The 144,179-nt window shown below is 45.2% G+C and overlaps 2 protein-coding genes across 13 annotated transcripts; both read right to left on the reverse strand.

Annotated features, from left to right (window-relative positions):
* Window positions 1-208: 208 nt before the first annotated feature.
* ZFAND4 (zinc finger AN1-type containing 4) lies at window positions 209-48,235 on the reverse strand. Of its 6 annotated transcripts, none has more exons than XM_073353013.1 (10): window positions 42,034-42,253; window positions 41,124-41,423; window positions 31,882-31,957; window positions 31,711-31,778; window positions 26,545-26,731; window positions 15,575-15,722; window positions 13,604-14,785; window positions 12,917-12,971; window positions 7,190-7,304; window positions 209-2,852 (listed from the first exon to the last, which is right to left on the reverse strand). In XM_073353013.1, the coding sequence occupies exons 2-10, from the start codon at window positions 41,305-41,307 to the stop codon at window positions 2,717-2,719; spliced, it is 2,151 nt and encodes a 716-aa protein (XP_073209114.1). In that variant the 5' UTR covers window positions 41,308-41,423; window positions 42,034-42,253; the 3' UTR covers window positions 209-2,716. The 6 variants fall into 6 exon arrangements, with proteins under 6 accessions (XP_073209114.1, XP_073209113.1, XP_073209116.1 ...); XM_073353012.1 differs by having other exon boundaries at window positions 7,190-7,307; XM_073353015.1 differs by lacking the exons at window positions 41,124-41,423; window positions 42,034-42,253 and adding an exon at window positions 48,059-48,235 and having other exon boundaries at window positions 7,190-7,307.
* Window positions 48,236-49,821: 1,586 nt separating this feature from the next.
* LOC140914646 (WASH complex subunit 2C-like) lies at window positions 49,822-103,812 on the reverse strand. Of its 7 annotated transcripts, none has more exons than XM_073353006.1 (30): window positions 103,614-103,812; window positions 101,622-101,786; window positions 97,801-97,866; window positions 96,002-96,175; window positions 95,179-95,272; window positions 94,702-94,760; window positions 93,666-93,713; window positions 92,787-92,888; window positions 91,862-91,949; window positions 90,463-90,531; window positions 89,865-89,980; window positions 86,578-86,650; window positions 85,644-85,700; window positions 83,880-84,044; window positions 83,177-83,301; window positions 82,034-82,126; window positions 80,922-81,029; window positions 78,396-78,512; window positions 76,305-76,471; window positions 73,487-73,598; window positions 72,518-72,697; window positions 70,134-70,322; window positions 66,937-67,065; window positions 66,638-66,733; window positions 64,415-64,540; window positions 61,035-61,097; window positions 60,207-60,419; window positions 56,289-56,894; window positions 55,540-55,708; window positions 49,822-50,325 (listed from the first exon to the last, which is right to left on the reverse strand). In XM_073353006.1, the coding sequence occupies exons 1-30, from the start codon at window positions 103,704-103,706 to the stop codon at window positions 50,186-50,188; spliced, it is 4,002 nt and encodes a 1,333-aa protein (XP_073209107.1). In that variant the 5' UTR covers window positions 103,707-103,812; the 3' UTR covers window positions 49,822-50,185. The 7 variants fall into 7 exon arrangements, with proteins under 7 accessions (XP_073209107.1, XP_073209106.1, XP_073209110.1 ...); XM_073353005.1 differs by having other exon boundaries at window positions 93,660-93,713; XM_073353009.1 differs by lacking the exon at window positions 96,002-96,175 and having other exon boundaries at window positions 93,660-93,713.
* Between the last annotated feature and the right edge of the window lie 40,367 nt (window positions 103,813-144,179).

Below are 144,179 nucleotides of genomic sequence, written 5' to 3' on the forward strand. Positions count from 1 at the left end.
TGTCTACTATGGAAGCCTGTGGCGGCAGGAGACAGAGCAATTCCATCCCAAGGGATAGAAAGTGAGATAGGGATAGACTAGTTTTTACCACGGCCACCTCCAGCAAGAGAGCAGCGTTGGCATTCCTCATAGTTCTTAGGTAAAAACTAAAGCAGGCAAAAATAAAAAAATAGAGGGGGAGGGGCACAAACCAAGGTCACCTTGAAACTGCCATTGTGTAAATGCTTTATAGTACAATCTAATTACATGATCAAATAGACTCAAATACAAAAGCTAAACATTTCTCTACAACAGATGTGTAGCATTGTGGAGCACTGTCTACTACTCTGTGTAGTAAAGTGCAAGTCACTTATATGAAAGTTTACATGGTAAACACTCCATCATACATTCTAACACAGGAGGAATATGGAAAATTAGTTTTGTAATTAACTGTTTTATCTGCTAATTGCATTTAAGGCTATGCTGCTGGTTGAAAAGGGTGTATACAGAAGAGTGCTCACAATAAGGAGAACTTAAAACTTATTGTACAAGAAACATCAATAAAGATACAAGAATGGAAAAAATTACTAGAAGTATGTAAATCAGGAAAATGTTGTACTATATTTGCTAAACAGTGAGATCATGCAATTAAGACTAGCATGATGCACAGGCACAAAGGGGAAGAGCGACAGTTGCAGATGCAAACTTAATGTGGGCATTTCCTGATGTGATCACTTAGCTTTTTCCTGGATTTTATTATTTTGATTACAATGCCTTTCAGTAGAAAATTTAAAGTTCAAAAGACCAAGAGCACAATCCCTAGCAGAAGCCTTCCATGCCATGTTGATGTGTACTGAAATATTAAAGAGTTTTTAATATTAGGGCAGACCTTGGCGTCTGTATTTAATGGAAAGGGCAGAGCATCAAGGTGATGTGTTCACAGTGACTAGTGTTGCTATGAAGGGGGCAGCTGTCTTTCATACTAGTTGGAGCTTTTACCTGAGTGTGGCCATAACTGAGCCTTGAGGTGTCAAATGCATGGGTCCTATGGCCAGATCTGCGCCGTCACCCCAACTGTGGCCTTCTGAACAACCATAAATAGGATTGAGCGCTTTTTTCTTTTTAAATAGCCATTGCTATTTAGGTATCCTAAAGGACCTGGAGGCTGCAAGTGCCCTCAATAAAGGGGAATGTTACAGAGAAAGCGAGCTCTTCAACTGTTTCCCTCTTCCTACCAGGAACACACTGTTTTGCGTGGATTCAGTTTTAGTCACCATTGAAATACCACTCTCAGCAGTAACAGTACACAACCGTTTAGGAAGTGAAGGATACCATACCCAATTAGTCAGTGAGGGAATTTAGAAGACAAGAGAGTGGACAAGTTATCCAAGTCAGAACTTGACTGCATGTCTGTTGAACACCCTACGTCTTCAGAAGTGCCATGACATTGTAATGGCCAGACATGACTGGGAGTGCAGTTTTAAAACATATTCATAATAAGGCTCCTCTAATAGCATAGTGCCCCAGTACCAGACCGGGATGTTTTAATACTTAATGAGTAGAAGGAGAAATGGTTTCAGTAGGTGGTGCTCTAACACTACTTTCTGCAGCACCTCTGTGTTCCTTGGAGGTCTCCCCTACAGGTACCCAACCGCCCAGTGCGATGTTGGTACAAGGTGGTAAAGGCTGCCAACAATATTGCCTGGCGTGTTAAACATCTGCTGAAGTCTGGTAGCACCTAGATTTGCTTGGTTTGACTGGCTTGTTTGCAAGACAGAGAGACTTTCAAGATGCTCAATTTTGGCCTAGCTATTCCCACTAAAGGGGAGTTTTACCACTGATTTCAATGAGAACAGAGTTAGGGCAATGCTGTAAGCTTCTGAGAACGCTCCCTTCACTTCCAGCACCCTGTAAAATATTAAAAGTTAGTACTGAGCTTATGATAAGCGCATGCAAACCAGAATAAAATTTAATATTTATTAGAATTTCTTCTGGTAACAGCACTCAACATCTTAACAAACCAAGTTGTGAAGTTTTAAAAAAATCTAGGATTACAAAAAAAGTTAAAATAAGTTGTTCCTTGTATTTAATGGCAACAAAGGGAATTTTCTATTAAAAAAACTGCCATATAAAGAGTAGTATTTTAAGAAATAGTGTGATTACCATGATATGTTATTTGCAGAATGGATACACAGTATATGAATGCCAATCTGAACGGAACAGAAGTGCAGAAAGTACCACACTCTTTGAAGCTCTGGACAGGTGGTTCGAAGTAAGGGGGAGACTTCCTAGTGAAATAACTTAAGATACCACACAATGGACAAAACACAAGGTAGAGTACAGAGACATTACATGACACCCTCATTACAGCACCCCCTCAAGTCTGGTTATACAGTAAATATGAAACTTAGTAAAGTGCATCTTTTAAAGACTTGTCTAGTGAAATAGCATTTTCAGATATAAAACACTTAACACAAGACGTGCAAGAACAGTTAAAATCATAGTGTACGTTTTTAAAAACTACTTTTTAAACTTTTGATTCACTAAAGAATAAAGGTGTCAGCTACAGTAGTGTTCACATTATTCTTCAACCAGATGCATCCTCATGTGCTTTTGTTACTTGGCAAATCTTTAGATATGGAGCAGGGCAAAATAAATGCAGTCGAAGCAAATGCTGCTTCTCTCAATGTAATACAATTCCGCCACGGCAGCACAGCCACATGCAGCACAACCATGGTTAGATTTTGGGAAGCTTTGGTGCACTAACGACGGGATTAGTTTCCTGCAAGTACCTCCGCCCCGCACTCTTGTAATCGTAGGTGCAGGTGTGAGTCTCTGCATAGCGATGAGTTGCACAGAAGTTGTTTCCACATCTGAAGAATGAAGAACATGAAACGTTAGGACTCACCTTCCAAGAGCCTGTTTCTCTGTGACACTCAGAAGATGCCCTTTGCCTTGCCCTTCCTTCCTTTCTGGAGTTACTGCTCCCCCCAACCCCTGTTACTGGGTCACCACTGCAGCTCTCTTCCATGGGGAGAGAAGGAAAAGACTGCTTTGGGTATGAGCTGGCAGAAAGGTACCCAGCATTGCTCTGGCACTTAACTCCAATCATTCCAGCTTTATAGAACCATCCCAGAATGTGCGCAGGTGAAATGCAGGAATTCGATCATCTTATCAAATGCCTTCAGCCAACACAGGGCTTCACTGTGTTCTTCTCTGAAGACTGGACACAGGCTCAGCCCAACAGTGCTAGTTTCTGCTTTGACACAGTGCCCCTTTCTTTCAGTGAACCCAGATCACTAGACAGGTACTCCATGAGCCAGGGGCAGGGAAATCAACCGACCATTATTTACCTCTTAAAATCCAGCCACAAATATTACTCCATCCCAGGCTGGGATGAACATGGAGGCACAACTACAATTCTGCTACACGAGATGAACTTTGCCTCTCCCCGGATAGCAGCAGCAGATACAAGTTAAGAGAAGGGAATGGTTTTGCCTTAGAATTTGACAGCTTGACTAGCTAAAATTCCTAGCATGACAAAAGGAAAAAGGGCACACTGCAGTCTGCTGCTTGGGGAAAAGGACTAAGGGTCTGTCTCCATGGCAGTTAGCTTGGGTTGGAACGTGAGCATTACCTTCACTTGACTCCCAGCCACACACACAAATCTCTAGTTTGAGTAAAGTCAGCATGCTGTAACTAGCCCGTCAGGGGTGGGTGGGTTGAAGCTCAAGTGATGCTGATGCTTGAGCTAGCAATGCAGTGAGGAAGCAACACCATGAATTACAACTCAGCAGCAGCCAGTCAAATCACTCTGTGCAGCTCAGGTATAGTTGAGGCATGATCCCTCTCACTCAAATTAGTCTAGCTCAAGTGCAGTAATTTGAGTGTGCTAACTCAAGCTAACTATTGCAAGAAAGACACACCCTGACATAAGCTCTCCCCAGCCACAGCTTGTGGCCCTTTGCCAAGGCAGTGGGAGTGTAACAGACTGTCAAAACGAATGTCAAGTCATAAGTACTTATTTCAGGAGGTTTCTGAGTTTGCGTCTGATAGTAATGTGTTCAGCTTTAAGACCTGATTAGGCTATATGCCTACTCTATTTAGTTTTCTGGGTTCTTTGTCCCATGTTCCTGTAGAATTTTATACTGATTTTTAGGTCAATTCCCAAGGTCTATAACTGGAAGTTCTCTTGTACAATTACATTCCTTACCTGGTTGTCATTCTGTTCTAATAGAGGAACATCTGGATCTTTTTAGGATCTCAGGAGTGACAGACCCTATTACATTTTCAGGCTCAAGCAGACCACTTAATCTAATTCCACGGGAATCTCAAGATATTCCCTCAATACAGAAATGTGTAACTTCTAAAATCTTTACAAAACCAACAGGCTTTAGAGAATCAGTCAGGAGGCAGTGCCTCATCCTTCCGTCAGTCCCCAGTGCCAGCAGCTGCAACGGAGACTGTCTGCCTCATTGACAAAAGTTAAGTGAAAAATCCACACCCCTGACGGATCTAGCTTTGCTGACCCAATCCCCACTGTAGGCACAGCTATGCTGACAGAAACATGCTTCCATGGACCTCACTACTGTTGTGCAGGGAGCTGGTGTTCCTACACTGATGGAAAAAACCCTTTTGTCAGGGCAGGCTGCAGCTACACTATGGGATTATGATGGCATACCTATGGCACTCCAGCTATGCTGGCATAGTCTCTGTGGTGTAGACATACCCTTACTTTAGCCCAATCTGGTTCAGGTGTTTCCTAAGGTTTCTCTTAAGATAACTCAACGCTACTCAGGAACTAAAATCTAAAGAACAGATTCTCCTGGACCCATTTTTGATATTTTGGCTAACAGAACTTCTTAAAGGGAAGACAGAATGGAGGTGGGGAAGCCAAAAATTGAGATGCTATCATTGTATTAGGGCAGAGGTTCTCAAACTGTGGTCCGCGAGTTTGATTCAGGTAATCCGGATAGTTCCCTCTAAAGTGTGCACCTGGGCGGCCACACACAACAAAATGAAGGCCACCCACCTAATTAGCGGAGCTGTGCAGGCGCGGCTCCGCTAATTAGGTGCCTGGACCCTGGAGAAGATGCACATGTAAGGTGAGGTGGTGGCCTTGTGGGGAATAGTGTGGAGGGGGCAGTGGGGTGAGAAGAGAGCGTGGGGGAAATTTGGGACGCGCAGGGCTGTGGCGACCAGAGAATGAGGCGACTTTCCCCAGCTCCCGGGCTGTGGCTGCCAGGGAGAGATGGCCCAGCTTCCCAGCCTCAGCTCTGTGGCGGGGGAGAAACCCCTCTCCTTCCCAGCTCCAGCTCGGGGGCTGCCACAGCGGGGAAGAGCAGGCACATCCATCACATTAGAAAGGTAAGACTACTGACATTAAAATACGAGTTGTGTGCTTCTATTTGTAGAACAAAAAAAATTATTATTAAGGGTTTTTTTTTTTAAATATATAGCGCTTTTATCCAAAGCGCTTTACAATAGTTAGCTATTGGTACAAACAACATTTGGAAAGATCATTAAGTGGTCTGCTGAGACCCTCAGCAATTTTCAAGTGGTCTGCAAAAAAAAAAGTTTAACTACCGAAAACAGTGGTTCTCAAAGTTAAAATTCTTTTAGAAGACCTAATACAGGACAACTCTAATACGGGGGGGATCACACCTTGTGAAAATGACTCAAGATCTATATGCCAGTATTTCTCCCTTGACACACAGTGAAGGTTTATTTGGATTTACTGTCAATTTCTTAAATTCTCTGGATGCTTTAACTGTTTAATATGAAACCTGATTTGAGAGAGCGCAACTGAATGCAAGATACGTGGATGAAAAGTAGTAAAATTTTATCTGAAGACAAACATCCATCTCTTTACTGAGTGGCTAAGGCCACCCAGGCTCATTTGCCTTCCAATCTTTCTTACTTGGAATGGAAACAACGCAGAGAAACCCAGTCAAATAATGGCTCATAGATAAGGTAGCTTATTTTTATGATTTGGATTACACCAATGCTCTTTTGGCACGCCCTGATTTTTACATTATGAGGAAGTTGCCTCAGAAACTAACATCGTTAGTTCTAGTACTGACTTTTTGACATTTTCTTCTGCTAATTGCCCCCTTTCTTTTTTTGTGAAATGCACCATTATCACCTTGACCATATCGATTTGCTTTGATTTAGCACGTGGGGTTAATGGTAAAATTTATTTGCTTTGAGAGGGAATAGTTTAACACATTTTTCTTTTTTCCTCAGTATGTTTAGATCGCACAAAACAAACAAAGATTCCCATCAACCATTTTAAACTTTAGTGGTTTATCTTTCCCCACCTTTAGATTGTCTGACTTTATGAAAGCTAATTAAAAACAGGATAAATCGAAGAGTGTTCAGCAGCGACCGCCGTTTTACACAAACTAGACCACATTTAAAAACAGTACGTTGCTGAATACAAAGTAATAAAGAGGTGTTGCTAGCTAGTCGTTTTGGCTTACCCCAGGGTCGAATGTAACCCTAGAAGTCAATCAGACACACAAGTTGGGGAGGTAATATCTTTTATTGGACCAACTTCTGATGGTGAGAGAATGAAGCTTTTGAGCTTACACAGAGGTCTTCTTGAGCTCTTCAAGCGAACGGAAGAAGAGTTCTGTGTAAGCTCAAAAGCTTGTTCCTGTCACCAACGGGATAAACACCAATAAAAGATATCACCTCCCCAACTCGTCTCTGGAAATCCTGGGACTGACACAGTTACAACACTACTGCATACAACTTTGAAGTCAATGGCAGATTTACACAGAAGTACCAACCAAAGCAGCGTATTCTCCAAGTTGCTACAAATGTATGTTCTTAAGTTTCTCTCACGGATGATGGAATCTTAGACGCGTTCTTCCCACACTAGTTTGTATTCTCCCCACCATCATGCTCTCTTGGCTACACCTAGCGAGCCAAAGTCTCCTGTGAGCCCAGACCTCTTGACTGCAAGGGCACAGGATGGATACCCCCGAGAACAGAGAATACATTCTCTATTTGAACCTCATTTCTCACAGTTGAGGAAAAGTTAAAGTCATGAACAATTCTCTCAACTTGTTCTGAACACCAGTTGCCTTGTGGTTTACCAACCTTTAGAATTACTGTACCTTCCAGAACACACCCACCCACACCCCCCACCCTTTTGTCTGATCACAGCCATACCTTTTAACCATTTGTTATATACTCAGCCTACCTGCATTCATAGCTGGTTGCCAATCCGGTTTTCTTGCCGCAGAGAAAGCAGTGCTTTGTAGTTCTCTTTTTGGTTTGCATTGAACCATTCACAGGTGGGAGATGGGTTGCTTCACCTGCTTTCAAAGGTAAAACACGTAATGAACATATTGTATAGTTACATTTGCTGTTAAACGCTTGTATTTCAAGAGAGGATATTCAACTACTCCCACAGCCAGAGAACATATTTTTGCCTTTACCTAGCACCTTTCAAAGGGGGCTCCCAGCCTATTTTACAAGCATCAGTTAAGCCTCACAGCATCTTAGGAAAGTGGAAGTAGGCGGTGGGTCCTGACATACAAGAGGGGTTATGCGACTGGTCTAAAGTTTACCTTAATGAAGGGCAGAACCAAGCAGTGCAGCTCCAAGCCTGTCTCCCTGCTGCACTGTGTGTGTTTTTATTTTGTGATTGGAACAGAATGCCTTGACCACTGGTGACTTTCCAGTGGAATCAGTGGACTGTTGGGATGTACCCAGTATAGAGCATATGCAGCAGCAAGCAAACTCAGAGATGTTTGCCCTTTAAATGTCACAGTATAACAGGTATCTGGCTATGTTAAGTGAACATTTTAAAGTTTTTCAGGCATATTGCAAGTGAACAGGAAAAAGAAGGCATGAAACAACAAGACACTCATTTTCCCCTTCACCAGAGATTTGAACACTTTAGTCAGTCACCTTGTCCATGCACACCTACTGTATGATGCTATGTGGCAAGTGATGGTTAGCAATCAGGAGAGGAAAATACCAACCTATACAGAGGATTATAAATGCATTTCTACTGCACTGATCACCACAGTATTTGGATGCTCACAGCACAAGCCATCAGTACACAAGTACTTTATGTACGGCACATCTTAGTTTCCAATAGCCAGTCCTGTACAGATGTAACTGGCAGCAGACCAAATTCAGCCCTAAGCTAAACTGACAGCTCCCAGGGCGTGACTGGGAGTTGTAACCTGCTTACACAAGGGCTGAGTTTGTCCCCACTGAAGCTACGGCTGCTTGGCATGGAAGACTTATTTCTAGATCTAGCTAGTTCACACCATCAGTTTCATCCTCTAAAACTGTGCTCAATTTACTGGAGCCATTTTGGGGAGCCGGTTTTGTCCCCAGACACTTACCAGGGGGTTTCAGTTAGCCCAGTTTGGGAATGGTGTTGAGAGCAGTATATAATATTAAGGGTTTATACAACAGGGTAGGTTTAAAAGTATTTTTCCTACTGTGGACCACACAAATTCATAGATCCCAAGGCCAGAAGGGCCACTGTGATCATCTAGTCTGACCTCCTCTATAGCACAGGCCAGAGAACTGCCCCAATATAACTCCCCAAAAAAGAGACTGCCTCATGGACAAATGCCCTTCCATCTGCAATCAAATAATATCTTTGCTGCTCGTACAGCAATTGCTTACGTGGAGAAATAATATTAGGTTTTAGCTCATTGTTAGCTGTCTTTAATGTGTTATGGGAGCTGGAAATAAGAGAAGCCAACACCATGTGACTAGCCAGCCCTCCACAGACCACTAGTGATTTGCAGAGTACAGTTTGGGAACTGCTGTTTTCAATACTGTCTTGCTCTTTCCAAGGCGATTCACCAGGCTGACAAATTTACTGTAACATCAGCCACTGAAGAGTGAAGTTTTCAGCACACTGCAGGAGACCATTAGCAATTCGTTTCCTAGGAAATCTCCCAAGGCTCTGCACAGTGCAACACCAGCCTCTCTTCTTCTCAGATGTCTGGAACTGTTTGCAAGACATGCTGTTTGTTGGCATAACAGTGGTTTTCAACCTTTTTTCATTTGCAGACCTCTACAAAATTTCAAATGGAGGTGCGGACCCCTTTGGAAATCTGAGTGTGTCTGCAAACCCGCAGGGGTCCACAGACCACAGGCTGAAAACCACTGGCATATCGTGCACCAGGCTAGACCCTCTGCTGGTGTAAATTGGCATAGCTCTATTTAAGACCGTGTTGCTAGTTTATACCTCCTGAGAATCTGGTTCACCATGCTTTGCCACAGATGCTTGAAAAATAAATGCCTGGTAATAAATTTGACCCTGCCAGTCTCTGTTAAGACTGCTTAGATCTGATCTTCCAAGTGCATTCAATTGCATTTCATCTGATTATTCAAATGCTGCCACTTTGAACCACTCAAAATGCTTCAAAGCAGATGAAGGAGAACACTGTGTAAGAGCCTATTAAATATACCCAAGCAGTTTGCAAACAAGATTGTTTGCAGAGTTAAAAAGACAAACATACCAGAAGTCAAGCTACTTGGCAACCAATAATAGCTGGAGATTACAATACAGTATACATATCTCATACGATGGATGTTCCAAGAGTAACAGAGTCAGCTAATGTTCTCACAAAGTTATATGACCTACATGTACAAAGTCTACCATATACCCCTCCCCCAACTAAAGAAAACCTGATAGATTTTATTTGTAAGGCCCTTCCAGTCAAATACATTGTTCCGCACAGATAACAGCACCAAGAGTGGAGCAACAAAAAATAACAAACAAGTTTTGACAATGCAAGCGCTATGGCAAGCATGTATATACAGCCATGTAGTAAGTCCAGAAGGAGGAGAAACCTTAATATCCCACTTACCCTTATCGGCTGTACACGATCGCAGAGGAGAAGGAAAGAAAATAGTACCAAGTCCTACAAAACATTCACTCCCAACTCACTTTTTGGAGTGGACTACATAAGCAATAGCTTCCTTGACCCTGGTGAGTACCACTATAGCGCACACGTACTCCCTTTAGACTGGAGATTGGTGCTAAGGACACAGACTGACATTAATGTAGCTTTGGATTAACCAACAATGATACCAGCAGTGGAAAGAAGACAGAGTCCACTGCCTCTGCCCATTGGTCTTCTGCAGTTGTCACCATGAAAGTAAAAGGATTCCCTTGTGAGGAACAAGATCTAGTTGATTCATCACAAATATATTTTAGATCTTATTGCTCATCACTTTTTCCAAAGTCATGCTAGGTGGAGGAAAAGACCGTAGGACAACTGTGAAGGGTGTGAAGCAAAGAAGGAAAAAACTGTCAATCATGCTCAACTGATTTCTTAACTCCTAAGTAAAAGGAGTCACTGCTATTGTGAGCGAGTTCCTTGGATTTGCCTGCAGGTTTAGGGATTGCCTGCAGGCTCTGAAAGTTAGAAAAACTAGAGATATTCTATCCAACCCCAAAGCAACAGTCCTAACTACCTAAGAGGTCTTGCCTGCACTAGAAAGCTATGCAAGGCTTGAAGCCAGTCGAGGCCTTCCCAGGCACCTGCTAGTGAGAAAGGTTTAAGAGCTTTAAAAAGATGAAAAAACCCTTGAGTTTACTGAGCCAACACAAAAATAACTATTAAAGTTAGTCTGAAGACAAAATGAACACATTGATACTTTCCTTGAATAAGGAATTAAATATAACCAAGAAGCTTATCACCAGGACTGTGAGAAAGAATGGTATTCATCATTACAGGGCTTACTCTGCAACACACTCCCTGAGATGCATAACTGACTCTTTAAGGAAAAAGGTTCACAGAGACAAAAGATCTGGTGAGGTCTTATCAGGCCACGTGCTGGAGCAATCATTGCTTAAAGCAACAGTAGCTAGTAGCAGTATCCTTCTACCTCTGTCCCTAACAAATAGCTAGACTTGTTTCATATGGCAGAGCTACTTCCATACACTGAACTAGGCTAGGTGCATACTGTTCTTGTTCTCTAACAATGGAACTACAAAAATTGTTCAGAGAAACATCTGCTTACATACAACTGAGTTTTAATCACACACCAATGACCGTTTAACAGTCAGATTATCAAAACATACTAATATTCAAAATGGAACCAAAAATAAGTATGTTATTCATGAGAACTTGTCCAGAGATAAATACTCCCCTTAAAGGATATCTAATTGTTGGATATCCAAATATAAAACACTTGCAAGTTACAATGATATTCTGAATACTAAGATCTTACCACAATACCTACAACTGTACATGCATGTAAAAGACAGTATACCTATCTAAAAGGTCTGAATCATTTACAAGTACAGTGCATTAAAATCTGTCCTGCTCACTTGAAATTCTTAAGAGTATATAACTCTAAATGAAGTGTGCATCAACTAAGCTATTAATGTTAAAACTATCTTTAGGCAAACACATTATATAAATTATTGGCAGTGTTAAGTAGAAAGCAGGCTACAACTGAAATACAAAATACTGCAATAAACAAATCTTAATCAACAATGGTAAGAGTTTTGTAAAAACAAAAAAAAAGTGGGATGAAACAAAGCAAACAGGCAATTTTTTTAAGACCAGGTCTACACTACAAACTTACATTGGTTTAACCATGTCGCTCGGGGTGTGAAAGAGCCATACCCCCGAGCAACGTAGTTATACCAACCTAACCCCCGGTGTAGTCAGCATTATACTTCTCCCGTCAACATGGCTACCACCTCTTGGGAAGGTGGACGAATTATGTCAACGGGAGAAGCTCTCCTGTCAGCCTAGTAGCGTCTTCACTGAAGTGCTTTAGTGGCACCGCTGCAGCATTTTAACTGTAGACCTGCCCTAAGAAAAGGGTGTATTGACAAGGAAAATATGGCAGCTAGGCATTAGGAAGCGTACAGGAACAAGATGGCAGCAACAGGTAAGAGCTTATTTTATTAAATTAGAATATAGATCAAGATTTGAGCTTGGATCCCCAAAGTCGGGCACCTAAATCCACATCTAGGCATTAAACATGTGACTTGATTTTTAGTAGATATTGCACATTCACAACTCCCCACTAACACAAGTAGTGTGCTCTAATAATAAACCAAACTCAGGACCTTACCTGTAACCCTCAACTCCCACCCTGCCCTCACCTGCTCCATGTTTCCTATTGCAAGGTCTTTCAGGACCCAGTCCTGCACACGTAAGAGTAACTTCACTATGTGAAAAGAAAAGGAGTACTCGTGGCACCTTAGAGACTAACAAATTTATTAGAGCATAGCTTTCGTGAGCTACAGTGGATGCAACCGATGAAGTGAGCTGTAGCTCACGAAAGCTTATGCTCTAATAAATTTGTTAGTCTCTAAGGTGCCACGAGTACTCCTTTTCATTTTACAGATACAGACTAAAACGGCTGCTACTCTGAAACTCTTCACTATGTGAGTAGTCCCACTGACTTTAATAGGTAAATAATTGTTTGCAGGATCATCCCCTTTACATTATAAACCTCAGTGTAGAGAACGTGTGTATTTTTGTGAATGATGAAGAACACTCTTGGGCTCTCAGTGAACAAAAACAATGCAGCTAAAACACAGCTACACCACCACGTCCACGCTCTTATATAGCGCTGATGGAAAGTGCTTTAAAAAGAAGGGCAGTATCATTACCCCCATTTTACTGATGGGGAAACTGAGGCACGGAGAGGGAAGTGGCTTGCCCATGGTCATCCAACAGGGCAGTGACAGAGCCAGCAATACTCTCCTGGGTCCCAAATTCTACCCAAGGTCAGAATGAGATCCATGTATGAAAGCACAACTCAAAACATTCAGGTTTAATCCATTCTGTAAAAATCCAGTACAGAGAAAGTGTTTCAAAGCTTTATGCCCTACACAAAGGTATAATTCTTGCTCTGTGTTTGATAACTGGGAAGAGACTTAAACAGTCAACTTCAGCTCTTTAAACAAATTCACATTACTTACCTACTCTTTTCCCTGAAGCTGCAACATTTCCATTCATTCCAAGCCCATGGGCAGACTAAAAACAAGAATATTTTAAGTGGAATTACTGACAGATGGTAGACAAATAAAAGATTAAGCAATTTCATATCAGCTTGTCTGAAGCTCATGTTGTATCAGTCAATATACGTATGAAGAGAGCTATGAGAAGTATTTTGTATATGAAGTTCAAGTTAACTGGAACAAACCTTGTTTAAAAATGACTGATTTTAATGGTCTTTCCATACTTTATACAGCATATTAGAAATGTGGTACAGCATATTAAGGGTCTGTGGTTAGGCACGTACAGTGGCAGTTATAAGGTAGCCTTTAAAATGGCTCACAATTAATGAATAGCTGGAGGAGCCAAATGACATTTCTACACACACAGTATTTAGCCAACAGAGTTACAAGTAGTAAAGGAGTTTACATTCTGAACCAAAAGTACTTTAACATTACTGTACATCTGTGGGGAAATTGCCTCTAGAAACCCATTAGCTAAACATACAATCAAGGTGCCAAAGAAATCTAAAAAACCGTCTGTTTGAACTATTGATGGCGTGAGATGAGATTTATAGTTCCCCAGCTTGAAAAATAGGCATTTTTTGGCAGTCTTTACTAGAGACTACTGTACAGGAAAACCCCAATTGTTCAGGCAATACTGGTACTTACTAGGAAGTATTCAGCAGCTTCATCTGGGGGAGAGGCTTTCCTAAAGCTTTCTTCCTGAAAACACTGGAGGTTCGTAGGTAGTGCAATACCAGACGTCCGAAACCTGCCTGTCCCGCAGGAATTCTGTAAACTTTCCCTGCTTGTGCTTCGGGCCAGCGAAGCTAGAAATTCTAAGTTATTTACAGAACCCACAGGTTCTTTGGATGCCTTGTTTGCCACCTCTGTGATGTCCCTAGCCTCTATTTTAGAAATGATATCAGGTCTTTTGCCAGGCGAGTCTACCTTCACACCACGAAATCTTGTAGTCCTTGGAAAAGAGGAGTCTGCCAAATTACGGACCTCCAAAGATCGGAGCAGATTTGGGGAGGCAGCAGGTCTCAAGTTACTGACCTCAAAGCATTTGGGTTGTGTCTGTGGTTTCAGAGAACTGTGATGTGCCATTTGGGCTGAATATCGAAGAGGTGACAAGAGTGTGTTCTTCGGAGGACTTAGTTCACGAGTGTTGAGAAGCCCAGCCTCCATTGTTGTAGCGCTCAAGAGGTTTGTAATGGGTTTGCTATGCTGTTCTACAGCCTTAGATTCCTCACCCCCCTCAGACAGTCCAAGCTCAGGGTTTAGCTTCCCTATTCCATATAACTCACTATACTGTTCAGCAGTGTTTGCTTCTGCTAACAAAGCAAAAGCATCTGTTTCAGGTAGAAGCTTGTCTTCTGTTGCACACAGTTCTACGTTTGTTAGATGTGGATTCAAGACAGGATCGTTCTCATTTGTGGATGTCACATTTTCTAAAGCTTTTTTGGAATTTGTAGGTAGCGATGGGACAGGGGGAAGGAAGTTATTTGTAGAAAGTTTTGCATTTTCTAGTTCGACACGAGATATTTTCGGTGGTAGTCGAATGCTATTAACTGACTGAGACCGGGAGGTGCTCTCCCAATTGTCATCTTCCTTAAGAAAGTCACTAGTAATGGATGGCATTGTTCTACCAGCAGTGGCCAAAGTAGCCAAAGCTGAAAGTGCATTCTGGGAAGACTCCGAGGGATACGAATTCCCAGGAGGAGGTAGGCAGGACTGTCCAATGTGGGGGAGTACTCTTAAAAACCGGTGACGAGCAGCTGCTGCTGAACTGCTAGACGGTCGAGGAGTCATAGGTGGACGAGGTTTCACCTTGACAGTCTTCTTAGGCTATTTCAAAGGAAAAAAGACATTAATTGTGTTACAGTAGCATCTAGAGAATCCAACTTAGACTAGGTCCCCATTGTACTAGGGGCTGTACGTACACATAGCAAGAGATTGATCCTGCACAGAAGATAAAGTACTCTCATTCCTGTTTTACAGACAGGAGACTGATGCACAGAGACTAAAGTGACTTACCTAAGTTCTACTGCAGAGGCGGGAACTGAACCCAGCCTAGTGCCTCAGTCTCTTGTTCATACTCTTGCTAATTAAAAAGGCATGAATACTTTCCAGCAGCTAATTATCTTGCTTACTGATGAAGAAAAGTGGGTGAGGTAATATCTTTTATTGGATCAACTTTTCTGTTGGTGGAAGGACAAGTTTTCAAGCTACACATGTGTAGCTCAAAAGCTTGTCCAATCCACCAACGGAAGCTGGTCCAATAAAAGATATTACCTCACCCACCTTGTGTGTTGCATATCCTGGGACTGACACCACTTGCTTATTGACTGTACTTATAAACACTATAGCATTACTACAAAACAGCAGACTTAAGTATTAAATAGCCTTATGTCAGTGAAGCACTGAAAGGTGATACAATCCATGATACAGCATTGAATTCTTTGAACGCGGAGACAGTGGGTCCAGATTAAACTATTATTTGCATAAAAGACATGCCCTTTATGTCTACATTATTCAAGAGCACAACCAGAATGTATTTAATCAGCACTCTAGAAAGACCTGCACTGGGAAGGCATGAACCATTTTATCGTGGGGGTATTAAGATCACAGCCTCACCTTTTTACTGAGATTCATGTTCTCCATCTTTGCCTTCAGCAGCTTCATTTTATTCATAGTAATCGAGTTCTCAATAATCTGTTGGCCAGAAGGAGATGCCTCTGATTCTTCGTCATCATCTGCATATAAGTTATAAACTGAACCACCACTGAAAAGAGAAAGAAAACAAAAACTATCAATGTAGAGTACACACACACACACACACACAACTAGAAAGTCAAAGCCAGTAGTCCAGCTGTTTGTCAAAGCATTATATGAACTGTATGAAAGAATATTTCAAAAGTAATTTTCTTAGGTGAAAACAAGAATTCCTTAAATGGGATGTTCACACCATGAAATGATAATGAGATTAGAATATAGGCAAGCTACTGGGAAATTGTTGTACTGTATGCAGTTGTTTTGCACCGCACTATATATTTTCCCCTAAAAGTCAACATCCAGTTCCATTAGCGTCTCCTGCTGGCATGGCCAAAGCTGTTAAATTGTGTGACTCAGACAACAGGCTGATCAGTTTTCCCATTAACCAGACACTGTCATGGAGGGAAGTCCAAATTTCTACCCACCCCAAGGGGTGCTTTCACAAAAAATGGAAATGGAGGGGTCACCCACGTGGATTTGACAATATATGTCTGTTTTTTAAAATGAAAAACAAATAGGATCAGTTAGGGTTCTAAAGAATCTCATTTGGAAAAAGGAAACACTAATACCACTCAACCTAACAAGACAAAATATGTCTAACACAGCCTGCCAATCAATGTGACTGATCACTGGAAATAATGTAACATCACACCATCTTCTCAAATACACAGAATGGAAGTAGAATATGGACCTCAATCTGTTTTAAATCTTATACCTGATTGTTTTCCCTCTAGCAAGCATTATTCTATTAATATACATCTAACATTTAACTGTGATACACTGGGAACACTAAAAAGCTTATAGGTTTTGATTCATACAAGTGTCTTATCAAGTTTAATGGAAGTATTTTCTCTCCAAGAGAGAGATGGAAAGAATGACAGCCAGGAAGTAGTTATCGCTGGTCCAACAGGTATAATTATAACAAAGCATGCCAAATTTTATATTTGCGCGAGCCAGATATGTCTAAATCATATGATCACAAATTAAAGCGGTCATCTTCCATGGTTTACAGAGTCAGTCTGCTCCACTTAAATGAAGAACCAGTATTTGTGTTGACTCTCTAGGCACAGATCAAGGACAGTTCTTGGAAGAATAGGAAGGCAAATCCTAAATTAGAATATGAGTAACAGTCATGTATTTCTGCACTAGAAACTGAACAGCTGTGTGTAGAGAGAAACCACAAACATTTGATACCTTTACTAGTAAAGATTATGCATTAAAGAACCCTTCCAGCCTCTCAACCTTGCAAATAACTAAAAAAAGTCACTTCTGTCTGCCTGTTGTTCACCTACAACTGTTCTAAGCAAGGCCTACGAGAACTACAACAAAAGAATTGAGAGCTCTCCCCACCCTCCCCCGCTTTTTACATTGTGCAATTGACAGCATGTCTCTTTCACTGCTTTTCCTGTAGTAGGTTTTCCTGTTGGAACAGGTCTCACACCAGCCACTGGGAGCGGGGGTGGGTGGGGGCATTTTTTAAAAAGAGGAAAGTGTCTGGAAAACCACAAATTGTGATGGGAATTTGGGGAGAGAAAGTACCTGAAACTACCTCTAAGTAATTTGTCTGAATTAATGGATTTCAAGCGGACTGGGTCCTTTTAAGTATCAGTCTTCATGAGTTCCATGCTGTAAAATTCATCCTTACCTGAAGTAGGGTTTGAATAAGCCCCCAATCCCACGGGCCCCAGGCGTGGTGAATGAGGCCTACACCAAGACTTTAGCAACCTTCCTCTTCAACATAAAGATAATGTAATTACATTATTTGTTTACTGTTTAGCAGGTGCTAACTTTTACCTTTAATGTAAGGGTGGGATAAAATGGTCCAGAAGGACAGGCCACATAATCCAAACCAGCCTCAGGCAGCATCAATTGCTCTGGGGAGGAGAGGTTTGGGGTGTGGGAGGGGGCTCAGGGTTGGGGCAGACAGTTAGGGTCTGTCTGGAGATGAGGGGTTTGGGGTGTGGGAGGGGCTCAGGGCAAGATTAGGGGTGTAGGAGGTGAGGGCTCTGTCTGGGGCTGGGAATGGGGGGTTTGGGGTGTTGGAGAAGCTCAGGGATAAGGCAGAGGGTTGGAGTGCTGGAGGATGAGGGCTCTGGCTGGGACTGGAGATGAGGGGTTTGTGGTGTTGGAGGGGCTCAGGGCTAGGATAGAGGGTTGAGGGTGCGGTGGGGGGTGAAAGCTCTGGCTGGGCATGTAGTGATTCCACTTCTAACTGTTGGCTGAATCAATGGAGGCTGACAGATTGCCCCCTCCCCCCAAAAAAGTTTAAACTCATTTAGAAAAAGATGTTTACCTTTCAGAACTGTTGTTCTTTGAGATGTGTTGCTCATGTCCATTCCATTGACTCCCAAGCAGTATCATCGAAGGGGGGTTCAGAGTTCATGGACGTGTCGATTGCAGTACAGCTCTGCCAAATCCAGCATCATCTCTGGCTTGCTGGGTGATAGCGTAATGCACCATGAATGTGAGTACTGAAGACCACATTGGCCTGCAGTTGTCCTGGATAGGGACGCCCGAGCCCTAGTCAAGTGAGCCCTCACTATCAGTGAAGGCACAACCTGCGCCAACTTGTAACAAATACGGATGCAGGCGGTGATCCAATTCAAAATCCTCTGAGAGGACACCGGAAGACCCTTCATCCTATCAGCTATCGCAATAAAGAGCTGGGTCAATCTGCGGAAGGGCTTGGTGTACTCCAGGTACAACGCCAGGGCACGCCTGACTTCTAGAGTGTGCAGCCGCCTCTCCTCATTGGTCACGGGAGGCTTTGAATGGAACACCAGGAGGAAGATATCCTGGTTGACATGGAAGCGTGACACCACTTTTGGCAGGAAGGCTGGATGGGGCCACAGTTGGACGTGGTCCTTGTAGAATATCATGTATGGGGGCTCCAAAATGAAGGCTTTAATTTTGGAGACACGTCTCGCCAAGGTAATAGCTACAAGGAATTCAACCTTCCACAACGAGTAGGAAAGGGAACAAGAAGCCATAGGCTCAAAGGGCGGACCTGTGAGCCAAGAGAGGACCAGGTTGAGGTCCCGCTGGGGAACTGGGTCCCGGACCAGTGGAAAGTGTCTTTTAAGGCCTTTCAGAAACCTGATCAACATCTCATGCAAGAACACCAATCTACCCTGGATGCAAGGCCGATATGGCAGTCAGGTGCACCTTGATTAAAGAGAAGGTGAGACCTTGGGGCTTCAAGTGAAGCAGGTAATCCAGGATGGACTGCAGAGACAACTGGATTGGGGAGATATTCCGCCCCGACGCCCCGCAGGAGAAACGCTTCCACTTTGCCAGGCAAGTTGCTCCAGAGGAGGGCTTTCTGCTCTCCAAGACCGCCTGCAGTACTTGACTACAGTAGGCTTGTTCCTCTGGATTCAGCCACACAGCATCCAAGCGGTGAGTTGGAGAGGTTCAGTTCAGGTGCAGGAGTCTACCATGATCCTGTAAGAGGAGGTCCGGGCAGCTAGGAAGTGGCCACGGGGCTGCTACGGCCAAGTGATTGAGCATGCCGAACCAATGCTGGGGAGGCCATGCTGGGGTGATCATAATGACCATGCCTTGTCCCTCTTGATCTTTAGGAGGACTTTGCTGATGAGCGGAACTGGCGGGGAGACATACATCAGGTCTCCTGCCCATGACAGGAGAAAGGCATCAGATAAGTGAGCCTCTGCTGAGGCCTTGGAGAGAACAAAACTGATGACGCTCTGTTCTGTCTGGTGATGAACAAGTCCACTCAGGGAACTCCCCACTTCTAGAAGAGCACTCTGAAAACCTCCAAGTGAAGGGACCACTTGTGATGAGAGAAGGACCTGCTGAGGCAATCCACCAGTATTTTCCTGACGCCGGGGAGGTACAAGGCTTCCAAGTGGATCGCATGCCAGATGCGGAAGTCCCACAGATGGAGGGCCTTCTGGCACAGAGCTGACAATCAAGCTTCCCTCTGCCTGTTGACATAGAACATGGAGGCAGTGTTGCCCGTCAACCCCTGCACCACCCGGCCAGAAAGTCATTTTTGTTGCCCTCCGCTGGACTCTCTCCAATTTTTCCACATCCTTCTTGCAGTGTGGGGCCCAAAACTGGACAGAGTACTCCAGATGAGGCCTCACCAATGTCGAATAGAGGGGAACGATCACGTCCCTCGATCTGCTGGCAATGCCCCTACTTATACAGCCCAAAATGCCATTGGCCTTCTTGGCAAGAAGGGCACACTGTTGACTCATATCCAGCTTCTCGTCCACTGTAACCCCGAGGTCCTTTTCTGCAGAACTGCTGCCGAGCCATTCGGTCCCTAGTCTGTAGCGGTGCATGGGATTCTTCTGTCCTAAGTGCAGGACTCTGCACTTGTCCTTGTTGAACCTCATCAGAATTCTTTGGGCCCAATCCTCCAATTTGTCTAGGTCCCTCTGTATCCTATCTCTACCCTCCAGCGTATCTACCTCTCCTCCCAGTTTAGTGTCATCTGCAAACTTGCTGAAGGTGCAATCCACACCATCCTCTAGATCATTTATGAAGATATTGAACAAAACCAGCCCCAGGACCGACCCTTCGGGCACTCCACTTGATACCGGCTGCCAACTAGACATGGAGCCATTGATCACTACCCGTTGAGCCCGACAATCTAGCCAGCTTTCTATCCACCTTATAGTCCACTCATCCAGCCCATACTTCTTTAACTTGCTGGCAAGAATACTGTGGGAGACAGTGTCAAAAGCTTTGCTAAAATCAAGGAACACCACGTCCACTGCTTTCCCTTCATCCACAGAACCAGTTATCTCGTCACAGAAGGCAATTAGATTAGTCAGGCATGACTTGCCCTTGGTGAATCCATGCTGACTGTTCCTGATCACTTTCCTCTCCTCCAAGTGCTTCAGAATTGATTCCTTGAGGACCTGTTCCATGATTTTTCCAGGGACTAAGGTGAGGCTGACTGGCCTGTAGTTTCCAGTATCCTCCTTCTTCCCTTTTTAAAAGATGGGCACTACATTAGCCTTTTTCCAGTCGTCCAGGACTTCCCCCGATCGCCATGAGTTTTCAAAGAAAATGGCCAATGGCTCTGCAATCACATCCGCGAACTCCTGTAGCACTTTTGTTTATTTGCATGGTCTCTGTCTAGTTCTGTGATTGTTTCTGTCTGCTGTATAATTAATTTTGCTGGGTGTAAACTAAGGTGGGGGGATATAATTAGTTAGCTAATCGTGTTACAATACGTTAGGATTGGTTAGGTAAATTTCAGAAGTATTGGTTAAGGTATAGCTAAGAATATTACTATATAAATTAGGGGCAAACAGGAAGTAAGTTGGAATTCGAAAATAAGGAAAAAGGAACTTGGATTTAAGCTTGCTGGAAGTTCACCCCAATAAACATCGAATTGTTTGCACCTTCGGACATTGTTGCTCTCTGTTCATGCGAGAAGGACCAGGGAAGTGGGAGAGTGAAGGAATAAGCTCTCTAACACTGGTAATCAGATCTGACATTGCCCTGAACCTGGCCTCTGGCAGGAACGCTCTGGCTCAGGTAGAGTCGAGCACCATGCCAATAAACTCTATCCATTTGACCGGGATCAACATTAATTTTTGTTCGTTTATCAACAGAGCTTGACAAGTGGCTTGCAATGTCTCGACGCTGCACTGGACCTGGACCCTGGAGCAGCCCTTGATGAGCCAGTCGTTGATTTATGGATAGATATGGATACCCTAACATCTGAAGTAGGCTGTCACCACCGAAATGCATTTCTTAAACACCCATGGCACCGTAGTTAGGCCAAAAAGGAGCACTGCGAATTGGTAGTGGGCAGTCCCAACTACGAAACGTAGTAACTGTGTGTGTCCATGAAATATCGATGTGAAAGTAAGTGTCTTTCAGATTGAGGGCAGTGTACCAGTCTCCCGGATCCAGGGAAGGAATGATGGAGGCCAAGGAGACCATGCAGAACTTCAACTTCTTGAGATACTGGTTGAGGCTCTACAGGTCGAGGATAGAGTGTAGACTCACCTTGGCTTTTAGGATAAAAAAAAAAAAAAGAGTAAAACTCTTTCCCTCTCAAGTGCAGAGGGACTTCCTCCATGGCTCCCACCTGCAGAAGGCCCTGCACCTCCTGAGTGAGCAGATGCTCATGAGAAGGTTCCCTGAAGAGGGACGGGGAGGAAGGGTGGAATAAAAATAAACTGGAGGGTATATTCCCCTTTACTGTGCTGAGGACCCATGGTCCGATGTTATAGAGACCTAGGCAGGGAGGAAAGGGGACAAACAGTTGGAAAACAACAGGGGAGCGGGATCCAGGACACAGGCTGGAACATCGCCCTCAAGCGTACTCTCAAAATGCCTGCTTGTTACCCAGCTGGTTACGGGTGGAGCTTGAGTGAGCAGAGGATGCCGGCTGACGGCCTTGCCTGCGCTTATAGCCTTTGCCCTTCTTGCGGAAGTGCTCTGATCAAGGTCGGCTCCCGAACCTGTGGGGCTGTTGCGGCTTAAACTGCTTCCTCACCAGCCCGGCGTGTGAAGGCCCAGGGAGCGCAAGGTAGCCCTGAAGTTTTTCAGGCCATGTAATTTACTTTGTTCCGAAAACAGTGCCAGGCCATCGAATGGGAAGTCCTGGATGGATTGTTGAACCTCCACTGATAGACCTGATGACTGCAACCAGGACGCCCACCTCATAGAAATGGCCAAAGCCATGTTCTGGGCTGCAGAGTCTGCCACAACTGACGCTGCTTGGAGGGCTGCCCTGGCCACAGCTTTGCCCTCATTGAGGATAGCCATGAATTCCTTCCTGGGTTCCTCTGGCAGTGAATCCATAAACTTGGGCATGGACTGCCCAATATTAAAATCATAATGGCCAAGTAAGGCCTGATGGTTGACCACTCTCAGCTGGAGGCTGGATGTAGAATAAATTTTTCTACCGAAGAGATCGAGCCTCTTTGCCTCCTTGTTGTTAGGTGGCAATCCCAGTTGGCCTTGTCTAGCGCGCTCATGGGCTGCCAACACAACCAGTGAGCTTGGGGCAGGGTGGGTATAAAGATATTCATACCACTTAATGGGGATGTAGTATTTTCTTTCCACCCACTTGGAGATGGGGGACAGGGAGGAGGGTGTCTGCCACAAGGCCTTAGTAATTTTCACCACTCCCTCGTTCACCAGCAATGCCACCTTGGAGGGAGCTGCTGCCCTTAGCACATCCAACAGGGAGGCCAAGGGTTCTGCCAGTTCCTCAACTTCCAGCCCCACGTTTGACGCAACCCTCTTCAAAAGCTCCTGGTAGGCCCCGCTATCATTTCATTAGGCAAAGATGAGGAGGAGGCAGGTTTGCCAACTCTGCCACTTCTGCTAGGGGATCCTCGGCCGAGGCCGGCTAGCCCTAGAGAGCCTGTTCTGACTCTGCGTCAGAGTCAGCGGGCAGGCAGGAGACTGTCGCTGACCATCTTTCAGATGCCCCCAAGAATGACCTACGCCCCTGTGACGGGTGGGGAAACCCCCAGGGGTTCTATAGATGCCAGGGTTCGGGCCACTGGCCCTAGGGCCATGCTGCCACTGGTGGCTCAGCGGGGAATGCCAATGCCTCCAGTGTGTGGCCCTGGCTTATGAACAGGGTCTCCTCCTTGCTGTCAGAGGCCCAAAGAGGAAGAGACTTGTCTGGGGGCCCAGGACAGTATAGAGGCAGCCTACCCACCCTAATCCCGTCAGCTCTGGCAGCGGACCTCCACTGAGGACCTGTACAGGGGTGATAGCTCTCGGTGTTGCGTCCCCGGCAGCAGCGTTTGGTGGATTGGCAATGATACCCTGGCAACTGACGCCTCACGTTCAGAGAGCGGTGCCACGCTGTAAATCGGGAGTGAGAAAACCAATTTGTCGGAGACCGTTGACGTGCCCACGGTGAACCGTACTGGTGATCGGTGATGGGGCTCCGAGGACTGGAGTCTCAACCCTCCGGAATGGTGCCATGAGCTGGGAGACCGCTGGTGATCGATGCCTAGAACCTGCGGAACACTGCCTGGAGTCCATGGACTAACGCCAGGAACTCTGACAGGTAAGCCGACCTGCGTCCAGGAGCTGGTGGCACTGTTCAGGAAAGTGCTGACGGGGCACCCCCTGCAGCAAAGAGTGGTGCCACACTGATGGAGACCACTGGAAAGGTCCTAAGGCAGGCTTACTCTTTGAACAGAGCATCTCAGCAGCCAGCGCAGGTGGCACTAGAAGAGACAATATGTCCTTCGCGGTCTGAAAGGCCTTCGGGGTGGTTGGCGGGTCCTGAAGCGGGCTCAACAGCTCAGCAGAAGTCAAAGCCTGGCCACCATCCAGAGAGGAAGAGTTACCCAGCATGGGTCTTTGCTCTCCTCTGACTCTCTCCTTCCCTTCATAGGATGTAGGAGAAAGCCCCCTCCTGGCCTTTCTTTGCTTTTTAGCCAGTACCGGGGATGGGGATCAGTGCCAGTTGCTGCCGGCGGTGCACGCCGCACTGAAGCTACAGCACTTGGAGCAGAATCCGATCTCGTCGGCTCCGAGGCCAGTGTGAGGGCCGACTCCATAAGGAGCACTTGGAGACGAATGTTCTGCTCCTTTTTGGTCCGTGGCCTAAAGCTCTTGCAAATGCAACAACTGTCGCTCGCGTGGGTTTCCCCTAAACATTTCAGGCAGCTTCTATGGGAATCATTGACTGGCATGGGTTTTTTGCAACAGTCACAAGATTTGAAGCCCAGGGACCGGGGCATGCCCCATCCCTAGGCTGAGTCCCGTACGGGATTAATTAACTATTTCTAATTTAACACTAAGAGAACTATTAACTATACAACTTTAAACATCTATACACAACAAATTAGGAAAGCTTGCCAAAGCACCATCACTGGCGGTAGGAAGGAACTGAGGGAGGGGAGAGCCGGTGGCATCCCTTATACCGGCGCGTATGCACGCCAGTCCAGAGGGTGCCAGAGTCAGGCACCTACGGATACCAGTGAAGGAAAAACTTCTGGCACCAGTGCACATGGCGAGCACACACACCTACAACGGAATGGTCATGAGCAAGCTCTCGAAGAACCACCCTTGATTTTGCCAACTGACATGCAATCACAAATGGAAGCAGAACAGACAGCTGAACTTTTAACTCAGCTACCAGAAGATTTTAAAGAATTGAGAATGTTTTATTAACAGATTCCTAAATTCTGTGATACTATTAAGCTTGAACAAAAGTTAAGATTTTGTCATTATGTATTACACTGATGTAGTGCATGTCATCATGTCTCAAGGTGCTGGCCTCTGCACTGGTAGCAGCCTACTACTGAATGTCAGCTAGTAAAGTTAATTTTCCAGTTAAGGTGATAGAGACTTGTAGCTTTGGTGCTGATGGTCTCTAAGTTCTAGCACAGCTGGCCACCTGTGATGGACCTGATGCCTCAACAGCATTCATCTAAACAAAACTTATCACTGTAGCTGTCAACAGCACTATTTCAATACTGATCATTTCAGCAAAAAATCCAGCTGCTTGGGTATCGAAGGCAAAACTTGGATAGGATCCTACCACTTCCAGCTGCCAATCTGACTTCTACACGTGACTATGACTTCACTGCAGAATAGGTAAGGAAGAAAAGTTTGGGCTGTGAGGGGAGTGAATGTTTATAAAACTACACATGCAACTTTATATGGATGGCAAAAAGTACTGAAGCAACATTTCTTTTGTATCTGTTTCCAAGTTTGCTCTCATCAGAGATGGAAATTCTGGATTGCTCTCAGAGGCCAAGTCAGCTTTGTTTCACTTTGTATTGAGAAACAGAGAGAATATTAGTCAGCATTACTTACATCCTCTGTAGTCTTTCTACTTAAACACTATTTTATATATTTAAATACTAATCGTAGAACCATGGAGTTAGAAGGGACCACAAGGGTTATCAGTCTAGCCAAGATGCAGGATTTATCCTGTCTAAACAATCCAAGACAGACAGCTATCCAACATCCTTTCAAAAACCTCCAGTGAAGGAGCTTCAACGACTCCCCTAGGCAGTCTGTTCCATTGTCCTACTGTTCTTAGTTAGGAAGCTTTTCCTGAGATTCAACCTATATCTGCTGTGCTGTAGTTAGGACCCATTGCCTCTAGTCCTGCCCTCTGTGACAACAAAAACCAACTTTTCTCCATCTTTTTATGGCATCCTTTCAAATATCTGAAGACTGCTATTATGTCCCCCCCTTAGTCTCCTCTTTTCCAAACTAAACATACCCAGTTCCTTCAATCTTTGCTCACATGGCTTGCATTCCATCCCTTTGATCATCTTTGTTGCTTGCCTCTGGATCCTTTCCAGTTTCTCTACATCCTTTCTATACACTGGTGACCAAAACTGGACACAGTACTCCAGCTGAAGCCTAACCAGCGCCGAGTAGAGCGGTACTATCACCTCCTGTGACTTGCAAGCTATGCCACAGTTAATGAATCCCAAAACTGCATTTGCTTTTTTTGTCACAGCATCACATTGCTGACTCATGTGATCCACCACAACTCCCAGATCCTTCTCAGCAGTGCTGCTGCCAAGCCAGTTATCCTCTATTCAGTGTCTGTGCATTTGGTTTTAATTCCCAAAGCGTAGCACCTTGTCTTTGTTTAATTTTAATTTGTTGTCTACAGCTCAGTTCTCCGATTTATCAAGATCCCTTTGAATTTTAGCTCTATCCTCCAAAGCGTTTGCAATGCCCCCATCTCCCAGCTTTTATGTCATCTGCAAATCTGGTCAGTAATAGTAATGCTTGTGACAGTCTAAATATTCTTTGGACACAAGTTAAGGAATAACAGCTGAAAAGTTGTACAGCTTTCCCCCCTCTGAAACCAGGCATCGAAATCAAAACCCACTTTTTACCTTAAAGATTCAGATAATGGTGTTAAAGTACCATCCCCCCTGTCTACAACACGGAAGAAATTCAACTGATCTCCTTCCCGGTACACCAAGAAGGTAACTTGTTTGTTGGATGGCCCCTTCTCCCAGACCTCATCTCGACTGGGGTCCATGTATTCAGCCATTTCCCTAATAGGGTCTTCCACAGGAACTATAAGGAGAAAACAGAATGAAAAACAGTCTATTTCAACTTTGAAGTCTAATCCCTCAAAGAGGCTGAGCTAGAATACCTCAGCCTGCATACTGTGTTTAAAGAAATCTACAGTGATGGTCTGAAAATGTCACTGATGGAACAGTCTTCAGGAAGAAAAACAGTAATCTGTACAACTTGAAGTGTTGAACCTAAAATTAGTTTTTTCAGACAGCACTCAAACATAAAACACCTGTATAGATGTAGTCCCAGTGGTTCCAAGTCATTCGTGGGAGTGCATTCAAGAGTCTGAAGCACTCTAGTACCTGGCTCAAGTTCCCTCAAGTTCTCCTATGTTTATATCTCAGGGGGCTTCAGTGACTGGTGACGGTTAGCCCAGAGGAGCCAATGGAGCCTCCCTGACTTGACCAGTCTAAATGACAGCTATGAGCCTCTAGCTATCTGAGACAGGGTTTTATCACCCAGCTTCACAAGCACCTCCATTCCTCCTGTCAGAGACATTAAAATCCACATCACAGACACTTTGCAGTCACTCAATGCCTCACTCACTGCTCTTTTTAAAGGGAATTATAGTCACAAGAAGTCCAGTAGCACCTGCTACAACGTTTAGGAAAGCTATGGCACGAATGCTTTGACTACATCATTGTGTGTATTTGGAGACAGCTTAGAGGTAGGGTTATTTTTAAAGCTCAGGTGCCAGAAACAGTTGACTGGAATGGTAAAAAGCACAGCCTAAAAATAAAGGTGTTTGTTATTATCCCCTATTCATCTGTCTGGTTCTCCGCCCTTTCCATTACTAGCCCTCTCCCTTTGTTGACTCCTTTTATTGAAGCAGACCCCCACACCACCAGCTCCAAGCAGAGTTTCACATATGGGAAAGAGATGTGGAATGAGATAAATGAGCAGACCATGGGATCCTGCTTAGTTATTGAAGATTTGGCATCAGACCTTTCCTCTCCCTATCAGCCTACAACAGCAGAAGAGAGAAGTTCCGTACACACTGGTGTCTTAGGACAGAAAGCACACCTCTTCCCCAACACTGCAGTACATGCATAGATGGGGAGCAGGACACAAAAGGAAAAGGCAGACCACACACAGAGGGGCCATCAGATGTCCAAGGATGGGATAGAAAGACAGAGGAGAAACAAAGTTAGCTGGTTAAGGGTGGAGAATTCTACTAACTAGATTTATAAGTAAAATAAATTAAACTAGCACCACCACCTAGAGAAACTGATAGGAAAACCTTAAATATAAAGTTCCCCCTAAAGTATTTCAGAGTAGCAGCCGTGTTAGTCTGTATTCACAAAAAGAACAGGAGTACTTGTGGCACCTTAGAGACTAACAAATTTATTTGAGCATAAGCTTTTGTGAGCATCCGATGAAGTGAGCTGTAGCTCACGAAAGCTTATGCTCAAATAAATTTGTTAGTCTCTAAGGTGCCACAAGTACTCCTGTTCTTTTTTCCTAAAATATTTAAATCTCATTTAAAAGTGAGCAGAGATACAAAGATCAATGAAGTTAGACCCACTTTCGTGTTTTAAACCTTGATTAATTTTCCCATTCTAAAATGAGGAAAAAAAGAGTGAGGTTAGATTTGATTACTCGAGTCTGAATTAGAGAAAATAATCCCAGCAGAGCTCACTGTGTTTTAAGTATATTGAGCCGAATATTTTTTCTGGCAAAGAGATTAGTTTGGGGGGAATTCTAGCAGAAGCCTGTGAAGTGACTGATGTTTACAACAAACTGCTTTACAGTTTATTTAGAAGGACGGGAACCATTCTACCTTCAGTTTTGCCAGAGTATGATTAGAGCAAGGAGCACCTTTGGAAATAAAAACTAATGTAATTCTATGAAAATAACTCAACCTACAAGCACTCAGTGACAAGACTAGAACAGAGTTTTGTAAAACAAGGCATTTTTACAGTTATGTATGGTAGATTGTACTTACAGTGACATTGCAATTAAAGTTTCATTATATGAAAGCTCTAAGTGTCAGGCAGATTATTTTTAATTGCCTTTGAAAGTTGAACTCATATAAGCCTGATTAGATGTGAATCCCCTACAGTAAGTGTAGAAGTTCTCTTCTACAGTGTGCTTTACAAGTGAAAATAGCAAAGGGATTTCCTCACTTTCAGCTTTCATGCCTCTGTGGGTTTTATCACAGAACAATGCTTTACCTATCCCAGGCGAGGCTGCTGCCCCATCTGTATGTAGTAATAAGCAAAACAGGCATCAGGATGACATGCTTAGGTAACCACTGCTGCAGTTTTAGAGCTGCTTTCAAGGGGCATAGAGATTCTGAAGTCATAAGAAGATGTTTGGTGCATTAATTCTCATGCTCAAACTACGTTGCTCTTCAACCTCAAAGCTATTTCAGAATATTGCTGAAGGGGGAGTGTGCAAAAAGATCTGGGTGTCCTAGTATATATGCTTTGCAAGCATGAACTGTTTTCCCACCTTGAACCCCAGCTGTCATTTCATTGGATAAGAGTCACCTAAAAATTGCAAGGTTCAAAAAGTTTGAAAATTAAAAAGCAAAAACAAATCAGTCCACGGGTCAGCAACATGTCTGTGACAAAAATGTTGAGATTTCTGGTAAATTTTCAAAAAATTGAATGACTGAATGACATAAGCCCCCACAAAGTCCGTCGCTAAGTACGGTAATTTGTCAAGTGTCCGTCACACAACATGGTGGTGCCGACCCCTGAATCAATCTATCACATTTCTAGTTCAGAATCAGTATAGAGGCAGTCCTGTACACGTATTTTCATCAGCATTCAAAGTGCAGTCCATTCATGCAACTATTTGAAATCGGTAGCTCCACTTTGCTGCCCTCTTCAAAACCCATTCTCACCAATTAAATTTAATATCCTCCTTTTTTGCTTCCCTTTTCACTAGACTATTAAAAATTGAGAACAGTTTACGAGCAAATAGATGATGTGTTGGGTCATGTGAAATGCAGAAGCTGGCAAGGCCATGTGTTGCCAAAATTACTGCTCTACTCTTCCTTCATGACTAGGGATGCACTACAGAACTTCATATTATTAGCCAAGGATGGACTTTATTAGGATGACTCCTCTAAAGTTCTGCGCAATGTATCTCACCCTGAAAAGTGGATAATAAAACAAAGGGTTAACTTATGTTAGGTTGAGGAAGAACTGCCACTGAAGTAAGCAATGAAGATAATAGAAACAATCAAATCTCAGGGCTCTGACTAATTTGGAAGGAAAGAAAAAACAAACCTCTTCAGAGGGAAGCTAATGTGATCTCAAAGCATGACATGTATTGAAGCAAAGGCTCCCATAATCTGTACGCACCAAATAGCTCTGGACTCATGATACTATCTTCTCGTCCCATCCTGTCCCCCCGCCCCCTTTTAAAAAAAAAAAAAAAAAAGGGTTACCGACTTGAAATATAGCCAGTTTTATAAAATGAGTTAGTAACATGTAGCACCCATGTCCCCAAGTTTGACAGACTATACACAAGTGTGCTAAATGAAAAAAGTTAAAGTCCGTAAATACTCGATAATAAGCTGGTTTGTTTATAAGTCCCCCCCCGATGGATAAATAAAAATGGAAAATTTTTATGACCCATTCATAAGCCGACCCTATAATTCAAGGGTCACCAAACTTTGGCTCCAAGGCCATCAGGATAAGCCGCTGGCAGGTCGAAATGGTTTGTTTACCTCGAGCGTCCGCAGGCACAGAGGTAAACCTAAGTTAACAAAGTGTCCCGGCACACCAGCTGCTTACCCTGACAGGCCGGGACAGCAGCTGGTGGGGAATTTTTTTTTTTTTTTGGGGGGGGGGGGGAGAGAAGCTGCGGGCCAGGGGAGTAACCCCCATGACCACCCCCCACATGACCCCACCCCAAGCCCAGGACTCCCACACTCGCCCCATCCCATCCCTTCCCACCTTATCTGGGGAGGGCCGGGGAGGATGTCTCTGGCCTGGCTGGAGCTGCCCCGACAGGCTGGGCAGTGCAGCCGCAGCGCGGTCCAGCAGGCTGGACCAGGTAGCACGGCCACAGCCTGCTCTGGGGGCCGGGGCCGAGTGGCACAGCTGCAGCTGGAGATGTAGCTGCTTCGAAGGCTGGGGGGAGAGCAGCATGGTCAGAAGCAGAGAGAGACTGGCCCTGCCTCTTCCCTTCTGGCTCTGCTGGCTGAGCTGCCTCTCCTCGGTCCCTCTGTTGGGGGGAGGGGCTGTGTCCCACCTCTCCCGCTCTATACCCGTTCATAAGCCGACCCCCTTCTCTGGTGCTTCCCTTTTTTACTAAAAAAATTCAACTTATGAACGAGTATATACGGTAATTATATTCTAATAACTTTACTAATAATAATCTTAGTGTTATAAACACCAGAAAATACATTTTTAGGCAAGCATGATTTTTAAGATGTGTCCCTTTACCAACGGATAATATATTTTCACATTACACAATTAGGATATGCAGAATTTAGACATTCCAACAGAATGGTAACTTAGCCATGCTAGCTGAGATTTTTCAATGTTAGTTAGGAATTTGGGGATTTCAATGGGCATCCAACTCCATAAGTCTCCTTTGGAAATCCCACCATCACGGGTACATATCTATTCCAATATTTCTAATTAAATTTATAGATTAGTACTTTATTGTATCATTAAATTTATACTGCAGTTCAAGATATGTAAGGCAGCCATGTCAATAGTTTTATAACAATATTCACTTTTCAACATCTAATCCAACTTCACATCAAGAGTTTCCTTTAGGCTAATGGTTTTGGGCTAATGGCTCTTAAAACCACAAAAATATGACAAACGAAAGATGGGTGAACAGACCCTTACATATTCCTCAAAGATCTTCCAATTCCTTTACAATCAAAGTCCATTCAGCCAAAAAGCTTGGCTAAAGTACAATGGTCTAGAGTTACGAGTACTTGTGTAAGAGTCTTTATTAGACTGTCTTGATGCTTCACATGAAACCAACACAAAACTTGCACCTACCTCTTCTAGTGTTAATAGGCCCACCTCGCATAGCCAGTACCAGCTTCAAAGTGCAACCTTCTGAAATGCTGCGAATAGTCAACAAAAAAGGTGAAGTTTTGTAGTACTCTCAGTTCCCAATAGTAATAGTTATATTTGGAACAGTTTGTTTTAGTTTTATCTTACACTCACTTGTAATCATTCAAGCAATAGTCATCCTCCAACTCCACATTATTCCAAATTAAGTGCTGCTGAGAGACAGGAATACCTTCAAAAAGACAACATTAAAAATCAGTCAATTAGTATAACATTACTGTAGAATCTTCTTCAGAGAGACTAAAAAATAGTTGACTTTTCCAGCCACACCACTTGCCAGACATTATCCACGCATTTAAATACATTGCGAGGGCTACAACTTTAGTCTAAAGAGCTACCACCCATAGTTAGGGTTTGTCTATACAGCAAGTTGAGGTGTATTGCAACTCAGGGAAGCACACCCATACAATTAGACCAGGCTCCACCAGTTTGCAGTATTTTTACTTCTGTGTCTGTAAAATCTTAACTTTCAGATTCTGGTGCAGTATCCACGGCTGTGCAAAATTTGCACTTCAAACACTCAAAGGTCTGTATTTTAAACTACAGAAACACTTTACTAGTCTTATGTCTGGTAAAGCTCGTTATTAAACCACACCAACATTTTAGGATAAATTTGACATGACAGCATATTATTTGAAGGAAACAGGGTTGAAATGCTGAAGAGCAGCAGTGTAGATGAGGTCTGTGTTTTGCACTGGAAATTACAGGAAGTCATGTGTTTCACTTCATGGCTAACTTTGTTTTCCCTCCACGCATATGGACAACTCACTTACTCGTTGGCACTCATTTAAAGCAAACTGTGCAGAGCTCAGTAATGACCCTTTATACCCTCCTAAAAGGAGGGTGACAATTTCTAGTCTTGATTTCTTGGGTAGACTCACAACCAGACTCAGGTTTGAAAGGAAAAATATTTTTAATCGGCAAGTTATTTAAGACTGAGAGGTCAAAGGCACAAATCACAGTTAGGGTGTTGGTCTGTCTGCTGGGCCTTTGAAAATTAACAAAGTGTCAGGTGGAAGCAATTCTGTCCAAATGACTCACACAAAGTACAATACATTTTAAGACTTCATTAAAAACTTTCTACAAATAATGTAAGTAGAATGAAACTATATGGAAGTCACAGACTGCCTGCCTGCAGGAGAGGTGTAAACACTAACCTTCGTGTTGAGGTACAAGGGTCATTGCACTGGACGCAAAAAGCTAGCACTCCCTAATGCACGCAAATACCTCCCAAAACACAGCAGTGGAGAATCCTTAGCTTTTGCATCTCTGTTGCTCCTATACATATTCCTTTCTTAGTGGCCTAGTAAGGTGGAAACGGAAAAATCATACCCATTGTATGGTTTGCGCTCCTGCTGGCACTAGTAAGATTCCTTCAGAGGACAATTAACACACTGAGAAAGAGTTACTTGGCCTTATGAATGAATTATGTTTATCCAAATGGCTCTTCATAGCCGAACACTAAAATTACATTATAGTATGTACACTTCCCTTCATCCACTAAGACACTGAAAATTGAGTTGTGCTCTGACAGAAGAAATATGGAAGAGGATGCTGTTCTTGTATACAACTGATAGAGTAAAGAGAGGTGCAATTACTCCTTGGCAGGATCAAGTGATTTAAATCCGATTTAAAATCGGGCTGAGGCTCTGTTTGAAAATATGCGATACTGCAACTTTAGATTATAATTTAAATTCATTATAAATTATAAACACTGTTTTAAAATGCTACTATTGGGAGAGTCTTTTTTAAATTTTACAGAACTGCTATAAGCAAACCACAAAACACTAAAAGTTGAGACCCTTATCCTGAAAACACTTACGCAGGTACTTACTAATTTTAGTCCCATGGTCAGTGGGACCACTATAAGTTAAGCATGAACATGAGTATTTGGCGCATCAGGGGCTAAAACTGTATTTAATAAAATATTCTTCTCTTTATGACATAAAATCTCTTATTCCATTTTGTTTTGTGCTAACAATGTAATGTTACTTAGACTTTCAATACATTAACAATTATTGTTTCTTTTTTTTTTTTTGCACACAGGCCAAAGTTTGCAAAAACAGGGGCCTATGGGTGCAATTTTCAAAAACATCTAAGAGACGTAGGAACACAAGGGCCATGAACTTCAAACTGCAAATCCTGAAGGAAGACTATCAGCTGCTGAAACATTTCAGCTTTCTTCACCTGAGGAAGTTCAATATACTGTATAGGAAGGTGATACTGATTAGCAATACAGCATGGTCTATTTGCTTATCAATTTGGTGTCTAAGTTTATGATGGTCAAGCTGTTAATGAAGCCACGGACTTAGTCTCTGTCTGCATACAGCAACACTTTGAGTGTGAAACTTTTTAATAGGAAAAAGTAGTAAAATCTGAAATTCTACTTGCAATTAGGAAGCTACAAAACATTCACTTTAGCAATTTAAGACTACAGAACAGGAAATAAAGAACTAGCAGCATGGAAATGAGTAAAAATTATTTTTTTAAATGATGATTTTAAATCATCCTGCTTCATAGTCAAATTCAGCCCTCAGTTTCAGCCATGAGTACACGATAAGTGTGCATGTTCGTAAATGAAGGCAAATTTTGGCACAATGTGTGTAAGACTCACTATGGCCACAAAGAGGAACAACAGAGGGTTAGTGTGCATAAGCATTCTCAATCTTTGTAGATCTTGATGGATGAGAAGTTACTAAGTGACTAGTAATTAGAGCTCCACATGAACTTCCTAATGATTAGCTTTTTTATATATATATATATATAGATATATATAGATATATATATAGAGAGAGAGAGAGAGAGAGTATTTTGCAATTTAAACAGATAGAAGCACAATGATCTTAAGCTGACAAAAAGTAGCAAGTTTGCCAGCTACAGGCAATTTGTAAGAAATGGATCTTTTCCTTACTATACATTTTTGGCCTACAATAATATCACCAAACAAAAAACTTTATATTATGTTGTAGTTTACATAACATTTGTTCTTAATTTGCTTAATCCTAACACTTCAAATATTTGAAGCAGATCATAAGTAGTTTCTATTGACCTTTGTATAAAGGATAACAGAAAAATACAACACCTGCATGTAACAGTGAAGAGAAATTTTCCTTTTTTGGTGATAAAAGCCTCAAATATTTTATAATTCATAAGAGCCATTTCTTCGCAGTTTCAGTAAAATAACAGATACGAAATACATCAAAATTACACCTGGTAATTCTAATGTCTGTATGCTCAATACTCCATTTACTTGTATATTATAATACTTAAAAGTGAGGATATAGAATAGTGTAATACAATAGGAGTTCTTAGTAATGTTTGCTTGATAACCTAGAGTACACTAAGTCAATTGGAAGAGACAGTAAGTGACCGAGGAGGATACACCTGGCATCAACTATTCATGATATCCAGTTATGACACTATAGGACCCCAAACTCACCACCTCCACAGAGCTCTTGTTATGGAACACTGCACAATGTCTGTGATAAACTGCAGCAAGATACAACTTCCATAATTTAGTTTTTAAAGTGATCTTGCCCAGGTGTGCGTAATTTTAATACTACATTGTTTAAGAGCAGGAAGAATGGTTATCAACATTAATCAAATGTCTTGTAAGATCTGCCTAATATTTTGAAAAATATAAGCTGCAAAATATTATGATACAGCAGAATGGTTTGGAACAGTAAAGACACAAATACCAGTAAAACTGGGTTGAGCAGAGATGTCACACTTTCGTGAGCAGTTATTCACTAAAAAAAGTGATAAAATGACATATCATCTCAATGACTCTGGATATCGACAATATGGGTTTTCCTAGCTGCCATCCCTGTAAACTCACCCAGCAAACTGAAAGTCAAGCTGACTTCTGATTTCTGCATCACCAAGATAGACTGCGAGGGCAGAATTTGGCCCATAGATTTACAACCCGTGCACACTGAGACTGCACAAGTGTATCTGAGGAAAGACTTTGACCCTCAAACTGGAATTTAGTCAACAATTATGTCTGATGCACATATGAGAATAGAATCAAGCTCTTAATATCATAACACTGCAGTCAACACACCTAGCAAGAGTTGAGAACACAACAGGGCATGAACAGGTCACAAAAGAGCCAGTCGGTATGTTTGCTGTTGCCACAGGGCCTAGTGCACAGTTCTGAAGCAGAGCTCACATTTTGGAGCAACTGTCACAATTTTTTAAAAAATAAACTATGAACTACAAGTAATGTCCCCATCAGGTTATGGGAGGAGTTGCTTCTATCCCTTCAACATTAGAAGCTGCCAACAAATTTGTACGTCAGCCAGAAAAAAAGGCATGAAATGACATTAGCGCAGTGCCCATTTGAAATCTGTCAAAGTCACCTATGAAGGAGACACGTTCACATGATAGAGCAACAAATCCCTTTTCTTCAGCTGGCTATTTAATAATTGGTCACATTTAAAGTCTGCAGCATGAGCAAAAGCAAACACAAAAACAAGCTGGCAAAAACCAGTGAGTCCTTCTGCAGTAAAACAGTTTTCAGCTTAACATTTCTGATTACACAGTCTTTATTGTCTGAATTTGTCATGGTTTTGTCTGCCTTCAGGGGGTGATTTCCAATTACTTTGATAAACTGATAGATCATTTGTTACAAAATGTTCTTTTCCAACAAATGATCTAACTTGACTCCTACAGAGTCAGAAATATTTTTCATTCTTCTTAAGATGACAGTACTTTTTTTGGTGGGGGATGCTGAAAAGAAAATAATTTTACTCTTTGCAATAACGGACGCACAGACACTCATTTTTATGCTGTTTCCTATAAATCCTACATTTAAAATGCAAATAAAATAGTATCCATTTCTGTAGGTTCATATACAAGGAAAGCTGAATTAGGTGTAGGATTGTAGTTTATCTTCTATGAGGAGACAAATCTGCATACAGACTCAGAATATAAAACTGACAATGATCATGAGGATCACACAGAGCCACCTCCTCCTATGAAGCATATGGCCCTGCTACTGGGCAGTTCTAATCAGTACTGAACAAGTAGGACTCAGCTATGTCTCAAGATTGCATCAGCTCAGCTGGTCAATTGGAACTCAGGGGAGGGGATGAAAGCAAATTCAGGTTTTGCCTCTCTCCAAACATCTACTGCCGCTCCAAATGACAACCTGCTCTGCAAGAGCCAGGGAAGCAATCCAGGTCCTCTCCCCGCCTCTCTGCCCTCAAAAGCAGAGGGCATAATTTACATTTCTATACAGCACACTATCCTTTTCTCCCCTCTTGGGGCCAGCCTGTCAGAGACAGCCCCTGAAGTTCAATCCCATTCTGTCTCACTACATCTTCCAGGTTTCCTTAGTGTACCTGCTTTAACATGCCAGAAACATCTCCTCCACCCCACAATATGTTGATCAGGAAACAGATTTGTATTTAGTGCTGTAACTAAATAGTCTGTTCCCTTTTTTATTATTATTCCACCTTGCATTTTATTACCCCAAATATTCCTCTGAAGGTCAATCTATACAACTGGAACTTTCAACACATATTTGCAAAACCCTCCTCCAGGTAGGACTATCTGCTGGAAGAAGTCCTTGTAGAATATTAATTGACTTTTTAACATTTACTGTCCCTGACCAAAGATGTTGAGTTGGCAAAGCATTCTTTGCTTTGCCTAGTAGATCCTACACTGGGGAAATTTTTCTAAAAATGCAAGCCAGTTTTAAACCCTCTTACAGCAAGAGGCGTAAACAAGATTCCAGCAGCCAGAACTACTTTCTACAGCAGATATAAACCCCAGCACAGGCAGTACCACAATTTGCAGTGGTGGAGCTTGCCTCTGCAAGAAACCAGAGAAAGCTGCAGAGTTCAATCCACTCCCACTGCTTGCTTTTCAACTGAAATCAATTCTGTGACATCACAATAGGCTGCTGTAAAAGTAACCACCCGTTGATCACGATTTTAAGTGGTAAGGAACAAGACTGATGCTGTTTATATGTAATGCACTTGTGATACAGAATATGAAGAGAACTGGAGGAAACATATTTCTAAAAAGAACATTTATAAAAGGTAGATCCAAAAAAGAGAATCGTGATCTCAAATACTGGCAGGTAAAAACAGGAAAAATTGTTGTGTATTTTGACTTAAGGAAAGACAACTATGGGCTGAGGGGTGACTTTACAAATGTAAAAGGTTCACTTGCGGAGACATTAGAGGGAGTTGGGTAGGGATCACTTTCAGTCCAACAGCAACAGAAGAGATAACCGATCATTCCAGTCTCCGCAGTATGTTTTCAGTAAAAGAATTCATATTTACGATTTCATTGTATTGCAGTCCAAAATCTTACCACTTTATGATCACTTTGCTTGTGTTAAGTCTTGATCTACATCTACAGAGTGATTTATTGTCATGTCCATGATAATCAATCAATATGCTGTTTCTTAAAAACCCTAGCATGCTATCTTAATATACAATTTCTGCAGGAAGTGAAACTGATGTGGTGCAGGTTCCTGCTGATGGTAGTCCTATTCTGAGGAAGACTGACTATGAGAGCATTTAAATTCTTATGCCATTGCTATCACAGACAAATGAGGCTCTCTTTTTCACTACAGCATCTGCAAAGTCTCATTAAATGGAACAGTTCTGGGTGAAGCAAGAATCCAGGTTACCACTGCCTTGAAGATAATCAAGTGGGTTTTGCTAGGACAAGTTTGAATCTTTGCATATAAGTTTGCTGTGATGTGCATGGGCCAGACTGCATGTGTGGGAACAGATCTGTGGCTAAAAGGCATGACCACCACATCAGCTCTGGTTGAGCTTCAAGCAGTTTCACACGCACAGAAGGTTTAGATGTGCTAGAGGAACTTTGGGGCTCTTACCTGTTATCAAAGTTTACCTGTGCTCTTCATACCTGGTAAAATCAGCAGAGAGGTGTTGGGGCTGTTCTTGGTGAGATATCCAGCTTTCTTAAAGCAGACATCAACTATTTCCACGTCCCTAAACCTGCCCAAGAAGGTCAGATTATGAAATAGGGAGCAGGAAAGTGGCTTTGGCAGCATTTGAAATATTCATATTTACTTGGTCCCCATCTGCCTGTTTTCAGGCCTGGTTACAGTGTAGACAATGCACTGGTGTCTCCTGATAATACAGCAATGGACAAAAGAACAGTTTTCTTTGCTAGTTTTTAATTCTGCCAGCAGCATTTGTTATAGTTGACCATTGTTGAGTGCAGACCTTGGACGGAAATTGTTAACATGATTCTGTATTTCCCTCACAGAAATCCCACAGATTCTGTATTTCCTTCTCAGAGATCCTGACCTACACAATAGCATGGGGTAATTACTTGCCTGTAACTTACATGCAAAACTTACACTTACAGTGTAAGATGGGATGTTTCACCATGGCATTCTATTTTCATGTACAAGCTGATCAACTGCAAGTCAGGAAAAATTGCCTATCTGCCCCTACACAGCACATTGGGGAGGAACTTGGGGTCTTTTAGCCCCACCCCATACAAGTGATTTTCAGAGATGAGCACTGGTGGACTTCTGTGTCTTCCACATTTTTGTGGAGTGTATTTATCCGTAATTTAAAGCCTATACAATCAGATCCATTATTCAGGAACGTCAAGTAGTTTACCACTTTCCCACTCTGAGAAGCGCAACTTGTAAATCATAAAGTTCAAGTAAGTGGTACTATTTTTAACGATAACACAACCTTTAGTGACAGTCAAATTCTCATTGTGATCCTCCCACAAGTTAGACATGCCTAGCGCAATATGCCTATTCCCTAGCCTCCAGATTTTTTCTGCAGGAAATTCAAGCTCCTTTTCCTCACCACCTTCAAGGACTTCTACAGATTTCCATTTTCCTTACTCTTCTTTCTCCCTATGCACCACCAGCTCTGCTCACCTTAATATGCTATTTCCTTCTTCCACTTACAGCTCCAGAACTTTTCCTTACATACTGCCTCCCCTTTTCCTCCTCTTCTTGGAGCAGCTCTCCTGCTCCTGTGCATTAAGCAACTGGACTCCCAGCAGAAGCAGTACGTCTCAGTCAAGGGAGATCATGTGATAAGCATAGTGACTATCAATGCAGGTAACATATTCAAAGTGGATGTTGGTGGAAGTGAGCAAGCTTCTTTGTCCTACTTGGCATTTGAAGGTGCAACCAAAAGAAAGACCAAATGTGGAGGTGGGAGATCTTATTTATGGTCAATTCACTGTAGCCAATAAAGACATGGAACCAGAGATGGTCTGTATAGACAACAGTGAAACAGCGAATGGAATGGGAGTAACTGGACTCCCTTCCCCCAAATCCCTTAACTCACTTGATTTGGCTAGCATTCTGCCACACATATTTACTCTCCACCACCACACTTGGCAAAGATGAGAACAACAAAAAACAAAAACAAAAAACCACACATACCCAAACCTCTTCCTCCACTAGTCATACAACCCATATCCCCACATCCTCCACAAGAGGTTTAAGAACTTATGAAGTCTACTTAAGGCCTTATCTACATGAAGGAAATTCACATCTGTATAGCTACATCGGTGTAGTTACACTGGTAAAAACTCCTAATGTAGACATGCTAAACTGGCACAAAATGGGGCTTACAACAGCACAGTTGACTCTGGTACCAGTGCAAATCCCTCTGTATACCGGTGTTGCACAGTCTACATTAGTAGTTACACTGGTGCAAAGCCACTAATTTAGTTGCACCAGTGCAAATTTTCATGGAGGTAGATTTAATCCTTAGAGTTAGGCCTCCTGGGAGTGAGGCCGTACTTCACATGATGCGTTAGATTTAATAATTAACAATAAGTCCCCATCCACTGAATAAAGTCTTTACATACTGGAGAATAAGATCAGCATAAAAGGTGTTTTAACTTCAACACATGCAGCAAATTTGTCATTTTAAGAAAAAGCAGAGTCCAACTCCTGACTATACCTAGAAACAGTTAGTGAACTACAGGCAAGACAAATCAGCAGCTTCTTCACATTAAAACTCCAATGCTTTAAAACTTTAGTATGTGAACCAAAAAGTTGTGTCTAAAATAATCCTCTGACACAGTGAATAATAGTTCCAAAAAAGGAGAAATTGTTACAGTTTTACTAGTGATAAACTGTGCCCTTATAATACCTTAGCAGGATGTACAAAAACAAAGAGGAGTAAATTACAAGAAATGTCAGAAGTCTCTTTAAACCAGAGGTTACTAAACCATTTATGTACAGCATCACCCAATTAATTCCCTATCTTGATCTTCAGCACAATTATAATTAAGGGTCATTTGCAAATTGACTTTTCCTTTAAAATGATATACAATGTGCTGACTTTATAAAGGAGAGAGACAAGTACCTTCCAATCTTTGAATTTTAGCTTTCACGGAAATCACGGTTTCAAAGGGAGCCACTCGCAGCTCAAAGCACGTTCCTGTAAGCGTCTCAATAAAGAGCTCCATAGTTTCATAAAAAGGAAGTTTGTAGTGAAACGGTCCCACGTTATCATCATTGAAAAAAGGAGGTTCTTTCTTGTTGGCCATTACAAAGGATTTACAAATTCCTTGTGGAAAGATTAGTTTGGAAACGTCGCAGACAACTGTGTTCCAGCTTTGAAAACTGGTAACGCGTATTGCTGTTCATGTTTCAAATGTTGCACCTAAGGAGAACACAAGGGCAGTTTCAGCAATGGCAGGATGCGCTCTTTGGCAAACAAATCGCTCGCTGCTGACTTTTAAACCCAAGGAATCATTGAATAAACTGGCGGTTAAAACCCACAAGGCAGGCAGCCGGGCGGTGAGAGAGAAGCGTAACAGTGCTAGGTTAGCAACACCACCGGAGATAAAGCTCTAGCTCCGGGAGAGGGATGGGGTCACAACAGCCCCTCCACGAGGTGTGCCTAGCACGTGCCTAGGAAGCGCCCATCCCCCTGGTGCCAGTGTTGACCCCGGCCCCAGCCGAGGAGGGCGGTGCTCGCTCCGCGCACGCAGAGCCCCGGGCTGGCTCCTGACAGCAGGGCGAGATCCCTGCCTTGAAGGGCGCCCGGGCAGATCGGCTCCTGGGCCCCGCGCCGCCCGGCTCCGTGGGGGCTGCGGGGCCCCGCGGGCTGGGCCGGGCCGAGAGAGGCGCCTGCAAACAAAGGAGACTGCGATCCCTGCCGGGCGGCCCCAAGCCCTGCGCAACTCCCCGCCCCGCCAGGAGAGCGGCCCCGGGGGCAGGCGGGCGGGGCGGGGCGGGCACCGGTGGGGGAGGGGGGCTCGGGGTCTCACCTGCCGCAGCCGCCAGGCCCGCGCGCGGGGTAGCGGGAGATGAGCGCCAGGCCCCGCCCACCGCTCCTCACGGGAACCCGCCGCCGGCCCTGGGCGCCCTCATGGAGGAGCTGCCGCCGGGAGAAGGGGACAGACAGGGAGGGGGAGCCACCCCCTCCGCCTGCGCCGCCGCTAGCTCCCTAAGCCACCACCGCGCCTACCTATCCTTTGTGACATCCCCTCCCTCCCACTGACCAATGAGGCGGCCGTTCTTACAACCGCTGCCCAATAACGTCGCCACAGGGGCGGTGCTTCTGTAACCAGCAGGGGCGGGTGTCCGCCAGGCCTTAGCGCTTCCTGCTTTCTGCTTGTTGTGGTCGTTACGAGGGGAGGGGAGGGGGGAGGAGGAGGAGGACCCGGATGCAGCCTCTCCCTCGCTAGCAGTAGTCACGTGACGCCGTTCTAACTTGGTTGCCTCAGGGGCTGATGGGAAACGTAGTTTCAATGGTGCCAGGCTCGGTAGAGCGGGCAGTTATATAGGAAATCGACCACTTCCACCTCTCCCCACCCCCACACACCGCTTCTGTCCGCCATAATTAAGCAATGCCCATAGGCAGCAGTTCGGGCAGAGCTCTTTGCTCCTATGTCATCAGCCCCTGCTTCATAGGGGAATAGGTACCAGATATAACCATGCTGCTCTAAGGCGCTGAACCTTTAGAGACAAGCACTCTCACCCTTACCACCTCTTCAAACAAAACTCAGCATGTGATTTACAAAAAAAAAAGTTTGGCTCTGCTGAGGTTCAAGCTCTTCTTCACTGCCATGAAGGACTGAAATGTTGGGGGTTGTTTTATTTCAGGTTTCAGAGTAACAGCCCTGTTAGTCTGTATTCGCAAAAAGAAAAGGAGTACTTGTGGCACCTTAGAGACTAGCCAATTTATCTGAGCATGAGCTTTCCTGAGCTACAGCTCACTCCATCGGATGTATATCGTGGAAACTGCAGCAGACATTATATACACACAGAGATCATGAAACAATACCTCCTCCCACCCCACTGTCCTGCTGGTAATAGCTTATCTAAAGTGATCATCAAGTTGGGCCATTGCCAGCACAAATCCAGGGTTTAACAAGAACGTCGGGGGGGGGGGGGTAGGAAAAAACAAGGGGAAATAGGTTACCTTGCATAATGACTTAGCCCTAGTATTTTTTCATGCTTTGTGTGTATATAAAAAGATCTTCTACGCTTTCCACAGTATGCATCCGATGAAGTGAGCTGTAGCTCACGAAAGCTTATGCTCAAATAAATTGTTTAGTCTCTAAGGTGCCACAAGTACTCCTTTTCTTTTTGGAAGAAATAGGTAAGGGGGCTCCATTATATATTTGGTATATAGGAAACTGAGAGGCAAATAGGAGATGCATTTAGAGAAGGAACCCCGGTCTGGGCTCTTGTGGATGTGGGTGGCCCCTACATCACATCAGGGGTTTGTCTTATCTCCATCTCTCTCAGAACAGAGGGAGATACCCTTATTTAGTCCCCCATTGTTTGTTTGGAGAAGCAGACAAATACCCACTCATGGGGCTCTTACCCATGTAGGAAGAATGAAAAATCCCCAAGCAACATGGTTCTCTAACAGGAGTCACAGCTGCTCACACCCCCAGGGGAATAAATACTAGTATAAGCAAGAGGAGAATTGGGTCCCCAAAGTGTGACATAGGTGCTGTCTCTTGATGTTTTACATAGCATATGTTAACATATATGACCATATAAATATACCACACTACACATTGTGCTTATGTTTTACAAAATATTCACCCACAAATCACAAACTCTTAGCAAGCTATTCAGAGAAGGTGGATCTAGCTTATAATGTCTGTCAAAACCAGACATTTTGGAACTGGAAATTAACAGCCTTAAAATAAATTCATGCAAGGTCAGCTATAACTCTGAGGCTCCTGGTATAGTGCCCTAAGCCTGGCACTGCTGAACCAAGTCCATTTTCAATAAGATAGTAAACAGCTCACTTCACCCAGAAGAGCCCAGAAACAAAGATTGGTTTCTTGGCAGCACAGTTCACCAAAAGAACAAGGCAGGTGTAGTTAGCACCTGTTAATAAACTAACTGCTTCACTTTTTTAAAAGGTGATTAGTTTACCTTTTAAATTATGCACAAGTCAGAATCACTGTAGCTCTCTGGCTTCATGACCAGTTAATATACATGCCTGAATTACACACGATTTCTCACCAGCATAGAACGACATATCCTCTTATACCCTATTTGGAAGGCTGTAAACTGAGGCTTTAAATATGCCATGGACCCTGGACACTATCCTTCCAGGATAGTTTGTGGACCTGTTTTAGCAGGCATTAACTGACCACCAGTTAATGGTATTACAAATGCAAGGTTAATGTTGTGGGGTCAACCTAGGCTGAGCCCAAGGGCAAACCAGAGCTGGGACAAAAGTCTGTAAATGCTATTCAAGCCACTCCACAATTATAGTAATTAAAGTTAAAACAGCACCACACATCCAGGGGCAAGGCAGACTGGCAAAGAAGTGAGGTGGAAACTGCCCCTGCCCCATGGAGCAAGCGAGACCTTTCATCTCTAGGGCTACCAGTCCTTCACTTGCATTGTAAGAATAAGCTCTTTGGGGCAGGGATGTTTGTGCGGTGCTTGTACAACACCTAGCACAGTGGGGCCCTGGCCCATGACTTGCGCTACTGCGATACAGAAACACTTTCTCAGCAATACCAAAAGATTCCGATATGAATAACTGAGAGGAGGAGGAAAAAAAACCCATTTGATTTCTTGAAACCCCTTTAAAGCCTTTATAATGCAAGGGAAGGGAATGAAGGTGGAACTCCAACATTGTCACATCTCTCTTTCTGCAGGTCAGATATGGGCATTCCCATAAACCCGGTGATGACATGTGCCACCGAGCCATTCACACTGGATTATGACACAAACCAGGGAGACAGCGCTAGCTCCCTTTTAAAACCTGCTCAATGAGGACGCCCACGTTCTCCTCTCTACACATTTCAAACTGTCACTATTATGCCTGTTAATGTTAATGGAGCGGTTGTCAAGGTAACAAGCACAACTCTTCAAGGTTTGCACTGGAGCTTCCCCCTCCGCCAGATCCTGCTGTTGCTGACTCCTGACCTCTAGCCACATTCTGAATGTTACTATCAGTCATGCCAATTCAAGGGCTGGGCGGGATAGAAAGCAGCTATCCCGAAATTAGTGACAGCCACTGTCCAAGTTAGAAGGTACAGGAAAGCTGAGCATCCGTCACAAGAATCACTCTTGCAGGAGTGTTTACTGAGCGACTGCTCAGAGCGTTTCTTCCTACGCTGACAGCTAAGGCAGAAGTAGTATTTTGATTCTGAAATTGATGCAGATCAGAAAGCACCTTTCACAATAAGAGAACAAAAGCAGGTCTTCACTAATGGGCTGTAGGCAGGATTTGACACTCACCCAGCTCACAAATGAAACCTTCCACATAATATAGACACACACACACACCCCTACCTTGCTCTTCTAGGACACACTAGTGCAGGGGTGGGCAAGCTTTTTGGGTCGAGGGCCACACTGGGGTTGCAAAACTGTCTGGAGGGCCAGTAGGAAAGGCTGTGCTTCCCCAAACAGCCTGGCCCCCATCCCCTCCCACTTCCCACCCTGACTGCCCCCATCAGAACCCCTGACCCATTCACCCCTTCCTGCTCCTTGTCCCCTGACTGCCCCCTCCCGGGACCCCCTGCCCCTAACCTCGCCCCCCCCCCAGGACCCTACCCCCATCCAACCCACCCTGCTCCCTGCCCCGACCCCTATCCACACCCCTGCCCCCTGACAGGCCCTCTGGGACTCTCACACCTATCTAACTCCCCACCCCCCGGAACCTCTGCCCTATCCAGCCACCCCGCTCCCTGTCCCCTGACTGCCCCGCCAGAACCTCCTGCCCCTTATCTAACCCCCCCTCCCGTGCTCCCCACCTACTTACCATGCCGCTCAGAGCGGCAGGACTGGCTTATTGGAAAGCCTAGGAGGTGTGCGGGTGCAAGCGGTGTCATAACTTCAGGGGACAGTAGAGGAGGGGCCAGGGGCTAGCCTCTCCAGCCGGGAGCTCAAGGGCCGGGCAGGATGGTCCCGTGGGCCAAATCTGGCCCACGGACCATAGTTTGCCCACCTCTGCACCAGTGCTTAGGTTCTGTTGTCAAAGCGGAATACACTATATTGCGCTGCACTACTGGACATATAGATCTATTTGCTTCCTTTCTAGGGGCACTATCAACTAGTTTAGGTCCAAAAGCATTGGTTCAGAAAGCAGGGGAATTATTTTACAAACCTAAGGTGATTACAGCTTTTTAACTGTTTTTCTGCAGGCTTGGAAACCCAGATACACCAGTATTGTGCTGAGGCAGGAGAACTTGTAAGTGAAAATGACCAGTCATTTCACTATTTGTCTAGGTAGTTCTATGGCACCCACTCCTATAGTGCAGGAGTGTCCATTAACATTAATGGATTCGCGGTCAACACCTCCGTGAGTTATGGGAGTATTACAGAGTGGGAACTGAGACAGAGAGAGTAAGGGCCTCACCCACAGCTCACTTACATCAATGGGAGTTTTTCCATTGAGTTCCAGTTTTTGGATCATAAGTCAAATAAGAAATCCAGGGCAGAGCAAGAATGTGAATGATCCTTCGAAAGCAAAAAAATTCACCTATTTCAAGTCATGCCAGTGACCACGGAAAACTTTAGTTACATCTGGACGCACATCCCTGGTGCCTCAGAGATAAAGGGATCATTTCACCCTTGCTCAGCATTACAGATTATGAAGGTCCCCAGACTAGCCTAGCAAGGCTAGAGCACTGATTTACTATTTTATTCATGGGACTGTTTTTATGCCAACTCCTGTCGTACAATCCTACTTTCTAGTTAGCTGTAGCGCTCCCTAGGTTCTATTTGCCTGGGTGTTGGTAGAAACACGACAGCATTGTGATGCTGTGCCAGCTCAGCACGAAGGGCTGCACGGCAATGAAGCATGAACGGCATGCAGAAGAATGCCATTCCACCACTTCTCGATGAACCAAGATAGGCTGAGCCTGTAGCTGCATACTGCCACAAGAGCTCAGATGCAAAATGACCCAGGCATTATTATTTAGAGTGCCCTGAATAACTATGGAGCTGTATATAGGACACAACAACCGGTGTCTGCATTCAGGAGTTCTGAAATTTTAATGGATGTTAGATTGTCATTAAGCATCCAAGTTTACCATGAATACTGCCAACTATTTCATTGCTGATCATTTAAGCATAAAAACTCCAGCCAGACTGAGATCATGGGCACCAGCTGGACAAAAACCCCTTTCCCTCCCCCTGCTACCCTGATCTTTAGTGATACTGGAAAGGATAAGGCAGAGAAGTTATCATATCCCTGCTCAAGGAAGTCAGCTGAACTCTGACATAAGCAAGTTGTGATCATGCAAAGTTTTGAGGTGGCAGCTATTTCAGATTTAGAGTGTTCTTTGAGTCCACATGCTGAAAGAGGCTGCGCTCTAGACCAGATCACTTACAAATTGACAAAAATTCAGAAGACGCTTTAGAATGTCAAGTTTGGTGAGAAATGCAAAATTCACACGAGTTTAGTATCAATTCTCACAGGATAACGAGAGAGTTAACTGGTGACCTACCTTTCCAGCTTCAGATCTAACTGAAGTTCACACTGGATCTTTTTTTTTTTAAAAACATCCAGCTATCTTGCTGACAGAAGTGGATTTTTACACCCTTGTGGAGTGCAGACTCTAGGATTGTGATGGAGACTCAGTTACTGACTCATTGCCATGGGGCTGCCTAACAGATAGGCGTTGAGTCACTCAGGATTATATGGTTACACACCTGGGCCCTTGTTCTTAAAGCACAGCAGATGCAGAGACATTTAGGGGAGGAATGCTCAGACATTACCTCTACTGGAAGGTTTTCAACGGTTGTATAGCTATTGCATCAAAAAGCACTACATTAAAAGAACACTACAGTGGCAAAGTCAAGCACCTGAAAGTTAGGAGATAGATAATGGAATTAACACCTCTCTCTTCTCCACATTGCCCAGGCATCAGCAGATGACTCAAGGAGACACTCTTCCTGTTCTCAGTTTTGGTGCCCAGCACCCTGGCAACCCCACCAGCCAGGAGGAACAATTGTAGGGAAAGTCCAGCTCATTCCCTGCAGCCTGGAGATGGAGCATGCTCAGTCACCGTGGCGATGGCGCATAGCCAGTCCAGTCACATATAGGAGATGAAAAGGGGACAGAGCACGCTGAATGCAGATAGAATCTAGTTTGCACATGCTCAGTAGATACTTGTTAGAGGCTTATAACTGGGCCAAATTCAGGGAGACTTGCCCCAGGGAGGGTAAAAAGCACATCTGACACCAGGGCAGCTCCCCTGCCAAAATTCCAGCCCCTGCTTCCAAGCCCAGAGCTCAACTTTCTAATGGCACAAATCTGAACATCCTAGCCCCGCCCCTTCCCTAAGGCCCCCATCCGCTCACTATATTCCCCCTCCCTCAGTGGCTCGCTCTCCCCCACCCTCACTCACTTTCACTGGGCTGGGGCAGGGGCTTGGGGTGCAGGAGGGGGTGAGGCCAGGGATGAGATGTTTGGGGTGCAGAAGGGGGCTCCAGGTTTGGGGGGGTCTCACCTTTGGCAGCTCCTGGTCAGTGGAGCAGCAAGGGCCTAAGACAGGCTGCCTGTCCTGACACTGCGCTGCACACACCCCGGAAGTGGCCAGCAGGTCTGTCGGTAGTAGGCAGGGGGGGGGCATGGACGCTCCCCACACTGCTCTCGCCTGCCACAGGCAGCACCCCCCAGCTCTCATTGGCCAGGAACCAGCCAATCAGATTGCAGAGCCAGTGTTCGGGACGGGGGCAGCACGCGAAGACCTGTGCTCCCCCCCTGCACCCGCCTAGGAGCTGGACCTTCCAGGGTACAGTGTGGTGCCAGGACAGGTAGGGACTAAGCTGCCTTAGCACCGTAGCATCACCGACTGGCGGTGCTGACTGGCGCCGCCAGTGTCCCTTTTTGATCTGGTCTTCTGGTTGAAAACCAGACACCGGGTCACCCTACCAGAGGTCCTAGAGATTCTCAGTGATTCCAAACATTATGCCCTGTAGATGGGACACAGTTTATACCATTGACTAGGTGTGCCCAGTGACATACAATAAAACAGAGTTATCAGGTAACACATTTAGGGCCTGACCCATGAGAGGTGCTCAGAATCCTAACTTCAGTGAGAACAGCAAGTGCTCAACATCTCTCAGGTTCCTGAATAATTTCTGGGCTCTCCAATTACTTTCATTCTTCGTTAACTGTAAATGAGCTTTAACGGGGGGGGGAGGGGGGAAGGGAGGGAAGATGACTGCAAAACAGTCCCTCAACTGCACAGTGCCACAGCACCAAAGGATCTTGTTCCTCCTCCCACTAGTACCAATGGAAACTTTGCCTCAGTCCAATATTTTTCAGCAGCTTGCATAACGTCATGGGCAAAAATCTGTTCTCCATTCTTCTAGTTCTTACTTGGCACCCTCTCCTCCAGGAGGATTTATCTATTAAGCACTGACAACATGCTCCAATCTGTAAGAGACAAGAGGTAAAGCTGCTCCCTGATGGGAGGAACTGACATGAACTTACAGGATGCTCCCAGCAGACAGACTGCTGACCTAATGAGAGCTGTGGCGTTGGTTTTCCCCATTTTTGGATCTGGAGGCAGAGTCTGCTAGCAAACAGCAGAGCAGAAAGCAAAACAAGCACAGCTGGACCTGGTTCAGCAGACACCATTTACTATTTCACAATATCAGTGATTTTTTCTATAGATCTGTTCAATAAAAGAACTTATACTTTGTATAATAGATTACATTATCACAGGTATTGCACAAGCTATGTCATCTGGGCAGCACTGAAACAGGACTGCAGAAAGTTATGATTGGAGAATCTTTTTACAGTGTTAGGCGTGATTAGACCCAGTGCAGGGAAGAGATACTAACCATGTAAAGTGGGGAGCCAGTCATATGAATGTCCACGGTTATCCGATTCTCTACTCAAAGAGAGCTGACATAAGAGTACTAGTACTGGACTGGATAACCTCGCAGAGAGGGCCCTCTCTCTGCAATGCCCACCATTGTTTATTGGCCTCCAAAGGCATTCAGTGGGTCATCAAATGTACTAGATGCCTTGCTTTCAGATTTTGATTCAGAGGCTGTCTGTGAGGATCGGCCTTTGGGGGTGGACGCCTTGGCTTGGCTGCTAGAGGAGAAGATATCATCTAGAGAAAGAGAAAAACAGTGATTGAAAAGGAGAGAAGCTGCTGCCAGACGTAAGACGTTACACAGAAAAATCCCCAGCACGTAGCAGTTACTGCCAAGGATACTTTGCTGATAAATGCTTTCCTGCTGCTTCTGACATGAAAATGTATTTGTGAGGGCATATGGGGGAGCTTTTAGCTGTCTGTTTTTACCAGGTATAGTCAATGAGAAGGAACAAAAGAAATCCTGATACTTGGCATTTATGCCTGCCAGAGATCTCAAAGCACTGAACAAGCACTAAGTGAAGCATCACAATGCTGAGTTAGGCATTACATCCATTTCAGAGATGACTAAGTCACTTAACTTCTCTGCAGCTCACCCAGCACCATACAGGAAGCCAGTGGCAGAACTGGGAGACAACTTAAGAGACTCATCCAGTCCTGTGCTTTAGAACCATTAAGTCATACTTCCTGCCTACAGATTTGCCCTTTGGAGAATGTATTATTCATGCATTCACACATATGGGTTCTACTGATTAACACTTTTCATCTCCTAAGTGTTGTACAAACATTCACATTCCCCTGGCCCACTAAAGCATTCCTGCGGCTGGCAGTCTGGGAATACCCAGGTTCAAAGAATTAAGAGACTTTTTGCTAAAACAAACAGCAAAAGTTGCCAGCATTGTTACCCAAGGGAGCTGGAAAAGACTCACACTTGGGGAGGAACTTTTACTACTGTCACTGGCACCTCTGGCTCTGCAAATCAGGTACCTTAAAGCAGTACTGTGAAGTGGAGAACGTGGTTCACCTGGGATCAGAACAAGGATGGATTTAGAAATGCATTTAGTGGCACATATGGATCACAGGCACAATGGGAAAGCGTTTAGAAACATTCTCAGGGTTAGAGGAGATGGAGGTTTAACAAGCCCAGTCTCTTTCACAGATGCTGTTGTGCTCATTCACATGCGAGGCAGTGAAACTCATGGGGCCATTAATACTTTAGTATGGAGTTTATTAGTTTCTTCTGTTGCTGTTGGAGTGACCCTAGACAATAGGCCAGAGCCAGCTCTCTCCCCCTCACCCACCGCAGGGTGGGGTGTCCCATCTGGGCAGCGGCAACATAGATAACTTCAAAGCTCAGTAGGGTTCACCACAGGTGGTTGCTGATTGTGGGGCTGTATTGAACATATGGGATGGACTTGGCCCAAATGCGTTTGGAGGGAGGGAAGGAAGAGGAGAAGAAATGCTGAGAAGCAGCTGGAAAAAGAGACCACTGAACGATGGTGGGCCTGAAAGATCAATTACAGGTTAATAAAAGGTTACACACAGCTAGGGCTTGGGAAGTTTCTATTGTTCGATGGACGTTTGCTGCATCCTCTCCACTCTCCTATGCATTGGTGTGGTAAGCTAGCATCTGTTTACAAGTCTGGCACCAACTCAGTGAGTCCATATTAACCCAGGTGCACACAGAGCATCTGTGGAACCACATGACCAAGCCCCTCATCTGGGCTCTGAATGCTGAAGGTTAGGGACACATGGGCCAGAGATCAGGGGTGGACTGCCACTACGTGCCACTCTGCCTGTGCGAGAAGTCTATTCTCGCTGCCCTCCCCCTCCGCTGCACATAGCCACTGCTGTAATCATAGGAATATGCAGCTTTAATCCAGGATAGAATTTCAGCAAAGGAGAGCAGTCTAGAAAGGCAGCAGTATGGAGTAAATCCCAGTTGGCAGCCCTCCAAAATAAGCCATCCACGAGATTAGCTTCACAGCCATTTAGGGTCCTCCCGGCTTCCATGGGAAGTATAGTGGGTGCTATAAGGAGTGAAGTTACATCCCTAGCTTACAACACAGGGACTAAAAGAAGGGGAGGAGGAGGAGGGAGCCTGCTCTCTGTAGCAGGGAAAGCAGCACTACTTGCAGAGGAATGCTCAGTTCCCCAGGAGGCAGCATCCTAAGCACAGGCGGAGACAATGTCCAGAGGTTTTTCGGCAGCTGGAATACCAATCAGTGTTGGAAGGGAGGCACTATAAGGATCAGAAGGATGGCTTTAACACAGTCAGGGTCCCGACACCCACAGGGGAAGATGGGGGTCTGCACTCCAAAGAATAAGGAATTGAATCAACTGGTTGTATATAATGCTATTGTGTGTAAATATAGGTCAAGTAAAACATGTAAAATGCTGAGCTTGGTGGTCATTGGGAAGAGCGTATACAGGTTATGGTTCTGAATGTAAGTGGGTATATGTGTGTAGAGCATGGTCATTGTAACAAAGGTCTAACTCCCCCAACCTTGCAGCTGTCAGGAAACAGTCAGGCAGGCAGGGGTACCTCCCAGGCCAGTGGCTTACACAAAACTAACTCCCAGCATTGTACAACCCAGGGACAGACAAGGGCAGACCATGAAAGTAATGGAAAGCCATTGGAATGGAAAAGACAACCTCAGTCTTGGAAAACTAAGGAAGGAGGGTGTTTCCCCTGCCAGGTAGAAAGAAACCCCCCGCTGCAAACCCTGTCAGAAGGGAAGGGGTTTGAAGTGAAGACTCTCCATGTAATGCAGAAGGTAAAGCGTGAGGTGGTATCGTTATGTTCATTGTCTGTGTAACTTGTCTGCGTTGCTTTATCTGACTAGTCCACCTATTAAATGAGCTTTTTTGTTTATTTTGAGCCCCAAGCAGTTCTCTGTTGTGCAAACTGTGTGGCCTCAAGTGGACTGATAACTGGGGGCAAGTTTCACTCCTTTGGAGTGGTGACAAATTAGAAAGGAAAAGTCTGAGTGGTTGGTAGTTAAGAACTTGGGGGGCAGATCTGGGAAGCCTTGGGACCAGACAGGTTATTGTGGTCACCCTGCCAAGGAGTATACGCTGTTGGGAGACAGGGTGAGACGATTATGCCTGTAGGCTGGCGACTGGTGTCAGGGCTCTGAGCCATAGCAGCCTAGCATGAAAGCAGCCAAAGTTACAAGGCTGGTGGTAAAAAGAAAAGGAGTACTTGTGGCACCTTAGAGACTAACCAATTTATTTGAGCATGAGCTTTCCTGAGCTACAGCTCACTTCATCGGATGCATACCGTGGAAACTGCAGCAGACTTTATATACACACCGAGATCATGAAACAATACCTCCTCCCACCCCACTGTCCTGCTGGTAATAGCTTATCTAAAGTGATCAGCAAGTTGGGCCATTTCCAGCACAAATCCAGGTTTTCTCACCCTCCACCCCCCCACACACAAACTCACTCTCCTGCTGGTAATAGCCCATCCAAAGTGACAACTCTCCCTACAATGTGCATGATAATCAAGGTGGGCCATTTCCAGCACAAATCCAGGTTCTCTCACCCCCCAACCCCCATACACACACAAACTCACTCTCCTGCTGGTAAATGTGAGCAGGAGAGTGAGTGTGTGTGTGTATGGGGGTGGGGGGGTGAGAAAACCTGGATTTGTGCTGGAAATGGCCCAACTTGATGATCACTTTAGATAAGCTATTACCAGCAGGACAGTGGGGTGGGAGGAGGTATTGTTTCATATTCTCTGTGTGTATATAATGTCTGCTGCAGTTTCCACGATATGCATCCAATGAAGTGAGCTGTAGCTCAGGAAAGCTCATGCTCAAATAAATTGGTTAGTCTCTAAGGTGCCACAAGTACTCCTTTTCTTTTTGCGAATACAGACTAACACGGCTGTTACTCTGAAGGCTGGTGGTGACAGAAGCCCTTACTGGTCTGGGTAATCCGTAAAACATCACAGGGTTTATGGGGAGAGATTAAAGGAACTAAATAGGTGCCTCTAGGCTAAGCAATGAGTGAAAGTGGTTGTGGGGCAGGGGAACATAATTAGTTTACAAATACATCAGAAACTAGGAGTGATTGGGTGCAGTTCAAAAGACAGCATTCCCAGCAGGAAAGGCTCAACAGGCAGTGACAGCCTCTGGTAAAATGCCACGGTGGGCATTGCTACCAGCCCTTAGCTAAACAGCAATGGAAGATGCTATGCCAGTCCTGTTCTGGGGCTGCCAGGCTGATCAAAGAAATTCAAGTGTCTTCCCTGAAGTCCTGCTGGTGCATTGAAGGCAGCACTACCTAGTCTGGAGCACTGAGCAGCTGCCCCTGCATGATCCTTCATTTGGAGGTGCTGTGCCCTTAAACCAACTGAGAACGAAAAAGATGTAAGATCAGGGTGAAGGTACATTCATTTACATGGACATTTCTGACTTGTGCTCCAGGTGCCTCAGTGCCAGAAATGCCACTGCAAACAGTGAGCTATAGTGCTGGAGACTGCAGGATAACTAGAGCTGGGTGCGAATTTTTAGACAAAATGGCTTTGAGTCAGAAATTGTAAATTCATCCAAACTGAGACTGTTGACTGGAGAACGCTCGATTCTGACAATTTTCTGTTTGGAAACAGTTTTGAAATTGTCAAGACGTCCCATAGTTTGGAATGAAAGTAGTTTTCTTTATCAGGTGCTTTCAGATTCATTCTGTCCGAATTTCTATGAATACATTTTATGAAAAGCTCTTGTGAAACCATGCTCAGTAGCTACAAATTAAGGCTGGATTTTGAGAAGCACTCAGCACTGAGCTATCTCCACTCTCTTTGGAGGCAATGGGAGTTTTACCATTGACATCAATGGGAAGAAATGGGCGTCAGGGGTGATTGGCTGCAAGTAATTGGAGTGGGACTTTCAAAGCAGTTTATGCTGTCCTCACTCATTGAATAGTACCGTACACAGAAGAACAATTCCCCATTAAAATAAATGGGAACTATTTGTCAAGTGAGGTACTCTTCTGTGAGAGAAAGGCCAACACAAACTGGCCTCTAGTGTAAAATATTTTAGACTGCTGAGCAGACAGACACTGATAAAGACAGATATCTCTGCTATGTATATCCAACACAGAGAGGGAATTGGGGGGGGGGGGGGGGGGGGGGAGAGAAGAGGAGTTGTCACAGTGTAAGATGCAGCCATCTGCTCCATTCCAACATTCAGTCTCCATTCCCATCTCTCTTTAGAGCAGATTAATATTTAACCCCAAAATACATTCTCCTAACTGTTTAAACTCTATAATCACTTGGAGTTTCGTGCCCAGAGGTTAGAGGCGGATGGTACTAAAAGTCTTTTCAAGTCCCTTTTCATTCCCCACCCCCTCTACAGTTCTAAAACCCATTCTTTGTCACTGGGGGATTTAACACACGGCTGAATCAAGACGAAGACAATCAAGTAATACCAAGAAGGCCCTTACCCATATCATCATCAAATATGGATTCCACCTTTTTCTTGGTCTTCTTTTCTTTTGGTTTTATGGTGAGAGCCGCAAAAATGTCAGTGTTATCATCAAACAGGTTAGAATCCAACACACTCTCTTTTGTTCTGTTCAGAGGTTTAATGGCTTCTGTTGCGAATATATCATCCTTGGAGCAAAGCATAAATTGTACAGCATCAGTACAGGACATAACTGAGTGTTCGGGTTCAGCTACACCCAGCAGTAGAGAGTTGGAAGTCCTGTAACTACCCTGGGCATCGTAACTCTATCAGGTTAGGCTCAGGTCTCCAATTTGGCATGGGCAGAGATCTAGTCATTGCTGATACTGCACAGGCCAAGTGCAGGATATGAGAGAGCAAGGTTAAGGGGAACAGACAGGCCCAGGATGGGGGCCTCATTCCTGCATTACCATCAGTGCTGTTGTGTAGCTCAGTAGCAGCAGTCAGGTCAGAGCGGGAGCTAAGCATTCCCTTAGCAGGGAGAGAGCCAGGTCTCCTCAAACGCACCTGCTGTCTGCCCACACGCCATCCCTTTTACCCCATGCTCTGGTAAGAAAGAGTGAGATTTAGAGGACAGCATTTTCTACAGACCAGGCCTCATGCTTAGCCTTACTTGACCCACACAGGCCCCATTCCCCTCTGTCCTGAAGGCAGAATGATTTTGCCCAAGGCCCTAGTGATACATTTCCTCCCTTTCTATTTAGAAAAAAAGAATAAATCAGCCATTACCTCAAAGATATCTTGAACTTTCGGGTCAAGGTCTTGCTGGGTGGTGGGTTTCAACTCCTTCTTCCTCGCAGTTTTCTGACTAGTGAAGAGATCTTCATCCTCCAGGAAAGAGATGGGGCTGCTTTTCTTGGACACTTTCTGCGTTATGGGCTGGAATAAATCATTGCTGCCCTGATTGTCCAGCACTGTCAGAGCAGGCTTCTTCTCACCACCTTTAAGGGGCTTGCTGGCCAAGATCTCTGAGGTTTTAGCTTTGGCTGCTGGCTTCGACACTGAATTTTTCACAAAAAGATAGTCGGACCCAAACAAGTCATCCTCTTGGCCTATGCCTTTACTAGAAGGGCTTCCAGCCATTCCAGGTGACAGGCTACTGCCATCTGTTGGCGATGGCAGCTTAGCTGCCATAATGTTTTCCGTGCTTCTCTTAGCATCTGGTTCAGCAGTGCACAGCTCCTTTGCATCCACTAATGCAGAGCTCTGCTTGGGGAGCAGCAGCTGCGGCTCCTCTGTGCTGTTCAGCTCCTCGTTCTCACTGGACTCTTGAGCAGCTAGCCTCCGGGCTGTCCTGGAGGGAAGCCTTCGTTTGTTCATCACCTTGATCCTGCTCTGTGAGAAGAGGGAGATCAGGTTGTGTTAAGGGCTTGAAGGGAGGCATGCACTTGACAGAGACCCTGCTCTCCTCACGTTCTATCTTCCCACGTTTTATTCTAGCACATGATGGGGACCCGACGACCCCCCAAAATCTAATCCCAGCTCTGAGAAGATTTTGTAATTTGTTACATGAACATTTAATGAACACTAAGGTAAATTTAATATTAGAGCTACCACACTCTGCAAACTTTCATATTGCCTCAGCCCCCACTGTGAGGTAGATCGGCAGCACAAGAAAAACGAGGCAGACAGACAAAGCAGAGTGCTCAGGTCACAGAGCGAGTCAGTGGCAGAATACAGAATAAAACTCAGGGCTTCTGGCCCTCAACCTTGTGCCATAACACAAGACCATCCCATAACAGTATTAACCATCGCCAGGAAACACACTGTATCGAGGTCAATGACCAACTTGAGTCCATTGGCTACTGTTCAAACTATCAACTCTTTGCACCAGGTTACTTAGTTCAGTGCAGAGAGCTTTGCTTGGCAGTTATTGCTTAATTAGCATTAGTCACATTACACAAGCAAAATTAACATGAGTGAAGTGTTGGTATGATGGTTCTTTATTGTCTTGGATCACAATCCTGCAGCAGTCTTGCAGTAGGATTTTGACAGAATACTGTATTTAATTTTTTTAAATTTTTTCTCTCTTTTTTTTTTAAAGAACATAATGGCCATACTGGATCAGACAAAATGCCCATCTAGACCAGTGTCCTGTCTTCCAACAGTGGCTAATGCTAGGTGCCCCAGAGAGAATGAACAGAACAGGAATTATCAAGTAATCCATTCCCTGTCATCCATTCCTAGCTTCTGGTAAACAGAGGCTAGGGACACAATCCCTGCCGATCCTGGTTAATAGCCATTGATGGACCTATCCTCCATGAATTTATCTGATTCTTTTTGAACTCTGCTATAGTCTTGGCCTTCACAACATACTCTGGCAAGGAGTTCCACAGGTTGACTGTGCGTTGTGTGAAGAAATACTTCGTTTGTTTTAAGCCTGCTGCCTATTAATTTCATTTGGTGACCCCTAGTGCTTGTGTTATGAGAAGAAGTAAACAACACTTCCTTACTTACTTTCTCCACATCTGTCATGATTTTATAGACCTTTATCATATCTCCCCTTAGTTGTCTCTTTTCCAAGCTGAAAAGTCCCAGTCTTATTAATTTCTCCTTACACAGAAGCTGTTCCAGACTCCTAATCATTTTTGTTGCCCTTTTCTGAACCTTTTCCAATTACAAAATATCTTTTTTGAGATGGGGCGACCACATCTGCACACAGTATTCAAGATTTATATATAGAGGCAATGTGACATTTTCTGTCTTTTTATCTATCCTTTTCCTAACGATTCCCAACATTGTTAGTTTTTTTGACTGCTGCCACGCATAGAACAAATGTTTTCAGAGAACTATCCACAATGACTCCAAGATCTCTTTCTTGAGTGGTAACAGCTAATTTAGACCCTATCATTTTATATGTATAGTTGGGATTATGTTTTCCATTGTGCATTACTTTGCATTTATCAGCATTGAATTTCATCTGCCATTTTGTTGTCCAGTCCCTCCTGCTTATTTCAGATTTTTAGTCATATGATCCAACACCAGAACACAGATTTTTCCATTTTAGCTGATCTTTTGAATTTCATTTATTTGAAGCACAGCCTCCTGCAGTTCACACTGCTGCAAAAACCTGAAGGCTTTATTCTAGCCCTGTAGTACCGTATATAGGAAGGGAGATTTTGCAGAGCCAGGGGGAAGGTAAGGGCAGGCACCGACATTCTCCATGTTACTGAGCGCTACCCTGGAGCGGAAAGCCGAGCCGGACAGGTTTGCTGTGTCTTGGGGCCGGGGGTGGGGGGGGGTGTCTGTATTTGTGAGAGGAACATAGTAGTTATACGTCGGCCTACCATGGGATGTGGGTCTGTGTATTAACAAGGGCGTGTTTGGAGAGTAGCAATCCTACATGGATGGGAGACGCGCTTTAAGACTGATCCCTGTACAAGTGGGTAGTTTGAAAGGGGAGGGAGAATGCTGGGACAGTTGCTTTGATTCAGCCTTTGGGGGCAAAGAACAGGGGGTGTATTACTTTAGGACTGTTTTGTATCTTAGGGAGTTTAAGATTAACCTATAAAAGCTCCAAGAAGCAACAATACCAGGTAAAATAGCACAAAGGGATCAATGAAAAATATTTCAGTGTGCTCTCTCTCATACATCTATCTCAGATCGGTGTGGGAAGAAATGAGAGTGGAGGTTCCCCATCCTAAAGAGAAGTCTGAGGTTGGGCAGCCCATCCTCTGTGGCTAGACTCAGGTGCTACAACCTCCCCCCTTTACAGATCACGCTGCTTATAGCATTAGAGAAGGGTTTTCACAGGTCAGTGCACGTGGCACTGGAAATAAGGATTCCTGCAAGGCAATGGATTAGTGCTAATGTGTAAGCGCTGCAACCCCATCAGTAATAAGGAGTCATATCATCCATTATTATTATAGCAACATCTGCTGCATCCTTTTAAATCCTTGTGGCTTTCTTCTGCTTCTTGTCTAGTAATGATCAGTCTAGTTATGATAGAAAAAAATCAGTATTAAGACCCTTAGTTATCTTGTTCAAGTCATTTCTGTTGAAAACAAGAGATTTGTGGATCCATAAACCCCCACATTGAAATTCTAGTTGCTCGGTTCAATTCCATTTAAAGACCCATTAAACCCTTAAGTACAATATGGTATTTACAGTCAATAAAATAACGGCATGAATGGAAAACCAACTACTCAAGAGAGAAAGAGCAGTCACTTCAGAGCAGCAACTTCCTCCTCCCACAGCAGAGTTAATTTATTGCTCAGGCAGGAAGCAAGAGCGAATGCCCTGGAAAACAATGTTCTTTATCCACAGAACAGGGACAGCACTGAAAGTAGCATCACCGGCTTCTTCTGTAGCCCTTACAGTGTTTCACGGAGGGATGCTGCTCTCAGTAGTAGAATGGAGTTGTCTCCCAGCTAGATCTGGCAGAGAGTTATGCTGTAGTACAGCTGCTATCCTTCCGTGGGCTAAACAGTGTTGTGTCACTAGAGGAGGAAAATCCCCTACTTCTGTAGAGCCCGACTGAGCAAACCACCCCTACATGCAGCAAAGTACTTAAGGCACGGGCCATAAAACCCACTAATTTTTAAGCTCACATAACCACTGCTCAAACACACAGTTCTCTACTGAACTTTGATATCAATTTGACTCATTCTCTCTGTAAGCACCTTAGTACCTAGGCACAGAGATTACCTTATTAGCACTGTGCAAGGTATCCACTTGCATGGGATGATCAAAGCTCACACCAGCCTCCTCACGGTTTCCTACAGCAGAAAAGGTTTCAGCACTTTGTACACCATCCGGCTCATGCAAGGGAGTCTCCAAATTTGGCAAAGCAGGCTTCACACTGGAGATCTTAGGAACTTCACTGGGTAGTAAAGCTGCTGGGTTAATAGCTAAATTAGCCTAAAAAACCACGAACAAAATTGCATTAGTGTTTCCATAGACACAGCCAAGCACCAAAGAGACAGCATGGTCTAGTGGGTAGGGCACTGGGCTAAGACACAGGATTTCTGAGTTCTATTCTAGCTCCGCCACTGACCTTGTCCAAGTCACTTCACCTTTCTGTGCCTTCCTTCCCCCGCCCTTCATTTATCCTTTACCTGTCTCAGTAGGTTTATAGAGCGGTTAGCAAATGGGGCTCTGATGGGAGGCTACTGTAATACCGAATTATGAGCAATCCATGGCCGATTGTTCAACAAGTTTCTGTACATGCTTGAGAAATGCAGTGCTGAAGAAAGATACAGTAAGTTAGGGAACAGTCCCCCCTCCCCCAAATCAGATGAAGAATTACAGATACCGCTGCCCAGAATCAGCCTCCACAGTGAGCACAAGATAAAAGCATTAAACATGCAGTATATAGAAAGCAACAACTGAAAATCAACTGCGTCTGGAGAGAGGCCTGGAAGATGAGGCAGTAAAAAGGAGTTTTTGAAAAATAAAGCACCATTAGTGAGGCGGGGAAGTTATTTTTTTTTTTGAGAGAGAGAGAAAAAGTCAAAATGCCAGTAAAATAATTACTTGTAGTTTTCCAATCCGAGATGAGGGCTCTTTGGTTTTAATGGGAGCAGGACCTGTGGATTTCTGCACAAAATTACACTTGATTAAAAATCTTCTGGATAAAGGAGATTGAAATCTTCACTCCAATTGGAGCCTGCATTTTAATATGTCTAGAGGAAAGAAGCTAGTTCTGGTCCCCCCGACTACTCAGCAAGAACTGGAGAGGTGACCTTGCAACGAACACTTGGTTCTCACCATAGTGCTTTTCATTCCCAAAACCCACACAATTAACCCTTAACTTCATCTCCCTATGGCCCCCTAGGCAAGAAGCTATTGCCTCGTCTTGTCCTGGTCCCCGAAGGCCAACAGCATATAGCTCCTGCCTACATACCTGACCTGATCTCCCTTCACCTCCTCCCACACAGCATCTTGTCACACCAATGCTGCCAGCTACATTACTGCCCTCATCTTCTCTTTGAGGCAAGTGGACATCTCTTTCCCCACTGCCCAGTATGTATGGAACACATTCTTCAAGTATGACAGTCTAGGTTTCCCTCTCCTCATTCAATTCCCTCCCCAAAACTCACTGCTGCCAAGCAGCCTAGAAGCAGCGAAGGGAAGGATAAGTACCCAATTAAAAAGAGCCAGGCCATCAGGGTATGTACATGCCCTACATATAACTGCACCAACTTTTTGGCACCACCCTGTTCCTCCTCCCCACATCTGTTGATAACCCACTCGTGTACTGTCAAGTTGATTGCTCTCGAGCGCAGGGGCCATGTGTTTGATTACAAGGAACCTAGCACAATTCGAGGTGCCTGAAAAAGACCCCATTGGCTTTCCTCATTGCATTTCCATCGTCACATTGCTGCTGTCAGAGCCTCAAGTCCTTCTTCATCCTCACAACACTCCAGTTTTGCCCAACAATGCAAAGGCTGCTTTATAATTTTTAGATCCCACTTTACGCTAGCTCATGCTCAAATCCATCCATTTCCTACACCATCCCCCTTGCAGGCAGGCGGCTCTTTAAACAAGTGAAGTCACAATATATCAGTGTACCCAACTTTGTCATCGCCAGTAAGCTGGGCCACCAGGAGGCACAAGGAAACTCTAGTCTAGATCACTAATATTCAAGCTGAAAAACAACAGAGCTAAAAGGGACACAACACTGCAGTTCAGGCTGTTTTCTTGTTCCATTTACTTCAACTCAAAAGTGAGTTGACAGCTTGGTGATATCTTTGGATCAGCATGGCTACAATAATACTACATACAGCTTGGGGATAGATCTGTCCATGTCAAATTGTGAATTCCAATTGTATACGCCGTTTGTGACTGTAACCTCCATTGCAAATGGGGGACCATGGGCCTTGATGCTCGGTGGACAGACTGTGTTGGAGCAGCTGTGAGAGAGCAATTAAGGGCCATCAACACAGAATGGCTCTTGCTCACTAGAACAATGGGTTTTCTCCAGCAGGGCCAAAGACTTAACAACTTTATTTGAAGAAGCCTGAAGGAGGGACTAGGGCCTGAACCTACACCCAGCTTGCAGCACATTGAGAAACAGGGGACAGATTTAAAAAAAGGGGTGCTTTCTCTATGTAAGGGAGGCCAGACAGGAGCAGAAGCAAGACCACCAAGAAGAGCTTCCTGGCCCAAGGACTTGGCCCAAACCCAAGACTCACAAGAGCGGTGACATCAGACTGAAGGCAATTCCCCTCAGGAGTGTGTTGCTTTCTATAGATCCCTAACACTTGTTGGCTTTTGTAAGAGTGAAGAAATCCCTTTGTTAAGCCCATGAGCCTTGCTTTACCACAACGTGGCCCCTGAAGGGGTAATTGGGCAACTAGAGCTGCCACAGTTAGGGGGACTCTTGGGAAGGGAGAAGGGGACATGTTTAAGTAACTGGTGGCTCAGGAGGGCCAAGGCACTGGTTTTGGGGTCTAAAGGGAGCCAGACTGTGAGGTGCTGCTGCCCAAGAAGGGAGTCAGAAATGCCCCTGGAGTGTTCCCGAGAGACCCAGCGCTAGAAAACAGCGACCAGTCACTGCCCAGACCCAGTGGGGCTTAGAAGCATCTGGGATCCAGCAGTTAGGTCTCCTCAGGCTGGGCCAGTTTACAGAGGCCAGAAAAATGTGTGCTTCTCAGGGCTTGTCTACACTACAAAATTAAAATCGACGTACGTTGACATACAGTCACTGCAGTAATTAAAGCAGTGATTCACATCCACGCTTACGCCTGCTGTCAAGAGTGCGCGTTCTTGCCAGTAGCGCTTCCAGTGATTGAAGTGGGGCACTGACAGCTGAAGCCCAGCCGCCCTGATGTTGACAGATTCAGCTGTCAGCGCTGCAGTCGAGGGGGGGCCAGCTGTGAGCCCAGCGCCCGGCTGACAGCTCAGGCGGTTAGCACCGGGGCAGCTGGGATAGGGCTCCAACTGTCAGCCCCACTTGGGGCTGACAGCCAATAGGCGATGTAAGTAACTCAGTGTCTACATGGACACTGCATTGCCTGCACTACACCAACAAAAAGCAGTACGCCTCTCATGGGAGGGGGAGTTATGATGTATAGCAGGGGACTTACTTTGGCGGAAGCAGTATTGTAGTCTAGACACTGACATAATTAGGTTGACATAAGATGCCTTGCATTGGCCTAACTCTGTAGCATAGACCAGGCCTCAGCATCTCCACATCAGGGGTGTTCCAATTACAAGTAAAGAGATGCGCTAACTGCCAGCCCTGCAAACTCACCTGGGGCTCCTCCCTCTAGTTATAAGATGCTACGGCTGGAATCTAATTGATAATTCTGTTGCGGCACAAGCCAGAACACAATCCAGCTGCCTCTCTGAGCTGCGTTGGCTCTGCAGGACCAACAAGAGTAGGAGTCTTATTAGCGGACAATAAAATTCAAGACAGGGTGCTGAACACAGGGGAAGGATGCAAGTGTCATTGGGCAAGAGTCTCTTCTTACCCTAACCACACTTTAAAGCTCACGTCCATGAGAGAAACTGAGATTTATTTATTTAAAGAAAATGCAAGCGGGAGAGGAAGGGTCAATAAATCTTCATTTTTCACTAAATCATTAAGTCAATGGGCCCAATTCTCCATTGCCCTGCACCTGGCGTATTCATGTAGCCCAGGGCTAAGCAGGTGTAATACACTACTGTTCTGATTCAACAGCATTTTAAACCCAATGACAGAGAATGCCTCAACCTTTTAGGAAAGGGAACTGCTGCTCTAGTTTTCCCAAGTACAGTATTAAATGTAATCTTTATGAGTTACAGCAGATCATGCTGCTATGCCACAGACGAGGCAAACAGTCAGTCTCCCTTATCAGTTTACACTAACAACAAAACCAACAAACCCTCTTCTGCTTGCTTTGTTTGAACCATTGATCTTAGATGCTTACCTCAGTGGTTTCTGGTTTAGGTCCCTCATCTTGTTTGGCACTCAGCATATTCTGCAGACCCTTACTGCTCTCCGTAGAAGGGCCAGAGCTGTCCTTTTTCACTACTGTTTTCTTTTCTGCTACTTTCTGAAATTAGAATTTTTTTTTTAAAATGAGTCTGCAAAAATATTTTATATCATCATTTTCTTTTATGGTCAGGTAAAAAACTATAGTTTTCCGCATGCTGTCTATCCCTTCCCGCACCTTCTAAATTCCAGTCAAGTTTTTCTAGCTTGACGAAAAGCTAACTCCTAACATAACATAAATCCCTCACATATAAGGCAGCAGGAAGAAGGGCTGAGGTTTGGGGCTTTAAATACGCACACCCTCTCCGAGGACTGGCTCTTTGCTTGGTTTCAAAAAGAGTTGATAAAGTGCCAAATGCTCATAATTTTGGTAAACACGACCCTAGGTGTGATTATTAGTTCAGCGCACCCTTTTCCAAATAAGTTTGCCAACTTTATATCACTTGAAAGTTGGGAATGTTCTTACTGATTTTACAGCTTAGCTCGTTTCATGGACTGAGACGTAAAATAAGATTAAAGAAAGAAAAACGGGTTCAGTATATTTTAAAGCCTAAGAATACTTAAAGTTAGCAAATGCATTCTGAACTGCTCAGAGTTTAACAGAGGCCATCCTGAACCCTGCTTGTCTGCTGCTGCTTATGCTGTAGACCATGCCATCCCTGATTGGTCCCTAAATGACGTGCCTGGAGTTTGTCATTGAAACCAACCTAAGGCCTTACATTAAGCCAAGCTGCAAAAGCTTTCCAAGGACATTATTGCGGGGGAGGAGGGTTCTTCTGAGTCATGCACAAAGATAACTACTAGCAAATTATCCTAGCAAATGAATCTCTTAGGTCCAAGCAGGTAACAAGAATTGGATCTCTGGACTAAAAGAACTAAGGTCTGGGACAGAGAAGTCCTACAGGGAAAAGCCGAGGCAGAGTCATGCTTGCAGAGGAAGCTTGGGAAAGGTTTATGATTGACAGTTGTTAATGGAGTTGTCGATAAACCAAACATCAGGTAAATATGAGCTCTATACAGTGTGAATTCTTCAGAGCAAGGGGAATGGAACTCAACTAATTTGCCAGTCAAATATACAGAAGTCAGAGAGTGTGACGGTTGATCATGGAACTGTAGGGCTGGAAGAGCTCATATAACTCATCCCCTTTCTCCCCCACAAAGTCATCTTAATGTAAAGATTGTTAGCTCATCCGTAACATCTCCTTGTGCATGTTTCATATAACTACAGATTCTCTGTGTACACACACACACACACACACACACACCCCTGTAGAAAAAGAGGGTTAGTATTTTAAAATACACAATAATTAACTGTGAGGAAGATAGGAAGGGAGGGATTAGAATCCTAGACTATCAGGGTTGGAAGGGACGTCAGGAGGTCATCTAGTCCAACCCCCTGCTCATCCTCCTTCTGCTGAATTTCTAGACTATCAAAGAAGTCTAGTCAGTTCCAGATTTTGATTAGTTTCCCCAACCAAAGTCAGTGGCTCTAGGAAAAAATAAATTCTAACCATAGCACGGTAATTCAAAATAGTGCATAGGCTGTTTTATGGCAAGTGCAGTTCTAGGATAAAAGGCGACTAAGTGGCAGCATTGTGGGCGTCCATGTTTATTAACTCTACTTTCCATATCAAGTGGGCTCAGCTTATTAAACCCCCTTGTGAACGGTCATCTGTGCAAACCTGCCCGGGAATCAGAGAGCAAGGCTGGAGTTCTTGCCATCTCCCACAGCATCACCTTTGTAAAGGTTCTACAGAACACGCCAGGATCTCAGCGACACAAGGGCAACCCTACTGCCCCCAGTGATTTTGCACAACTCTGACCAGTTGAAACAGCCAGTTTAATTGGTGATGCACAAGGAGAAAGAGTCCAACTCATTCTCCTGTAGCTTTGGTGACTCAGCAGAAGTTAAAAAAAACAAAAAAAAAATATCAAGCAATAAAAAGATACATTTGTCATTAAAATCAAATGATGTGAACCTGAATACACACAGGGAACAGGTCTGTTGAGCAAGGTTCCACTAACTGAAGAGAGTCACTTTAACAAGTTTCTACTCTAAACGCAACTGATTTCACTTGGAAATCTGTTACCCCACCCCTCACACACACCTTTTTTCTACATCTTTTAAAGAAGTCATTTATAATAAAAAGGCAAGTACCGGAGGCTTTGCTTTAGCAATACTGAAGAGATCATCCTCATCATCATCTCCAAAGAGCCCTCCTGCAGATGACAGCTTCATACGGAGTTTTGCAGACTGAAATAAAGACAGAATGCCACATAGGTCAAAGCCACATTTCTAGCTGCAGATTACTGCACCCACATTTACTCTATCATTTCTGGCGGTCAGCGACCTTATCCAGAACACCCGAGTAAGGGACATCAGAGCAATGTTACAATTAGTACATTTCAAAGAATCTATTTTTAAACAGCAGGTTCAGAACACGGCTTTGAACTCACCCCTGATTTCTTGGACCTGGCAAAGAGATCAACATCAGGATCATTGTCTTTCTGTAGCTTGTGACTGAAGAGAAGTTCCTCGTCCTGAAACACTCCAGTGCTTTTGGAATGAGAGCTTTTCTCAGCGGGCTGTGGGAAGGGGAGAAAAACCCCCACACACACAGTTACAAAACCCACTAACAGTTTGTGCACAGTATCACACTTGTACACTAATGAAGTGGGTTTGCAATACAAGCCAGGCTGGCCTTTATACACACAGCAGAGTTGTACAGTTTTAACTAATCAAATCAACTCAACTAAACACTAAACCCCCTGCAGCACACAAGGAAATAAAAATATTTAACCCTGGCTTATATCTAAGCGTTCACACAGAGGTTTGTGCTAGTTTAATCAAACTGATTTAAATACCAGTTTAACACTGCAACTCACCTGTTAAGACAAGCCCTCAGCAATGGGAAGTCTAACAGATGTCAATTTCAGCATTCACTTATTGATGTAAAACAGAGGTGGGGGCTAGGCTCCAGAAGGCAGATTCAGACACCAACATGAACACACCCACTGCAAATTACTTCATCAATGCTATGAGCGCAAACCATGGAGCAATTCATAGTCAGAAAAACTGTCCAACTCTAGGGGAAGTTAAGCTCTGGAAGAGGCTTCCAAGGAGGTTGTGGAATCCCCATCACTGGAAGTTGTTAAGAACAGGCTGGACAAACACCTGTCCGGGATGGTCTAGGTTTACTTGGTTCTGGCTCAGCGCAGGGGGTTGAACTTGATGACTCTGCAAGGTTCCTTCCAGCCCTACAATTCCACAGTCATCGAGGCACAGAAACCCAATGTGAATTCCTCTATAGCCCAGTGGTTAGGGCACTCACCTATGATATGGGAGACTCAAGGTTAAGTCCCCGCTCCAGTGACTATTCAGTAATTCATTTATAGTTAGGGTCCTTTGTTTTCTGGTTTTATTTTAAATTTATTTTTCTCCAGCAATTTATTGGTGTTTACAACAACAAAAGCAAGTGAAAAATTAGTGAAAAATTAATTTTTCTGGGTAAATATTGGGTTTATTTTAGTGGATGGAAGGATATGGGGAAAAAGTAGATTAATGCTTTGATGAATGGAATTTCAGTGTGGTTTGCTGCAGAACTAAAACAGAACTCAAAACACAATGCCACCTCTGAGTTTAAGAAAACAATATATCTCTAATCCCCAAATAAAACTTTTCATTTGGGCAAACAATTTACTGTTGTAGACTTAGAACTATTAGCCTATAAATAGTTACATTTAATAATTGGCCCACACCATTTGCAGCACAGATGCTGAACTTCCTCCTTTTCTCCTTTTTTTTTTTTTAAACTTTTGAATACTTTGTGTTCTGAAATGTAAACAGATTTTCATTTTCTTCCCATTTTAGTGTGTCAGATCTTTAAACCATTATCTGCTAACAGTTTGAAATGTGTACGTGGGATTCATTAGTACATTCAGATGAGCACGCACTTCAGAGCTTGTGTGTGCACCTGTTCATTTCTTGTATCTTCTAGACTAATATAGCTTTGCATACACACACACACACACAGACTAACGTATTATCGTAATACATCTCTCTCATCCAATGTATTGTATTTTCCTAATAAAACAAGTTATTTTTTACCTATTTGAATGATACAAAAGTAGGGTTAACGTTGGGGAAAATTTTTCGTAAAACCCAGGATTTTTCGGTAAAAATCAGTTTAAACTGAAAACGACGGGGCTTATTTACAGTTGAGTTTATTTATTTATAAAAGCTTTTCTACAGGAGAGATGCGGGATCCCACATCAGAATATCCCATAGTTTACAGCATTCTCCTGCCAAGGGAGAGACCCAAACTCAAATCCCTTCTCCCCATCAGACAGAGGAGAACTGAATCTGGACCTCCCACAGGCTAGCTCACTACCCTAACCACTGGGCTATAGCTCATAACCAAGACCAGCCACCACACCTTGTTTCTTGAATCCTTTGCTTGCTTTTCTCAAGCTGCCTGAAAGCCTAAACAACATTTTGGGGGTTGAAACAAAAACAAAATTTCCATCCAACTTTTCAAAACTGCCAGTGAACCGAAAAAAATTTATTATGTGCCCCGGTCGGCTGGAGAGCGCATCAAGTACCTCGCAATATATCCTGTGTACTTGGAATGCCCTATAGCAGCAATCAGCAGAGATGCTCAGGCCAACAGCCACCTGGTTTCAAACAGGTGGATGCTAGAGGCAGAGTTCTTTCAATCAGGAGCCATCAGCTCTAGAAATTGCTGCCCATCCCATCTGACAGAACTCAGACTTATTAGCATTTAGGGGGCCCGCTGCATTCAAATGAATGAAGTTGTTCACAAGTTCTCCTAATTGTAGTTCTGTATTAAAAAACATTAGCGTACACAGTGCACTGGGTTCAGCCCCACAGCGCCTGGCGATGGAATGTGAGGAATGCTGCAGCGTTTGCTGGAAAGGGGGAGTGGTGAGGTGGGCTGATTCAGGGTGTCAGCAGGCCGGCCTCGCCTCAGCAGAGCTCCTATAGTGCGTCGGCAGAAAGGAACACTGTGCTCTCCTGTCCCTTGGTGCAACACCCGCCAGAGGGTAGTGGTGGAAATACCAGGTCGGGCTCACTGGCACAGAGGTGAGAGTTACACTAGTTTGTCCTGGGGAGGCATAAAGGGCCCTAAGGGTTCAAATACCATTTATATATGGACGGCTCAGAGCTAAGCTCCCCTTTCATAATGGGAAATGGCTCCTGTTAGATCCACCTGCTCCAATGTGAGGAGGGGAGGGAATGGTGAAGGGAGGTATCAGAAGCACCTCTGCATTCCCAGCCCCTCCCACCACAGCAATATTAGAGCTAGCTCAGGATCTGAGCTCTGGACTTATGTGCCAGGCCAACCCCAGGCAGGTAGTATCAGACACACACACAAACACAGCATCCCCTAGAAACACACTGAAGAGTTAGAGCTAGTTACAGAGAGCTTGATCAGAGAAGAGAGATCCAGAGGAACAGGCAACCAAGTAAAGCTGGTTTCAGACAGGATCGGGAAGAGCTGATGAAGCAGAAACACAGAACAGCTGTTCTAGACAGCAGGTGAGACAAAGGGGCAGGAACATTGCAAGGAGAGGGGGTCAGAGGAAGACTAGATCTGCAGGCAAGCCAGAGAGCCAGTTTGCTCTTTGCTCACCTTTCTTATTTCTTTCCGCTCAATCTTACTGACATCTTGATCTTCCATTTTCTCCTCTTCCTCCTCTTCAAACAAGCTCAGCACATTCTTAGTCCTGGTTTTGGCTTCCTTCTCCAACGGTGGTGGAGAGGCCGAGAACAGATCCAAATTACTGATCGGCTCCAAAGACGATGCCGCGAAAGGCTCCAACTGTAAAAACAAAAAACAGGGACTGGAATCAGGTGCTGTTTTGCTCGATTATCTTGGTTTGGATGTTTGATGTGTCCAGAACTCTGGGATCCAGTAACATGGCAAACAGCTAAAAGCACCCATCCTTCCCAGGCAGATAAACAGGAGTGCCATATGCATTACTGGAGGCAGGGGTCAGCAACCTTTTAGAAGCAGTGTGCCGAGTCTTCATTTATTCACTTTAATTTAAGGTTTCGCATGCCAATAATACATTAACGTTTTTAGAAGGTCTCTCTCTATAAGTCTATATATTATATAACTAAACTACTGTCGTATGTAAACAAGGTTTTCAAAATGTTTAAGCAGCTTCATTTAAAATTAAATTAAAATGCTGATCCTATGCCACCGGCCCGCTCAGCCCATTGCCAGCCTGCCCACATAAGCCAGCAGTGGGCTGAGCAGGGCCTGTGCCCGGGATCCCTGGCTGGCAAGAGGCCAGCAGCCAGAACGCCAGACTGGCAGTGGGCTGAGCGGCTCAGCCTGCTGCCGGTCTGGGATCCCGGCCTGCCCACATAGAGTGGGTACCTACCTTCTCCCTGGTTCTAGCCATTCTCTTTCTCTCTCTCCACTGAGATGAGAGTGGGAATGTGCTGAGAACAGGGCTTGGGGTGCAGGGTCTGCCAGGAGCTAGAATGAGGGAGGGGGCTCAGGGTTGGGGCAGGAAGTTTGGGTGTGGAGCGCTTACCTAAGCAGCTCCCATTTGGTGCGAGGGGTGCAGGTAGGAATGGCGGGGGTGGGGGGTGCAGGAGCTCCCGTTTGGTGCTCAGGGTGGGAGTGGGGATGTGGGGCGTGCAAGAGTCAGGGCATAGGGTGTGGGGGAGCTGGGGTTGCGCTGGGGGTGCAGGGGTCAGAGCAGAGGGCTGGGGGTGTGGGCTGGGGTCGTGGGAGTGCTCCCAGCCCCCTGCCCTGAGTGGCTCACAGCAGGGGGCTGGAGGGGATATGCCCTGATTCCACTCCCCTTCCCCAAGGTCCCCGGCGCAGAGAGAGGCACTGCGGTTCCGCTTGTACCTCTCCCCCTCCATAGCAAGGGCCGTCAGCTGCAGGGAGGGAGGGGAGGAGGGGCAGGAACCCAGCATGCTGGGGGTAGAGGCGGGGGGAGGGGGAAGCTTGCCTGCCCTGCAAGGAAAGCGCGGTGGGCGGGAGGTGGAAAAGAGCAGGCTGGGCTAGGCAGGATTTTTAGTGGCACGCTGCTGTCTGCCCGGGTCCGGCAGACAGCAGCGTACCATTAAAAATTGGCTCGCGTGCCGTGCTTGGCACATGTGCCATAGGTTGCAGACCCCTGACTTGAGGGTATCACAGATCTGATGGCCCTCCTGCAGAAGTGCACAGGTCTGCATTAGTACCCTGCACCCTAGTCCTGTTGTTCAGCATGTTGTGCATCAGGGTTTGTTTGGGGTTTTTTAGCCTGGCTGCTTCTGCTCCACTCCAGAGATGGCTGCTTGTCAATAGTTGTGCTGCTAGTTTGCTAAACGGTTTGGGCTCCTCTGAAGCGGAAAGCACTACATGACTGCTAGATGTGCTCAGAGTAGTATTCTACAAGCACATAATGCTGCTAACAAACTAAGTACCTAGAAAGTCATTGCCCAGTAATTCTCACAACATTCATTGAGCAATTTAGTACCTGGGAGTTAGCCTACATTTGGCTGACCCTTTCCAACATTACACTTAAGACAATTTCAGTTAGCAAATATTGCTGCCAAAAGCAGAAACTCTCATGGTTTTAGCAGGTCTATAGTCCCATGGGCACACTAGTGTGTTGCATGTAAATAGGATGTTTCAGTAGCATCACAACAGTTCCTGAGTTTGTTGCAGAGAGAGAGAGCGTGCGTGCGCACACAGGCTAAGGCAGCTCGTCCAGTTCACAGTTGGAAAGGAATACTGCACCTGTGTGAGACTGATGTTTTGCATACTGAGAGGCATTTCTCTGTATGACTCAACTGGAAATGTTTTTAAAAACAGGAATTATTCAGTTTGTCATTTTGGTCCAAGCATGATTTTGGTGGCCAACCAATGGGGTTGCACCCTTGATTTTGAAACAGGGTCACTACTGCTAAGCATAGAACATCTAGAGGCTGTTCAAAGAATTCTACGAAATGCACTGTTAAAGAGATTAAGGGAACATTTGTCAAATCTCTAACTAAAAGAGTATCTCTTACCTTTTCCTTTTTCTGCTGCCCTGCAGCCGCTCTTCCTCCAGTCACAGGAACTGCTCTATGCTCCTCTGAATGTCCTGACTTCTCTTCTACCAGTTTAGTCTTTGATGTGTCAAGCAGATCCTCTTTTTCCTTCTCTTCATCAAATAACGAAGGTGGTGCTGGAGGCAATTTTGTTTTTTCCTGGGAAATGAAAGGATGTTACTACTCACACACGGAGATCTGGCACATAAGCACACACATAGATACAGGCCTTTTATATGTATCCATGAGAGAGTGGGGACAGCAGATAGGTAAACAGGGCTTCCCCTGTTCCCAGTGGCTCAACAGATGGGAGAAGCCTGTGGTCCACACATGGCAAGTGGGCTTGGGAAAAGGAGAGGTTTAGGAGCTGTTATGTGGCAGGCCAGACTAGATTCTATGGTAGCTATTCAGAGCAGTGTTTTGAGGTTGGCACTACAGATATGGTGGCAGAGTGTTTATTACTAAAATCAGCACACCAGGCCGGGATGATAGGAACCTGGGTGATATCAGAAACCCCTACGGAGGGGAGCTGGGGAGAACTATAGCCACAAGTGGAGAATCAGAGTTTGGTGGGTCTGACACAGGGGAAAATCCTGCACCTACTGAAGTCAATGGAAACTTTGCCATTTATTTCAATAGGACCAGAATTTCATCTCCAAGACCGTTCTCAAAACTCTTCAGTAATACTCACACAGCACAGTCTGAGCAGGCCCAGGCCCAGCCCCAGCAAAGGCAGAATTCAGACTCCATTTCAGAGTATAATTTTAACCTAATGAAGCCAAATAGTTTTAAGCCCAAAATTCCAATCACCTTAAACCTATTATAAATTTGTTGGAACTCATCTAACCTAAAGGCCCTGGTTAGTGTGTTATGGAGAAGCCTGCCTTGCTACAAACAGTGCCATTTGGTAAATCATCTGCTTTGGGGTTAAGCAGGAAAAGGAGGTACCGCTGTGGCTTTAGCTGCTGAAGGAAGACGTGTTGGCTGGGAGCTGAAGAGCGGTCCTCCATTAACAGCATCTTCTTCAAACAGAAGAGAAGCCTTCTGGTGCTTCCTCTGACTGGAGAGAGAAATCCATGCACAGGAGACATGTTTAACTGGTCAAATGGTATTGTTTAGACTGTCCTCTTTAGGGACATGGTATAGAAGAACACAAAGTCTGAACAAAGTATGATCAGGGCCAGGTTTTCTCTAAGCTACGGAGTCCCAGGACTGCTACTCCAGTCTGGCAGGAAACCTTGCCTCCATCCTCAGTCCATAGGTTGCTTCCATTCCTAACCTCAGTAGCACTAGAGTCTCACCTCTTTACGTGAAGGTGACACATACACCCTTTCCCACTCCCTGCATCTGTCTTGCCTATTTAGCCTGTAAGCATTTAGGGGCAGAGGCTGTCTACGATTCAGTGTACAGCACCAAGCACAACAGGGCCCCAGTTTTGGTTGGCCCTTAGGCACTACTGTAATAAACGCGATTAAAAGAACAAGCAAAGCAGCATCACTACTGGAGTGGAACTCAGATAGGATTGTGGCCTCCAAGACGACATGCTCCCCTCACTTGAGTCGGGATCCTTGTGGCAGGACTGTGTGGGGAAAGAGGCCCAACATGCTACTTAGTAGAGGGTGAACTCCAGGAATAAAATTCTGTATACACTGCTGAAAAACACTGACCAAAAACCTTAATTCAGCACGATCACTGGGACTTTGCTTTTGTATTTACAGAAAGAATAGAGCACTTCAAAATATTGGAGAGGGTTCAGAGAAGAGCCACAAGAATGATGAAAGGATTAGACAATGTCATACAGTGTTTGAGCTCTTTGAGTCTATCTAGCTTAACAAAAAGAAGGTTAAGGGGTGACTTGTTACAGTCTATAAGTACCTATATGGGGATCAAATATTTAATAATGGGCTCTTCAATCTAGCAGAGAAAGGTCTAACACAATCCAACGGCTGGAAGTTGAAGCTAGACAAATTCACACTGGAAAGAAGGTGTAAATTTTTAACTGAGAGAGTGATTAACCATTGAAACAATTTACCAAGGTTGTGGTGGATTCTCCATCACTGACAATTTTTAAATCAAGGCTGCATGTTTTTCTAAACTATCTGCTCTAGGAATTATTTTGGGGAAGTTCTATGACCAGTGCTACACAGCAAGTCAGACTAGATGATTGCATCAGTCCCTTCTGGCCTTGGAATCTATGAATTGTCTCACAAGAACATGGGGTTCTCGCCACTGGGGCATTACAGCTAGTCTAATAACTCAGTATGACCTTAGTCCTGTCCATAAATCCATCCTGGATTCTGCAAATCCATATGTCACTCTTAAGCATCAGCAGCACAGTTTATAGCAGGGGTGGGCAAACTTTTTGGCCTGAGGGCCACATCGGGGTGTGAAACTGTATGGAGGGCTGGGTAGGGAAGGCTGTGCCTCCCCAAATAGCCTGGCCCCTGCCCCCTATCCACCCCCTCCCACTTCCCGCCCCCTCAAAACCCCCGACCCATCCACCGCGCCCCCCCCAGGACCCCACCCCTTGTTCAACCCCCCTCCCCCCGGCCCCGTACCCTGACTTCCCCCTGGGACTTCCTGCCCCTTATCCAACCCCCCGGCCCCCTTACCATGCCGCTCAGAGCGGCATGTCTGGCTGCCACGCAGCCCAGCTGGAGCCAGACGCGCTGCCCTGCATGAGCGGCAGCCCAGCACGCTGCCTGGGCGGCGGCATGGCTGCGAGAGAGGGGGAACAGTAGGGGAGGGGCTGGGGGGTCAGCCTCCCGGACCAGGAGCTCAGGGGCCAGTCAGGACGGTCCCATGGGCCAGATGTGGCCCCCGGGCTATAGTTTGCCCACCTCTGGTTTATAGACTATCAAGGTCACTGACTGCTATTTCTGGTGTGCAAGTCAGTCACCTAACTCACTTGATATCAATTCCGCTTCCTGATTGGATGACTGCAACGTTTTAAACAGGAGGAGAATTATTTACTCATCGTGCATCTCAAACAATGCACTTTTCTTAGATCCTTTCAGATGATTAGACTTTTAGCCTTAAATCTGAAGTTTTCAAAATTCAAACATTTTCGTAAGTAAAGTGGTAGCAAGCTGGATATTCCCCAAAATTACCACCCTGCGCCCATGAAGCAACATGAAACATCCAAGGCTGCACTTCTGTTTGTGAAGATATTTACACAAAATTAATAAACCCTTGCAAAAATTAGCAGCAAAAAGATTGATCTCCATCCATCTAACCAAACAAAAATGAATTCCCCACCTGTCCTACCAGATCCAACACTCCATGACAACCTGAGAACAGGTGAGCTTTGCCATGTGCCCTGCAGGCAAACCGATCTGAGCTATTTTGGTCCCAGGAGAGGATGGGGAGCTCCAGAGTCAAGAGTAATGTGACTGCCCTGTCAGCAGCCCTCTCCCTTTAAAGAGGCTCCTCCAGCTTAGTTGCCTACGGTGATCCCAGCTATGGCGGCACCACAAGGTCATGGTAAACCAGGGTCTAAACCAACACCTTAATCTCCACGTGGAAATCAACATTCGGCCAGTGCAGCCTACCGGTTCATCAGTGTAACAGCGGAATATCAGAAATGCACAGCAGAAGACAATGATTTTAAGATTACTTGACAGCATCTCAGCCTCCTGGGAAAATGAAGGCATTGTGCTATTTCAGGATGGGAATCCCATAATACCCGTGACAAGCTATTGAAACAGGTAAGCCTGCTCCAAGAAATTGGAGAGAAACCTGCTGCTCCGCTGTCAAGATTTTTCACCTGTCTTTAGTGATTGCAAATAAATCCTCCTCCTCTTCATCCTCCTCAAAGAGGCTGGTCTTTTTCACAACGTTAGCTGGATCGACTGCACTGACAGGTTTTGCAGGTTCCCCCTTTCGGATGTCTTCGGAAATTGGTTTAGCCGGCTTGCTGACATTCCAGTGGTCCTAAAAAAAAAAATAGGCATTATTTTCTTACAAGCCTATTTCCTGCAGGTCATTTCAGCCATTTCCTCACCTCTTCTACCTTAGTCAGCATACTACAATCAGTGCTTGTTCCTTTGAAGACATGGGCTGTTCTTACATCTATGCATTAAATACAAACATCAATGCAACACCAGGCCAGAAAATGATGATGTTATTAACCCCCACTGCATAAGCTTTCAGGACATAGGTCTGGCTCCCATTTAGCAGGTGCTAAATGAGTTGCAGGTGTAAATGAGTATTAGCATCTGAGATCTGTCCCTGAAGCTGGTTTTGTGAGTGAATGTTATGCAGCCACAGAAGGAAGAAGCTTGCTCTTTGAGAATTTGGCCCATAACACTTTGATGATTAGACAGTTAGAGATGTGTGGAAATACACACTATGCAGTGTCCCGAAATAATATTAGTAACAATGCTGCCTCATTTCCTGACTTCTAACTGTAATATTAAGGCAGTTTTTTCTCTTGGGTTAACAAAATAATTGACCACACTAAATAGAGTGTTAACTCTTAAATGGCCCAACTAGACTTATGTTCATGCCTCAATTGGAGGTCAATGTGCTGAGATGGGAAGAGCAAGGCTAAATGTACGCCTCTGCTGTTAAAACTGGTTGGCTGAAGACAGTTTTCTGAAAGGCTAGGTTAACAGAGCAATGGCATAACCTGTCTCTTTCTGCAACAAGGCTATTTACATATTGACATTTTATCTAAGTGAGAAGTCAGAATTTACATTAATACGGAATACTGCAAATCCCAGAAATATTTTCCGTTTTCATGCTTACAGTGTGTCTCTTTATCCCTGTGTTACAGGTGGTCTGCAGATGGAAGACCACAGCATCCCTTTCCTACTTATGATGTATTAAAAAAATGACAAAGGCTTTTTTTTAAAAATTCAGCCTTGATTTTTACATTTGATATTCATATCTCATCTACCTTAAAAAAAGCACACTGTAGGTTACCTAGAAAGCCAGTAGTTTTATGACAGACACTAAAGCAGCAGTGAAATATAAAAAGGTTCAAAAAAAGAACTAGATGAGTTCATGGAGGATAGGTCCATCAATGGCTATTAGCCAGGATGGGCAGGGATGGTCTCCCTAGCCTCTCTTTGTCAGAAGCTGGGAACGAGCGACAGGGGACGGATCACTTGATGATTACCTGCTCTGTTCATTCCCTCTGGGACACCTGGTATTGGCCACTGTTGGAAGACAGGATACTGGGCTAGTACCTTTGGTCTGACCCAGTATGACCGTTCTTATGATTAATTAAGCAGGAATGCGAGTTTTATTCACACAGTAAAGTTCCTTTTAAGTGGCTCATGCTGACACTTCATTAACTCAAGTACCTGGCTACAAATCCTGATTAAGGATTCAACACCCTCCAACTCTTTAATTAAGGGTTGGGAGAGCCCCCAACCCCCGTACCTGAGTTATCCAACTAGCACTCCCAACAGAGATGGGTAAAATCTTGTTTTCCAATTCCTCCATATTTCTAAATAAACCCTGATTACCCCAAAACTTTCAGGCCCTCTTTATACACATTAGTAGTAAAGGAGCTCATGCTCTTTTTTCCTCTTTTGTAGGTCAGCTGTAAGTCACCCTTCTTGGCAGGAGGCTGCTGTGCAATTTTCTGTTAGACACTTATAGCCTACCGCCAGCAACTTTCCCCAGCCCATGGTACTTCTGCCAGCTAGTCCCATTGTGCATGCAGCTAAAGAACTCCACCAGCCGCACAGATATACCGCAACAGCTGGAAGGAGCATTGTAGACACAGCCCAGGCACTTAACAGTCCACACTCAAGTGCAATGGAGTGAATGCTCTATTGAACATTTCACCTTGTGGAGAGCTGTAAGCCCACTATCCCCCTTTAAAAAGCATCTCGCTCTACAGTACCTCCTCATCACTGCTGAACAACGAACCAGAGGCTTTTTTGAGGGACTCCGATTGTTTTGCTTTCTCCTGGGGCGGTTTTGACTGTTGCTTCTTAGCAGGTGCAGTACCAAACAGATCCTAAAAAATATTAAAGCCAAGAAAGGTAACTCTGCCTGGTACTTGGTGGGCATCGGCACTCAGGTTCCGAGCAACATCTGTTTCTTGGCTGAGCTACATTCAACTGGTTAAGGAAATATAAATACTTCCACCAAAACCTATTTCAAAAGGAGAACAGCTTCAGGTACCATGGAGCAAATGGTTCTCAGCCATGGCATCCACAGATAGATGTTCAGTAGAGAAGTTACAGACCAAAAGCCTGTAAGTATTAACGCTTTCAACTTGACAAACTAGGATAAGAACCCGGTCCTGCAATGGGATCTGCTAGCCAGGACTCCCACCCAGTCCCCCTAAAGTCAATTTCCCATTGCAGGCTTTGGCTTTTATTCTGCAACTTCTGTTTCAGCTGGGGAATTCCAATTTATAACATGATTAAGAACGTCATCTACCAGGCTTTTAACCCTAGGATCTGAAAGGGATATTTTAAAGACCACGCCCCCACTTTGGAAGAGATTCTCTACTGACTGCAGCTTGCACATACGCTTTCCATTGTTGTTTATTTTGCATTGTCATTTATTTTCTATCCTCATGTTGGACACAGCCCTTGTCTCACATCTACAGTAGCTAGCTTTGTAGCTGTAAGTCACCACAAGCGCCAACAGGACTCGGGGCTTGTCTACACTACATCTTCAGATGATGTAAGTTATGTCACTGAAGGATGTGGAAAAGCCACCCACCTGAGCGACGTGAGTTACATCGATTTAAAGCGGTGTCTAAACCATGCTGTGTCAGCAGGAGACGCTCTGCCACCGACATAGCTTCCGCCTCTCGTTGAGGTGGAGTAATTATGCCGACGGGAGAGCACTCTCCCATCGGCATAGCACCTCTTCAGCAATGCGCTACAGCAATGCATCTGCACTGATGTAGCATGGTACTGTAGATTAGCCCTCAGGCACTTAAGACACCATCTCATCTTAGCCTTGTCATGCTAAAAGTGGCAGATCTGGGTGGTGGTGAATTATGGCTATACGAAGTTTGCTGGGTCAGTGAAGAGGACAGCAAGAAGATGGTGTAAGATGGCAAGCATTACAATCAATAAGTTCACATGGATACTCAGTTTAGGCATGTGCACATCTTCCCGATTAAGACGCTGTAACCGGCTGTCTATGGCAGAGCTTTAGGAGATGCACTGTACATTCATTTCAAAGAGCCTCACAAGGAGGGAAGTTTTTCTGACAGTCAAAAGATGTACTCATGTTTATTCTTGGAGAAAGAGAGAATCCTGATCATTACCAGCTGATCCCCCATCACCTCTCTGAGCCTGGCCTCACAAGAAATTTCTCTGTCTACAGGGGTACAGAGATACCACCATATGTTCACCACCTCATTACTGCACCCACTGCTCAGCAGCTCTGCTGTAGCCTAGCAGACCACTACACACAGCTGCCATCTCTGCAGAATAGGGATGGAGGAGGGACTCTTTCCAACAGGACAGGCAAGCAAAGTCAAAGCACAGCTACATCTGGGAAAGAGACCAGGATCCTGATCTGCAACAGTCATGTGGCCTACCGTACATGTAAAAAGACACCTGGTGAACTTGGCGCTTGTCCATGTGCAAGACTCTTATGAAGTGGGTTAAAAACAGAATCCCTTAAAAGTTTTTCCAGTTGAACTTGGATTCCTGGTTAGAAACTTTGCAAAAAACCCAAAATCAGGAATGCCCAGTAGGACGGCTTGCTAAGCAATGGGCAGCTTCTGCTAACAGTCCCAGATGGGAAAAAATGGGAGCTGGAGGCAGGGTGTTCTCAGACGAGGGCTCTGGAATTTGCATAAGCCACAGGCCTGCCACAATCTGCTGACACCTCATCACTGTCAGGGGATGATTGTGGGGCAGGCTAGTTTGCTCTGGGGGCTGGGTGTCCAAAGATGGATTGTAAGCTCTTGAAAAGCAGAGGGTGATGCTTCCTTGTGTGTTTGTACAGTGCCTAGGATGGGGGCTTTGGGGTAGTATCACAAGACACACTAAATTAAGAATACCGTGAACCTGTCCATAGTTATTACCCACTAGAGAGGCAGCATATCCTGGAGAACAGGGCACCAGCTCCACCACTGACCACGTAACCCTGAGCAAATCACCTCAGCCTCAGCTTCCCCACCTCCAAAGTGAGGAGGATACAGACTCTGCTTGAGCTCCAGGGATGAAGGGGACTAGAAGAGCACACAGTAGTAAATCAAAGATCACGGTTGTCCATACCCCTTCTCAAGCAGCCATTATGCTCAATCTGTTACAGGAGGAGATATGTAAAACTTGCCAGCATGGCACTAAACCCTGGCATGTGAACAGTGACCCTTTTAACGGATTTACCTTACTCACAGAGCCCAGTGAGTGGGCTACAGAGAAAGTGCAGCCAGTGCTGGGGAGGCACTTACCTCTTCATCCTCATCGTCAAAGAGGGAGAGTGGGGTTTTTGTGGCTGACTTGCTAGGCGGTAGAGATGTGCTCTTTGACTTCCCTGTTAGACTCGATGAAAACAAGTCCTGATAGAACCAAACACAGTCACTTAGCAAGACAGTTTGAGATGAGAGAAAAAGGGTTTAAGAACTAGGAAAATAATATGCACTTTGCATTTATTCAAAAAGAGACTGGTGTGCTGCTGAAGAGGAGTAAGATGGCTGATTCTCACCACTCCTAAACTAGAGGCCCACACTTTCACAAAAAAGGTCACTGATTTGGTGGCCCTACTGAATATATCTTCTGCCCGATTCAGAGATACTGAGTGCATGCAACTTCTCCTGGGAGCTCTCTGAAGCACAGTTGCCAACTTTTAGGTGGTAAATAAGCACTTTCAAAATAAGCCAAAAAATCAAGCTAATCCCATTTCAAAACAAGGCCAAAACAAGCCAATCCCTAAGAACCCCAACACTCAATGTGACTAGATCCCCCCGGAGCGCAGTCTGGGACTATGATGGGCCTGCTGTGCACCCCTGACTCTCTCCCCCCCTTGCCCCTGCTTGCCAGGAGTCGATCAAAAAAAAGCAGCAACGAGCTACAAGTCAAAAACTAGCCAGCAAACAACTCACAAGCTGATTGAGCCAAAAACAAGCCCAATTTCTGCATTTTTTCAACAGAAAAAATTGGCATGTCTGCTCTGAAGGCTCCAGGTCAGGTCCAAGCTGGGAGGCAAGAAGAAAGGGACTGAAGAGCTTGCCTGACCCCTGTACATACTGAAGCAAATACAAGGGTCAGATGCTCTTTCCTGTCTTGTTACTTCATTTAACCTTCCATCTCATGCCTCTGTGTGCACGCAAAAAAGAATTTTTAAAATTGGTGGAAAATGCTGGGAGACACACACTGCTCCTGCTGGAGAGAGTGTTTTTTGGGGGAACCACATACCAGAGATCCCATTCCTTGGAGCTAAGCAACGATTTGAGACATCTCTCAACAGGAATGGGTTTTAGGTAACGTGGCAGTAGAAATGCAATCATGTTGCGGTCCAGGCCTCCTATAATTCCATTTAGATGTAAGAGTATTTTGCACTTACTTCAGAATCTTCTTCATCAGAGAATAGGCCTCTTTGGTTTTTGGGAAGTATATCAGATGAAGGTTTGGAGTCCTCAGTGGAAGATGGTTGACTCTTCAAAACAAGAACACATCAGCACCCATTTAAATCAATGCAAACAGCACACTTCATATTCCTCTTTGGTAGCTGGCCAGTTAAGTGCCCCAGCTGTTGAAAAGGGATGGCTAAAACCTAAGAAATTCTGATCCAGACACTAGAGAATCCAAAACCCACATGGTTTTGAAGACAGATCTTTCTGCAGAGCCTCAGCTGCATGAGGACAATTTCAAGAGATGGCCATAGATTTTTTTTTTTTTGCATACAACTCCTACTGACTTCAACAGGAAGCACTATAAGGATTCCATGGCATTGCTTGGCTATATTTTCCTGGATAAGCCCATGTAGAGACAACAGAGATGAACTAGCCAATGGTGAGAGTACTATACCCTTAAGTTAATAAGTACCGAGTATGAAACATTTCACCAGAAGTGAAATTTGTTTTTGATTTTTTTTCCTTGATTTTGTGTTTGGGTGTTTACCCTTTTTAAAAAAATTTAACTCAATCTAGCTAAGTTTCTAAACAAAATGTTGTTTAGAAACAAGAGTGTCAAAATGAACCATTTTGACTTTTGAAAATTTATTTTCCCCATTTTTAGTCAGCCAAACTATTAGCCAAGCTTGACGCGAATTCATGAATTGCTTCGGTCAACCTGAAACTGCATTTTTCAGCAAATAAACTAGTCGGCCAGGGAATTCCTCCCAGTTCTACTTCACAGCCAGCTTCTGCCAGCTGTTACAGAGCAAGAAGAGGAACAAGAGAGGCACCACGGTCACATGACAGAGGAGACCAACTGTAGCCTTGGTGAGACTCCCAGAGACCAACCCCGCAGCACAGGAAACCCCTGGGTGGGAGCCCAGAAAGTCAAACAGCTGAGGAAGACATACAGGCAACCCCCAGAGCTGGCTGGGGAGGAATCTGAAAACTAAGCATCACGTTCGTAGAGACAAAACACATTCCTGTTATTCTGTGGGACAGACTGCAGCAGAGTTAGAGCCAGAATGGCTTAACTATTCCTCTAAGATCAGTTCTTTGCGCACAATGGAAAAATCCACTTCTAACGTTACCTTTTTCCCTCCCATGGATTCTTTATGGCCTTCAGCTACCTTACTGACAGCTGCAGGAACAACTTCAGGCTTTTTCTTGAATAAGTCGCCTTCATCATTGTCAAAGAAATCAGCAGTGGCTTTGACTTTGTTTAAAAAAAAAGAAAAGAAAATACACGTTCATATTGGGTAAGGTTTTCTGTTGGAAGAGACCAGCTATCACTGATCACTAGAGAGGTTGTGACATTCTAGGAGTATAGTCTCTTCTGTAGGGAGCAGAATGACAGCAATGAGCAACAGAAGTCCATTTTTTGATTGGGGTCGGTGGATTGGGCTAGCTCACAAGGTGAAGTGTCAGTTGGGTACAACAGTCATCAGCCAAAACTTCAATGGGTGCTACAGTTCTCCGTCCTTCCCCCACACACTGCACAGGCACGCCCATCTAGACACACACAGCTCGTCTGAACCAAAACTAGATATCACCTCACACTAAAAAGCTTCCCAGAAAAAAGAAGAAAAACCCATAAGAAGAGCGAATGGCCAACAGCTGCCAAGAAGGATCACAGACGTCACTGATGGTAATGTTCAGAGGGATCAGATATAGATGAAACAGTGGAATAGCAGAGGCAGAAACACCACCAAGAGCAGGGGGGATTTCATGACCTGCAGATTCCCACTGGCCCTAGTTTCTATGACCTTTAATAGTGTTCTGAACACACTTCACCTGATTTTAAATGTTTGTTAGTCGGTTCCACGAAAAAGTCATCATCGTCATCAAACAGACTAACTTTCCCAGGCTGTTTGGTGGCTTTGTCTGCGCTCTGCTCCACGGGCTTCTTGTTTTCTTTCTCCATGAGAACAGAGGCAGAACTAAACACATCATTCCCACCTGCAAGTCAGAATATTGAATAATTGAGTCAACACTGATTACAAAGTTTAAGAGCTATTTAGCCAGCGATTTTTGAACAGTGATTAAATTCATAGAAGTCACAATCTACTTGCACAATTCCTGAAAAGGAAGAGACGACTAAATTCATCACCTCAGTTGCTTGCAACAGACAGTCTAGCCAGGTCCAATACTGAAAAAGTGTGCACTCGCCCGAGAGGAACAAGATGGCATCTGACCTAACCCTGTGCCAAAGCCATCCCTGGTGCATTAGTGAAAAGGTATGAGGGAATTCTGAGCTCATCTAGCCAGTCTTAGAACCAGCCAGTAGGGCATGAAATAGGAAGAATATCCAATATATAAAAATAAGACTTTGGTGCAAACATGTTACCTCAGTTTGCTTTTGTTACTACACTTAAAATGTGCGTCATGCTGTCTAGTTCAAAACTAAAGATACTTCCAGAAGCTCTTCCCCACACAGATCAGCTCCCTGAGAGAAACTAAGGGGGACAGGGAGTTCTGTAACTATTTCTTCTCTTTTTGATCATGGGGGAAAACAACAAGTTTAACCACCTCCTTCAAAAGAAACTTAACAGGCTAGCATGAAGAAACGGCACAATACTGTAAAGATCTAGCCAACTTTTAAAATGCAGCCCATACTACTGCTTGAAAGAGGAATAGGACATGCAATATCCAAGCCCTTATGCAGTCAGTATATGAATCACTGATACAAATAGATTCTTAAAAAAAAAAAGGTATCCAAGATTATGCTAGTTTAGAAATGATACTAGCAACTTCACTGGTATTCACGCTTTCTTGAATGCCTCCCACAGAATCTTTACAAGTGCACACAACACAGTGAAATTCAGACCTAGCATGTTTACAGTTCCTATGGTTTGATGCTGAATATCCAATACAGCAGTGCTGCATTTTGGCAGTTTTTTTCTTTAAAACTATTGTACAGTAAAAGCATTGTTATCCGGCATATTGGGGAAATGTGGGGTGTTGGTAAGTGAAAAATTCCAGTTAATTAAGAGTGAGGGAGTTTGGGTGTGCGGGGGGCTCAGGGCTGGAGCACAGGAGAGAGGGAGTGTGGACTCTGGGAAGGAGTTTAGGTGCAGGAGGTGTTCGAGGAAGGGAGTTGGGGTACGGGAGAAGGTGCGGGGTGCCAGATGCGGGCAGCGCTCACCTCAGGCGGCTCCCCACAAGCGTCAACATGTCCCTGCTGCTCCTAGGCAGGACTGCGACTAGGCAACTCTGCACGCTGCCCCCACCCGCTTGCACTGCCCATGCAACTCCCATTTGCCATGGTTCCCAGCCAATGAGAGCTGCAGAGCCAACACACAGAGCCACCTAGCTGCACTTCCACCCAGGAGAAGCAGGGAATGTCGCCACTTCCAGGGAGCCACGCAGAGCCAGGTAGGGAGCCTGCTGGCGCTGCACCAACCAGACTAAAAACTGGACTTTCAATGAAGATAAGCAATTCTGGCTTTATAGAGCTTTCTGGTTGGTAAAGTGCTGGATAACATAACTTTTGTAGTGTGTTTTAAAGCAAGAGATGTATTCCCTGCATGAAGCAGGTCACCATCAATTGAACCATACCTGGGAAGAGAGAGACCGCGCCCGCAGGAACTTTCCGTAAAGCCTTTGTTGATGGCTCTGAAATTATGGGAAATACAAGACAATAACTTAATTGTACAAAATGTTTGCATCTAACACCCAAATACTGCAGTATAAGAAACATGACTATTGTACTGAGCTTTCTCGTTTTTGTTCAGGAGCCCAAATGGCTTCAAATCCATGTGCTTTAGACACATTTTCTGAATTTCTGTGGTTGTTTTTCCTCAACAGACAAAAAGCGAGTCCAGATGTCCCTTCCGTGTTGCAAAACATGCCCATGAAACTAAAAAGTCAGGAATAAAAAGAATTCTTGTGTGGAGACAAGCTCTTGTAAATCACCCACAAGTTATACATCATTTAAAAATCCACTCTGTGCTCCAAAAACAATGCCTATCACTTAGGAGCCTAAGGTCCATTTGCAAATTTAGCCCTTGGAGTTAGATGACTTCAACAGGAACAGCTGAGCACATAGCACTTTTCAGAGTCAGGCTGCTCATATATGAATTTAGAAGCCTAAATTTAGGCATAAACATTTTCAAAAAACATTTGGCCATATACACACCCTGCTGCAAATTACTCCATACTTGACTCTGCATCAAGCCCCTAGTGGGAACATCTCCCACCCAGCAACCTGATGGGGGCCATAAACTATAAAAAAAAAAGTTAGTGGAGAAACATCTAGCTTTTTAAAAAAAAATTTAAAAAAATGTGAATATTTCCCCACTGAGAACAGAAAACCGTGCATTCTGTTGAGAGTCTAGTAGAGTTAACTACTAACTTCTTTTCTAGCTTATTAGTTTGCTATTTATCTAGTTTGGTTCAGATCACCCTTTAAGAGACGATTACCAACCACAGAGAATCCAGACACCTATAGTGCAACTGGAGATGTGTGCTACTTGCACAAATCAGTTCTTACCATCATTTATTGGGGCTCGCAGCTCTTTTTCTTTCAAATCTTCCCCTCTTGGTGCTTCAGCAAAAAGATCGCTCTGATTGAAGACAAAGACGCACAACAGAAGAGTGTGAGAACTTGATCAACTGACTGCAAAGATACAGACTTGGGGCAACAGCCAGTGGAGAAGAAGTTGAAATCTGTGCATTTCTACACATTTCCATTTTTGTTCTGGATTAGAAAACATTCTTCCCCTTTGCTTCACTTCATGTTTAAGGGCTTGGCCACCCAAACTTGCATCAATTTAGTTAAGCTAGTGTAAACTTTTATGGACACCTATTTTGGTATAAAAGAGTAGCTTTATTCAGTTTAAATTAAACCTGGTCCCAACCAATTTATGCTAAACCAAAGAGCCACTCCTACACCAATGTAAGCATCCACATGGCCTTGCAATGGTTTTAACTACAGTAGAACCTCAGAATTACAAACACCTTGGGAATGGAGGTTGTTTGTGAATCTGAAGTGTTTGTAATTTTGAACAAAATGTTGCGGTTCTTTCAAAACTTTACAACCCAACTTTGACTTCATACAGCTTTGAAACTTTACCCTGCAGAAGAAAAATGCTGCATGTAACCATCTTAATTTAAATGAAACAAGCACAGAAACAGTTCACCTTGTCAAGTCTTTTTTTTTTAATTTCCCTTTTTATTAGTAGTTTATGTTTAACAGTACTGTATTTGCCTTTTGGGGTGGGGGGGGGTGGTCTCTGCTGCTGCCTGATTACATACTTCTGGTTCCAAATGAGATGTGTGGTTGACCAGTCAGTTCGTAACTCTCATCTTTGTAACTCTGCGGTTCTACTGTATATTGATTTAAATTAATCCTTTAGGTTATCCCAATGCAACTTTTTCATGTAGACAGGGCATAAGAGGGATAGGGGCATAGCATGAATCTCTCGAGTTTCAGACCAGGACAAAAGAAAGGGTTAACATCACTGGTCATAGTATGCAGTGTGACAGATTTAGATTGGCATTTAAAGTCCCCCTGTTCCCCAAAAGTACATGTTACAACTCAAAAGAACAGCTGACTACTATGGAATCTCTTCCGCATCTGCATAGACACATTGCTCCCTTGGCTAGAGACATGCCAAATCCACATAGCTCCAGATAGATTACCAGAAGCTGAAGAGAACTTGAAATTGTGCTCCTCAAATGGTAAACACAGGTTCCAATTGCCCTATGCTGATCACTCAAACGAGCACTTTGAAAATGTCACCCTAGGTACCACTCAAGGATCCTAAGAGCTGGGCATCACTGAAACTCAGAGGATGTTAAGCATCCAACTGTCTCTGGCACCCCCAAAAATATCCCAGCCCTAGTGTATAAAAGGGATTTGGGTACAGCTGTTTGAAAACAGGCTTCTTGAGGAATCCTGCCGCAGACTCATTCTTCTACTAAGCGTTATGGAAGATGTGTCTATACTGAAAAAGGAAACATTTAATAAAAATTAAGATGATGACGGAAACTTTTACAATAATAAATGAGAGCCTAGTTATTTTACCCAAATATGCATTGATGTCAAAAACCAAACTTACAATCCTATAATTAAAAGAAAAATCAATTACTGCTGCTTAGAGTGGAAATATATTTTGAGTACTTTAAAACAGATGAAGGAAGAGTTGGAGTGGGTGGACAGATATCTGTAATAAAGAGGCTCCCCGTTCTGTTGGAAAGTATCCAATAAATGTCACAATCTTTGTGATCTCTGACACCCACTCCAGGGTAAGTCTGCTCTACAAGTCGCTAGATAGCAAAGCTTTGACCTCAGGGAACATATGAATCAGTGGGTGCACTGTTAATGTCATGCTTCTATCCTATGTCTCATTGGTCATGACTAGTAGCTCAACAGCCTGTTTAAGGAGCTGTGCGGGTGTAGCCACAAAAGCCAACAGTTGCTGCTCTAAGTCAGTCAGCTGACTCTAGCTCGTAACACACAAGTAGTTATTTTTCTTGTTTACCTGCTGACTCTTAAATCTTATTAGAAATACAAGCGTTTCTTTTCACAATACCAACATTTTTCTGCATAGAACTGAAATATGTATAAATGTGGGGGCGGGAGAGAAGAGAGAAAAGAGATAGTTTAGTTGCATCTCTCTGTAAATCAATTTTACATACACAAACAAATGTACGCATTAAGTTTTCTGGGCAGTGCAGGTACCCAGGAGTTGTACAATCGCAGGTTAACAGGACCAAGGGGTGAACCAAGAGTCTAAGATGGGTCAGGGAGGCTATTAAACATTAGTTTTAGGTCTATACAGCTGGCCTTCCATTCCAAAGGATCACACAGCACTCCACAAGTTATGTATATACTGCACTGTTGCAATATGGCCACCTCTGGGGTAGTGGTGGCAGAGCAGTTATTGACAAAATCCATAAATGCTAATGGTGCAGAGGGAGTGGGAGGGATATTCTGCCCAAAGACCCCAGGGTCAAATCTGCTCTTTTCTGAAGAGAGGCACATGATTTTCAGCATCCATTTGGAGCTGTCTTTAAAAGTCTTTACTCCGCACAGGTCTTTTCAGTTAACTGCACTTTCCTTGATTTATCTACCTCAAAAAGAAGGGCTGAGTCAACCCAGCTGTGAGCTGAACCTGTGAATCCAAGGAATCTATTTCCAATGTGATTTTCAGAATGCCAAGCCATCCCCTCATTGCTTTTAATACTATAGATTCATAGATACTAAGGTCAGAAGGGACCATTATGATCATCTAGTCCAACCTACTGCACAATGCAGGCCATAGAATCTCACCCACCCACTCCTGCGAAAAACCTCTCACCTATGTCTGAGCTATTGAAGTTCTCAAATTGTGGTTTAAAGACTTCACGGTGCAGAGAATCCTCCAGCAAATGACCCGCGCCCCATGCTACAGAAGAACGTGAAAAACCTCCAGGGCCTCTTCCAATTTGCCCTGGAGGAAAATTCCTTCCTGACCCCAAATATGGCAATCAGCTAAACCCTGAGCATATGGGCAAGATTCACCAGCCAGATACCCAGGAAAGAATTTTCTGTAGTAACTCAGATCCCACCCCATCTAACATCTCATCGGGCCTATTTACCATGAATATTTAAAGATCAACTATTGGAGAAAGGGCATCATGCACAGAGGAACAAAATGCAGAACCTCACTCGAGCATTATGTTGTGGTAAGTTTGAGAGTTCCTCTCTCCTCACCTTCCAACAGCATCAATCCCTTTTTCAGGGGGACATCTGTGAAAGAATCCATGTGCCCCTCTACCCCACCAGTAACTAACCTCCTCCTCATTGTCAAAGAGTCCCATCCCACCACTGAAAAGGCCACCCTTCGAACCAAATGGCGAGAAGTCTTCATCAGTCAGCTCGGGAGGTTTGAAGATGTCATCCTCGTCATCTAGAAACAAAGCACATGCATACTGCAGGAGAGCTGTTAATTGGGCCTACTCCTCTGCATTCTCAGGAAGCATCACAGAGAAGGGGCCAAATAACCTACATGCTCCATGGTAACAATCCTGTTTTGATTTTACAGACATACATGCACAAGAAAAAAAATCAGCTTTGTCTATTCTATAGAAGTTCTGACATTACACGTATCACTGTAGCAACTAAGCATGAGATCTGTAGCAACTGGACCAAGCCAAGTAAGATCATGTGTGAGCAAGGAACTTCCTCTATATCCATTTCTACTCTTGCTTGGTGCAGACATGAACACAGGCTACTTTACTGCCAGTCGTATAAACTGAAGGATGCTAATTGATATAGTGCAGAAGTGGGGTTTCTGGAATATATCACTTTATCCGGAAGATCTGACCCTCCCCCCCCCCCCCCCCCACAAATTTAGAAGCAGAAGCTACAGAGCAGAGGAGGAAGCCCTACCGTCTGATGGAACTCTAACTTCCTTCTTTTCTTTCACAGTCTTCTTCGTTTTGATTTCTGCTGACAGAGCTTGAAGAAGAAAAGATGAAGAGGTCATTAAAAAGAGTTCATCTTTACTCTTGTGATTTATTACTGGAGGCCAGTTTGCTATAAATGCATCTTAAAACATGAGTCAGAACAAGAGCCCATTTGTATATTTTTCTACATTGCACAGCTTCCTGAAGCAACCCTGCAAATTAGTTTTATGCCAATTGTTCAATTGAGTGAACATTTTCAGAGCTTGAGGTGAATAGAAATTTGTCATTTTTTATTACAGTAGCACTTAAACTTTATATATCAGGGCCCCAACATGTCAGGCACTTTACAGATTAAAGATTTTAATTTAAAAGTATTTGATGGGGGTATATCTGGAAGATGCCTCTATTTATTTTCATAAACAAGAACATTTTTTCAAATTAAGCATGAAAAGGACCAATCTAGTTTGACTATTCAAGCTGAGCAAAGTAGAAAAACAACAACCGGTGGTCTAAATGGTCGAGAGTAAAGATGCAAAAATCTTTCACAATCTTAGTCTATGGTGGGACTAACTAACACCAGCAGTAAGGAAGATTTCTCTGAGTACAAGTGATATTGACAGGTTAGGTCTTATTTAAAAGCCTGAACATACTAAAGCACTAGAATATTTTGTTTCTCTCACTCTTAGAACAGCCAGAAGGGGAAGAGGCTAGTGGCCAGCGTCTCCCCCTAAGTCAGATGAAACAGTCAAACAATGCGCATACACCAATGCACAATTTTTCACCATGTGGGGAGCAGACAAGGCAAGAATCCCCTTCCTGACCTAATCTGCAGGGAAGTGGAGAAGTGATTAGCCCAGGGGTCCACAGTGCAGGGCCTGTGGCATGGCACCCGCCAGGGCATTTTTGCGCACCCACGGGACACCCCGCCGCCAAAATGCTGCCGAGAAGCGTTGCCGTTTTCTTGGTGGCAATGCTTCTTCCCGCTGCCGGTTTTCAGCAGCGGCATTTCAGCGGCAGGGTGTCCGGCGCTTGCCAGAGTCTTCTGGCTATGCTATTCCCACAAGAAAGATGGGGACCGCTGGATTAACCTATTCCTGACTGGAGGACTCTACTGGTTCTCCATACAAATTCCAACATGACATTCATACCTACTCCTGGCCAGAACCCCTTTAGAACCCCATTGTCAAATGCTGTGTTATTAGAATGTCATTGTCTGTATCATTTACTTGTCCTTGATTGCAAGAGGACAGACGCATGCTATTTGCTTTCATGAAAAACGCACTCACACATGAAAATACTATTGTACTATTACAAAGAACTCCTCAAACAACCTCAAGACCCTAGCACTTCCCCACAGACATGTACTAAAAAGAGTAGCTTACAGGACTGCTCTTCATCTTGTTTGCTAGGCACATCCCCTTTGATCCGCGCTGCCAGCTCATCTGCAAATGACGTTGGTCTTTTCTTTTTCTGAGGGTACAACAAGGAGAAGGAAGAAAACATTGTATTCCTTTCAGTGAAGTCCTATTTTATGTCTCAATGAGTGTTTGGCTCACCCCTTACTGGCAGAGATAAGAACATTACCCAAGGGGACAGTTTAGCAGCGCAAGCAACAGGTTTGATACCTGTAAACACACAGGTACAGATGCCAGCAGAATCAATCAGCCCTTCCTTCATCTGAGGCTAATCCACAGAGTTTCAACCCCACTAGCGCATGGGATAGGAAGGGGGTTCAGATCAGATCCTTAGGGAAGGGAGCTCACGTCCTAGCACTGTGTGTAAGAGGAAGGGTTTTGTCCCAATATTCTGAGCTAATCACTTCCCTTCCCCTATTGGATGCCATGATCCACACCAGAGGCAGCACTGCTTCAATAGGGCTGTATGCCAATGGTTTGCAAAGCACTTTGGAATCCTGCAGGACAGAAAGTATTATGCAAGTTTAAAATATCAGGTAATTTAATGGGTCATGAGGCAAGAACACAAGCCATTTCCTACTTTTCTTCAAAATTCTTAAAGCCGCCACCTTGCTTTTGGGCAGTCCCCAGAGTGAGAGACAACATTTGCATGTAGGAGCACAATAAGCTACTTTGCACAGCTACAGAGGTGGCTCTGGAGCCAACCTGGGCCTCTGGCATCCCAAGAGGTATCATGAACAGGCAATAATGCTAGAAGGGAGCCTCAACAGTCTCTGCTACACCCCGTGCCAGAGACCTCCTAGCCATCACTGTGCTTGCTCATTTACTCACATTACTGATAGTATTTCAATTCCTTCACACCCGCAAGAGGGAATTATGCCTCATTCCTTACCGGCCTTGTGTTTTCTTCTAAGTCCTCTTCCTCCTCTTCCTCTTTTTCAGAGTCACCAAAGAGGTCACACCCATCCTCCTCATCACTCACAAATGTCCTTCTCTGAAAAGCAACAACACAAGTCATTGTTATCTGTTACAGCCAGAAAAAGAAGGGCCAGCGGACTGAACTGAATTTGCTTACAAGAACATTTAACTAGTTTTCAGGGTATGATTTTTGGGGGGTAGGGATGACAGGGAAGGAAGTGTTCTAAGCCCCAAGTAATGCTGCATATTATCCCTGGGCCCAGCACGAACAGACAGGTCCCCCAATTAACTAAAGGGAAGAGAGATGACAAAAAAAATCTGATCATAAGGACAGTATCCTCACCATTACACATATACCCCTCCTACCTCTGTTTCTACCTTCCAGCTTCCCTTCTGCTTCATCCCCTATCTACTTTGCCTTTTCTGTTTTATCTGTGACATTGTGCATTTCTGAAGGTTTAGACTTGAACTGCAAGTGGGCTTTACTTCATTTTTAAAGCATTCACCCACACCCCACCCCACCTCCAAACCAAGGGCCATTGGGTCCAAACATGCTGAGCACACAAACAAGATATCTGAAAGATGACACGATTCGTGTTTTAACCTAGACTTTGACCAGCTGTCCCTACAAAATCCTATCTATCTCCTCTCCCTTGCATCTCCATTGCGTACAGCACATAGATACATCAATTCCCAGGCCAGAAGGGACTACTGTGATTATCTAGTCTGGCCTCTAACGCAGGCCAAAGAACTTCTCCAAAGTAATTCCTAGAGCAGGTCTTTCAGAAAAGCACCCAATCTTGATTTAAACATCAGACAGCCTTTTGTTCCATTCCACAGTACTTGCCCTTACTGGCTTTTGATCGTCCTCACTTGGGTTTCCAAATTCATCATCTGATTCCTAGAATGCAAAAGCAATTTGATAAACAGACAATGCACACAGTCATGCTATGTGCCTAAGGTAGAACGCTTTAAAATTCCATGCCTGCAGCAGTTCTGACCACGAAAACAGCCTATTGCACCTATTCGGCTTGCTTTCCGTCACTGAACCCAGCAGTCTAATAACTAGGCACTACAGACCATGACTGATGCACAAGAGTTTTTAAGGCTTTGTTTCAGAAAAATGTTCAACATATTTTAATAGGAGTTTTAGTCTGGCTCAGAAGGAAAGCTCCAGTCTTATAAAATGCAGAAAGCAAAACTTTTTCAGGAGCAGAGAGTATGCTTCCACTAATTAGCACACAGCTGGTGCATGTAATGTACACATTACAGACATAGCTTGTCAGATGCAAAAGATGTGATACAGTAAATGTATAAAACCACAAGTTATGGTTCACCATAATCAGTAGAGACAAGCAGGTTGACAGAGTAAGCAATGAATGGGGTTTCTGTTCATCTTGTCACCATACTGGGTCATTGCATATACCTGCAGCTCGTGGGAAGCCATGGGAAGATCTAACTTTCTGTCATTTCAACAATAAGTGATTAGACTGAAAATACTTCAGCCAAATATGCATGGCTCAATATAGGCAGCAAAATTAGAACTACTGTCTCTTTATTGCTCTATTGAAAAGATTTTGTTTCAGGAAAAATTATCGCACAAGAACAGCAATGTAAAATACTTGCATCACAGATAAAACATACAATTTAAAAAAAAAAGATTTGACCCTTTAGTGATGTTGGAGTGGAAAACGTCATTCTAAATAATGAGGCCATCATACAATCACATAATCAAGAAGCCCAAGTGTTTATGCAAAAAATTATTTGTATCATCATAGCACCCAGGAGCTCCAGTCATGGACCAGAACCCCACTATGCTAGGTGTTGTACAAACAGAACAAAGATAGCCCCTGCCCCAACGAGCTTAGACAGTTATCTTCCCCTCTTACCTCTTCATCATTTTCTTCACTGTCAATTACACTCCCACGATCACTGTCTACTGACCCTTCTATTCAAAAATGACAAACAGAAAAGAGAGCTCAGTTCAGACAGCACAGTGACACATGCAGCTTTCCAGCCTTCAGAACACAGACATCTACCCTACAGCATCGTAAATGGAGAATTAAACACTGTGTAAAGGAGAGATTGGTTTGAAAAGCACAGGTTATGATAATCCCTCCATTCCATGCCCACAAACCTCAGATCTTGTAAGCACTGAGCACTCAGTCACATTAAGCTTGGCCAGTTCGCTGTAACATTAAGCTCTTAGCAGGTACCTGATATGGTGCATGCACACCCCCCCTTAGTACATCAGTCACCAAAATCACCAACACACAACATAATCCGTGCCATTCACTTCAACATGAGCCAAAGCAATAAGCCAGGAACTAGTTACCAACATAAATAAGGCCAATGCCCGCACAAACCTTCGCTAGAGAAATCCCCCAGCCCAACATCATCACGTTCCATGAACAGCTGGGAACCAATTAAATAAGGTAAAGGCCTATCAATATAGAGATCCTGTAAAGAGACAAAGAGGGTTGGGTTTTGTTTATATCTCTATGCCATGGAGAAGACACTTTACAGTTCCTATTTCAAAACAATACCGCACTTTTTTTTTCCCCCCCTCTAAAGACCCCAACACTACGCAGACCATTAGTCCCAAAACAGTTTTCAGTTCCAAATCAGGTGCTGAATAATGCTTGTGAAGACTGGAAGAATACAAGTATTAGGTTGGAGTCCTGGGTCTAGAATTGATGGTTAGGGCTGTTATTCGCTGGTCCAATGGAGATCGTGTCTCTATCCATTAAACTGTCTTTGAACCCCATAAAGGGACTCAATAAAAAAAAAAGAGAGAGAGTTCACATTCATTAAGACCGCCTCCCCACACAAAACTGAATGTGCCCCCCTCCCAAACCCATCAATACGAACTACCCCTTGTATTTCAACATGCACCAGAAAACCCACAGAAAAGGGCACAGGGCCTTTTTCTATGTACTCTTTGCAAGTACATACAACTACTATCTGGTTGGCTCTAAGACATAAGAGCTAGTTACACAATTCCAGAGATAGCTCAGCAAGGGGCGCTGCTGCCCGCCACTTCAGCCCCAAACAATGGGCCCAATTCTGATGCAACTTGTATCAGTTTTACACCAGCATAACCAACGTGGCTGGTATTGCTCCCAGCTTGCACTGGTGTACATGAGATAAGATTCAAGCCCAGTGCTCCCCAAAGGCAGGTTTCTTTACCTTTGGCTCCAGTATTAGTTCTACCCTTTCATTAGTTTCTTCCTCTTCAGAGTCTGAATTGCCTGCTTTGATGTCCAGCTGCTCAAAAGCACTGTCCAGCACTTGCAACCCATAGTTCACGGCTTCCTGGATTTTAGGAATCAAATCTGCTTCTTTTTGCTCCCGGGTTTTCTCCTTTAAATAACAGAAACACCGTATTTCTGTTTAGTTTTAGCCAAAGTCATTTTCACTGTCAAACATAACTGCAGGAGGTTAGCTCCAAATCAGCATTGAGCCCACTCTCAATACAGCTACCTTCAAGATCCCTTGGTGGCATAGAGGTATGGTTTCCACCTCTGATGGTGGGTTCAACTATGTCATAGCAAAAAGAAAAGGAGGACTTGTGGCACCTTAGAGACTAACCAATTTATTAGAGCATAAGCTTTCGTGAGCTACAGCTCACTTCATCAGATGCATATCGTGGAAACTGCAGCAGACTTTATATATACACAGAGAATATGAACCAATACCTCCTCCCACCCCACTGTCCTGCTGGTAATAGCTTATCTAAAGTGATCAGGTGGGCCATTTCCAGCACAAATCCAGGTTTTCTCACCCTCCACCCCCCCACACAAATTCACTCTCCTGCTGGTGATAGCCCATCCAAAGTGACAACTCTTTACACAATGTGCATGACAATCAAGTTGGGCTATTTCCTGCACAAATCCAGGTTTTCCTCACATCCCCCCCACCCCCATACACACACAAACTCACTCTCCTGCTGGTAATAGCCAGTGTGTATGGGGGTGGGGGGGATGTGAGGAAAACCTGGATTTGTGCAGGAAATAGCCCAACTTGATTGTCATGCACATTGTGTAAAGAGTTGTCACTTTGGATGGGCTATCACCAGCAGGAGAGTGAATTTGTGGGGGGGGGGGGTGGAGGGTGAGAAAACCTGGATTTGTGCTGGAAATGGCCCACCTGATGATCACTTTAGATAAGCTATTACCAGCAGGACAGTGGGGTGGGAGGAGGTATTGGTTCATATTCTCTGTGTATATATAAAGTCTGCTGCAGTTTCCACGATATGCATCTGATGAAGTGAGCTGTAGCTCACGAAAGCTTATGCTCTAATAAACTGGTTAGTCTCTAAGGTGCCACAAGTCCTCCTTTTCTTTTTGCGAATACAGACTAACACGGCTGTTACTCTGAAATATGTCATAGCAGTGAGACTGAAAATTGTGGTCTCTCAACAGAGCTGTTTCACTGTAGTTAAAATGACAAAAACTACTTTGGTAAGCTTAAAACTGATGAAAAGATGTATTCGATTCTATCGCAGATTAAATTCCATTTTACCAACCCCAAAATACAAGAGATCTTTTAGCTTCCAAGTGCATTTAATTACCAAATGAAGAAAGGACTTCCTGGCTTTGCACCATTACAGGGTTCCAGACACAATCCTGTGTCTAGTCACAACTCCAGGATTTGTGAAGAGTGTTTAGCCCCCTGCCTCTTTTGCTACAATTATGTGTTGCACTTAGAAAACTAGAATTTAAGCTTGGCTACTGGACACAAGACTCTGGGCTTGAAGTCACGATACACCAGTAGTCCTCAATAGTGCTCCTGAGTTTTTAGGGTTGTGAGACTCAAGTCATCCAACAGGTGGACTGGCAAGAGTAACGTAAACAAGATTCAGCCTCTAAGTTGCAAGTGCCTGGGAGTAAAAAAAAAAAAAAAAAAAAAAAAACTTGTGTCTTCTTCTATGTTTTCCACAGCTCCAAACACAGTGTCATCACTCGTAATAATATAAGTCATCTAACCTGTTCTGCTTTGTCTCCTACTTCAGCTTTGTGAATAGGTTCTTCCACTTCATCATCATATACTCTCTATGGATCCAAGAGAATTGATTCAAATTAATATAACGTTCTGCTGCAGATGATGAAAAAATCAGATACTGTCCACAAGGTATAGAAAAATTCATTAACATATTGAGACTCTATTCCCACTACTTTTCCAGGAAATAGACAAACACGATCATTTACATCTGAGAGATTCAGCATGATGCTATTTTAGAACTGTCTAATGCATTTATTTAAAAAACACATGTATTAATTTAGCATGATTAGAAGACTGGGCATTTTTTCTACAGTTTAGTTGAAAATATTTTGTACTCCTGTAGCACCTTTCATAGGTGAATTCCAAAACCATTTTATGAATAGGGTTGGGCATTTGGCTGTTCCAAAAATAACTGGTAAATTGACAGATCAAACATCACAAATGGTCAAATATTTTAAAGCACTAATTTATTAGAACAGTAACAAAAGAGTAAGACTTTATGGTCTCCAATAGGCTTAGCCTTATGCCTAATTACAAAAAAACAAGTTACTTAACTGATTTACTTTAACTCAGAAAAATGTAACACACAATAAGGTGAAGTTCTAAAAACAGGAATGATCATTATTACCTTTTTTTAAGCAATGTCAGCTTAGCGTTTAAATGTGAACTGATTCAAGACTAAACATTACAAAAAAAGAAAAGAAAAATTAAGTTAAATCTTCTCTCTGTGTTGGGAAAGGAATTTTAATGAAATTTTAATGAACTCATCCCGATGAGTCGAAAGAATAGTAAATATGGCAGGCGACCAGCTTGGCTTAATGGTGAAATCCTAGCGGATCTTAAACATAAAAAAGAAGCTTACAAGAAGTGGAAGGTTGGACATATTACCAGGGAAGAGTATAAAAATATTGCTCGGGCATATAGGAATGAAATCAGGAGGGCCAAATCGCACCTGGAGCTGCAGCTAGCGAGAGATGTCAAGAGTAACAAGAAGGGTTTTTTCAGGTATGTTGGCAACAAGAAGAAAGCCAAGGAAAGTGTGGGCCCCTTACTGAATGAGGGAGGCAACCTAGTGACAGAGGATGTGGAAAAAGCTAATGTACTCAATGCTTTTTTTGCCTCTGTCTTCACTAACAAGGTCAGCTCCCAGACTGCTGCGCTGGGCATCACAACATGGGGAAGAGATGGCCAGCCCTCTGTGGAGATAGAGGTGGTTAGGGACTATTTAGAAAAGCTGGACGTGCACAAGTCCATGGGGCCGGACGAGTTGCATCCGAGAGTGCTGAAGGAATTGGCGGCTGTGATTGCAGAGCCATTGGCCATTATCTTTGAAAACTCGTGGCGAACCGGGGAAGTCCCGGATGACTGGAAAAAGGCTAATGTAGTGCCAATCTTTAAAAAAGGGAAGAAGGAGGATCCTGGGAACTACAGGCCAGTCAGCCTCACTTCAGTCCCTGGAAAAATCATGGAGCAGGTCCTCAAAGAATCAATCCTGAAGCACTTGCATGAAAGGAAAGTGATCAGGAACAGCCAGCATGGATTCACCAAGGGAAGGTCATGCCTGACTAATCTAATCGCCTTTTATGATGAGATTACTGGTTCTGTGGATGAAGGGAAAGCAGTGGATGTATTGTTTCTTGACTTTAGCAAAGCTTTTGACACGGTCTCCCATAGCATTCTTGTCAGCAAGTTAAGGAAGTATGGGCTGGATGAATGCACTATAAGGTGGGTAGAAAGCTGGCTAGATTGTCGGGCTCAACGGGTAGCGATCAATGGCTCCATGTCTAGTTGGCAGCCGGTATCAAGTGGAGTGCCCCAAGGGTCGGTCCTGGGGCCGGTTTTGTTCAATATCTTCATAAATGATCTGGAGGATGGTGTGGATTGCACTCTCAGCAAATTTGCAGATGATACTAAACTGGGAGGAGTGGTAGATACGCTGGAGGGGAGGGATAGGATACAGAAGGACCTACACAAATTGGAGGATTGGGCCAAAAGGAATCTGATGAGGTTCAATAAGGATAAGTGCAGGGTCCTGCACTTAGGATGGAAGAATCCAATACACCGCTACAGACTAGGGACCGAATGGCTAGGCAGTAGTTCTGCAGAAAAGGACCTAGGGGTGACAGTGGACAAGAAGCTGGATATGAGTCAGCAGCGTGCCCTGGTTGCCAAGAAGGTCAATGGCATTTTGGGATGTATAAGCAGGGGCATAGCGAGCAGATCAAGGGACGTGACCGTCCCCCTCTATTCGACATTGGTGAGGCCTCATCTGGAGTACTGTGTCCAGTTTTGGGCCCCACACTACAAGAAGGATGTGGATAAATTGGAGAGAGTCCAGCGAAGGGCAACAAAAATGATTAGGGGTCTGGAACATATGACTTATGAGGAGAGGCTGAGGGAGCTGGGATTGTTTAGCCTGCAGAAGAGAAGAATGAGGGGGGATTTGATAGCTGCTTTAAACTACCTGAAAGGGGGTTCCAAAGAGGATGGATCTAGACTGTTCTCAATGGTAGCAGATGACAGAACGAGGAGTAATGGTCTCAAGTTGCAGTGGGGGAGGTTTAGATTGGATATTAGGAAAAACTTTTTCACTAAGAGGGTGGTGAAACACTGGAATGCGTTACCTAGGGAGGTGGTAGAATCTCCTTCCTTAGAGGTTTTTAAGGTCAGGCTTGACAAAGCCCTGGCTGGGATGATTTAACTGGGAATTGGTCCTGCTTCGAGCAGGGGGTTGGACTAGATGACCTTTAGGGGTCCCTTCCAACCCCGATATTCTATGATTCTATGAACCCTCCTCTCCCTCCCCCACTCTCTTCTGAATTAATTTTTGCACATTTGTGTAGTCATTTTAGACTGTAAATTCTTCAGGCAAAGACTGTCTTAACTTATTTAATGTGCTTTGTAAACCACCATGTGCACTGATGATGCAATCAGAAAGGTAGGCTGCTGCCTACATCAGGACACTTGCTGGAATACATGACCATGATCAAATAAGGGACGGTCAATTGACCAGCTTGCCAAACCTAGCTACGAACATCTGGTAAGACGTTAAACTGGTTCGCAGATTAGTAACTGAAGCACAGAAAAGGTTAGGCCAAAGGTCTTAGAAGCAGCCCCCGATTCAGAGTACTTCAATTTTTGGGCAACCAACTTGAGACAATTTGGACCACATTTTCAAATACACTGAGCACCCACAATATCATCTTTTAAATGTCTTACACAGCAGCATTATGATGCAGCACAACACAGCTAGGTATCACAGTATCTAAAGATGCCCAGGGCCTGATTCTCCACTGCTTTGTCCCTGTACAAAGGCCCTTACAGTAAAAAAGTATTTCTGCTTTATGTAAGCCAAGCACAATCTGAGTACAATGTTGATCAAGGCAAAATATCTGCCAGCGTGCAGAGCACTTCAGAATGCCTAAAGAAATTAAAGCGATTCATTGTTATAGCATTACTCACTTAGTAGTTAAGTGTGTAACGCCAACATTTTTCACATCCAACTTCTAACTGTACTGAAACACTGATGTTCACATCTGCGATCACCAATAGTGTCATTCCGTAACAGAAAATACAGTGTAAAGAAACCAGAACCACAAACTTGCCTAATATTTCTGGCATAATTTAGAGAAGTGACTTCTGAACAGACAAAATCATCAGAAACAATACATCACCCCACCAATAGTTACAGGGTTGCCAAACAAAAATGATCAAACAATAGAGATCTAGGAGAAATGCTCTCTATTTTAACATACTCCAAACTATATCACTTGCTTCTAAGCCTGTTAGATCCTGGTGCACTCACATTTTCAATGAACTGCGTGTTGGACAACATAAGAAAGTCACTGAAGACATTATGTAGGCGACAGTCTGTGGCTTTGGTTTCATGAATCAGTCCGTCTACTTGTTTTTTAATTTCATGCGTCCTGGAGATGGTCTGCTGGGAAAACTCTTGCAGAAAATGAAGAAGCTATTTACAAAACACATAAGAGAGTGGTGTTGAATTTCAGATAACTTTAGTCACAATAAAAAGGCCACAGCAATTCATTCAAGTGAATTAAAAACAGGAAAGTGACAAAAAAAATATTTTAGACTGGAGAACTCCTGACTCAAGTCACTAATACTCTAATTGTTCTTGTGACTTCCCCCCGCCCCACCCCATTATTTTTGTGGTTTATTTTTTGCAGTTCACACAGGGTCAGCTCATAAAATAAGAGTATTAAAATAGCAGAAACCACCACTGATTTGCTGAGGGGTTGGATTTAAAGTGGCATCACATCCCTCTCTTTTCACCATGGCATCCCCACCAGGCCCTAGTCACACTATGATTCCATGAGGACTCGATGTGACATGGGAAAGTGAGGGCAAACCCCAGGATGGCAGCTTTCCACAGCACCATCCTAGGTGTGCTGCCAACCTGAGAAATTTCTGAAGGTAATTAACGCTGAACCTGTCACTACTGGTACATGCACTGAACAGATAGGAGGGAGAGAAAGTCACAGAGGGGATTAGGAAAGAGGGGAAATGGGAAATTCTAGAGCTCTCAGGACATCTGTGGGTTGCCCATCCCCCATTCACAGGGAAAGTGGCCCTCAGTGTGGAGAGCAAGATCAGTTTCATTTTCTGTTTGTACTTCTGGAAAGGGGAGGGATTCACCAGCTCTTGGGAACTAGCACCCGAGTGCCATGTTTGGGTTTCCAGACTGCAGAGGAGGGTCCATATATTCAAGAATCCGCACAGCACAGGAGAAACACACCCCTCATTAGAGGCAGCTGCCCAAAGAGCCCCACTGCCAGCTTGCATATGACCTCCCCTTCCCCCCGATCCATGAGCCTACCCCTACTTTTGCAGCTAGCTTTGGGGAACACAGCTGGCTCAGCCCTTGGGCCCTGCCCCCACCACAAGCACCCCACTGCTCCCAACTGCCAAGACCCTCTTGACTGCACCCGCTAAAGGGGGATACAGGCTGCCTGAGGACCCTGGCCCCCACAGGGGGCCAGTAAGAAGCAGGCTTGGCCCCCATCGGTGAGCAATGAGAAACACCTGGGGAACGGCCCCCTGGTGCAGCTGCAGCATGGGGAGAGGGAAGTGGGTGCCTGGAGAGGCTAAGGAGGGTCCAGAGGCTGAGAGCAAGTCCACCTGGGGAATCACCTCCCCCACAACCTCTCATTACCCCCCCAGCTCCCTTCACCTCCCCCTGCCAGCCCCTTCACCAGCCATCCCACCATCTCCTCCATCTCTCCCATAGCTCCCTTCACCTCTCCCTCACCAGCCACCCCCTGCCAGCCCCCCACCTTCTCCCATAGCTCCCTTCACCTCTCGCTAGCCAGCCACCCCCTGCCAGCCCCCCACCTTCTCCCATAGCTCCCTTCACCTCTCCCTCACCAGCCACCCCCTGCCAGCCCCCCACCTTCTCCCATAGCTCCCTTCACCTCTCCCTCACCAGCCACCCCCTGCCAGCCCCCCACCTTCTCCCATAGCTCCCTTCACCTCTCCCTCACCAGCCACCCCCTGCCAGCCCCCCACCTTCTCCCATAGCTCCCTTCACCTCTCCCTCACCAGCCACCCCCTGCCAGCCCCCCACCTTCTCCCATAGCTCCCTTCACCTCTCGCTAGCCAGCCAGCCACCCCCTTCGCCCCCACCTCCCCTATAGCCCCCTTCATCAGCCACCCGCTTCACCTCAACCTACCAGCCCCCCGCCTCCCCTCACCAGTCACCTCCCTTAACCCCCGCCGCCAGCCCCCCGGGAGCCGCGCCCCTGGCCCCGAGCCGCCGCCGCCGCCGCCCAACGCTCACCCCGGCGTCCGCGGCCAGCGACCAGCTCTGGCTGCCCTTGCGGATCTCGTCCAGGGCCCAGGCCCGCTCCCAGACCGGGTCCGCGCGCTCCATGGTGGAGCCCGGGCAGCGCCTGCGCCCTGCCCCTGTCAGCTCGCCCGGCTGGCCGTCAGCTGAGCCCGATCACGTGACCCGCCCGCCACGGGACCCCGCTGCGTCCGGATACTGGACGGAAGCGCTTCAACTCAGCCCCGCCCCCAGGGTCACTAATCCCGCCCCTTCCCCCGCCGGGCTCACTGATCCGCCTCCCTCGTCACTGGCCCCGCCCCCGCCGGGCTCACTGCAGCCACCCTGCCCTCCCCTCCCACAGGGGCTTATCCACCCCAGACCCTCCAGCTAGGACTGATTCTCCCCCTCCCCCGCCAAGGGATCATCTCCCCCCCCACCCTCCCCCACATCGGGGTTTACTGACACCTTGCAGACTACCGGGCTTGATCCACCCCCTGCATTCACCTCCCACCTGGGATCACTCACCTGGGCTCTTTCACCTGGCACATCCCAGCCCCTTAGGGTTGCCAACTTTCTAGTCACACAAAACCGAGCACCCTAGCCCCGCCCCTTCCCTGAGGCTCCACCCCCCCCACTTACTGCATTCTCCCTCCCTCCCTTTCACTGGGCTGGGGCAGGGGGTTGGGGTGCAGGAGGGGTGAGGGCTCTAACCGGGGTGGGTCTAGAAATGTCAGGTTCAGGGTGTGGGAGGGGGCTCCAGGCTGGGGCAGGCATTTGGGGTGCGGGAGGGGATGAGGGCTTCAGCTGCGGGTGCAGGCTCTGGGGTGGGGCTGGGGATGAGGGGTTTGGTGCAGGAGGGTGCTCTGGGTTTGGGGGGGCTCAGGCCTGGGGCAGGGGCTCAGCGTTGGGGCGTGGGCTTACATCAGGTGGCTCCCGGTCAGCGGCGCAGCAAGGGGGCTAAGGCAAGTTGTCTGCCTGTCCTAGCACCGCACTGCTTGTGCCCCAGAACCAGCCATCAGGTCTGGGTCCTAGGCAGGGGGGCCAGGAGGCTCCATGTGCCACTGTTGCCTGCAGGCCCCGCCCCCCAGCTCCCATTGGCTGGTTCCCAGCCAACAGGCGTGCAGAGCCAGTGCTCAGGGCAGGGGCAGGGTGCAGAGCCCTGTCCTCCCCCCCGCAGGAGCCGACCTGCTGGCCTTTTCTGGGGCGCAGTGCAGTGCCAGCCAGTACGGGTAGGGACTAGCCTGCCTTAGTGCCGCAGCACTGCGGACTGGACTTTTAACGGCCCTGTCAGCGGTGCTGACCGAAGCCGCTAGGGTCCCTTTTCGACCAGGTTTTCCGGTTGAAAACCGGACACCTGGTCACCCTACAGCCCCTCCAGGGCTCTCTCATCCCGCTAGAGGGACACAAGGACCGCAGGGAGGCCAGGCACCAGGTGGGTGTTCAGGCGGATTCAGCAGCTAGAGGTTTGTTAATGGCAGGGGGAGCCAGAGCCCTGTTTAGCAGGGAAATACACAAAATCCTAGAGGTCAGGTCTGTTTGGTGTCCTGCAGTCCGTCGTCCCCACCTTACCCCCAGGCCAGGATGGTCCTCTACAGCATACAGTATGCATGGCCTATCCCCAAACCCCCTGAAGTCACAGGAAAGAAAGACTCCCATTGATCCTCATGGCCTTCGCATCGGTCAATAGCTGACAGCTGCACTAGACTCATGTCCTGTATGATCCAGCCAGTGGGTTGGGATCTTTAACACACATTGAACAAGGTGATCCCATTTCATTCCAGGACTCCAAGGCTGGCAACACTTCTACATTAGCCAACAGCATACCCATGTCCCGCCACTTAGTAATCTACTGGGCTTCCTTACAGCTTTCAGCTCTGAGAGACTGAGCGGACTCAGCATGGAGATTCTTGGCAGTTTTGCCTGCCACAGAATTGCAAGTATTTAGAAAACAACTAGTAGAAGTGCTCAGTACCTAAACTAGAATTAGGGCCAGAGGTTCCTAAACACTCAGCTCCCATTTAGGCACCAAAATTAATGGCTAGATCTGTAAAATGACAGGTTAAAAAAAAAACTTCAAATCCAGACTCCAGCGAGAAACTGTTGAATTGGAATTCATTTGCAAATTGGATACAATTAACTTAGGCTTGAATAGAGACTGGGAGTGGCTAAGTCATTATGCAAGGTAACCTATTTCCCCTTGTTTTTTCCTACCCCCCCCCCCCCAACGTTCTTGTTAAACCCTGGATTTGTGCTGGAAATGGCCCAACTTGATTATCATACACATTGTAAGGAGAGTGGTCACTTTAGATAAGCTATTACCAGCAGGAGAGTGGGGTGGGGGGAGGTATTTTTTCATGCTTTGTGTGTATATAAAAAGATCTGCTACACTTTCCACAGTATGCATCCGATGAAGTGAGCTGTAGCTCACGAAAGCTTATGCTCAAATAAATTGGTTAGTCTCTAAGGTGCCACAAGTACTCCTTTTCTTTTTCAGATCTGTAAAGTAGCTCAGCATACTGAACTCCTTTGAAAATCTGGCTTAGGTGTGCTGGCTGTTGTATTAATTTAGATGGAATAAAGGGGCCCAAAGCATCAAAGGTCTTTACATTACCCAAAACTGTCCACCATTAAATAAACAAGTTTCAGGGTTTGGTATACATGGCAAATGCACTTTGAAAATTTTTTTTAACCTTTTCTTACAGATACAGAAAAGAAGGATAAACAGTTAAAGCATTTGGAATATAAAGTACTACATAAAGGCTTTCGTTTTAACGACATCCCTTGTTCCCTTTCCATTTAGCTGGAGAAAAATTTTATACAGAAAATTTCCTTATTTGATAGTCTTTTAGGTGGTAAAAACTGTCCTTCATGGGAATTGAGAAGAAGTTAGTTGAGATGGACTGGAGCTGCTGTTGTTAATGTCTGATCCTGCTTCCTTTAAGATGAACCCACACAAAAGGGGAGAGGAAAGAACAGCAAAGACAGAAATGCAGCTTCTGACTCTGGTGTTGACTCTCACTGCTGGAGAAACGTGGGACACAGCACACCGTCTTATCACCGCTCCAAGACCTGGCAAACCTGTACCAGCAGCAGGCTGTTTAGGGCATAGCTTTTAGTTGCCTCTTTCTGGTCACAGGCTCACAGCAGTGTTGCAATGTGTACAGTCTTGGCCAGCTAAGCCAGACTCTTACTAGACAGAAGGGAAAAGGACACACTGGAGGAAGCATGCGTGTATAGATAATGTCTCACATCCCTGCTGGTGTTCAGGATTTAGCCAGGATTTAGTGGAGGTGATGGTGTCACCTGGGTCCCTCTCTCTGGCCCAGTGTGGTCAGGACATCTCTCACGATCAGGATGAAGACAGTCCAGGGTCCCACGAGACAGTGGGGGTGGCAACCATAAAGTGATGCTCAGTTCCTCCCCTTTTGTCTTTCAGTCAGCCAGGCTCATGGTAGCCAGCCTGCCCCCCAGAGCCTTTCTTGTAGGACCCCAAAGGGAGTGACAGGTAGATTAGGCCATCCCCTGATTACTTTGTCCATCGGTTAGGCCTAATTTCTGATACGCCAATTTTGGTTCATTGACTTCTGGTCTCACGCTATTCTTGTTTGCTAGGCATGATCTTAACACAGTCCTTGAATTATACCAGTAAAACCCTTTCTGTTTAAATTAATTCAGTCTTTCTGACTCCTTCATACAGCTTTTCTTAAATGATTTTATATAACTGGTCAGTGTGACAACTTATGAACTTTCAATCACTTTTTACAGTTGAGCTTACAACAAAGGTAAATTTGTAGGCCCAATTACCACAGCATGGCCCTCCCAACCCAGAACAAACCCTCCCCAGGACCAAGCACTCGGAGAGAAAAAACACACTTGGCTAAGTGGCAGTGTCCACACTCTCCCTTGCACAGGTGCACGTCTGTTTAGGGTTGCCTAGTTTCTACACACAGAAAACTGAATGCCTTCTGTCCCGCCCCTCCTCCGCCACCCCGCCCCTTCCCTTAGGCCCCACCCCATCTCCAAAGCGCCCCCCCTTTACTCCATCCCCCCTCCCTCTGTCACTCACTCTCCCCACCCTGGCTCAGGGGGTTGGGGTGCGGAAGGGGTGAGGGCTCCGGCTGGGGGTGTAGGCTCCAGGGTGTGGCCAAAAATGAGGAGTTCAGGGTGCAAGAGAAGGATTCAGATTGAGGCAGTGGGTTGGGATGCAGGAGGGGGTGAGGGCTCCAGTTTGGGGTGCAGGCTCTAGGATGGGGCCAGGGGGCTCCAGGCTGGGACTGAGGGGTTCAGAGGTGAGAGGGAGATCAGGGCTGGGGCAGGGGTTTGGGAGGGGGGCAGGCTCCGGGCGGTGCTTTCCTCAGGTGGTTCCCAGAAGCAGTGTCATGTCCCCACTCTGGTTCTTATGTGGAGGCGCGGCCAGGCAGCTCTGCACACTGCCCCGTCAGTATGCGCCACCCCCGCAGCTCCCACTGGCAGGGAGCCTGTCTTAGCCCTGCTACGCCGCTGACCGGATTTTTAATGGCCCGGTCAGCAGTGCTGACCGGAGCAGACAGGGTCCCTTTTTAACTGGGTGTTCCAGTCAAAAATTGGACACCTGGCAACCCTATATCTTTTTCCAGAGATGTTGACTCTTTTCCTTAACATGCCTTGCTGCTTAGCCTGTGTGCTGTACCTCTATTTGATTAACCCAATCCTGCAGTTCCTGGACAGCAAGCATTTGAATAACTAGGGAGAATGATCAAGGAAACACTCAGGGCCCTTGAAATGCATGTTTGAAATCCTATGCCATACAAGAGACAAGATTCCAGTGCAGCAGGAGAAGGTCCATGAGCTAGTTATGGTGGTGGGTATGCTGCACAACACTGTGCATCAATGGAACATGGTGCCTAGATATGAAGACGTTCAGTGCCATATAAATATTATTACTAATACATTAAATGGCCCAAATCCTCAAGTCCTTGCTCAGCTTTTACACAGTCCTTTAATCGGGGAAAACTCCCATTGATTTCACAATAATGCTTTGTGCAAACAAGAATGTAAAGCTAGACACATCACAGAATGATAGAATCATAGAATATCAGGGTTGGAAGGGACCTCAGGAGGTCATCTACTCCAACCAGGACCAATCCCCAACTAAATCATCCCAGCCAGGGCTTTGTCAAGCCTGACCTTAAAAACTTCTAAGGGAGGAGATTCCACCACCTCCCTAGGTAACACATTCCAGTGTTTTAGCACCCTCCTAGTGAAAAAGTTTTTCCTAATATCCAACCTAAATCTCCCCCACTGCAACTTGAGACCATTATTCCTCACTCTGTCATCCGCTACCACTGAGAACAGTCTAGATCCATCCTCTTTGGAACCCCCTTTCAGGTAGTTGAAAGCAGCTATCAAATCCCCCCTCATTCTTCTCTTCTGCAGACTAAACAAGCCCAGTTCCCTCAGCCTCTCCTCATAAGTCATGTGTTCCATAATCCATGTCCATAACAATTTTTGTTGCCCTCCGCTGGATGTTTTCCAATTTTTCCACATCCTTCTTGTAGTGTGGGACCCAAAACTGGACACAGTTCTCCAGATGAGGCCTCACCAATGTCGCATAGAGGGGAACGATCACGTCCCTCGATCTGCTGGCAATGCCCCTACTTATACATCCCAAAATGCCATTGGCCTTCTTGGCAGCAAGGGCACACTGTGGACTCATATCCAGCTTCTCGTCCACTGTAACCCCTAGGTCCTTTTCTGCAGAACTGCTGCCTAGCCATTCGGTCCCTAGTCTGTAGCAGTGCATGGGATTCTTCTGTCCTAAATGCAGGCTCTGCACTTGTCCCTGTTGAACCTCATCAGATTTCTTTTGGCCCATTCCTCTAGTTTGTCTAGGTCCCTCTGTATCCTATCCCTCCCCTCCAGCGTATCTACCTCTCCTCCCAGTTTAGTGTCATCTGCAAACTTGCTGAGGGTGCAATCCACACCATCCTCCAGATCATTAATGAAGATATTGAACAAAACCAGCCTGAGGAACGACCCTTGGGGCACTCCACTTGATACCGGCTGCCAACTAGACATGGAGCCATTGATCACTACCCGTTGAGCCTGACAATCTAGCCAGCTTTCTATCCACCTTATCGTCCATTCATCCAGCCCATACTTCTCTAACTTACTGACAAGAAAACTGTGAGAGACTGTGTCAAAAGCTTTGCTAAAGTCAAGGAACAACACGTCCACTGCTTTCCCCTCATCCACAGAGCCAGGTATCTCATCATAGAAGGCAATTAGATTAGTCAGGCTGTGTTTGATTTAAGATAATTTTCATGGGCTTTCAGTGCTCTCCATGCTCTCCAACATTAAGTAATGGAGCAGGCTGTCTCTGGTAAGTTCAGTTAATCTTCAATCTCATTCAGTATGCCCTTGAGCCAATAAGCTCGATGTCAGTAAACCGCTGCACCTGCAAAGAGCCTCTATGACTTCAGTATAGGATTGGGGCCTATATTTATGTACTTTGTTCCTGAACAATAGTGTCATCCCTTTGCCAAGTAGCTTCAGATTTGAGGGCCTTGCTGGTTGTTTTCCAGTGGAGAAGAAATCAGCCCTGCCCTCCCCTGGATATGCTTTTTAAAATACCTGACGCTCAGGGGTGGCAGGTTTGTAGATGGAATTTGGGTGCTGGGTGCAGACTCCGGGCTGGGGCAGGGCGTGGGAATGCAGGAAGGGGTGAGGGGTGCAGGCTCTGGGAGGGAGTTTGGGGATAGGTTGGGGTGCAGGGGTGAGGGCTGAGGATGAGAGGTTTGGGGTGTGGGAGGGGGCTCAGGGCTGGGGCAGAGGATTAGGGTGCAGAGGGATGAGGGCTCTGGCTGGGGCTGGGGATGAGGGGTTTGGGGTGTGGGAGAGGCTTAGGGCTGGGGTGGAATGGCAGGGTAAGGGCAGCCTGCCCTGCCATTAGTGAATGGGGGGAACTAGGACCCTATGGCAGCAGTTGATGTGGGGAGCCGGCAGAGCAGAGTCAGCCTGAGCTGCCGGCTCCGGGGCCCAGGGAGAGACCTGCCCCAAACATTGGTGGAGCCAGGTCCCCAGGCCCTGAATATTGCTGGAGCCCAGGCACCATGAGGGTATATAACTTGCTGCCCCTGTGCAATCTGGTTCACTCTGAAGGCACAAACTGTAAAAATTTGCTAACACAGTAGGCCAACTTCATGCCCTCTGAAGGGAAAAGCAGAGCCTTTGAAACATTTCCACTACCTGCCATTGCCCTATTTGTGGACAGAACTTTCAGAAAGTCAACACAAAGGACTCTTTCTGTTTGATTTCAGCCTGTGTTTTCTTTTACATCTGTCTGTTGCATCATGCAAAAAGAAGCAATAACACGAACTATCACCTGTTGGTCTAATAGCATACTTATCAGAGAGGAATTCAAAATTAGGTAAATTGTTTTTTTTTAGTTTGACCTAGGTGTCATAGACAGGCAGATTTTGATTAGACAATATCAATTAAAAATGTCCCCATGTATCAGGACTCATTAAACACATCACTGTTCCTTATATGCCCAGATGATTGCAGGAAAAATAGCTTACAGTGGCAACTGACAGACCAGTCTATTTCCTTTTATGTATGTTTAATACACATTCCAGGCTATTAAGGACCTCAAAGAATCTAAAATCTAGAGTACATCTTCCGCTTGCCCTGCTTTCTAGTGGAAGATTTTAAAACGATCATCACCACCAAGACTCTTACCCAGCTGATGCCAACTTTGTTGAATCACCATTGCCTCCTGAACTTTCAAACTGTGTTGGCTCTGTCTGCTCTAGATCAAAAGTACCCACTTCAGTGTAAAACCATAGCCTTATGGAACAAAACCTGGCCTGGAATCTGTTGAATCTAGAGTAAAATAAGAGTTATACATTTTAAAAGAATCTGTAAAGGTGAATATCAGATTAATACTTTGTCACAGAAACTAACACTGTATGTTCGGGAAATAATACATTGCACTTCTACCACAGCTCAATCTTTAATTCAACCACACAACATCCCTGAAAGGTATGTAATTGTAAGTGAGGGATTTGTAATTGTAAGTGAGGGATTTGCCCAAGGTCACACAGAAAGTCAATGTAAGAGCAAGGAAAAGTATGTAAATGATTTGTTAATTGCCACTGTTGGCCTAACCCCCTGCCTTAAAGCCAGCGTGAGCCTCTTGAATTTTGTTGGACTCCGGGGATATCGGGTAGCATGGAGTAAGGCTCAAATCGCCCTCCCAGAGGTACGGTACCTCAGGTTCCACATACGGCAAGGGGAGCGCCAGCTTTCAAACAAAAGGAAGGAAGCTATATGCCAAGTTCCTACCCCAAGTAATCATAAATGGCTCAGGGCATTTCTGGGTATGGCAGGCTTTTTCAGGATATGAATCCCAGAGCTAAACCCCTGTATGACTGTGTAAAAGGAGCAGATCATGACCCCTTCTATTGGACCCCAGAGGCCGACAGGGCATTTAAAATCTTAAAAAGGAAGTTAATAAAAGCCCCGGCTCTGGGCCTGCCGGATCTCTCTAAGCCGTTTCAGTTGTATGTACATGAACGAAAGGGGGTGGCCCGAGGAGTGCTCACACAGCTGTTAGGAGCATGGAGACGTCCCGTGGCCTATTTGTCTAAGCAGCTGGACCAAATGGCAAAGGGATGGCCAGCATGCCTACGGGCAGTTGCAGCCACAGCCCTGATGCTTGCAGAAGCTGAGAAACTAACCTTAAAAAAAAAGTACAAATATATACCCCTCATATGGCCTGAGCCTCATTGAATGCAAAGGAAGGCCTTTGGCTCACCCAGGCTCGGACGGCTAGATATCAGGCCAAACTTCTAGAGAACTCTGAAGTCACCTTACCGTCTTGCCCCTCCCTTAACCCCACCACCCTCTTACCAGAGACTGAGGAACAGGAACATGATTGTGTAAAGATCGTAGATGCCCAGTACTCCAGCCGTCCGGACTTAAAGGATGTATCCCTCCCAAATGCAGATTATGAGTGGTACACTGATGGTAGCAGTACTGTAATAGATGGGCAAAGGAGGGTGGGTTATGCTGTTGTGACCCTCCATGACACTGTGGAAGCCGAAGGTTTGTCCGCAGGGACCTCTGCCCAGCTGGCCGAACTAGTAGCCCTGAACCGTGCACTCGAACTGTCAGAAGAAAAGTGGGTCAACATTTTTACCAATTCAAAATATGCTTTTGGGGTGCTACATGCTCATGCTGGCCTATGGAAGCAAAGGGGAATGCTGACAGCCCAAGGCTCCCCAGTCAAGTACGGGCCCCAGATCCTCCGGCTCCTAGAAGCCGTACAACTCCCCTCGGAAGTGGCGGTGGTATACTGTAAAGCCCATCAAAGGGAAGATCAAGATGTAGCCAGGGGTAACGCCCGGGGAAATAAAGAAGCTAAGCATGCTGCCACCCTGACATCCCCTCAGGCTGAGAACGCCCATATGCATGCCCTTATCCCATCAGTGGGGGAGCTTCCGACCCCTCAGTACTCTGGGGAGGAGAGACAGCTAACCGACAAACTTGGTCTCCGGGAAAAGGAGGGATGGCTCCATTCCCTGGAAGGGAAGGTCCCCCTACCGAAGGGCCTGATCCGGCCGGTGCTGCAGAAACTACATCAAACCACTCATGCTGGCAGGAAAGCACTTATCCAACTAATGGGAAAATACTTTATCACTTCCGGACTCTGACCCCTGGCTGCCCAGGTACAAGCGGACTGCTTAGTCTGCCAAAAGAATAATCCCCAACCGGGACATCCCGTGCCACCAGCTGCCCTAGAACCCACTCCGGGCCCCGGACGGGTGTGGCAAATAGATTTTATTGAGTTTCCCCGGACCCAAGGGTTCAAATATCTCCTCATCTTAGTGGATCGGTTCAGCGGATGGCCAGAAGCCTTCCCATGCCGTAATTGCACTGCCAGAACAGTGGCCCTCAAGTTTGTTAAGGAGATCATTCCTCGCTTTGGACTCCCACTGTGGATGGAATCTGACAACAGGACATACTTCACATCAAAAATCATCCAAAGCATCTCAAATGCCTTACAGATCCCCTGGAAACTCCATACGCCCTGAAGACCGCAAGCCAGTGGTGTAGTAGAACGTACTAATCAGACCTGCTGCTCACAAACCAGGAAGAATTAGTGGGGGAAGCAAAAGTGGATGGGAATGTGGGAGGCAGTGACCATGAGTTGGTTGAGTTCAGGATCCTGACGCAGGGAAGAAAGGTAAGCAGCAGGATACGGACCCTGAACTTCAGGAAAGCAGACTTCGACTCCCTCAGGGAATGGATCGGTAGGATCCCCTGGGGGACTAACATGACAGGGAAAGGAGTCCAGGACAGCTGGCTGTATTTCAAGGAATCCCTGTTGAGGTTACAGGGACAAACCATCCCGATGAGTCGAAAGAATAGTAAATATGGCAGGCGACCAGCTTGGCTTAACGGTGAAATCCTAGCGGATCTAAAACATAAAAAAGAAGCTTACAAGAAGTGGAAGGTTGGACATATGACCAGAAAAGAGTATAAAAATATTGCTCGGGCATGTAGGAATGAAATCAGGAGGGCCAAATCGCACCTGGAGCTGCAGCTAGCAAGAGATGTCAAGAGTAACAAGAAGGGTTTCTTCAGGTATATTGGCAACAAGAAGAAAGCCAAGGAAAGTGTGGGCCCCTTACTGAATGAGGGAGGCAACCTAGTGACAGAGGATGTGGAAAAAGCTAATGTACTCAATGCTTTTTTTGCCTCTGTCTTCACTAACAAGGTCAGCTCCCAGACTGCTGCGCTGGGCATCACAACATGGGGAAGAGATGGCCAGCCCTCTGTGGAGAAAGAGGTGGTTAGGGACTATTTAGAAAAGCTGGACGTGCACAACTCCATGGGGCCGGATGCGTTGCATCCGAGAGTGCTAAAGGAGTTGGCGGATGTAATTGCAGAGCCATTGGCCATTATCTTTGAAAACTCATGGCGATCGGAGGAGGACCCGGATGACTGGAAAAAGGCTAATGTAGTGCCCATCTTTAAAAAAGGGAAGAAGGAGGATCCTAGGAACTACAGGCCAGTCAGCCTCACCTCAGTCCCCGGAAAAATCATGGAGCAGGTCCTCAAAGAATCAATCCTGAAGCACTTACATGAGAGGAAAGTGCTTCACCAAGGGAAGGTCATGCCTGACTAATCTAATCGCCTTCTATGATGAGATTACTGGTTCTGTGGATGAAGGGAAAGCAGTGGATGTATTGTTTCTTGACTTTACCAAGCTTTTGACATGGTCTCCCACAGTATTCTTGTCAGCAAGTTAAAGAAGTATGGGCTGGATGAATGCACTATAAGGTGGGTAGAAAGTTGGCTAGATTGTCGGGCTCAACGGGTAGTGATCAATGGCTCCATGTCTAGTTGGCAGCCGGTGTCAAGTGGAGTGCCCCAAGGGTCAGTCCTGGGGCCGGTTTTGTTCAATATCTTCATAAATGATCTGGAGGATGGTGTGAATTGCACCCTCAGCAAATTTGCGGATGATACTAAACTAGGAGGAGTGGTAGATATGCTGGAGGGCAGGGATAGGATACAGAGGGACCTAGACAAATTGGAGGATTGGGCCAAAAGAAATCTGATGAGGTTCAATAAGGATAAGTGCAGGTCCTGCACTTAGGAAGGAAGAACCCAATGCACAGCTACAGGCTAGGGACCGAATGGCTCGGCAGCAGTTCTGCGGAAAAGGACCTAGGCGTGACAGTGGACGAGAAGCTGGATATGAGTCAGCAGTGTGCCCTTGTTGCCAAGAAGGCCAATGGCATTTTGGGATGTATAAGTAGGGGCATAGCGAGCAGATCGAGGGACGTGATCGTTCCCCTCTATTCGACATTGGTGAGGCCTCATCTGGAGTATTGTGTCCAGTTTTGGGCCCCACACTACAAAAAGGATGTGGATAAATTGGAGAGAGTCCAGCGAAGGGCAACAAAAATGATTAGGGGTCTGGAACACATGACTTATGAGGAGAGGCTGAGGGAACTGGGATTGTTTAGTCTGCAGAAGAGAAGAATGAGGGAGGATTTGATAGCTGCTTTCAACTACCTGAGAAGTGGTTCCAGAGAGGATGGTTCTAGACTATTCTCAGTGGTAGAAAAGGACAGGACAAGGAGTAATGGTCTCAAGTTGCAGTGGGGGAGGTTTAGGTTGGATATTAGGAAAAACTTTTTCACTAGGAGGGTGGTGAAACACTGGAATGCGTTACTTTGGGAGGTGGTAGAATCTCCTTCCTTAGAAGTTTTTAAGGTCAGGCTTGACAAAGCCCTGGCTGGGATGATTTAATTGGGGATTGGTCCTGGTTTGAACAGGGTGTTGGACTAGATGACCTCCTGAGGTCCCTTCCAACCCTGATATTCTATTATTCTATGACCCTTAAGCGACATCTCTCAAAAGTGTGCCAAGAGGCCTCACTGCGGTGGCCTGATGCTTTGCCCCTCGTCCTGCTCCATGTCCACGTTCTCCCAAAGGGTAAATTAGGGCTTAGTCCCTTTGAAATTATGTTTGGAAGGGCATGGCCTATGAATGGCACACTGGTTCTGTCAGGGGAATGGGAGTTGGGTAATGGTTTTTTGTCTCAGTATATGTGTTCCCTGTCTGCTGTTCTCTTGTCTCTTCACAGGTATACTAAGGATTCCCAGCCTCTCCCCTTGGACTCTCCTGTCCACTCCTTACAGCCCGGCGACTCCATGCTTGTTCGTACCTGGAAAGACGAGCCTCTCCAAAAAAAGTGGAGAGGACCCTATACCGTCCTGCTGATCTCCCATACGGCGGCAAAGGTCGAGGGACACAAAAACTGGATCCATCACTCTCGTCTGAAGGCAGTACCCGCCCTCTCGTCAGCAGAACAGTGGACTGTCCAACCTGCTGACTCCTCATCTAGTGATGATCTCGGGCTAAAGCTACTGTTTAAAAGACACAAATAGCAGGCACCTTAATGCCAAAATGGGCCCACCCAGGTACTGGAGACCCTGGGCTAAAAAAACTCCGGTAATAACTAGTTGGGTAATGTTGTTATTCTCTGTATTGTTATTTCCGAACTGTGCATATCGGGAGCATAACTTCTTTGTTTTACTTGCGCACCATGTTGCTACTTTAATAAACCAGACTGATTGCTGGGTGTGTGCTCCGACTCCACTGTCACCCAAAACAGGAATGCCCTTGTCATGCTGCCTTTGACCCTAGCAGAATTAGCCGCCACCAAAAAGCAAAAAAGAACGGACTCGCCATTCTGAAACAAGACCTCTTTACAGCAAGCCACCTACCAGGATCAGGAGTATTCAATTGCAGTACTCACTGAGGGAGTCTTTTGTTTTACCCAAAACCAATCTGCTCACTATGAGCATCCTGTAAAAAAGAGCTCCTGTGTTATTACACAGTGAGCTAATGGGTATTAAATAAAAACCAAAAGGGGAGGTCAGCAGTATGGGTGTAATGGTTCCTCCCCTTTTGAAAAAACTCTTACGAATAATCTTACCACAAAAAAAGAATTTAAAAATATAAATTGCCGTTCAGTTAATATTTCCGATACAGCAGGCCAATGGTGCGTTTGCAGTGGTCCCTATGGCGAGTGTAATTTGAATGGCACAACTAGAAACACCCCCACTTGTAACCAATCAGGAGGATGGAAAGCCCCCTTAGGGGCATATAAACTGTTTAAAAAAGCAGCCTTAAATATCCCAGAAATCCCCTTAAGAAACAGTCCTTACTGGGCCCTACAGGATCACTATTTCGTATGTGGCCAAAAGGCTTACAAGGTGCTGCCAGCCAACTGGACAGGTAGCTGTTATATAGCACATGAAGTTCCTCATCTGTCAATAACTACCACACTGCCCAAAGGAAAATTTAGAAATGCCCGAAATACCTCTGTTGAGTCACGAGAAGAGACCCTGCGGCGACTAACTGCGGCATTAAAAAACAATATAAAGAATCCCCTCACAACCGAAAAGCTTGTAGGGTGCTCTATACTGGGAATAGCACCACTGTTTACCGGGCCAGCCATGGCATGCATAGGCCGCTATACTTTAAGGCTGCAAATGGTACTTAAAAAAATTACCTTAAAATTAAAAAACTCAATTAGTAATTTAAGGTCAGCAATAAAAACATTAAATAAAAAGGTACAGCAGCTCAGGACGTTTTCCCTCCAAAACAGGCTGGCTTTGGACTAGTTCTTGGCATCCCAAGGGGGCGGGGGATTGTGCCCTCGTCGGGCCCCAATGTTATGTATATATAAATAATAGCAGTTATAAAATCTACAAAAAAATGGTACAGACTAAGGCCCATGCCCAAGCCGAAGCACAGGTTGCCTATACTGCCCCCAAAAGTGATTAGTTACAAACCTTGTTTTCAGGCTGGGGTTTGTCGTCTTTTCTTGGTAATTTATTTAGCCTGTTATTAAAATTTCTCTTTCCTATATTGCTTGTATTAATAGTATTATGCTATGCAGTATCATATGTTAAAACTCTTTTGCAAAATTTAATAAGTCATTCTCTTCAAGGCTATCATAAAGTGCTTATGCAAAGTCCTATTATAAAAAAATAAATAGCCTAATTGAGAAAACTCAGAGCCAAGGCTGTTGAGTGTTCTCAAAGGAGGAAGTTGTTGGGAACACTGGGCGTGGCCACTAGGTAACTCGAGGGGATGGAAGACCACAAGTGTCGATGAAACCCCCTCGCACTAGGCCCAAGTGACCTTGGCCCCCCCACCCAAAGGCACTCGCAACAGTCATGCTGAGGATTTCGCAACAACATGCTGCAAGCGCAAACTGTCTAAAACTGAACAAGGCCAGACAGGGCAGATAAGGCAAAACAATGCTAAACAAAACAACTCTATATATAGTTTAACAAATAATACAAAAAAAAAAAAGGGCAGTAGCTGGTATACCGGATTGGCTGGCTATATAAATACTTAGGGCAGCTTGCTATTAAATAACTATGCTAAAAAAAAATTTATAGAAGGCTGTATAACTTCCTGCTTAGTGTGCAAAATTTAAAATTAATGTCTCCCTGTACCACTTAAAGCTTCAAATAAACTTTTCTGCTTCTCCATCCCGTTGTAATTATTGGGCGACGCACACCGGGCAACGAACCCTGCTGCTGCTTGCCTTGGGCACTCTGTGCCGGCAACACCCAAAAACAATGAAAATAGAAGTTTCCATCAAACACATTACTGGCGTGAAATCCCCAATGGTGACAAAGTGGAGAGGCCATGGCTTTTGTACTCAAAAACCCAGAATGCTGCATACTGTTTTTGTTGCAAACTCTTCCAGTCTAATGTTCCAGCCACACTGGGTTCTACAGGAACAAAGGACTGGAAAAATCTGGCTAGAAATCTGGCATGCCATGAGAAGGCAGCAAATCACCAGAGAGCATTCCATAGGTGGAAAGAGCTTGAGATGAGACTAAGGTTAAAGGCCACCATAGATGATCAGCATCAAGAGAAGATTGCATCAGAGTCTCTTTATTGGCAGGTTTCAGAGTAACAGCCGTGTTAGTCTGTATTCGCAAAAAGAAAAGGAGGACTTGTGGCACCTTAGAGACTAACCAATTTATTTGAGCATGAGCTTTCGTGAGCTACAGCTCACTTCATCGGATGCATGCTGTGGAAACTGCAGCAGACTTTATTTATACACAGAGAATATGAAAAAATACCTCCTCCCACCCCACTGTCCTGCTGGTAATAGCTTATCTAAAGTGATCATCAGGTGGGCCATTTCCAGCACAAATCCAGGTTTTCTCACCCTCCACCCCCCCACACAAATTCACTCTCCTGCTGGTGATAGCCCATCCAAAGTGACAACTCTTTACACAATGTGCATGATAATAAAGTTGGGCCATTTCCTGCACAAATCCAGGTTCTCTCACCCCCCTCCCAAAATCCACACACACAAACTCACTATCCTGCTGGTAATAGGGAAAGATTAAGAATGAGCTCTCAAAAATGGATACTCTCATAAAAAACCAACCTTCCACACAAACTTCCTCATGGCTGGATTTTACTAAAACTAGACAAGCCATTTACAACGCACACTTTGCTTCTCTACAAAAGAAAAAGGACACTAAACTTTCTAAACTACTACATGCTACAAGGGGCCACAGCAATGGTTCCCTCAACCCACCTAGCAATATTGTTAACCTATCCAACTATAATCTCAGCCCAGCAGAAGCAGCTGTTCTATCTCGGGCCTTTCCTTCTGCCCCTCCACCCCCACGAACATGATACAGTTCTGTGGTGACCTAGAATCCTATTTTCGACGTCTCCGACTCAAGGAATATTTCCAAAATACCTCTGAACAACATACTAATCCACAGAGACCTCCCTACCAACACTACAGAAAGAGGGATTCTAGGTGGACTCCTCCTGAAGGTCGAAACAGCAGACTGGACTTCTACATAGAGTGCTCCCGCCGACGTGCACAGGCTGAAATTGTGGAAAAGCAGCATCACTTGCCCCATAACCTCAGCCGTGCAGAACACAATGCCATCCACAGCCTCAGAAACAACTCTGACATCATAATCAAAAAGGTTGACAAAGGAGGTGCTGTTGTCATCATGAATAGGTCGGAATATGAACAAGAGGCTGCTCAGCAGCTCTCTAACACGAGTTTCTACAAGCCATTACCCTCTGATCCCACTGAGAGTTACCAAAAGCAACTACAGCATTTGCTCAAGAAACTTCCTGAAAAAGCACAAGATCAAATCCGCACAGACACACCCCTGGAACCCCGACCTGGGATATTCTATCTACTACCCAAGATCCATAAACCTGGAAATCCTGGGCGCCCCATCATCTCAGGCATTGGCACCCTGACAGCAGGATTGTCTGGCTATGTAGACTCCCTCCCAGCTACCTTCGAGACACCACTGACTTCCTAAGGAAACTTCAATCCATCGGTGATCTTCCTGATAACACCATCCTGGCCACTATGGATGTAGAAGCCCTTTACACCAACATTCCACACAAAGATGGACTACAAGCCGTCAGGAACACTATCCCCGATAATGTCACGGCTAACCTGGTGGCTGAACTTTGTGACTTTGTCCTTACCCATAACTACTTCACATTTGGGGACAATGTATACCTTCAGATCAGCGGCACTGCTATGGGTACCCGCATGGCCCCACAGTATGCCAACATTTTTATGGCTGATTTAGAACAACGCTTCCTCAGCTCTCGTCCCCTAAAGCCCCTACTCTACTTGCGCTATATTGATGACATCTTCATCATCTGGACCCATGGAAAAGAAGCCCTTGAGGAATTCCACCATGATTTCAACAATTTCCATCCCACCACCAACCTCAGCCTGGTCCAGTCCACACAAGAGATCCACTTCCTGGACACTACAGTGCTAATAAACAATGGTCACATAAACACCACCCTATACCGGAAACCTACTGACCGCTATTCCTACCTGCATGCCTCCAGCTTTCACCCTGACCACACCACACGATCCATCGTCTACAGCCAAGCTCTGCGATACAACCGCATTTGCTCCAACCCCTCAGACAGAGACAAACACCTACAAGATCTCTGTCAAGCTTTCTTACAACTACAATACCCACCTGCTGAAGTAAAGAAACAGATTGATAGAGCCAGAAGAGTTCCCAGAAGTTACCTACTACAGGACAGGCCTAACAAAGAAAATAACAGAACGCCACTAGCCGTCTCCTTCAGCCCCCAACTAAAACCCCTCCAACGCATTATTAAGGATCTACAACCTATCCTAAAGGATGACCCAACACTCTCACAAATCTTGGGAGACAGGCCAGTCCTTGCCTACAGACAGCCCCGCAACCTGAAGCAAATACTCACCAACAACCACATACCACACAACAGAACCACTAACCCAGGAACTTATCCTTGCAACAAAGCCCGTTGCCAATTGTGCCCACATATCTATTCAGGGGACACCATCACAGGGCCTAATAACATCAGCCACACTATCGGAGGCTCGTATACCTGCACATCCACCAATGTGGTATATGCCATCATGTGCCAGCAATGCCCTTCTGCCATGTACATTGGTCAAACTGGACAGTCTCTACGTAAAAGAATAAATGGACACAAATCAGATGTCAAGAATTATAACATTCATAAACCAGTCGGAGAACACTTCACTCTCTCTGGTCACGCGATTACAGACATAAAAGTCGCTATTTGACAACAAAAAAACTTCAAATCCAGACTTCAACGAGAAACTGCTGAATTGGAATTCATTTGCAAATTGGATACTATTAATTTAGGCTTAAATAGAGACTGGGAGTGGCTAAGTCATTATGCAAGGTAGCCTATTTCCTCTTGTTTTTTCCTACCCCCCCCCCCCCAAGATGTTCTGGTTTAACTTGGATTTAAACTTGGAGAGTGGTCAGTTTGGATGAGCTATTACCAGCAGGAGAGTGAGTTTGTGTGTGTATGGGGGTGGGGGGATGTGAGAAAACCTGGATTTGTGCTGGAAATGACCCACCTTAATTATGCCCATTGTAGGGAGAATGGTCACTTTGGATGAGCTATTACCAGCAGGATAGTGAGTTTGTGTGTGTGGATTTTGGGAGGGGGGTGAGAGAACCTGGATTTGTGCAGGAAATGGCCCAACTTTATTATCATGCACATTGTGTAAAGAGTTGTCACTTTGGATGGGCTATCACCAGCAGGAGAGTGAATTTGTGTGGGGGGGGTGGAGGGTGAGAAAACCTGGATTTGTGCTGGAAATGGCCCACCTGATGATCACTTTAGATAAGCTATTACCAGCAGGACAGTGTGGTGGGAGGAGGTATTTTTTTCATATTCTCTGTGTATAAATAAAGTCTGCTGCAGTTTCCACGGCATGCATCCGATGAAGTGAGCTGTAGCTCACGAAAGCTCATGCTCAAATAAATTGGTTAGTCTCTAAGGTGCCACAAGTCCTCCTTTTCTTTATTGGCAAAATGTTCTGAAAAGGCTCATTGCCATTGTGAGAATGTGTGGCACTTCAGACCAGCTGTATGTGCCAAACAATGGAAACTTCCTTAAAATTGTGGAGCTGATGGCTGAGTTTGATCCTGTACTCAAGGAGCATCTAAGAAGAGTCACCACCCAAGAAATGTACACACACCACTACCTTGAAAAAAACATTCAAAATGAGATCATACAGTTACTGGCAACAAAAGTCAAACAGAAGATTGTGGCAGATCTGAAGTCAGCAAGATATTACTCTGTTATTCTGGACTGCACACCTGACATCAGCCATACGGAACAAATGACTTTAATGGTGTGTTTTGTAACAACAACAGAACTAGTGAAAATGTCCCTGCAATTGTGACTGTCAGAGAGCATTTTCTAGAATTTATTGACATTGATGATACTGCAGGAGCTGGTATGACAAATGTGATTCTTAAAAAGCTGGAAGATACGGGAATTGCGATAGCTGACATGAGAGGTCAGGGCTACGATAATGGTGCCAACATGAGAGGAAAGAACAGAGGAGTGCAGACATGGATCCAAGAGTTAAACCCTCGAGCTTTTTTTGTCCCATGCAGTTCTCATTCATTGAATTTGGTGGTGTGACAAAGCTCTGTCCTTGTCTCAGTGGGTCCCACGTTTCCTGGTGGATTTTGCTAGCCTCAGAGGCTCACTGTGACCCTCCACGTAGCCCTTCTCTCTCTAGAGGCAAGGGTCACAGCCTACTGAGCCATTTTCATCATAAGCCATCAAGGGAGGTGAGGAGAAGCAACCTTCCCTCGCACAGTTTCTGTTGTCTCCCATTCTTACTGATTGACTGGGGAGGGGAGTAAGGGGAGCCCAGGCCCGCCCTCTACTCCAGGCTCCAGCCCAGGGACCCTAATAGTAGCAGCTATGGTAGCTGACTTTTTGGAAATAGGATGTGTACAATTCCTTGGGCCACTGCCCCACAGCAGCCCCCACTTCCTTAATATCTACTTCACCATTGCCTCAGGGCCTCCTTCCTTGCACTGATATGGTTTGTACTGCTTAGTTCCTCCAACAGCACAGCTTCCTCCTACAGCTCCTGACACACACACCCAGCTGACTAAACTGGGAGGCTTTTAACTAGTTTCATCCAGCCCCTAATTGGCTTCAGGTGTCCCAATCAACCTAGCTATCTTCCCTGCCTCCTGGAAAGATCTTAATTGACCCCAGGTGTCTTAATTGACCTGGAGCAGCTGCCATTTACTTATCCTGGTAACAGGGATTTGTTTAGCCTGGGGCTAATATATCTGTCTCCCACTACTTTTCTATAGCCATCTGGCCTTTCCCCGTCACAGTGGTCAGTGATGCAGCATCAGCTTCTAGCGAGGCTGCTGAATTTTTTAATGTAATTCAAAGCATCTGTGTATTTTTCTCTGCATCAACTCATTGATGGCAAATTTTGAAGCAACATCTGGGAACATCCTTCTGACACTAAAACCACTGAGTGCCACACGATGGGAAAGTCGAGTGGAGGCAATAAAGCCTATCAAACACCAAATTGGGAAGATAGTTGATGCCATAGCTGCCATTATGGAGGATAATGCTATGACAGAAACTGTTCATGGGAGAACAGTGGCAGAGGGAAATGGAATCACCAGAAACATACATAACTTCAAATTTCTGTGTGGCTTAGTGTTGTGGCATGACATACTGTTTAAAATAAATGTTGTAAGCAAGAGACTCCAAGGCGTTGACCTCGATATATCTGGAGCAATGGAACAACTGGACGAAGCAAAGTCATACCTACAGTCTTACCGGTCAGATGAGGGATTTCAAAAGGTTCTGAAGAGTGTACAGAAGTTGGCAGAGGAACTTCACACTGAAGCTATTTTCCCACCCATTCAAGAGTCACCGAAGAAGAAGACATTTTGATTACAAGGCACACTATTATCCCATAAGAGACCCCAAAAAACAATTCAAAGTTGAATTCTTTAACCAGGTGCTAGATTGTGCAACACAGTCAGATGATCACCCTCTTTCCAAATGCTTTTGTTGCTTTGCGCATACTTCTAACACTTCCTTTGTAACAGTTGCCAGTGGAGAACGCAGCTTCTCCAAGCTGAAGTTAATAAAAACACATTTATGCTCCACAATGACACAGGAGAGGCTGGTCGGCCTTGCAATCATCTCAATAGAGCATGAGCTGGCCCAGACTGTGGACCTTCAGGAAGCAGTTCATATCTTGCGACCAAGAAGGCACGGAAAACAACACTTTGATTATTCAAACAGATAAAAATGCCAGTGTTTCCTATGCAGACAAGAAAAGTTACATTTGCTGTTCAGGCGTTTGAAAGTTAAGTGTTACTTAAAATTTTTGAACAAGGCATTTTAAGTTGTTAGCTCTCCTTTATTGGGGTAGTTAGCAGAGCAGTACCATGAGAGGAGTAGAACAGGAAGAAGGCAGAATTGAGACCTTTCAAAGTTTTTGCCCAAGGGAGGGGGTATGGGGGCGTCATTTGAGCTCCCGGCCTCACGTGCCAAAATGTTGTGGGCCAGCCCTGCCAAAAAGCATGTGATATATGCTTATCATGGGAAGATACTGGGCCAAGATGGCTGCCAGTTCATGTTTTAAATTGATTTACGCCTTAATCCAGCAAAGCACTCAAGTATGTGCTTCACTTTAAGCACATGGTGTAGTTTCCATGGAGACAACGGAACTACTCATATACTTAAAGCTAAATTTGTACTTCAGGGCTTTACTTATGGTGACCAGATGTCCCATTTTTAAAGGGACAGTACCTTTTTTGGGGACTTTTTCTTATATAGGCGCCTATTATTCCCCACCCCCTGTCCCATTTTTTCACAGTTGCTATCTGGTCACCCTAGCTTCACTGGATCAGGGCCCTAGGGCAGGAGCCTGCACTCCTCCTGTGCCCCATACCCCAAACCCCTGCCCTGAACATCCTGCTGCACCCCGCACCCCTCCTGCACCGCAACCCCCGTCCTGAGTCCCCTGCCGCACCTCTCCTGCACCTCAACCCCTTGCCCTGAGCCCCCTCATATACCCCAAACCCCTCCTGCACCCAACCCCCTTGCCCTGAGCCCCTTCCTGCACACCACACCCCCTCCCACACCCCACACTCCCTCCTGCACCCCAACCCCCTGCCCCAGCCCTACATTCATGGTCCTGCATGCAATTTCCCCACCCAGATGTGGCCCTCAGGCAAAATATTTGCTCACCTCTGCCCTAGAGGCTGATCCAAACACTGCTGAAGTCCCTGGGAATCTTTCCATTGATTTCAATGGACTTTGGATCGGCTCACTTATCTACCAGAGTCAACGTTTCCCCTGCCAACTGACCTAGACTTCAATCATACCCCCTGATGTGATTTCTGAGCAAATCTCTGAGTTATTTACATACATTCAAAGTTCTCAGCATTAAGCATTGCAAAAGACTTGTTCTTTTCTGGTTTATAAATCTGCCCAAAACGCAAGTGCCCACAGGCTGTGTGATTTCCAGGAGGGAAAGCTTTCACAATGGTAAGTCCAAGTGTGTATCTCTCACCTTAAAAGGATGCAGTCTGTTTTCTGTGACAGGCCAGGCCAGATGGCTACAAGAGAGTGGTTGAAGGTAGATACATTAGTTCCAGGGTTAGCAGATCCCTTTTCCCTGGGTACGATAACATGGACTATTCCAGAACACTCAGGAACTTTCTAGAACTAATTAAGGCAGGCAGGCTAATTAGGACACCTGTAGCCAATTGGGAAGCTGCTAGAATTAATTAAGGCTAATCAGGACACCTGGTTTAAAAGGCTCTCAGTCTAGTTAGTGAGGTGTTTGTGTAAGGAGCTGGGAGTGAGAGGATAAGCTGCTGGAGAACTGAGGAGTACAAGCATTAACAGACATCAAGAGGAAGGTCCTGTAGTGAGGACAAAGAAGGTGTTGGGAGGATGCTAAGGGGAAGTAGCCCAGGGAATTGTAGCTGTTGCACAGCTGTTCCAGAAGGCACTCTAGACAGCTGCAGTCCACAGGGCCCTGGGCTGAAACCCGGGGTAGAGGGTGGGCCCAGTTTCCCCCCAAACCTCCCAACTCCTGACCCAACACAGGAGCTTCTACCAGAGGTGAAGGTCTCTGAGCTGGTCCCCGACCCACATGGTGGATCAACAGAAACTGCAGGGATTGTTCTTACTCTTTTTTCCCCATGCTGGCCAGTGATGAGGTTATCTGAGTGAATGGCAGATTTGAGCCATGAAAGTGGCCAAACTGAGGGCTGCCGTGAATCTTTGAGGTGAGCAAAATCTGCCAATAAGTGCAGGACCCACCAAGGTAGAGGAGGAACTTTTTGTTACAATTCCTATTTACTTTATTTTAGTTCCTCTTTGGGCTAGTGACAGCTGCCCAACTATGCATGTATCTGATTTACATAAATTTTAAAGAATACCTGGAGGGGTCCCTAAAGGGACTGAAAGAAAACCAATGAACATTTGCTAGGTGGTGCTTGTATATGTTACTCACAGGGCTGAAACTCTTCTTTCGGTGGTGGGAGAAATGGTAATTGTAAAAGCACCTCTGACTCTAAAGCCATTCAGAATTGCACTGTTCTAATTGACATAAAAGGGCTGATTTCAAGTTGCCTCCTGGGAGTTTAGTCCATTGCAAAATGGAGCATATTTTACTCTGGCACATAGGAATAGCCAGACTGGATCAGATCAATGGATCATCTACTCCAACATCCTGTCTCCGACAGTGACCAGTACTAGCTGCTTCAGAGGAAGGTGCAAGAAACCCAGATATGGATAATTATGGAATAACCTGCGCATAGGGGAAACATCTTCTCAACCTCATTAATTAGTGGCTGACTTATGCCCTACATCGTGATGGCTTATATCCTATATCCATGTCTAACTTCATTAGTGTAACTCCGAATATTTTTATTATTTGTGTGAGTGTCTAATCCAGGGGTTGGCAACCTTTCAGCAGTGGTGTGCCAAGTCTTCATTTATTCACTCTAATTTAAGGTTTCGCGTGCCAGTAATACATTTTAATGTTTTTAGAAGGTCTCTTTCTATAAGTCTATAATATATAACTAAACCATTGTTGTATGTACGGGAAATAAGGTTTTTAAAATGTTTAAGAAGCTTCATTTAAAATTAAATTAAAATGCAAATCTTTTATCAATTTAGTGTGATCCTTGCCCTTGCTTTTGCTTGCTGAGTTTCCAATGTCTGGCACATATTTGCATACTTTAAACTGCACACAGGCTTCTGAGTGATCAGTTGTTAACTGAGGAGGAGGGACAGAGGACAGATTTCATGTGTGAAAATACCTGTTCACACAGGTATGTGGATTCAAATGCTGAAAGCATTGCAAATGCAATTTTCTTCAAACAGTTAAATTTCACTGGCAGGGACATCCAGCAGGTCAGAATAGAGGCCCCATGATCTCTCCCTGTAGCTTCAAGTGCACTCCGCAGATCTCCAATTCTGAGCTTTTTAACTGCCCACAATTCTGAGCTTTTTAACTGAATGAGCTGCATTTTGAAATCTTCAACACCCATCTACTGAAATACAGACAAATCCAAGTCACTTTCATTGAACTTTTCAGGTTTAATTAGAAAAGAAAGCATTGCGCCAAATCGCAGGAAATCTTGAAATCTGTTAGAAAATTCTGATTCCAGTTCTTGGATGTACATTCTAATCTCAACATCAAACGCAATGCGCTGTTCCATGTGGCAGAACCCCGGCTGGCAGGGGGCCGGCGGCCGGTACCCCAGGCTGGCAGCGGAGCCCCCGGGACCAGTGGCCGGGACCCAGGGCTGGCAGCAGGCTAAGCGGGGCCGGCGGCTGGTACCCGAGGCCAGCAGCGGAGCCCCCGGGACCAGTGGCCAGGACCAGGACAGTGTGAGTGCCACTGAAAATCAGCTCGCGTGCCGCCTTCGGCACGTGTGCCATAGGTTGCCGACCCCTGGTCTAATCCTTTATAGAATCTGACTAAATGTTTTGCCTCAAGGTCTTGTGGCAGTGAAGTCTACTGTAATTATTCAAGTGGCACCTTAGAGACTAACAAATTTATTTGACCATAAGCTTTCGTGAGCTACTGTTCACTTCATCGGATGCATGCTGTGCAAAATACAGTGGGGAGATTTTATATACACCGAGAACATGAAACAATGGGTGTTACCATACACACTGTAAAGAGAGTGATCAGGTAAGGCGAGCTATTACCAGCAGGAGATAAAAAAAAAAAACAAGAAAAACCCCCCCACCTTTTGTAGTGATAATCAAGGTGGGCCATTTCCAGCAGTTGACAAGAACGTGTGAGGAACAGTGTGGGGGGGAATAAACATGGGGAAATACCCAACTAAAACCTCTCCAGTGCATCATCAAGGATCTACAGCCTATGCTGAATGATGACCAATCACTCTCACAGATCTTGGGAGACCAGCCAGTCCTTGCTTACAGACAGCCCCCCAACCTGAAGCAAATACTCACCAGCAACCACACACCACACAACAGAACCACTAACCCAGGAACCTATCCTTGCAACAAAGCCCATTGCCAACTGTGTCCACATATCTATTCAGGGGACACTGTCACAGGGCCTAATAACATCAGCCACACTATCAGAGGCTCGTTCACCTGCACATCTACCAATGTGATATATGCCATCATGTGCCAGCAATGCCCCTCTGCCATGTACATTGGGCAAACTGGACAGTCTTTACGTAAAAGAATAAAGGGACACAAATCAGATGTCAAGAATTATAACATTCAAAAACCAGTCGGAGAACACTTCAATCTCTCTGGTCACTCAATTTCTGATCTCAAAGTGACTATCCTTCAACAAAAAAACTTTGAAAACAGACTCCAACGAGAGACTGCTGAATTGGATTAATTTGCAAACTGGACACCATTAACTTAGACTGGGAGTGGATGTGTCATTACACAAAGTAAAACTATTTCCCCCTGTTTATTTCCCCCCGCCTACTGTTCCTCACACATTCTTGTCAACTGCTGGAAATGGCCCACCTTGATTATCACGACAAAAGGTAGGGGTTTTTTGTCTTTTTTTTTCTCTCTCCTGCTGGTAATAGCTCACCTTACCTGATCACTCTTGTTACAGTGTGTATGGTAACACCCATTGTTTCATGTTCTCTGTGTATATAAAATCTCCCCACTGTATTTTCCACTGCATGCATCCAATGAAGTGAGCTGTAGCTCACGAAAGCTTATGGTCAAATAAATTTGTTAGTCTCTAAGGTGCCACAAGTCCTCCTTTTCTTTTTGTGGACACAGACTAACATGGCTGCTACTCTGAAACCTGTAATTATTCATTGTGTAAATATATTCTCTTTAATCAGTTTTACATTTGTTGCTTTTCTAATTAATCGTGTGATCCCTAGCTCTTGCATTATGAAAGGGCAAAGAGGAGCACTTTATTTCAGTTCCCTACACCATTTCTCATTTTACATAACTATCACATCCCATTTTCTCTCCTCTAAACTAAATAGCCCTGGTGCAAGTGCTGGAGGAACCAACTAGGGGCAGAGCTCTTCTTGACCTGCTGCTCACAAACCGGGAAGAATTAGTAGAGGAAGCAAAAGTGGATGGGAACCTGGGAGGCAGTGACCTTGAGATGGTCGAATTCAGGATACTGACACAAGAAAGGAGAGCAGCAGAATATGGACCCTGGACTTCAGAAAAACAGACTTTGACTCCCTCAGGGAACTGATGGGCAGGATCCCCTGGGAGAATAACATGAGGGGGAAAGGAGTCCAGGAGAGCTGGCTGTATTTTAAAGAATCCTTATTCAGGTTACAGGGACAAACCATCCTGATGTGTAGAAGGAATAGCAAATATGGCAGGCGACCAGCTTGGCTTAACAGTGAAATCCTTGCTGATCTTGAACACAAAAAAGAAGCTTACAAGAAGTGGAAGATTGGACAAATAACCAGGGAAGAGTACAAAAATATTGCTCCGGCATGCAGGAGGGAAATCAGGAAGGCCAAATCACACCTGGAGGTGCAGCTAGCAAGAGATGTTAAGAGTAACAAGAAGGGTTTCTTCAGGTATGTTAGCAACACGAAGAAAGTCAAGGAAAGTGTAGGCCCCTTACTGAATGAGGGAGACAACCTAGTGACAGAGGATGTGGAAAAAGCTAATGTACTCAATGCTTTTTTTGCCTCTGTCTTCACGAACAAGGTCAGCTCCCAGACTGCTGCACTGGGCAGCACAGCATGGGGAGGATGTGACCAGCCCTCTGTGGAGAAAGAAGTGGTTCAGGACTATTTAGAGAAGCTGGACGAACACAACTCCATATGGCCAGATGCGCTGCATCCGAGATTGCTAAAGGACTTGGCGTATGTGATTGCAGAGCCATTGGCCATTGTCTTGGAAAACTCATGGCAATCAGGGGAGGTCCCGGACGACGGGAAAAGGCTAATGTAGTGCCTATTCTTTAAAAAAGGGAAGAAGGAGGATCCTGGGAACTACAGGCCAGTCAGCCTCACCTCAAGTCCCTGGAAAAATTATGGAGCAGGTCCTCAAGGAATCAATTCTAAAGCACTCAGAGGAGAGGAAAGTGATCAGGAACAGTCAGCATGGATTCACCAAGGGCAAGTCATGCCTGACTAATCTAATTGCCTTCTATGACGAGATAACTGGTTCTGTGGATGAGGGGAAAGCAGTGGATGTGTTATTCCTTGACTTTAGCAAAGCTTTTGACACAGTCTCCCACAGTATTCTTGCCAGCAAGTTAAAGAAGTATGGGCTGAATTAATGGACTATAAGGTGGGTAAAAAGCTGGCTAGATTGTCGGGCTCAAAAGGTAGTGATCAATGGCTCCATGTCTAGTTGGCAGCCGGTATCTAGCAGAGTGCCCCAAGGGTTGGTCCTCGGGCCGGTTTTGTTCAATATCTTCACAGATGATCTGGAGGATGGAGTGGATTGCACCCTCAGCAAGTTTGCAGGTGACACTAAATGGGGAGGAGAGGTAGATATGCTGGAGGGTAGGGATAGGATACAGAGGGCCCTAGACAAATTAGAGGATTAGGCCAAAAGAAATCTGATGAGGTTCAACAAGGACAAGTCAGAGTCCTGCACTTAGGACGGAAGAATCCCATGCACCGCTACAGACTAGGGACCGAATAGCTAGGCAGCAGTTCTGCAGAAAAGGACCTAGGGTTACAGTGGACGAGAAGCTGGATATGAGTCAACAGTATGCCCTTGTTGCCAAGAAGGCCAATGGCATTTTGGGATGTATAAGTAGGGGCATTGCCAGCAGATCGAGGGACGTGATCGTTCCCCTCTATTTGACATTGGTGAGGCCTCATCTGGAGTACTGTGTCCAGTTTTGGGCCCCACACTTCAAGAAGGATGTGGAAAAATTGGAAAACATCCAGGGGAGGGCAACAAAAATGATTAGGGGACTGGAACACATGACTTATGAGGAGAGGCTGAGGGAACTGGGCTTGTTTAGTCTGTGGAAGAGAAGAATGAGGGGGGATTTGATAGATGTTTTCAACTACCTGAAAGGGGTTTCCAAAGAAGATGGATCTAGACTGTTCTCAGTGGTAGCAGATGACAGAAATGTACAAGTCATAGTGGATGGTTTTGCTGCAATGGGATTCCCTAACTGTGGTGGGGCCATAGACGGAATCCATATCCCTATCTTGGCACCGGAGCACCAAGCCGGCGAGTACATAAACTGCAAGGGGTACTTTTCAATAGTGCTGCAAGCACTGGTGGATCACAAGGGACGTTTCACCAACATCAACATGGGATGGCCGGGAAAGGTACATGATGCTCGCATCTTCAGGAACTCTGGTCTGTTTCAAAAGCTGCAGGAAGGGACTTTATTCCCAGACCAGAAAATAACTGTTGGGGATGTTGAAATGCCTATAGTTATCCTTGGGGACCCAACCTACCCCTTAATGCCATGGCTCATGAAGCCATACACAGGCAGCCTGAACAGTAGTCAGGAGCTGTTCAACTACAGGCTGAGCAAGTGCAGAATGGTGGTAGAATGTGCATTTGGATGTTTAAAGGCTCGCTGGCGCAGTTTACTGACTCGGTTAGATCTCAGCGAAACCAATATTCCCACGGTTATTACTGCTTGCTGTGCGCTCCACAATATCTGTGAGAGGAAGGGGGAGACGTTTATGGCGGGGTGGGAGGTTAAGGCAAATCGCCTGGCTGCTGGTTACGCACAGCCAGACACCAGGGCGGTTAGAAGAGCACAGGAAGGCGCAGTGCGCATCAGGGAAGCTTTGAAGACCAGTTTCATGACTCGACAGGCTACGGTGTGAAAGTTCTGTTTGTTTCTCCTTGATGAAACCTCCCACCCCTTGGTTCACTCTACTTCCCTGTAAGCTAAGCACCCTCTCCTCCTCCCTTCGATCACCACTTGCAGAGGCAATAAAGTCATTGTTGCTTCACATTCATGCATTCTTTATTCATTCATCACACAAATAAGGGGATAACTGCCAAGGTAGCCCAGGAGGGGTGGTGGAGGAGAGAAACACTGGGAAGGGTGGTGGAGGAGGGAAGGACAAGGACACACAGCACTTTAAAAGTTTAAAACTTTAAAACTTATTGAATGCCAGTCTTTTGTTGCTTGGGCAATCCTCTGGGGTGGAATGGCTGGTTGGCCGGAGGCCCCCCCACCGCATTCTTGAGTGTCTGGGTGAGGAGGCTATGGAACTTCGGGAGGAGGGTGGTTGGTTACACAGGGGCTGTAGCAGTGGTCTGTGCTCCTGCTGCCTTTCCTGCAGCTCAACCATACCCTGGTGTGCATTAGTTTGATCCTCCAGCCACCTCAGCATTGAATCCTGCCTCCTCTCATCATGCTGCCACCACCTTTCAGCTTCAGCCCTCTCTTCAGCCCGCCACTTACTCTCTTCAGCCCGCCACCTCTCCTCCCGGTCATTTTGTGCTTTCCTGCACTCTGACATTGTCTGCCTCCACGCATTTGTCTGTGCTCTGTCAGTGTGGGAGGACAGCATGAGCTCAGAGAACATTTCATCGCGAGTGTGTTTTTTGTACCTTCTAATCTTCACTAGCCTCTGGGAAGGAGAAGATCCTGTGACCCCTGAAACACATGCAGCTGGTGGAGAAAAAAAGGGACACTGGTATTTACACATTTTATAGAACAATGGGTACACTCTTTCACGGTAAATCTTGCTGTTAACATTACATACATAGCATGTGTGCTTTTGTTCCAAGGTCGCATTTTGCCTCCCCACTCGGCGTGGCTAGCCCCTCATCCCTCCCCCCTCCCCGTGGCTAACAGCGGGAAATATTTCTGTTCAGCTACAAGCAAACAGCTCAGCAGGAACAGGCACCTCTGAATGTCCCCTTAAGAAAAGCACCCTATTTCAACCAGGTGACCATGAATGATATCACTCTCCTGAGGATAACACAGAGAGATAAAGAACGGATGTTGTTTGAATGCCAGCAAACATACACTGCAATGCTTTGTTCTACAATGATTCCCAAGTACGTGCTACTGGCCTGGTGTGGTAAAGTGTCCTGCCATAGTCATAGAATCATAGAATATCAGGGTTGGAAGGGATCTCAGGAGGTCATCTAGTCCAACCCCCTGCTGAAAGCAGGACCAATCCCCAATTTTTGCCCCAGATCCCTAAATGGCCCCCTCAAGGATTGAACTCACAATCCTGAGTTTAGCAGGCCAATGCTCAAACCACTGAGCTACCCCTCTCCCCCCGCCCAAAAAATCCATTGGTGGCTTCATGTGGCCACAGTGCTGCATTTGAGAAACGCTGCATCTGCACTTAGAATCATGCTAGAATCATAGAATATTTGGGTTGGAAGGGACCTCAGGAGGTCATCTAGTCCAACCCCCTGCTCAAAGCAGGACCAATTTTTGCCCCAGATCCCTAAATGGCCCCCTCAAGGATTGAACTCACAACCCTGGGTTTAGCAGGCCAATGCTCAAACCACTGAGCTATCCCTCCCCCTAAATGATTGGCAGAAGCCATCATTTGGTGGACAGAATAAGGCTGCCCTCCCCAGAAACCTTTTGCAAAGGCTTTGGGAGTACATCCAGGAGAGCCGCAAATGCCAGGGCAAATTAATCATTAAACATGCTTGCTTTTAAACCATGTATAGTATTTTAAAAGGTACACTCACCGGAGGTCCCTTCTCCACCTGGCGGGTCCGGGAGGCAGCCTTGGGTTGGTTCGGGGGGTACTGGTTCCAGGTCCAGGGTGAGAAACAGTTCCTGGCTGTCGGGAAAACCGGTTTCTCTGCTTGCTTGCTGTGAGCTATCTACAACTTCATCATCATTATCTTCCTTGTCCCCAAAACCTGCTTCCGTGTTGCCTCCATCTCCATTGAAGGAGTCAAACAACACGGCTGGGGTAGTGGTGGCTGAACCCCCTAAAATGGCATGCAGCTCATCATAGAAGCGGCATGTTTGGGGCTCTGACCCGGAGCGGCCATTCGCCTCTCTGGTTTTCTGGTAGGCTTGCCTCAGCTCCTTAAGTTTCACGCAGCATTGCTTCGGGTCTCTGTTATGGCCTCTGCCCTTCATGCCCTGGGAGATTTTGACAAATGTTTTTGCATTTCGAAAACTGGAACGGAGTTCTGATAGCACGGATTCCTCTCCCCATACAGCGATCAGATCCCGTATCTCCCGTTCAGTCCATGCTGGAGCTCTTTTGCGATTCTGAGACTCCATCATGGTCACCTCTGCTGATGAGCTCTGGCCAGTGTGGCAAGCTGCAGGTGACCATGCAAACAGGAAATTGAAATTCAAAAGTTTGCGGGCCTTTTCCTGTCTTCCTGGCCAGTGCATCTGAGTTGAGAGTGCTGTCCAGAACGGTCACAATAGAGCACTCTGGGATAGCTCCTGGAAGCCAATACCGTCTAATTGCGTCCATGGTACCCCAAATTCAACCAGGCAAGGCTGATTTCAGTGCTAATCCCCTTGTCGGGGTGGACTAAGGAAATCAATTTTAAGAGCCCTTTAAGTAAAAAAAAAAAAGGGCTTCATCGTGTGGATGGGTGCAGGGTTAAATCGATTTAACACTGCTAAATTCGACCTCAACTCCTAGTGTAGACCAGGGCTTAGCATTTCATTGTCACTATCACTGTCCTGGTCAGGTGGTCGATAATAGATCCATACTGTTATATTCTTATTAGAGCATGGAATTACTATCCATAGAGATTCTATGGAACATGTGGATTAATTTAAGATTTTTACTTCATTTGATTCTACATTTTCTTTCACATATAGTGCCATTCCCCCATTTAGGCATCCCTCAAAAGAGGGGAAGAGAACAGAAACCAAACTCTGCTCTGGTTTACACCCATGCAACCCCATGATAGTTACAGGTGTAACCAAAGGCAAAATTTGACAGTCTTTTGATGAGTGCAGGATTTGCAGAATAGGTAGTCATTTCCGTGGTGTATGTAGATTTGTAAATGAAGAGGAGATGTTATGAATCAGTTTTCTTCATATTGTACCTTTAAACATCATGAGTCTTGCTGCATATGTGCTGGAAAGTAGAGGTCATGGCTGCAGTCTACTAATAGTAACACTCTATGCACTTCCTCACACAGGTCTATACTGGTTGTTTCTTTTCTTGTTTTGGTTTTCCTACTCAGAAATAAGTCACGTAGACTAAGAAAAATTTGTGTTGTTCTTTTGAATTATTTCTTCTTGATTTTTGTTTTTATGCATACCAAGATTTCTTCTGTCTGACTCTGTACAAATGAATGTTTTTTAGCTCGTGTCATAAATATAAAGGGAAGGGTAAACACATTTAAAATCCCTCCTGGCCGGAGAAAAAACCCTTTCCCCTGTAAAGGGTTAAGAAGCTAGGATAACCTTGCTGGCACCTGACCAAAATGACCAATGAGGAGACAAGATACTTCCAAAGCTGGAGGGTGGGAGAAACAAAGGCTCTGTCTGTCTGTGTGATGCTTTTGCCGGGAACAGAACAGGAATGGACTCTTAGAACTTAGTAAGTAATCTAGCTAGATATGCGTTAGATTCTGTTTTGTTTAAATGGCTGATAAAATAGCTGTGCTGAATGGAATGTATATTCCTGTTTTTGTGTCTTTTTGTAACTTAAGGTTTTGCCTAGAGGGATTCTCTATGTTTTGAATCTAATTACCCTGTAAGGTATTTACCATCCTGATTTTACAGAGGTGATTCTTTTACTTTTTCTTCTATTAAAATTCTTCTTTTAAGAACCTGATTGCTTTTTCATTTTTCTTAAGGTCCAAGGGTTTGAGTCTGTGTTCACCTATGCAAATTGGTGAGGATTTTTATCCAACCTTCCTCAGGAAAGGGGATGTAGGGTTTGGGGAGGATTTTGGGGGGAAAGATGTTTCCAAGCGGGCTCTTTCCCAGTTATATATCTGTTAGACGCTTGGTGGTGGCAGCAATAAAGTCCAAGGGAAAAAGGAAAATAGTTTGTACCTTGGGGAAGTTTTAACCTAAGCTGGTAAAAATAAACTTAGGAGGTTTTCATGCAGATCCCCACATCTGTACCCTAGAGTTCAGAGTGGGGAAGGAACCTTGACAGCTCATAACCATTGAAAAGCCACCTCATTCTTGCCATGTCTCCCGCTTTCAGAAGTGCTTTCTGGGTATCCTTCTTGCCTTTGGCATCTTGGAGACACTATGCAATGCGTTCTGTCTTTTTGAACAAAATGACCTATTGAAATCTACCAAAGGTAAGAACCACAAACACTCACTCTATGTTGTTCTATTGGTCTATGTTAGCTGATCGCCATTGAGAATAGCCAGGAAAGGTATGAAAGAGGCAGCAAGAGGGGAATGTAGGAGACCCCCAAAATTACATATTTAGAGTGGGAGGCAGCGGGCAAGAGGCGTGCACAGAAAGCATCACAGACGGCAGACATCCAATGGATTTGATTCAAGCAAGTAGCTTGTGTGTTCTGATGCTGTGTAGCAACAGTGTCCATTCTAGCTGGATCTCCTTCCCTTTCTGTTCTATTCCAAAGAATCAAAGAATAACATGAATCCAAACTCTAAATAAGGGACCCAAGATTTTCTCTATGTAAGCGACTGACAGAGAAGCCCCAGTACAGCAATTCCATATGTGTAGGTTTTCTAGTGGGTTTGGAGATCATCATTTTTTTTTAAGCAGACTCCCACTGGAGTTGATGGCAGGTTTAAATGCGTTATTCTGGCAGGATATGGCCCCAGTTATTTACTGCTCAGTGTCACAAAAGGTTTGTCCCACGAGTGCAGAAAATGAAGAGAAAATCAGATCGTGCTTTCAAAGTAGTAAACGAGGCTGAAATGTAACACAGGTGAACACAAGAGTGGAGGGAACTACATTTCAGCTGAACCCTACCAACACATGCCCTTCACTCATTTACAAGATGCAGAGAGATATTTAAGTTGTTAGTCATCTGTCAATGTTTAAGGGAAGGGTTTGGGTTTTTTTCTATTGTAGGTTGTATTCAAGATGGAAAGCTGCATGTATTTGGTACCTCTTGGACTGCAAATTGCAACAGATGTCACTGCAGCCTGAATGGAATGCGTTGTTGCTCCATGTAAGTTCAACAGAACCTGTAGCATCTTTCCAGCGTGAAAACCACATGATGCTCTCACCAGCCACACTTTGAATAAACCCACTCCTAAAGTCACAGCTCCACCAAGAGATCTTTTCCACCCACTGGGTCAATGGCTGCGTTCTCCTTAGCTTACATTCTACCCACTAGTATTAGAGGCAGCCTTGATGGAAACATAGCAAGTTGCCTGGCTGTACGTCTTTCTTTAGAGCTGCTTGTGACACTCACAAATCCCTTGTTTAGTGCTGATACTGAACTTGGTGCTATACAACAAACGTTAATACAGTCCCTTTCCACGTTAGTTAGAGGATCTTCAAGTGTTTTAGAAAGTGTGCCTATATCTTGTGGTAGAATATGGCCACAAGTGTCTGTCACCACACAGAACTGGACAGGAATACTTAATCCAGCTGTAATTGTATGGGGAATGAAGTTCACTGAAATTTGGTCTGGTCACTGAGACTAACACCCCTAGCTTTATGAAAAATGCCACAAGATTTCTGATGATCAGAGAGGAAGGATAGTCCAGTGGTTAGGGTTTTAGCTGGGACATGGAGAACTACATTAAATTCACTGCTCTACCACAGATTTCATGTGTAATCTCAGGCAAGTCACTTCATTTCTCTCTGCCTCAGTCTCCTATCTGTAAAATGGGGATAATGGCACTGCTCTACCTCACAGAAGCATGATGAGGATAAATACCCTAAGAAGTCCTGCACCTTGTTGTTTACATACTCCAAGCTGTTCCCCCCACGAGAGAGAAAGCAGCATATGAAGCTTCTACCTGAGATATTACCAGGAATGGGAAAATTTCCTTTGCAAATTTAGCTCATGTTAAAAAATATGGCCTCCAGGTTTAGGAGAGCAGCTCAGATTTCTGGAGTTCGATTTCCATTTTTCTAGCAGTGATGTCTCAGGCCAGGCCTGACTCAACTGGCTAGAAAGGAGAAAATGTAATCAGTGGCGGATTAGCCACTGGGCCAATTGGGGGACCCTGGAAAAATGGGCACCCCTGTGCCCTGACCTGCTATGCCCGCCCACCCAGTGCTTCTGCCAGGGAGTGGGGTCAGGGTGTGGGGACTTGCCCTGCTGCGGAGCAGGGGAAGACCCTGCACCCTGACTCTGCTCCCTGGCAGGAGCGTGGGGTGAGGGCCAGGGGGAACTGCAGGCGGAAGGGGTGGGGAGGGACCCCCACTTCCTCTGGCCCAGGGCCCCACAAATGTGTAATCTGCCTCTGGAAGTAATGTCTTAAACTCCCTAAGGCTGCTGTTCTAAGTTCTCCTAACTCTCCCCTTTTCTCCAAGAGAGAAACAAGGGCCCAGTGCCTTGACTGTTGTTTTCCCATCTTCTACCATTACATTCATCCAGTCAGAGAACAGAAAGAATGCCATGTGACTAAAGTGACCAATCAGACAATGGGATAATGAAAACTGAAAAACAAACAAACAAAACATACATGTTTTGAGAATAAGCCATCAGGTGAAATTAGTTTGCAGACTGTTCGTTGAACGACAAAGAATGAAACAACCTGCAAAAGTCAGACTTTGTTCATGAGCAGCAAAAGGGGCTCAACTAATCAAACTATTAGCTAGAAAACAGCTCAGCCAGCTCTAATGCGTTCCAACACAGTCTCTTCCTGCTGGAAGTGTGGATGCTGTCATCCCTGGAGATTGTTTGCTTCCCATTCTCACAGCCTGATATTTGCTTTTTTCTCTCCCAATGACAGCTATCATTCACCTTATGGTTATGACAGAGAAAAATGTGAAAGCATTTTCAACAAGGACACTTGCAGCTACAGTGTGGTGGAGAAGGCTGACCCCTCGAAAGCCTGCAACGTCCATAGTTGGGTGGGTTAATTACAAATCCACTTAGAATTTCTCTGCATAGTGCCTCTCCTTCCCCTTCTACCAATGATAAACAATGGAATCAGTCTTTCTTCAGAGATACATGATGGTCTCTGAAGCATCGCTACTAACAGCTGGTTTTTCTTCTCCTTGTTGAGTAGCAGTTCAGTGTGTGAGAATGCACTAAGAAAAGGAGTACTTGTGGCACCTTAGAGACTAACAAATTTATATGAGTATAAGCTTTTGTGAGCTACAGCTCACTTCATTGGATGCATTCAGTGGAAAATACAGTGGAAAATCTCCCCATTGTATTTTCCACTGAATGCATCCGATGAAGTAAGCTGTAGCTCACGAAAGCTTATGCTCAAATAAATTGGTTGGTCTCTAAGGTGCCACAAATCCTCCTTTTCTTTTTGCGAATACAGACTAACACGGCTGCTACTCTGAAACCTGAGAATGCACTGTACCTGATTCTATATTGTTTCTGTTATTCCCTGCATTGACATAACTGAGCTTTGATCATCTGAGTAAAATAAACTTAGATGAAGCATCAGAAGTCCCTGAGTGTCTTCTTAATTAGAGCTAAGTAACGATGGGGTCCCTCTCCTTCCTTTGAGGAGAGTGCACTGATTTTGGCAGTTTTTCTAATAGCAATGGGTGAATCAGTTCAGGAAAACAGTAAGAACCAGCCTGTATTTCCTGAAACACCTCTGTGCCCTTTGTCCAGGTTCATAGATGTTAATGAAGGATCCATCCATCTCAGTTTCCAGTGCGGCCATGCTTCTCTCACACACAGCTACCACCTGATTGACTGCAAGTTGGGCCATTTCCAGCACAAGTCCAGATTTTCTCACCCCCCCACACACCACACACACAAACCCGCTCTCCTGCTGGTAATAGCTTACCTAAAGCGACCACTCTCCTTACAATGTGTATGATAATCAAGTTGGGCCATTTCCAGCACAAATCCAGGGTTTAACAAGAACATCGAGGGCGGGGGTAGGAAAAAACAAGGGGAAATAGGAAATAGAAGCAGCTGTCTATCTCGGGGCCTCTCCTTCTGCCCCTCCACCCCCACAAACATGATACAGTTCTGTGGTGACCTAGAATCCTATTTTCGACATCTCCGACTCAAGGAATATTTCCAACATACCTCTGAATAACATACTAATCCACAGAGACCTCCCTACCAACACTACAAAAAGAAGGATTCTAGGTGGACTCCTCCTGAAGGTCGAAACAGCAGACTGGACTTCTACATAGAGTGCTTCCGCCGACGTGCATGGGCTGAAATTGTGGAAAAGCAGCATCACTTGCCCCATAACCTCAGCCGTGCAGAACACAATGCCATCCACAGCCTCAGAAACAATTCTGACATCATAATCAAAAAGGCTGACAAAGGAGGTGCTGTTGTCATCATGAATAGGTCGGAATATGAACAAGAGGCTGCTCGGCAGCTCTCCAACACCACTTTCTACAAGCCATTACCCTCTGATCCCACTGAGAGTTACCAAAAGAAACTACAGCATTTGCTCAAGAAACTCCCTGAAAAAGCACAAGATCAAATCTGCATAGACACACCCCTGGAATCCCGACCTGGGATATCTACTACCCAAGATCCATAAACCTGGAAATCCTGGGCGCCCCATCATCTCAGGCATTGGCACCCTGACAGCAGGATTGTCTGGCTATGTAGACTCCCTCCTCAGGCCCTACGCTACCAGCACTCCTAGCTATCTTCGAGACACCACTGACTTCCTGAGGAAACTACAATCCATCGGTGATCTTCCTGATAACACCATCCTGGCCACTATGGATGTAGAAGCCCTCTACACAACATTCCACACAAAGATGGACTACAAGCCGTCAAGAACACTATCCCCGATAATGTCATGGCAAACCTGGTGGCTGAACTTTGTGACTTTGTCCTTACCCATAACTATTTTACATTTGGGGATGATGTATACCTTCAGATCAGCGGCACTACTATGGGTACCTGCATGGCCCCACAGTATGCCAACATTTTTATGGCTGACTTAGAACAACGCTTCCTCAGCTCTCATCCCCTAACGCCCCCACTCTACTTGCGCTATATTGATGACATCTTCATCATCTGGACCCATGGCAAAGAAGCCCTTGAGGAATTCCACCATGATTTCAACAATTTCCATCCCACCATCAACCTCAGCCTGGTCCAGTCCACACAAGAGATCCACTTCCTGGACACTACAGTGCTAATAAACGATGGTCACATAAACACCACCCTATACCAGAAACCTACTGACCGCTATTCCTACCTACATGCCTCCAGCTTTCACCTGACCACACCACACGATCCATCGTCTACAGCCAAGCTCTGCGATACAACTGCATTTGCTTCAACCCCTCAGACAGAGACAAACACCTACAAGATCTCTATCAAGCATTCTTACAACTACAATACCCACCTGCGGAAGTGAAGAAACAGATTGATAGAGCCAGCAGAGTTCCCAGAAGTCTCCTACTACAGGACAGGCCTAACAAAGAAAATAACAGAACGCCACTAGCCATCACATGCAGCCCCCAACTAAAACCTCTCCAACGCATTATTAAGGATCTACAACCTATCCTGAAAGACGACCCAACACTCTCACAAATCTTGGGAGACAGGCCAGTCCTTGCCTACAGACAGCCCCCCAACCTGATGCAAATTCTCACCAGCAACCACATACCACACAACAGAACCACTAACCCAGGAACTTATCCTTGCAACAAAGCCCGTTGCCAACTGTGCCCACATATTTATTCAGGGGACACCATCACAGGGCCTAATAACATCAGCCACACTATCAGAGGCTCGTTCACCTGCACATCCACCAATGTGATATATGCCATCATGTGCCAGCAATGCCCCTCTGCCATGTACATTGGTCAAACCGGACAGTCTCTACGTAAAAGAATAAATGGACACAAATCAGATGTCAAGAATTATAACATTCATAAACCAGTCGGAGAATACTTCAATCTCTCTGGTCACGCGATTACAGACATGAAAGTTGTGATATTACAACAAAAAAACTTCAAATCCAGACTCCAGCAAGAAACTGTTGAATTGGAATTCATTTGCAAATTTGATACAATTAACTTAGGCTTGAATAGAGACTGGGAGTGGCTAAGTCATTATGCAAGGTAACCTATTTCCCCTTGTTTTTTCCTACCCGTCCCCCACCCCCACCCCCCAGACGTTCTTGTTAAACCCTGGATTTGTGCTGGAAATGGCCCAACTTGATGATCATACACATTGTAAGGAGAGTGGTCACTTTAGATAAGCTATTACCAGCAGGAGAGTGGGGTGGGAGGAGGTATTGTTTCATGGTCTCTGTGTATATAATGTCTTCTGCAGTTTCCACAGTATGCATCCGATGAAGTGAGCTGTAGCTCACGAAAGCTTATGCTCAAATAAATTGGTTAGTCTCTAAGGTGCCACAAGTCCTCCTTTTCTTTTTGCGAATACAGACTAACACGGCTGTTACTCTGAAACTAGTTGCAGGCTGCTAAGCTCACTTTGGGCTAATGGTGCACCAGCACTGAGGCTCCCCTACTACAAGCTGAATTCACCAAAGAGGTGAACTGACTAAGAGCTGAAATCACTGAGCGTTGTGTTAAGTAGTGGGGGAGCCTGAAGATATATTGTGGAGCAGTTTGCGGGATGGCTGGAGTGCCTTGTGGACAGGCTGGTGGAGCAGTTCATAGGACGGCGGGAGCTGCTGGTGGGATGCGGAGCAGAGCAGTTTGTGAACTGACTGGTGGAGCAGTTCGTGGGACGGCGGGAGCTGCTTGTGGGACGCGGAGCTGGTAGAGCGGAGCGGAGCGAAGCCCTATGGAGCTGTGGGGCGGTCAGCTTCAGATCATGTAAGCTGCCCCTTACTTCTCTTCCCCACTCCCCCACCCCCTGATCTCCACCCTGGTTGGGAGGTAAAGCTCTGCAGATAAAGTTTCAAACTCTGGGGCTGCCCTGACCAGGGACAGAGACTTTTGGGGCATTGGACTTTTGGGACTTTGGGTGATTTGGGGTTGCTGGACTCAAGAACCAAAGGGAAAAGGGCATGCCCCAATTTGCCTGGGGTGGGGTTGTTTTTGCTCATGGGTTGTGTTATGAATCCTGTTGGTGGTGTTTCCCCAACATAATGCCACATTGTTTCTCTCTGTTATTAAAAGGCTTTTTGCTACACTCAGACTGTGTGCTTGCGAGAGGGGAAGTATT

Source organism: Lepidochelys kempii, chromosome 7, assembly GCF_965140265.1.
Source record: "Lepidochelys kempii isolate rLepKem1 chromosome 7, rLepKem1.hap2, whole genome shotgun sequence".
NCBI classification, from domain to species: Eukaryota; Metazoa; Chordata; order Testudines; family Cheloniidae; genus Lepidochelys; species Lepidochelys kempii.

Bases quoted from the DNA above. Each gene is read 5' to 3' on its own strand.
- LOC140914646 (XM_073353005.1), bottom strand. From the start codon at position 103,706: ATGGAGCGCGCGGACCCGGTCTGGGAGCGGGCCTGGGCCCTGGACGAG. The intron at 89,981-90,462 runs GTAGGGCTTCCT...CTTTGTTTCTAG, and splicing joins AGTTAGAGTTCCATCAGACG to ATGACGAGGATGACATCTTC. The intron at 85,701-86,577 runs GTAAGAACTGAT...CCATAATTTCAG, and splicing joins GCGAGCCCCAATAAATGATG to AGCCATCAACAAAGGCTTTA.
- ZFAND4 (XM_073353012.1), bottom strand. From the start codon at position 41,307: ATGGCCAACAAGAAAGAACCTCCTTTTTTCAATGATGATAACGTGGGA. The intron at 12,972-13,603 runs GTAAGTACCAGT...TCTTGTTTTTAG, and splicing joins AAGCTGCTGAATACTTCCTA to TCTGCCCATGGGCTTGGAAT. The intron at 2,853-7,189 runs GTAGGCTGAGTA...TTCATTCTTCAG, and splicing joins GCAACCAGCTATGAATGCAG to ATGTGGAAACAACTTCTGTG.